This window comes from Ascaphus truei, unplaced genomic scaffold (genome assembly GCF_040206685.1).
Source record: "Ascaphus truei isolate aAscTru1 unplaced genomic scaffold, aAscTru1.hap1 HAP1_SCAFFOLD_589, whole genome shotgun sequence".
NCBI classification, from domain to species: domain Eukaryota; kingdom Metazoa; phylum Chordata; class Amphibia; order Anura; family Ascaphidae; genus Ascaphus; species Ascaphus truei.
The window spans coordinates 76,788-220,966 of record NW_027456921.1 but is presented as its reverse complement, the minus strand read 5'-3'; the positions used below and the strand labels follow the sequence as shown (position 1 = coordinate 220,966).

The window sequence follows — 144,179 nt, the reverse complement described above, 5'->3', positions numbered from 1 at the left end:
CCTAACAGAGAACAACTTCAAAACATAGTCAAAAGTACACCAACAATTACAATATAATAAAGCAAGGCTTTCCATATCCTACTGTACGGCCTGGAAGCCCAAAACTTACATCTGTCTAAAAATAAAATACATTTAGCACACATCAATGCATAGCCACAATGATTAACAATACAGAATTAGAAGCTTTAACAACACTATCATTTCTTACCCTGTATATATATCTGTACACATACATACAGACATACATACAGTGGGAAGAAATGATATGCATTGTAAAAAATGAAAACATGAAAAAGCAACACAAAAAACAGTTACATTAAGTACATTTCTTTATTTAACTTACCATTACTTGCCCCCACCGACTCCCGTTGATCAGCTTACTCACGAACCAATCCACGACACCATCCACGACACCATCCAGGAACAAATCCACGACACAATCCAGGAACAAATCCACGAACCAAACCAGGAACCAATCCAAGAACAAGTGCAGGAACCAATCCAGGAAGCAAGCCACGAAGAAATCCAAGAAACAATCCACGACACGATCCAGGAACAGGAACCCATAAAAGAAAAAAAACATAACAAATTAAACATTAAAATAATAAAACATGACAATCAAGGGTTGTACTAGTTTTATTCTTAGTGAATCTGTATTACAATACCTTGTTACGGGGTCTTCTTGACGTCCGGTGCCACGCCCTGGTCTTCAATCTTCAGGAGGAGGTCCGTCCTCCTCGGCATCTGCCTTCAAAATGAGACGACATAGGCTTTTATAGGCCTATGACGTCACATTTGTCGTCATATGGTTCCCACGGCCCTGATTGGGCCGTGAAAACCATGTGTTTTGGCCGATGTAAAAAAATTGATGACGTCACTTAAAGGCAATGCCAGCACAGCCAATCAGAATGGCTTTGCTGCTATTGCCTTTAAGAAAACGTCATGAAATGACACATGGCCGGACTCACATGGTACTTGAACCAATCAGAGTAGGGATGGAGTTCCCACGCTCTGATTGGCTGGCTTACCATGTGAGTCCGGCCATGTGTCATTTCATGACGTTTTCTTAAATGCAATAGCAGCAAAGCCACTCTGATTGGCTGTGCTGGCATTGCCTTTAAGTGACGTCATCAATTTTTTTACATTGGCCAAAACACATGGTTTTCACGGCCCAATCAGGGCCGTGGGAACCATATGACGACAAATGTGACGTCATAGGCCTATAAAAGCCTATGTCGTCTCATTTTGAAGGCAGATGCCGAGGAGGACGGACCTCCTCCTGAAGATTGAAGACCAGGGCGTGGCACCGGACGTCAAGAAGACCCCGTAACAAGGTATTGTAATACAGATTCACTAAGAATAAAACTAGTACAACCCTTGATTGTCATGTTTTATTATTTTAATGTTTAATTTGTTATGTTTTTTTTCTTTTATGGGTTCCTGTTCCTGGATCGTGTCGTGGATTGTTTCTTGGATTTCTTCGTGGCTTGCTTCCTGGATTGGTTCCTGCACTTGTTCTTGGATTGGTTCCTGGTTTGGTTCGTGGATTTGTTCCTGGATTGTGTCGTGGATTTGTTCCTGGATGGTGTCGTGGATGGTGTCGTGGATTGGTTCGTGAGTAAGCTGATCAACGGGAGTCGGTGGGGGCAAGTAATGGTAAGTTAAATAAAGAAATGTACTTAATGTAACTGTTTTTTGTGTTGCTTTTTCATGTTTTCATTTTTTACAATGCATATCATTTCTTCCCACTGTATGTATGTCTGTATGTATGTGTTCAGATATATATACAGGGTAAGAAATGATAGTGTTGTTAAAGCTTCTAATTCTGTATTGTTAATCATTGTGGCTATGCATTGATGTGTGCTAAATGTATTTTATTTTTAGACAGATGTAAGTTTTGGGCTTCCAGGCCGTACAGTAGGATATGGAAAGCCTTGCTTTATTATATTGTAATTGTTGGTGTACTTTTGACTATGTTTTGAAGATGTTCTCTGTAAGGATAGCTTTAGTTCATTGTGTAATTGGTATGGATGGTATTTTAATTGTTTAGGGATGTAATTGATGTGTGGTAATTCATTGATGGTGAGTTTATTGTATTAAATAATATACTTCTTGTGATGTATGGCGATTTGAGTGGCATTATTGTATTGTTAACATTGATTTGCAGCGTGTACATGCAGTTTACATGTTATGCTACATGTATACACTGTAAATGCAATGTTTTATGAGGCATGTGAGCCTACAGATTGAATGATTAAATGGAATTTGGTTAGGCAATTGGTTTTTATTTCACTGAGGATGTTATGCATAACTGTTGTAGGCATTGCAGGATGGCTTCACCCCTTAATTACCTTTCAGGTTAGTACCCGATAAGGTGATTAAGGGGTTCAGTGTTATGTTAATGATATTGAAATGTTGTGGCTATTTCTAATGTTGGCAACGGACCCCAAGGATGATGCTGGCGACGGAGACTTCTTATTGATGAGGTTAGTACAAGTTTCTTTACATTTTAACGTTATTGAATGTGTTTAATAATGGCCAAATAATGTATTATCCCTATGTGGATAATAGTTATTTGGCACATTATTGTACTGTATGTGCTGGGGGAGGGGGTATTAGGCCCAAGGGTATTTGGTAGGACTCCCCTGTGGGTATTGGGTGAGGGTGGTTGGGGGGCTTTGTGGGGGAGGGTATGTGGGTGATGGTGGCTTAACCCCTTAATAACTGTAGCGGTTAATAACCGCTATGGTGATTAAGGGGTTAGGGGACATTAATTTGGATGTTGTAATTCTTGTGTTTGTTTTGCAGAAGCGGATGGGGCATGGGCAGGATGAAGATGAGGATGGCCTTCATCGTGGCAGTGGGACATGGGTGAGTGCTATATGTATTTAAAGTCTTTATTGTTGTGTATGTATTGTAAATGGACAACTGCACTATTATCCATTTGTGGATAATAGTCATTCTGCCCATTACTATACTGTATGTTGTGTATTGATGCTATGTTTATTGGGGGCATTTGTCCCCAATAAACATGCTACTATGCGTTAACCCCTTCATTGCCTTAGCGGCTATCCGCTATGGTAATGAAGCAGCATTAATGTATTTTAATAATATTGTGCGGAAGCAGGAGGCCCCCTGAGCTGAAGCGCATTTATTTGTGGCTCAGAGACCCCCTGCCTCCCGAGTTACAGGCCCCGGTTTGGGCCATCGGTTACAGTGTGGACGCCATGTTTATTGCGGGGATGCTAAAAACATGGCGGCGACACTGCCACCCGATGACACATACCGGGGCCTGTAACTCGGGAAGCAGGGGGTCCCTGCTCCACAAAGCAATGCGGTTCAGCTCAGGGGACCCCCTGCTCACTGTACAGTATAATTAAAAAGACATTCATGCTGCTTCATTACCGTTGCACATAGCCGCCAAGGTAAGGAACGAGTCTTTATTGATGTGTGTGTGTTTTATTTATACTGTACATGTGCAGAGGGTCTCCGGAGCAGAACAGCGTTGGTTTGAGGTCCGGGGACCCCCTGCCCCCCGAGATACAGGCCCCTTTATGGGGTGCCGGTATCCCTCTGGTTTGTTTACAGGTCGCGGTCATGTGATCGGGACCTTTAAACGCCGAGGGATACCGGCACCTCATAAAGGGGCCTGTATCTCGGGGGGCAGGGGGTCCCCGGACCTCAAACCAACGCGGTTCAGCTCCGAAGACCCCCTGCACATGTACACTATGAATAAAAGTTGTTTTTAAATACTTTTTTTGGTGCCGAAGTTTGCGCTGAGAGAGCGGCTTGTCTCTCTCAGCTGCAAACATCTATCGGCACCAAAGGCTTATCGGGAGCCTTATCGGGAGCCAGGCTGTATCGCCACAGCTCATCGGCAGCTTTGCTTTCGCAGTGCTTCAGCAGGGATCGGAAGGATTCGGCCCTTACTGAATACTGCGAGGGCAAATCGCCCAAAAAAAACATTTTCGCAATTCGTGCCGAAAATTTTGTATCGGGGCTTACTGCATGAGGCCCTCTGTGTGCATGACTGTATGTCTGTGTGTGTGTCTGTGTGTATTTGATTGTGTGCGTATCTGTGCATCTATGTGCATCCGCGTGCTTCTGTATGTGTGTATATAAATATATTTAAAATATATATATATGTAGCCCTGCTTCCTATAGAACGCAGGCCACTAACATATGCTGTATCACCTGTAGGCTCACAGGGCCTAAGTCTCTGCCACGGAGAGCCTGGGGTACTCGCACAGCAATTATACTGGGTGCAGCGCTTCCACCTGCGACAGCTTCCGCCAAAGGGGAAGTGGGTCTTCGCAGGACGTATATACTTTAAACACAACCACACAGTAGGATACCTAAACCAATTGACTTTACTTTCATGCAATATCGTACACATACACATATATCAGCGGTCCTCCCTAGAGGAGATACTCTAAGCAGCGTCACGGCGAACGCCAACCCTCCCGTGTCCCTCCACCGGGTGATCCCACCCCGTGTCCAATCCCCTTGGGATAAGTCCTCCCACCCTCAAGTGAGTCAGATCTCTATAAGTGTGAGTGTGACTGCACAGCCACTGTGTCTCGAATGAAATGAGGGTACCGTTGGTGCACTTGTAGAATTACCTGCCGGGTACTCCGGTACCCAGTACTGCTACAATCTTCGCAAAGGATCCGCGAAGTGTAGAAGTCGTCCTCCTACCCACGTGGAGGTCCGGGGCGATCCCACCCGGACACGTGGTGGCTTACTAGCGGGGTCTGAGCCCAGACCTCCCACCAAATAGAACAGTCCTGCTATCAATCGTGCGGCTCTACGGGACTCCGGAACCTCACTATGGCAAGTCCCTAGCTCCGCTTGTCTGTACTGGGACTCAGGGCCTAACTGTGCCTGGGGCATGCGGCCTACGTAGGGGGCGGTTCTCCTCCCCTATACCGAAGCTCCGTCTCCTCTCCAGCCAGATCTGACACAACGTGCGCGCAACCCCCCTCCTTTTCCTTTCCAACTCCCAGCCCATTGGCTCAGCTCTATCACGGGGACCCGCGGGGGCTGCTGGGGCCGGTGTTTCGCTACCTTCCTCCAATTAGCACTCTCCTCCTTCGCGGGCTTATGGCACGCACTCCTGCGCAGACGCAACCTCTGTCTAGGTTAGGTCTATACGGGTGCCAACCAAAACATGGCATCTTGCATGACGCGGAGCCTCCGTATCGGAGTACTCTCTACTGCAGCGCACCCTCCCCCTACAACAAGGGCGAGAAGGGGACCCCGGCTACATATATATACTTAGTTAAGTTATGGTGGGTAAAAAAAAGTGACAAAAACCCTCCACAGCAAAGCATATAGCAAATGGAAATATATATATATATCTATCTATATATTTCTCAAAGGGTAGTATGCGTGTCTGGTTGTCCTGTCCCTAGCGGAAATCACATTAGACCTTTGGCCTGTCACTCTGCCTCAGGCCAATGAGATGGCTCCCTTGGCCCGCCCCCGCACCCGCACACCTCTCATTGGCCTGAGGCGGAGTGACGAGCCAAAGGTCACACACTCACACACACACTCACAGAGATACACACACACACTCACAGAGACACACACAGACACACACACTCACTCACACACGCACACACTCAGAGACGCACACACACTCACAGAGACACACAAACACACACACTCACAGAGACACACACACACCCCCAGCCGCTACAGTCAGCGGGGGAGCAGAGTGAGCGCCTGGGACACAGCGGGGGAGCAGCCACAACACGCTGCCTCCCGCCTCAGATCCACGTGGGAGCGGCCGCACGGGTGGGTGAGTGAGTGAGGGAGCGGCCGGACAGGTGAGTGAGGGAGCGGCCGGACGGGTGAGTGAGGGAGCGGCCGGACGGGTGAGTGAGGGAGCGGCCAGACGGGTGAGTGAGGGAGCGGCCGGACGGGTGAGGGAGCGGCCCACAACAGGTGGGACGTTTCAGGGGGGAGGACAGACGACCGGCAGACACTAGGGGAAGGGGGATCAAGCGGCCACATGATACATTGTCACTTACCTCCCCCCCTCACCTCCCGCACCCCCCCACTTCCCTTCCTCCCCCCCACTTTCCTTCCAACCCCCCCTTCACCTCCACCCCCCACTTCCCTTCCTCCCCCCCCACTTCCCTTCCTCCACCCCTCCCCCTCCACTTCCCCTCCCCCTTCACCTCCCGTCACCCCCCCTTCACCTCCCATCACTCCCCCTTCACCTCCCATCACCCCCCCTCCCTTCACTTCCCATCACCCCCCCCTTCACTTCCTATCACCCCCCCTTCACTTCCCGTCACCCCCCCTCCTTTCAATTCCCGTCACCCCCCCTTCCCTTCCCGTCACCCCCCTCCCTTCACCTCCCGTCACCCCCCCCTCCCTTCACCTCCCGTCACCCCCCCCTCCCGTCACCCCCCTCCCTTCACCTCCCGTCACCCCCCCTCCCTTCACCTCCCGTCACCTCCCGTCACCTCCCCTCCCATCACCTCCCGTCACCCCCCCTCCCGTCACCCCCCCTCCCATCACCTCCCGTCACCCCCCCTTCACCTCCCGTCACCCCCCCTTCACCTCCCGTCACCCCCCCTTTCACCTCCCGTCACCCCCCCTTCACCTCCCATTACCCCCCCTTCACCTCCCGTCACCCCCCCCTTCACCTCCCGTCAGCCCCCCTTCACCTCCCATCACCCCCCCTTCACCTCCCTTCACCTCCCATCACCCCCCCTCCCTTCACCTCCCATCACCCCCCCTCCCTTCACCTCCCCCACTCCCCCCTTCACCTCCCCCCCTCCACCTCCCCTCCACTTCACCTCCCGTCACCCCCCCTTCACCTCCCCTCACCCCCCCTCAACACCCCTCACCTCCCCTCACCCCCCCTTCACCTCCCCTCCACCCCCCTTTCACCCCCCCTTCGCCTCCCCCCCTTCACCTCTCCTCAACACCCCTTCACCTCCCCTTCACCTCCCCTCCACCCCCCCTTCACCTCCCCTCACCCCCCCTTCACCTCCCCTCACCTCCCCTTCACTCCCCTCACCTCCCCCTTCCCACCTCCCCCCCAGCCCCCCACCTCCCCCCTTCCCACCTACCCCCTCTGCCCCCCTTGGGCCCCCCCTTCGCCTCCCCTCCGCCCTCCCTTCACCCCCCCTCCGCACCCCTTCACTTCCCCTCTGCCCTCCCTTCACCCCCCCTCCGCCCCCTTCACCCCCTCTTCACTTCCCTTCACCACCCCCCCCTTCACCTCCCCCCACCACCCCCCTCACCACCCATCCGCCTCCCCTCCTTCAACGCCTTTCGGCCGCCCTCCCGCCTCTGCCTTTCGCCCACCCGCCCTTCTGCCTTTCACCCGCCCACCGCTCACACCCCTGCGCCACACAGCCGCCGCACACACTCAACAGACACCCGCCACACTCGACACACACCCGCCGCCTCTCACCCACCCCACACACTCGACACACACCCACACACGCTCACACCCTAGCAGGACACACGCCTCACATTTTCACATCACTTATGTCACCAAAATATACATTGTACTGTGGTGTGTTTACAATAAACCATTTTTTTTTTTTTTTCAACTTTCAATTTTTATTTGTGGAAAGTAAAGATACAGAGACTCACCTCCCATTGGCGTACATTACAATCACAGTCCACTTTTATAAACTTTTTTTAACATTGTTTAACAACATCATCAATATTCTAGTCCTAAACAGGGAAACAAAACAAGACATACAAGACTCACAAGACTGGGGGGGGGGGGTATACATGTGGTGGGGGGGGGAGCAGAGGATGGTAAGATCCGACGTGGTAGTGGAGGAGGGTCACTTTGGGTCTGACTGCTTACGGTTCCTCTAACGAGCTTTTTTTGTTTGATGTACATGTGAGCAGGCGCTGACTAGAGTTGTCCTATGTCCCTGTTTAGTCTGTCTCATCCAAGGAGAGCGCATTTATTGTTATTAGTGCAAAATTGAGGCAGCGTCTACCCCCGTTATGTTAGTTTGCTCAAGCCATGGGGTCCATATTTTTAAAAATTTAGTGCCAGAGTCGTTAACCCAACTTGTTAACTGTTCCATCTGGCATACGTGCCAAATTCTGTTCCTAATTTTGGGGATAATTGGAATCTCGTTCTGCTTCCACAGTGCTGCTATCTCGCATCGAGTGGCTGTCGCAAAATGCATGACTAATTTGTGTGTCGTTCTAGACAAAGCCCGGGGCCGTCTGCCCAGTAAGAACAGCCACGGGTCCAGGGGGATCTCTAAGTCAAGCATCCCTTGTAGCCAGTCTCGAATTCTTTCCCAAACCGGGACCACTCTTGGACAAGACCACAGCATGTGTGTTAGGTCAGCTAATTCCCCGCACTGTTTAGGGCAGAGCGGCGAATATCCTCTGACAAATTTAGACAATTTAGCCGGGGTGTGGTACCACCGCATAAGGACCTTATATGCGTTCTCCTTTAATGTGACACATATTGAACTTCTCGCTGCAGATTGCAATATGTATTTCCAGTCATCGTCCTCTAAGGTCTCCCCTAACTCTGTCTCCCACTGTCGCATGTATCGTAGGCGGGGGGGGTCCTTACCAGCCGGACAGACTACCTCCCTATACATCCGAGATGTCAGTCCCCGTGTGTCCGTTGGTCTGGAGCACAGCTGTTCAAAATTGGTTCGTGCAGGACGAACAGGAAATTTGTTATAGAATGCCCTGACCTGGAGGAATCTAAATAATTCTGAATTTGGGAAATTTGATGCTTCTTTGAACCAATCGAACGTTTTGATAGATCCCTTACCCCCCAGGTCTTTTAATCGGTTATATCCCGCCTGCGTCCACTTTACAAATTTATCGAACGACAGACCCGGAGCAAAGTCCGGGTTACCCCATAGGGGGGTCATTAATGTGTGGGGGGTGGTTAAGTTAGCTTTAAATTTAGCTGTCTCCCAGACCGCTAAGGAGTTCGCTACTGCGCAGAGCGGCGTTCCGATGTCGCGTATGCATCGTTTTGGAAGCCAGATCAAGTTATGGAGTGCAACTGGCGCACAGCATTCTCCCTCCAATTCTGTCCACCTTCTTTTTGTGGGGTCTGCATGCCACAGAATGATTTGGGTCAATTGTGCCGCTTTATAATACGCCATCAAGCAAGGTACCGATAGTCCTCCTTTTGTCACTGGTTTTGTCAGTAGACTTCTTGCGATTCGTGGGCGTTTTTTATTCCAAATGAATTGTATGATGTGAGTTTGAAGGGCATGGATCTCTGATTTAATTATCGGTATTGGTAGGGTTTGAAACAGATATAATAGCTTGGGCAACAGGTTCATCTTTACGCTGTTGATCCTGCCAAACCAAGATATCCCGTAACCCGCCCACACCCTGAGATCCTCCTTTAACTTCTTCATCATCTTGGGGAAATTTGCCTTATACAAGGTATTGTAGTCCCTGGTGATATATACCCCTAAATATTTGATTGCGGAGGCTTGCCAATGGAAATTAAAGTTAAGTTCTAGTAATTTTTCGGTTGGTTTTGGCAGGTTGATATTGAGCGCCTCTGACTTGGCCTGGTTAATTTTAAACCCGGAGACCATGCTAAAGGTGCCCAGGATCTCAAAGACATTGGGCAGAGTTGTCAGAGGTTTAGAGATAGTAAGGATCACATCGTCTGCATATAGTGCAGTTTTATGATGCTGTCCCTCCGTTTGAATTCCTGTTATATTTGGGCATAACCTAATATGGGCTGCGAGGGGTTCGATACAAAGAGCAAAAAGTAGCGGGGATAACGGGCAACCCTGACGGGTCCCACTTCTTATATCAAATAATTCCGACGGGAAGCCCTGATGCCTTACACGCGCTGTGGGACCTGAGTAAAGGGCCATTATCGCCTCCAAAATACGATTCCCGAACCCAAACACCCCAAGCGTCTGCCGTAGGTAAGACCAGTCGATCCGATCGAATGCCTTCTCGGCATCCAGGCTCAACACCATAGACGGTATGTTTTTCTTTTTCGCCAGATCTATCAAGTCTATTATCCGTCTGGTGTTATCTGCTGCCTGTCTGCCTGGAATAAAGCCTACTTGATCCGGGTGAATCAGGCCCGGAAGGACTCTGCCCACCCTGTTTGCTATTAATTTGGAGAAGATTTTTATATCTGAGTTAATTAGGGAGATTGGCCGGTAGCTCTTAAAGTCTGCCGGGTCCTTACCGGGTTTGTGGATCACTGAGATAGACGCCTGGAGCATCTGGGCCGGGAAGGGATCTCCTTCCAGAATCCCGTTAAATAACTTCAGAAGATGGGGAGCTAGTATTTTACCGAACTTTTTATAATATAAATTGGAGTAGCCGTCGGGGCCCGGGGCCTTGGCTGGTTTAAGGGACTTAATTACCTCTGTTATCTCTTCTAGGGTGAAATCACCCTGTAGAGCCTCTCTCTCCACCCTGCCCAGGGTCGGGAGTTGTGCCTCTGATAGGAACTTCTGCAGTGTAACCGCGGTTTTTGGATTGTGGGAGACCTTATCTCCGTCATACAGTGTAGCATAGTATTTTCGGAATGCTTCCACTATCTGTCTCGGATCGGAGGTAAGGTCACCCTGTTGTGTTCTGATTTTCTCTATCCTAAAATTTGGGAGCTTGTTTCGGAGCTTGTTGGCTAGTAAGGTATCTGGCTTGTTGGCTTTTTCATAGAATCTGCGTTTGGACCAAGTCAACTCCTTCTCGGCTTGGGAGGATAACACCAAATTGAGGGCCGCTTTAGTATCTATTAATTCTTGCCACGTGTTCTGGTTTTTGTCCGCGGAATGCTGTGCAGCGAGGCGTGTCAGTTTCGTCTGCAACTCTTTTATTTTAGTCTCTTTCTCCCGCTTCCGCTTACCCGCTATATTCATAAGGAAACCCCTGAGAGTAGCCTTATGGGCCTCCCAAAGCGTGGCCTGCGACTGTACACTTCCTATATTTTCGCTAAAGAATTCTTTTATCCGGTCTCGTATCGCTTTTTCTGTAGCAGGGGCCTTGAGAAGAAGCTCGTTGAGCTTCCAGTTTGCTCCGGGTCTGTCGAGCCCTACTATCGTGCACCTCAGCTCAATAGGCGCGTGGTCAGACCATGAGATCTCATGTATCTCTGTATGGCCTACCACTGGAACCACTCTACTTGACACTAGGAAGTAGTCTATTCGGCTGTATCTGTTGTGGGGGTTTGAGTAGAACGTGTACTCTCGAGTCATTGGGTGTTGTTCCCTCCATACGTCTGTCAGCTGACAGTCCTGGAGGCCATTGCGTATGGTTAGTAAGTCCTGTTTTTGGGCTGTGTTAGTTTGCGTGCATCTGTCCAAGTCAGGGTTTAATGTGCGATTTAGGTCGCCCGCCAGAAAGATTGATCCTTTAGCGATTTTGTGTAGTTTAGTAAACAGGTGTTCGAAAAAAACAGGGTTTGGTTCGCAGGGTGCGTACACTGACACTAATGTAACCGTTTGATTTTGTAGTGTGCCCGTCAAGATTAGAAATCGACCCTGCGGGTCAGCATATTGTTTGTCAATGGTCAGGGCAATCCTATTATGCAAGACTATGGCCACGCCTCTCTTCTTGACATCTGCAGATGCTAAATAGCTTGTTCTGTAGCTCTTATCTAAGAATTTAGGGTGGTTTTGGCGGGAGAAGTGTGTCTCTTGCAGAAAAATTATATCCGCTTTTCTACGATTATATTCCCTGAAGGCGATTCTTCGTTTAGTGGGACTATTGAACCCCTTTACATTATGTGAGATCATAGTAATTTCGCTACTCATCTGTGCGGAATCTCGGGGACCATCTTCGTAGCGGCTGTGGCGAGTTGTGTGTTACAGTTGCGCTGCTTAACCCTCTGTTGCTGCATCTGGGCTCGTTGTGCCAGCTTTTCTTGCTGTCGTCTGACTGCATCCAGCTCCTCTTTCCGATCTAGAGGGTCTGTAACCTGCTGCCGGAAGGGGGTAGACACAAGTGGGGGGGGGGGAGGGTAACATGTAGACAAACAAAAAAAAAGAAGAAACAATTTTTAGGTCACTGGTCACATGACCTTGGTACCAACACCTTGGTCCTGTGACCCTAGCCCCTGGGCACACGGCTGAGGGGGCCCAATGCACTCCCAATTGGTATCCCTCCTCTATCCCTGCCGCCCGCCCCTCCCAAGGGACTTTGCCGGGAACCTTGGTTAGTGTCCCATACGGTCCCGGCGTGGAGAGCATGCGGTGATCAGGGCCGGCCCGAACTCCACCGCTCCCCCCCCGCTCCGACAATATGTATTATATAACAACGGAAAACTTCAAACTTTCAACGATAACTATATGCTGTACTGACTTCTTGCTCTTTCCCCTGTACTCGTATGCACAGAGTGTGTTGCCTCCATCCCTGCCTAGGGCCTTTGTTGACTGACCCTCCTATTCTACTTAGATATAGGCACTGTGCATTGCCTTGGGGCTGTGTCCTCCTATGCCTCTTATCTCTCTCCGTGTATCCTTACATGGGGGGGGGGGGGGGCGGCCTATGATGCCGGGATCCTGGTATCTAGACTTCCCTAGAGTGTAAGGGGGGGTGGACATACTCTTTCCTTTATTTTGGTGTATCCTTATTTAATTATGTATTTACCCCTCCTATTTATATCTTCTTTTCTAATCCTTCAAGGGATGCACTCTTTTCCAATCTCTCTAATGGCCATACGAATATAAAATGTAGCCTAATATTCCTAGATGTGTCTCAACTCTCTTCTCCTGTAACCTCCTGGTCCCCTCTGCACCTTCTGGTTTTCTCACTTACTTCGACACCCTCTTATGCCTACACCTCCTATATGTTATCCTCTTCTATTCCGTTTTATAAATGCCTCTCCATTTTGTCACCTTTTCACTCTCTTCTTTATCTCGTTCCCTCACTCAACTTGCCTTTCCCTTCTATGATCACCACCCCTTTTCAAACCTCCTTGTTGCTTTCGCCTTCAGCTAATCTCCCTTACTCCCCCTCTCAGCATCTAGTGCTTCTTCCTCTGCTCTCCGCTTCTATTCACTTTCTATATTCGTGCTCTCCGTTTACTCTGCGTTTTAGACCCGCCTATACTTTCCTACTATTTAACTCATCTTCCTGTCTTGTTTCTCTTTCTCGTCTAGTTTCTCCCTATCTTCTCCTAGGGCCCTTATAGAGCTGTCCTCTAACTCTGTCCCTCCTTCCCCTCCTTCTTCTTAGTGCGGGGTGTCCCTTCTTCCCCCCCCCCTTCCCACCCCCCTCTCTCTGCTTAGTGCGGGGTGTCTCTCCTTCTACCCCCTTCCCTCCCTCCTTCCCTCCCTCCTTCCCTCTCTCCTCCCCCCTCCCCTCTCTCCTCCCCTCTCCTCCCCCCTCCCCTCTCTCCTCCCCCCTCCCCTCCCCTCCCCTCAAACCCCCGAAATTCATGTCCTCTTTTGTGTCCTATAGAAGGTGGCCGGTATTTGGGACTCTCTCCTCAGCTCTCTGTAGCGTGGGTGCCGCCTGCGGTGAGCGCTCGATCGCTGTCCTCTGTATAGGGGATCCACCGCCCCCTCTGGCTGCCTTCACCGTCTCGCGGATGGATATCACGGCAACGTCCGCCTCCTCCAATATGGCCGCTGTTAGGCCCGCCCCTTCCGCTGACGTCATTCCTCTGGAAGCCATTTTGGATTAGGATGTACCTCGGGGGAGACGTGTCTGCCGATGCTGCCGCCCCTTTCTCCGATGAGCCTTTCCCGCCTTGTGAGTTCTTCCCGCCCTTGTCTCTTCCGTATTCTGCGGGTCACGGTGGAGACCCCTCCAGCTCCATCTTGGCCACCATGCGGGGAACACGAGGTGGGTACAATGATTTTATTGATTCGGCCTCCATTTCGTTTGTTGTAGGGCTGTTGGTCAAGCGGATGCTTGCTTTGGGGGTATCCAATGCAGGGGGTTTTAATAGGGTCCTGTATTAGGTCAGTACTGTGTGGCAACTTAACTGAAAACTTTAACTGAGCACCTGTCGGGTGCCGATGCAATCCCGCCTAGGGATATTGAACTTTTAGTCCCGGGCTGACTCCTCTCTGGCTGCTCGCCCCACCGTGGACCACGAGGGGCCCGGGGCGGGCTCTTCAGACTCCTCCTGCACAACACTGGACCCCGCATTCAGACCCAGTTTCTTTAGGAACCCTGGTCCTTCTTCAGCTGTTTTTAAGTGTATCGGGCGGCCATTACGCAGGACCATTAACCCAAAGGGAAAGGTCCAGCGATAGCGGACCGCCCGATCCCTCAGGACCCTAGTGACGGGCCAGAGGTCCCTCCGACGGGCCAAAGTGACAGGGGACAGGTCCTGGAACACCACGATTTTCGTCCCCTCAAAGTCCATAGAGGGGGTGTTTCGGGAACACTTTAGCACTTCTTCTCTTGTGCGGTAGTGGTGCAGGCGTACTATTATGTCTCTGGGGGGGTCAGTCGGTTGGGGTTTGGATCTGAGCGCTCTGTGGCAACGATCTATGTGTAGCAGCTCTGCAGGGGATTCAGGACATATGTGCTGCAGCCATCTTTGTACAAAATCTTCACAATCTCCTATAGATTCCGGGATCCCCCGGAGACGCACGTTATTCCGGCGATCTCTATTTTCGGCATCCTCCTGCCGGTCCCTGAGCTCATTGATCTGCGCCTGTAATTCCCCAGTTTTCTTTGTGTTTTTTTGGGTTGCTGTGATGTTTTCGTCCACCCGCACCTCCATCTCCTGCACGCGGGACCCCAGTCCCCCTACCTCCCTGGTCAGTGCACGGATCTCCGCCTGCAGGACCCCCTTCAGGTCGTTATACAGCCGCTCTATGTCACAGCGGCGGGCCGATAGGAGTCCCTGATCCCGCGGTTCGCCGTCCCCTTCTGATTCCGATCCCGGGTGGGAGATGGGGGCCATTGCTGCTGAGGCCCTGCGGGATCTTCCGTCCACAAAATACTCCGGCAAAACCTTTTTGCTGGGGGTCTTTGTTGTTTTTTTAGACATTGTAGTGTTCTTGGTCAGTTAAGAGCAAAAATCAGTTAGGTTTTTAGCGCTTTATTCCGTTTTCTCATTGATTTTGTCAGAACGGGGCATGGAGCAACAGAGTCACACAGCCATGCAGTCTGACCTCGCGCATGCGCCTCCACAATAAACCATTTTTATGCAACATCGTATTACATTTTCTTCCATCTTTATTTTCAACATTATTATCCAACCTTTCCAACAAATACTCAACCTATTGTTCCACCATTTATAAATAATACTACCTATTACGGATTTACATCCCGGGCAACGCCTGGTATATCAGCTAGTATATATATATATATGGGTAAGGAAAACAGCAAGCACTCCAACATTGTAATCCAAATAAGCCTGGTGCTAGTCCCATAAATAATGTAAAGAGTACGTTACCATCCAGCAGGACAGTGGAACAGCAGGGAGAGGCGCACCCCAGGAAGAAAATCCTCTGTGGGATCGAAACATTGGATTTTTGTGTCTGTTACAATACAATTCTTTGTACACTTACCTCTGAGTGCTGCCTCTCTTTGCTGTTCCGCTGCCCTGCTGGATGGATATATATATATATATATATATATATAGCACAACAGAAAGAAAAACGGCGTCAACCTAAACCATTATATGAATAGCCACACCAACATGAGGAAAAAAACCTATACTGTACAAAAATGGGGAAAGATAGTATACATGCACAATACAAAAAAATATATAAAAAATAAAATGATCAGATGTAAAGTCCAGAAAAATATATATATAAAAATGTATACAAATCTTAAAAATTGCTCCAATTGCTATCCAAAAGAGTCTCTGCAGCCCGAATGAAGGGAACACCACTTCCTTGCAGATATCTATAGAAACACAGAAAAAACAGGCGCACTCATAGCGTAAAAAGGTATAACAATATTTATGGAGTAAAGGATTTAAAATGCACACTCACAAACATAGCTTAATAAAAAGCAATTTTGAGTATAACTCAGCCCGCCCAACACAGCAACCCGGTACCAGGTGACTTCAGTGTCCGGTGTAGATTCACTGCAGCAGCCTCTGTGAACGCCTCCGCAGCCCGGAGAACACGAGGGACGCCACCTTCCTCTCAATCCGGCGTCACACAGTGAGTTCTCAGCTCCAGGTATCGCGAGAACTCAGTGACGTCGGTGGATTAGCCGGAACAAGTTCACATCCGTGTATTCAGTGGACGGCTGAGATAAATGTTTCCAAAGAAACTACAAATGCTATAGCTGGCTTGTGAGTGAATGATTATTAAAAAAGGAACAATACACCTCCACCAAACACTCTCTACGCGTTTCGTCTCAAAAGAGACTTCATCAGGAGTACAGTACAGGTGAGGAACATAGTATTTATAGTTAGATGAACCAATCAGAACATAGAAGACTACTAATTGCTAATCAGATACACATGGTCAATACCATGATCAAATTAACCCCCATATGTTACAAAACACATACGGGCCAGATAGACAAATAGTACTAGAGAAAGTGACCAAATAGGCAGATACAAATAATAACATACAATTTAACAAATAGATTAAAATGCATATAAGTACTAAAGCAAGATCTAATATAGCATAATAATATATTATCACATCATAAGACCCCCGAAATAAAGAAATACTATTTTTCTAAATGAAAAGAGTTTAATAAACAACACATATAGAATAAAGCTGTACAATGATAACAGGTGCAAAGTACAACACACCCAGTATACAATCTGTACTAACAACCTTAATGCATTATCAAGTGCCCAAAATGCACACCGATAGCTATCAGTACACAATCTATAGTACACCACTCACAGCATTGTTATAAGTGTAAGTTATACACAGAAGAACTAGCTATAATGAGCCTAACTGCTGCAAGTGTGATTACCCAGAGCATACAGGAGCATACTGATGAGGCGGGGTAAAGGAACACTAAAATAAATTGCAGTATACTATAAGGAAGGGGTGTGAAAACTATTGGAGCTGTGCCCCCCCTGCTAGGTCCCCCAGGTGTGCCCCCCCACCTTATCTCGTTTTCTAGTGTCAAATGACGCCGCCAGGTCATGTGACATCCCGTCGTGACCCCGCAGCGGTATGTGACGCCGTGTTGCCATGGTGATGGGTCATGTGATGTGACGTTGCCATAGCAACTCGTGACACCATGCATCTGAATCCCGGTAAGTGAGTTACCTTGGCCTCCGCGATTCCCAGACATTTCATTTAAATGCCTTGGGGGAGAGCGTGAGGCCTCTGCAACCGCCCATCAGGAATATCTAGCGCCCCCCAGTTTGCACACCCCTGCTATAAGTTAGCTGAAAGCCATAAGATATACCAACAGAAATGCAGTGCACATCCACCACCTAAATGCCAGAACATGAAGAGAAAGATGCAAAGAAAAGATGTATTATACAGCAAATCACCAATAAATGGTACAGAAACATAATGAGGAGTACAGGACTAACACAGGGAGAAAACACTATACAACTATGGAAACACAAACAGCAATCAGTGATTATAATAGGGGGGCAACGCTTCGGAGTAATAGACTCCTTCAAGGCCCGTTCCCATGTGACCTCCGGGAGGTGTGCTGCTACTGACTATAGGAGATTATGGGGCCTATGCTAGTAGCCTTCATAACCCATTTATCGAGGCTTTTTAGCTGTTATCGGCCAAAAATGCCTACAGCAATTCAGTAAGTGTCGATAAGTGGGTTTAATCGCCAATTTTTTCAGCCGTCAAAAACATATCGCCAAGTGAGCGGCGATAAGCCACTTATCGCCAGTTTTCAAACTGGTGCAATTCTAGTAGCCCGAGGCACATCGAGGCTCTAGAATGGCGATTTACTCCCAAAATCTTCTCGCCAAAAAAAGTTGTCGTGAAGCTGCCAAGAAGTTTCTGAGGCGGCGGTGAGAGAGGGGGAATTTTTCCTCATCGGATTGATGCCGGGGGTCTCGGGAGCTAATACACAGTAATATCAGCACCGTAGGAGGCCCCCGGCATGAATCAGATTAATGAAAAATGCATTTACTGTACAGGCAACTTCATTACCTTAGCGGCTAACCGCTAAGGCAATGAAGGGGTTAACTACCAGTGCCAGGTTTATTGTGGGTAGCGGGGGTGGGTGAAGGTGGTGCTTGGCCCTTGGTGGGTGTTTTGGCCTTGCGGGAGGTTGTAGGTGGAGTCAGCCCCTTCATTACCTTAGCGGTTAATATCGCTAAGGTAATGAAGGGGTTAACCCCTCCTGATACCACCCGGTAGACCTAAACATCCATCCTTGGGGCTACTACCCCCTTCACCCAATCCCTCTACCCACAATAAAGAAAAATAAACACAACACCCCTACTACCCACCTCCTCTACCCCCAACAACCCCCCGCCCCCCAACACATACAGACAGTAATAGGCAAAATAACTATTATCCAGATATGGATAATAGCCAGAGTTGCCATCTCTCCGGGTTTGACCTGGAGACTCCTGGTTTTGGGCCCTTACCTCCGGGCTACGGGTTGCCGTTGTCAATCGCAGGTGGCGGTGTGGTGGCGGCAACTCAGGCATTGTCCGTTATTATTCTGCAATTCCCCCTCCAATTGCAGTGAACATGGCTGTGCGGCATCAAATGACACTGTGTTGCCATGGCAACCGGATGCTACGTGACGTCATGACGCTAATTTTTGGTTTTAGAATGGGCAAATGCACTATTATCCATATCTCGATAATAGTAATTTTGCCCATTACTGTGCTGTATGTGTTGGGGGCTGTGGGGGGGGGGGTTGTTGGGGGTAGAGGAGGTGGGTAGTAGGGTTGTTGTGTGTTTTTGTTTATTGTGGGTAGAGGGATTAGATGAAGGGGGTAGTTGCCCAAAGGATGGATGTCCAGCACTGGTTAACTCCTTCATTACCATAGAGGTTCCGCAGGTTAACTCCTCCCGCAACCTTCCAGGTAGGCCTATTTACCCTCCCTGGGACTACTACCCCCTTCATCCACCCCCTCTGCCCCAAATAAACAGGCTATTGAGGTTGAATCCCTTCATTTCCTTTGCAACCAGCCACTAAGGAAATGAAGCTGTTTTAATAAAAAATGTAATACTAGTGTGCATGAGCAGGAGGTCTCCGGAGCAGAACCGCGTTGACTTGAGGTCCGCGTTGACATGCTGCCTGAGATACAGGCCCCGTTATGGGATGCCAGTATCTCCTATGCATTTAAATCCCACGGTCATGTGGCACGAGACATTTAAATGCATAGGAGATACATGCACCCTATAACGGGGCCTGTATCTCAGGAAGCAGGGGGTCCCGGACCTCAAATGAACGCGGTTCTGCCTAAGCGTAATAGAACCAGCAAGTTGCTTTATGAAGGCTACTAGCATAGGCCCCTATATGTGACTGCAAGGGAGAGTCAAATGGACCATTCAGGTTCCTTAGATAGGATTAATTAAAGGGAAGTACCACTGTCCATTAGTGTGACTTGGAAACGGGCCTTGAAGGGGTCTATTACTCCGAAAAGTTGCTAACATTGCAAAGCAACTTTGCGTTGCGAAGATTGTTACTGTTTGAGTGCTGTGGACAATTGGTTTAACCATCAAACCTCCCATACAGTGCCAGGACATGCTTATGAGTGAGGAATACATGTGCTCACATTACTATCCTCTGTATCACAGGCATGGGCGGAGAATACCCCTCAACAGAAAGGTGGAAGAGGAATTTTCAGGTAAATGGGAATCACTGAGCTGTGAATCAGCCGCACATATAGTACTTTTAGCTGTTGTACAGGACACTATTTATGGAATAGTATGTTACGGTATAACGGGGTACTTGGCATGGGGAGGGGGTATAATGGGGTACTGGGCCTGGGGAGGGGGGTATAATGGGGTACTGGGTTTGGGGAAAGGAGTATAACTGGGTACTGTGCCTGGGGAGGGGGTATAACAGGGTACTGGTCCTGGGAGGGGGTATAAAGGTGTGCTGGGCCTGGGGAGGTGGGTATAAAATGGTACTGGTTCTGGGGAGGTGGGTATAACGGGGTACTGGGCCTGGGGAGGGGGGGATAACGGGCTACTGGGTCTGGGGGTTATAATGGGGAACTTGGCCTGGGGGTATAACGGGGTATTGGGCCAGGGCTTGGGGGTATAACAGGTTTCTGGGCCTGGGGGTATAAAGGGGTACTGGGCCTGGGGAGGGGGGTATAATGGGTACTGGGCCTGAGGAGTGGGGATAAATGGCAACGAGCTCTTGCGATACAGAGTATCACTGTCCTGGTTACACAGACGTTATGTCTCCTGCAGGTCGGGGAGCACACCAAGGTGGAGCCGTTCGGCCTGTCAGCGTGGTACCCTGAGAGCTCCAGTTCCAGCTCCTCAGGGCACTATACTCCATCAATAGTGTGGGAGGATAAAGAAGATGAGGAGGAGGCTGACAAAGAGGAGGTATAACTGGGTACTGGGACTGGGTATAACGGGGTACTGAACAAGGAGAGGGGTGTATCACGTGGTACCGGGCCAGTGTATGGGGTAAAAAAGACAAAAAAACAGCACAAAACGCAAATAGTGAAGTATATCAAAATATTTTAGTGTAAAAAAAGAGGGTAAGTATTCTGCGTACATAAAAATTATAGATCAATCGCATTTACGTGTACAATACACGAAGTTACCACACAGCTGGCATCAGAATGGGTGATGGATTAGGGTCCCTCTGGTAAGTATTCCTCTACGATCTCCAGATAGCGTCTGGGCCTCTCAAGGTAATGACAGCTTACACAGGACATCCAAATCTGTTGGGAGTCTCGTGGGGGAAGCACCTCCTTGTTGTCATCAGTATTCAGCGTTACGTCACATGGGGGGCGTGACTAGCAGTACAGACACCCGAGAGGCATCTTGGAAAGGTGGCAGCAAATGCATGGATACATATACAAATAAAATACCTTAAAAAGGCTACTAATACAGCATATGTTAATCCTACGCGTTTCGTAGCTAGAAATTGCTACTTCTTCGGGGTAGGGGTCTGGGGAGGTGGGTATAACTGGGTACTGGACCTGGGGGTATTACAGGGTACTGGGCCTGGGGAGGGTGTTATCACGGGTACTGGGGCAGAGGGTATAAGGGGGTACAGGCCTGGGGATAGGGGTATAAAGGGGAAGCAGTCTCCGTTCGCGAGTTAGCCCACTTAATTGAAAGGCTTTCTTGTGAGATACCAAGTTCACCTAGTTCTCACGTCAATTGACCGAATTCCCACGGCAATAGACTTTCCTCCTTTCAAGTTACGTGAGCTAACAAGGTATGGATGCATTCTGTCGAAAAAACACTTCAAATCTAACCGCAAGCCACTTATTCAATTGAACTTGCGTGTTTGAAAAAGGATACCTATGCTTCAAACAGACCACCCGTATACAGCCACACTTCTTCAATCAGCGCCAGCTTCGGCGCTCACAACGCCATCTTGTGCCTGAAAACCTTATAGAACACTTTGTATGTAATTCTATTATGACAGGCAGGAAATAGGCTGCAAACTGGGGGTAAGAAGGCTGGGACAGGAGCAAATACATCAGGGCAATGCAAATACTTTTAACCCCTTCACTCCCAATGCGAGTTTGGGTTAATCAGCCGAGCAGACCTTTATTAATGGCCTAATTAACCCCATTCTCGCCACAGGGGGTATAACGGGGAACTGGGCCTGGGGAGGGGGGTATAACAGGGTACTGGGCCTGGGGAGGGGGGTATAACAGGGTACTGGGCCTGGGGATGGGGTATTAGTGGCAGAGGAGCTCTTGTGATACAGAGTATCACTGTCCTGGTTACACACACTTTATGTCTCCTGCAGGTCGGGGAGCACACGGCAGTGGAGCCGTTCAGCCTATCAGCGTGGGACTGCGGCAGCTCCGGCTCCAGTTCTATAGTGCACTATATACCATCTATGGTGCATGAGGATGAAGAGGAGTGCGAGAACAACAAAGCGGCAGAAGAGGAGGAAGAAGCGGAGGAAGAGGAGCAAGAAGCGGAGGAGGAGGGAGCCGAGGAAGAGGAAGACGCAGAGGAAGAGGCCGTGATATCTGGACTCAAGTGCTGCTTCCCCTTCCCCAGGCTGGGCAGAAGAGCCCATATGAATGGATCTGAGGGGCCAAGACAGAGAGGGAGGAACGTTCTTGGAGCCCTGTGGCGATGGATATGGCGCAGGAGAGGCCGATAGGAGAGGCCTCCACCAGGAGTTCCTTATAAACCGTTTTTTTCAGATTCTCCTGTCTTATAATCAGGCACCTCTCAGCGGTGACGGTCCGCTTGTGCCTTTTGTCTGCGAATCGCCTCTTGCCAGTACCTTTTGGATCTTCCTGCAAGATTCCGGTAGGATTTTAATATGGTCGTCTGCTGCCGGGATCCCGGATGGGATTGAAGAAATCGGAAGTCATACTGGATGGAAGCCGTAATTTACAAAAAACAGAGATTCCTGTGTGGAAATGTTCTTTAAAGAGTTGTGTGCAAACTCTGCCCAAGGGAGGAGGTCCACTCAATTATCCTGACTATTGGAGACAAAGCAGCGCAGGTATTGCTTCAGTGTTTTGTTTGTTCTCTCGGTCTGCCCTTTTGTTTGAGTGTGGTACCCTGAAGAAAAGTGAAGGGTGATGTCCATACTATGGGCGAAGGCTCGCCAGAACTTAGAGATATACTGTGAGCCGCGGTCGGAAACAATGTTCAGTGGGACCCCGTGGAGGCGAAAAATCTCTTTGACGAAGACGTCTGCCAAGGTGGCAGAATTGGGTAACCCTTTGAGGGAATAAAATGGGCCTGCTGGGAAAACCTATCCACGACCACCAGGATAGTGTTCATCCCTCTAGAAGTGGAAAGTTCTCCAATAAAATCCATTGAAAGGTGGCTCCATCGGCGTTCCAGAATGGGTAATGGCTGTAAAAGACCTGTCGGTTTTCTGCGAGACGTCTTGACCTGGGCACAAGTTGGGCAGGATTTGACAAACTCTTCCGTATCTCTCAGCATGCTGGGCCACCAAAAGGTTCGCTTGATGAGGTCGGAAGTCTTCTTGATACCAGGATGACCGGCGGACTTGGATGAATGACCCCACTCTAGTATCTTCCTTTGGAAGCGTGGAGCAGCATACAAACGACCCTCCGACACCTTGAGATCTCTGGAAAGATTAGCCTGTGCTGCCAGAACCTTATTCAAGACATTGAAAGAGTTGGCCGAAATGACATATTTGGAGGGTAGAATCGTCTCTGGAACCTCCTGGGATTTGTCTTCGACCATGAATTGCCATTAGAGCGCATCCACTTTTTGATTCTTCGATCAGGGGATGAAAAAGATCAAATAATTGAACCTAGAAAAGAAAAGAGACCACCGGAGCCTGACGGGCTCCTAGACGGCATGCGTTCTCTATATACAACAGGTTTTTATGGTCGGTAAGGATTGAAATGGGGTTTTCAGTACCTTCAAAGACATGTCTCCATTCCTGTAGGGTGAGTTTGATGGCCAGTTCTCTATTGCCGACATCATAATTTTGTTCTGCTGGAGATTTTTTTTTTTGAGAAAAACCCACAGGGATGGAGCTTATCCTGTGGGGATTGCCTTTGAGAAAGGATGGCGCCAGCACCGATATCCGAAGCGTCAATCTCTAGAGTAAAGGGAAGTCTGAGATCTGGGTGGCGTAGGATGGGGGCGGTGGAGAATGTCCTTTTAAGGGTTTCAAAGGCTAGAAGTGCTTTAGGTGGCAGACTGCCGTGTTCACTCCTTTCTTTGTCAGAAGTATGGTAGGTAGCTTATTGACAGGTTTTCCAAGCAGGTCCATTTTATTCCCCTCAAGGGGTTACCATAATCTGCCACACTGGCTGATATTTTTTTGAAAGAGATTTTTCGTATCCATGGTATTCCACTTTCCTTTGTTTCTGATCGTGGTACTCAATTTGTCTCGAAATGTTGGCACGCTTTTTCTCAGAGGCTAGGTATTTCCCTTCTTTTTTCGTCTGGGTATCACCCTCAAACCAATGGCCAAACCGAGCACATGAATCAATCCCTGGAACAATATTTACGATGTTTTTCTTCTGACTAAGTATAATTGGGCAGAATTAGTCCCATGGGCAGAATTCGCCATCAACTCCCTCAGGAATGAATCCACACAGGAGTCGCCGTTCTTTATAAATTATGGATATCATCCTAATCAGCTCCCTATTCCCACACCCACTTCAGGAGTTCCTGCTGCCGATTCTATGATTGCCACTCTTCAGGGATCATGGAAGAGGATTCAAGGGGTATTACAGGAATTGGCCCAGAGGCAGAAGAGACAGGCAGATCGTCTTCATCAGGAGGCAACATAAGTATATACCTGGAGATAAGGTTTGGCTCTCTTCAAAAAATATCAGATTGAAGACGCCTACTCTGAAGTTATCTCCTAGGTCCCTGGGTCCCTTTTCTATCCTTCAACAGTTAAACCATGTGGCCTATCGTCTTCTCCTTCCTTCCTCCATAAAGATCTCGCCCGTCTTCCATGTTTCCCTCTTGAGACCGTTCATCCAAAGTGCTCAGTCCTCCCACTCCTCACATAGACCTCCTTCTGTTACTATACAAGGACAACAAGAATTTGAAGTCCGGTCCATCATTGACTCTCATATCTCTAGAGGCAAAGTCCAGTTCTTGGTCCACTGGAAGGGGTATGGCCCTGAGGAACGCTCTTGGGTCTCACGGCCTGAACTCCACACTCCGTCTTTACTAAGACGCTTTCACCAAAAGTTCCCCCACAAACCTTGGGAAGATCGTCCGGAGTTCGATCCTCGAGGGGGGGTACTGTAAGGGTCCATGGGTCACGATCGACCCGCCACAGCGCTCCTTTACCTGCTGCCACAACAGGCACCGCCGCTGCTCCGGATCCCCGTAATTTCCCCACTGGCGTGAGCATCTTCCACACTGCCTCTCCTCTTCTTCCGGGTTACGCGCGTCAGCCCATCTGCCTTACAGGGCGCGCGAGGACCCGTGCAGCTTGTGCACGGCACTCGGGGGATAGCTCTTGTTTTTTCAGCCCCTGAGTTCCTGACCTTGGATTGTCTGCAAACCTCCTCTGGATCTTGACCTTGGCAAACGGACATTCGACTACGCTGTTTTCTCTACCCCTCGGACTTGGCAAACGGACATTCGACTACGCTGTCTTCTCTACCCCTCCGACCAGGCAAACGGACATTCGATTACGCAGCTGTCTCTACTCCCAGACCTTTGGCTTACGGACACGACCACTCTACCTTCTTCTACTCTGGATTCGGCAAGTACCTGACTAACCCTCTTCCTTGCCCCCGGTCCAGCTTCGCTCTATACCACACTCCGGGCACGCCACCGCTGCTGTGGGTGCGTGGTATCCTTCCGTTCCACCTCAGTACCGGGTTCCTGTCAGGTTTGCGGGCAGCACGAGCGTCACAGTACCTCTCCAACAACGACCTTGGCTAAGTACCCGCAGCGATCCGTAACTTCTCCAACCCCGACTCGGCTACCCTGACCAATCTACAATCAAGAGGCGCCCTTGCGGCTTCGGGTTTGTGTTTTCTTAAATCCCCACCTCGGCCTCGCGGTTCCGTCTAGTTAGTGGTGAGCACAGGTGGGGCGAGTCTTGAGCACGCACTCCAACCTATTTTCCAAACTTGAACAATACCTCGAGCACAACGACCGGCGCATGCTCATGTTACAGGAGAGCCTCCGCCTTCTTACGGAACAAGCACCCACTCCAACCAGAGCGGTCCCTTCCCTGGTTCCTACCATGACTGGACTCATGGCAGACCCGCTGTCATTGCCGGCTGAACCTCGACTTCCTACGCCCCGCCGTTATGCAGGGGAACAGCACGGTTGCCGAGGGTTCCTCAACCAGTGTTTTATTCAGCTCGAGGTTACGCCTTCTCGTTTCCCATTTCCTAAATCCAAAGTGGCGTATTTCACTCTGTTGCTCACCGATGACGCCCTGGCCTTGGCCTCCCCCATCTGGGAACATGTGAGACCGGACCTCACTCAAGACATCGGACTCTTCACTCGGGAGTTCCGCAGAGTGTTCGACACGCCCGGACGCAAGATGATGGAAGCATCTTCCCTTTTCCATATCGCCCAGGGAACCCGGTTTGTCGCCAAGTATGCCCTCGAGTTTCGGACCGTGGCTGCAGAGACAGGATAGAATGACGAGTCCCTGGCGGGCGCCTTCTGGCATGGCCTCTCTGAGTCATTGAAGGACAAACTCACCACGCAGGAGCGTCCGACTGATCTCGAAGAATTGATCGCGGGCTGCATTCGCGGCAAGAGAGGGGGTCTGAGAGAGCCCAATGTCTACTGTTCGCCCCAGGAGTCTCTCCTCCACAGGAGCATACAATAGAACCTCTTCACCCCCAGAGCCACATACCCATGCACTTGGGAGGCTATAAGCTGTCGACTAACGAGACATTGGCCTGTGTCTGTACTGCGCCAACCCGTGGCACCAGGCTCTTCATGCCCCACAGAAGTCGGAGGGTTCTAAAACCCCAGGGCAGTCCAGGGGGGTCACGTTGGGGACGTTCTCCTTATCCCCTATCACTATAAGGCCTCTCACAAGGATTCTGCTCCCGGTTACCCTCTCTGGGGAGGGTTTTCTCGTGTCCACAGTTGCCTTCATAAATTCCGGCTCTGGAGGTAATTTTGAGAAACTAGATTTCGCTCGTTCACAAGAAGTTCCCGGTGGGACTAGAGGCCATTGACAGCACTCTCACCTGGCATCCTTACCATAGCCTATCACAGGCTCCGCACGAACACGCCCCAGTTCCGCCTCTTGCTCCTATTGGGCTGTCTCACCTATTTAGGCTCAGCAGTACCACTGGCACATTGGCTGACCATAAGCTTCCTGTTCCTGTGCTTACCTCTCTTGTCTCCTAGATATCCTGCCTTGTCTTGTTTGATCTCCCGTGTACCGACCTTGGCTTGCCTTTGGACCACCGCTTCTCTGGAACCCCGACCTTGGCTATCCTTGACCGTCCATAACTCTCCAACCTGAACTTGGCTCTTGGACCTCAACTATTCTACCTTCTCCAGCACCGACCCCAGCGACGAGTACCTCCAACGTTCCGATACTTCTATTACCCTTAACTCGGCAAGTATTCACTACTCCTCTACCCTCCCTGCTCCTGACCCGGCGCGAGCAACTACGCACACTCCAGATCAGATTCCCGTGCCTGTCGGTGGTGTTTAGTCTTTTCCCACCTCAGTACCGAGGGTCTCGTCTAGTTTGTGGTGGACACAGCATGACAAATACCATACTAAGTCTCCTGGCCTCTCTACGCAAACTACCACACTCCGGACACGCTTCCTCTGCTGCGGGTGCGTGTTACTAATGTCCCACCACAGTACAGGGATGGGTCTGGTCTGCGGGCAGCACTACCGTGACAGCAGGCAAAAATCTGGTCCAATGGAGCCAGCTCTGTCTCAGGAACTGTTCAGTCTCTTCCAACAGCATCTTTGGAGCCACTACTCCCAAGGAGGTTGGGACAAGTCTGCCGGAGATCTATGCTGAATTCTGTGATGTTTTTTGACAAAGACAGGTCTGAGGTCTTGCCGCCACATCGTCCATTTGACTGTCCAATTGACTTATTGCCCGGCTCCATACCCCCCATGGTTGCGTCCTATCCTCTGTCACTTACGGAGACGAAAGCCATGAGAGACTATATTCACGAAAATTTACAAAAGGGCTTTATCCATAAATCCTCGTCGTGAGCCGGTGCAGGGTTCTTCTTCGTAAAGAAAAAAGGGCGGATCGCTAAGACCATGTATTGACTATAGGGGTCTTAATAAAATTACCATTAAGAACCGTTATCCTCTGCCGCTGATTCCAGAACTCTTCGACTGCCTACAGAGGGCCAATATCTTTACTAAATTGGATCTCCAGGGGGCCTACAACTTGGTAAGGATTTGCCAGGGCGATGAATGGAAGACGGCCTTCAATACTCGTGAGGGTCACTACAAGTATCTCGTCATGCCCTTTGAACTCTGTAATGCCCCGGCCGTCTTCCAGGACTTTGTGAACGAGGTATTCAGGGATCTTCTCAACCGGTTTGTGGTCGTGTATTTGGACGATATATTGATTTTTTCTAAGTCTGAACAGGAGCATGTTTCTCATGTCAGACAGGTACTTCTCCGCCTTCGGAAGAATCATCTGTACGCGAAACTGGAGAAGTGCTTCTTCCATCAAGCGTCCACAACTTTTCTGGGGTATATTATCTCTAACAAGGGGCTCACCATGAACCCGGCAAAGGTAAAAGCAGAAAAGGAAAAACAGAGTCTGGGCGGTCACTGCTCTCCATAAACAATCCAAGTGCAATTAGTAAAAGAAAAAAGCTTTATTTAATCAAAAATTGACATCAGTAGAGGGTAGAAAACACCTCTTACACATTCCATCCTGACAAAAGGACTTTATCTACTTGCCCTCCTTTGGGCTTTTCTGGAAGACTGGGACTTTCCTCTTTCTATTACTAAGGTTAGTTTATCGTGCGGGTAGTGTAGGACCTGCTGATTAGGGTTTACCTTGACGTGGTAGCAGGCTTACAATACTTTGGCCAAAGCATTTAACTAAAGAACCCTTACTTTGAATTTAGTATTGCTTTTCTCTTCAGCTACTGGCACTATGCCTTTAAGGAGGCTGGACATCCTCCAGGAAGCAACCAACCATTGCAACCTTGTGCTTTTGACTCTGCTCTACCTTCTCTTTTTACCAGTGGCATCCCACACTCCGCGCTGGTGCCTGAGTACGCGCGCCTCCGCTCTGCTAACAGAGCATGCTCGCACGTGCAGCTAGCTCAGCTGTGCCACGGAGCCTGGCTCCACTCTTCCAGATGCGCCTGTGCACAGCTCCCCAGCTGCATGACAACTTTCTCCTATCTCGTGTCTCCTGTGGCTTCCCAACCTCGGTACTGGGACCCCTCCTTTTCTTGGCTTGTGCGTGGGAGCACCAGCGTTACATTATGCTCAGCCCAAACAAACGGACCCCCCGAGGTGGACTCTGCCATCCCTGAACCCCTTTACCGTTGGGAGACTTGAGTCCCTTTCCTTTCAACAGTCCAGAATTGTTTTTCCTCCTACTCCAGGAGGGAGCCCTTGAGTTACAGACCATGGAGTGCTGCTTCCGTAGTTTCCAGGTTTGGCAGTTTTTAAAGTCTTGCTATACTGTAGTTCCTGTTCATAGTTCCTGGTCATTGTCTTGTTCCTGTACTGCGGCCTGGACTCTCTGCGGACCGCTCCTTGGAATCTGCAGAAACCCTACTTTGCTTGCCGCCTTGGTAAGAACTTTTTATGGACTGTTTCCCCTCAGTCTAGTATGGATCGCTCAGAGTTCGATCCAGAAGAGGGGGGGTACTGAATGGTATCGGGAAACACAATCCCTGCGGCGTGTTCCCTCCTTACCTGCCACATCTCAGATTCCCGCTCTCCTTACAGAGCGCACACGTGGTGCTTTGTATGCCACGGAGCTTGGCAATGGCCCCAGTGTGCGCCACTCTCCAGGTGCGAGTCAAGACTCTCTAATCCTTGTTGGTGTTCTGAACCCTTCCCTACTTCCGCAGAGGCCGCGCCTGCTCTCCGTCCCCTGCCTTATCTCACCAACAGGAAGTGACTTCAAGCATACTGAGGCAAGTGACGCCATCTTGCTTTCTGGCAAACCCTGCCCTCTTCCTCCTGGCAGGAAGTAAGCCCCACTTTGACTCTCATTGCCAACAACTGCTGCTGCTGCTCCTTAAATAACAGTTAGTTGCTATCTGCCCTGGGTCATGCAAAGTACTACTCCAGTACTCGATGCCTCCTGTTCCTGTCATTGCATGCTGTTCCTGCTTGGATCTCCTCTGGACCTCTACTTGCCCTCCTTTGGGCTTTTCTGGAAGACTGGGACTTTCCTCTTTCTATTACTAAGGTTAGTTTATCGTGCGGGTAGTGTAGGACCTGCTGATTAGGGTTTACCTTGACGTGGTAGCAGGCTTACAATACTTTGGCCAAAGCATTTAACTAAAGAACCCTTACTTTGAATTTAGTATTGCTTTTCTCTTCAGTTACTGGCACTATGCCTTTAAGGAGTCTTGACATCCTCCAGGAAGCAACCAACCATTTTAACCTTGTGCTCTTGACTCTGCTCTACCTTCTCTTCTTACCAGTGGCATCCCACACCCCGCGCTGGTGCCTGAGTGCGCACGGCTCCGCTCTGCTAACAGATCATGCTCGCACGTGCAGCTGGTTCAGCTGTGCCACAGCCTGGCTCCTATCTTCCGGACGCGCCACGCTTCTCTCGCGCGCGGCATGCTCATGTGATGAAGTGCACCGCTCCCCAGCTGCGTGACAACGTTCTCCTATCTCGTGTCTCATGCGGCTTCCCAACCTCGCTACTGGGTCCCCCTCCTTGTCTTTGCTTGTGCGTGGGAGCACAAGCGTTACACTCCTGCCACAGACACGCTCTGCACACGCGCAGTCGCGTGCATTTCCCCACTCATGGGCGCACGCTCTCCTCCTCTAAAACATAGGTGCCTCCTGCACCTGGTACCTTTCGCTGCAGTCTCCTCCTTCCTGCTTCCCATTGGTGAGTCCTCCTATTTATTCCCTGTTCTCCATTCCCTCAGCGGCTGAGCATTGTTCCAGTTACCTGTGTTCACCTCCCTCGTGCCTTGCCTTGTTCCAGTCTCTCGCTACCTTTCCCTGCTCTGCTTCAGTGACCTCCTGTGTACCAACCCAGCTTTTCTCTTGGACTCCGCACCTCTGGCTCCCCGACCTCGGCTTACCCGCAACGATCCGTACCTCTCCAACCCCGACCCGGCTACCCTGACCAATCTACAATCAAGATGCGCCCTCGCATTGGTTGTGTTTTCTCAAATCCCCACCTCAGCCTCGCAGTCCCGTCTAGTTTGTGGTGAGCACATCGTGACACCCCGCCGGAGCTGGCGTCTACTGTGCAGGCATGTCCATCCAGAGCTGACTGTGCTGGGGCGCCCGGCCCGAGCCAGCGTCTACTGCGCAGGCTCGCCCAGCCAGATCCTACTGTGCCATCTCCCTCAGTCAGAGTCAGCATCTACTGCGCAGGCGCACCTGGCCGGAGCCGGCATCTACTCGCATGCATGCCAAATCGGGGTCTACTGCACAGGCCTGCCCAGCTGGAGCCTACTGCACAGGTACGTCTACTGCGCAGGTGCTCCCAGATGGAGCTGGCGTCTACTGTGCAGGTGCCCAAGCCAGAACCGACTGCGCTGGGGCGCCCGGGGAGAGCCAGTGTCTTCTATGTAGACCGGAGAACGGTCTACTGCGCTGGCATACCCAACCTGAGCTGGCACCTACTGCGCAGGAACCCCCAGCCAGAGCCGGCGCCTACTGCACAGGCGTGCCCACCCGAAGCCGGCATCTAATGCTCGGGCACACCAACTCTTCCACTCTGTCCCACATGCTACCAATTGCTGGCGTGCACGCCAAGCCTTCCTCTGCTGCCTGAAGCTGGGCCAAGCTTACTTCCGGCGCGCTGACATCAGAGAAGCCCGTCGCGCACCAGCGTTGGAAGCTCAACGTGAGACAGAGAAGGAAGAGGCCTATAGCTGAGGGAGAGCCAGGACCTGGCCATGAGAGAACCGGCCGCCGGGTCTGGCCAGAGGTTCAGGCTCAACTTGCAGCGCCGGCCGGCCTTGCCCTCCCCAGACCCGGGACAGTTGTCCTGGCTGACCCCAACTGTCGGCGGCCCTGACTGTGATAGATATGCAGAAGGATGGGGGATCATGTGAGTTATACACAGGGGCACACGCGCCCCATCACCCTATGATTATACACAGGGGCCCCATCACCCCATCACCACTCTATATACTGAGTGTGCCCCTGTGTATAACAACGCTGATCTGTGCTGCTCCATCTGATCTCACTGCACACTGATCCAGGGATGATCCGATCGCCATTTACTGGGGTCAGGAAGGAATTTGTTTCCCCCACAACACAGCAGGGGTTATGTTTCGCCTTCCTCTGGATCACAGCAACAAACTGCCCTTTGTGCATTAATTAGAAGTGAGATCTACCTGCATTGATCTTAACCCCTTTGCTGCTGGAGGGTTCTGCAATGCATTGCTCAGTGTGTTACTATATCGCTCTGTAATGTGTTGCAGACCCCTACCAGCAAAGAGATAAATTATTTAAATTAAATAAAGCTATATTTAATCAAATCTATGTGTAGTGTATTTTCTATCCGGTTTATCTATTGCTAACAGCACAAGTGCAACAGGAAGCACCTCTGATCTGTAATATATTTCATTACACAAAAAGGTATCTAACAGGTAAAAAGAACATACATGGGATTCTGCTACAAATATATCTCTAATTACAAACCAATTAACAAATCATTGAGATTGGAGTTGAGCGAAAAGAAAGGGTTAAGTATATCATGTATATGAAGTGTAGGCTGTTCTGCAGCATTACATGGTCGGGACGACGTTTAGGAGATATAAGTAATGCTGATTACGGAGCTCACCGGCTGACCTGCTTCCTGCTTATTCCCTCCTCTGTACATCTCCAGCTCAGCGCGTTACACAACTCAAGCAAAAGCTTCTACTAAATGACTTGAATTGTGGCTCCTGTATCTCCCAGTTAAATGGTTTCATTGGCATATACTTCTTTAACATTGTGGGATTTGATAACATCTGTAATATGGGTGCTATGACCGGGGGGCCAGGCTCCGCTCTTACCTCATATTGGTTACCTGGCATCTCTCCCCTCCTGACTACGGGTGACACGGTCAGGGGGCGGTGGGGGAGGGTCAGCAGGGGTTATTTATTCTCCCATCCCCTCTCTCCCCCCATCCTCTCACTCTCCCCCATCCCTTCATTCTCTCCCCATCCCTCCATTCTCTCTCCCCACATCGCTCCATTCTCTCTCTCTCTCTCCATCCCTCCATTCTCTCTCGCTTCCCCATTCCCTCCATTCTCTCTCTCCCCCCATCCTCTCACTCTCCCCCATCCCTCCATTCTCTTTTTCCCCATCCCTCCATTCTCTATCCCCACATCGCTCCATTCTCTCTCTCTCTTCATCCCTCCATTCTCTCTCGCTTCCCCATTCCCTCCATTCTCTCTCTCCCACCATCCTCTCACTCTCCCCTATCCCTCCATTCTCTCTCTCTCCATCCCTCCATTCTCTCTCTCCCCCCATCCTCTTACTCTCCCCCATCCCTCAATTCTCTCTCTCCCCATCCCTCCATTCTCTCTCTCTCTCCCCATCCCTCCATTCTCTCGCTTCCCCATTCCCTCCATTCCCTCTCTCCCCCATCCTCTCACCCTCCCCTATCCCTCCATTCTCTCTCTCCCCATCCCTCCATTCTCTCTCTCCCCACATCCCTCCACTTTCTCTCTCCATCCCTCCATTCTCTCTCTCCCCCCATCCTCTCACTCTCCCCTATCCCTCCATTCTCTCTCTCCCCATCCCTCCATTCTCTCTCTCCCCACATCCCTCCACTTTCTCTCTCCATCCCTCCATTCTCTCTCTCCCCCCATCCTCTTACTCTCCCCCATCCCTCAATTCTCTCTCTCTCTCCATCCCTCCATTCTCTCGCTTCTCCATTCCCTCTCTCCCCCCATCCTCTCACCCTCCCCCATCCCTCAATTCTCTCTCCCCCATCCCCCCATTCTCTCTCCCCACATCGCTCCATTCTCTCTCCCCATCCCTCCAACCTCTCTCAACCTCATCCCTCTATTCTCCCCCATCCTTCCAGCCACTCTCTCCCCACCATCCCTCTATTCTCTATCCCTCCATCCTCTCACTCCCAACCATCCCTCCATTCTCTCTCCCCCATCCCTCCATCCTCTCTCTTAACCCGATCACTCTATTCTCTCTCCCCATCCCTCCATCCTCTCTCTAAACACGATTACTCTATTCTCTCTCCCCCATCCCTCCATCCTCTCTCTTAACCCCACCCCTCCATTCTCTCTCCCCCATCCCTCCATCCTCTCGCTAAACACGATTACTCTATTCTCTCTCCCCATCCCTCCATCCTCTCTCTTAACCCCATCCATCTATTCTCTCTCCCCCATCCCTCCATCCTCTCTCTTAACCCCATCCCTCCAGCCACTCTCCCTACCATCCCTCTTCTCTCTCTCTCCCCTCATCCCTCCAGCCTCTCTCTCAACCCCATCCCTCTATTCTCTCTCTCCCCAACCCTTCCATTCTCTCCCCCCATCCTTCTCACTCTCCCATCCCTCCATTCTCTCCCTCCCCATCCCTCCAGTACTCTTACAATTCTTCTCTCCATTCTGTCTGCTTCTCTCCAGTCTGTCTTTATCCCGCCCATACTGTGCCTGCCTCTCCCCATGCTGTCTCTCGCTCTCCCCATGCTGTCTCTCGCTCTCTCCCCTTGCTGTCTCTCGCGCTCTCCCCATGCTGTCTCTCTCTTTCCGCATTCTGTCTCTCTCTCTCCCCATGCTCTGTCTGTCTCTCCCTCTCCCCATGCTCTGTCTGTCTCTCCCTCTCCATGCTGTCTGTCTCTCCTCCTAATGCTGTCTCTCCCCCATTCTATTTCTCGCTCTCTCTCATAGATAACCAAAAAGGGGGCAATCACCACTCAAACCAAATATATTGTGCGCATAACTGGGCCAAACGGGTGCATATGGGAGGAACGATACTTAGATACAATGTCTAATCGAAGAAGATCATAATAGATCCCAGAAAATTGCACTCAACCTGATGAAATGTAATGTCAAAACCTATAATAGGTATGATATACACAATAGTTTGTAGACTACAGTAGGATAAATAGGAAGATTGGTCAGAATAACTACCTCTCAGGGAGACTATAACAAGACACAAAAATAATAAAATTGTATTTATCATATATCAAACTCTGGTGTGTTATTTATTTTCAAAGTGAATGTTAAAACCCCGGTAGTGAGGGATCGGACATGTAAATACAGGGTTGTAAGAAAGTACTAGCTTATAGTACACTGCTATATCATATAATAATGATATATATATATATGTATATATATATATACATATATATTGTGATGTCCACACCACGTTGCAGTCTCTTTTATCCAGATCAAAGGCAGGGAAACGTAGTGTTGATGCCAGGTACAAAGCCGGTATACACATACACGCCCAGAGAGGTAATACCGGTATACACATACACGCCCAGAGAGGTAATACCGGCATACACACACGCCAAGAGAAGTAATACCGCTATACACATACACGCCCAGAGAGGTAATACCGGTATACACGTACAGGCCCAGAGATTTAATACCTGTATACACTTACACGTCCAGAGAGGTAATACCGGTATGCACATACACGCCCAGAGAGTTAATACCTGTATACACGTACAGGCCCAGAGAGTTAATACCTGTATACACATACATGTCCAGAGAGGTAATACCGGTATGCACATACACGCCCAGAGAGTTAATACCTGTATACACGTACAGGCCCAGAGAGTTAATACCTGTATACACATACATGTCAAGAGAGGTAATACCAGTATTCACATACACGCCCAGAGAGGTAATACCGGTATAGAAATACACGCACAGAGAGTTAATACCTGTATACACATACACGCCCAGGGAGATAATACGTAATACACATACATGCCCAGAGAGGTAATACCGGAATACACATACACGCCCATAAAGGTAATACCGGTTAAACACATACATGTTCAGAGAGGTATACCAGTATGCACATACACGCCCGGAGATGTAATACCGGTATACACATACACGTCCAGAGAGGTAATACCGATATACACTTACACGCTCAGAGAAGTATACCAGTATACACATACACGCCCAGAGAGGTAATACCGGTATACACATACACGTCCAGAGAGGTAATACCGGTATACACATACACGTCCAGAGAGGTAATACCGGTATACACATACACGTCCAGAGAGGTAATACCGGTATACACATACACGCCCAGAGAGGTAATACCGGTATACACATACAGGCCCATAGAGGTAATACCGGTATACACATACACGCCCAGAGCGGTAATACCGGTATACACATACACATCCAGAGTGGTAATACCGGCATACACAGACACGCCAAGAGAAGTAATACTGGTATACACATAGACGCCCAGAGAGGTAGTACTGGTATACACGCCCAGAGAGGTAATACCTGTATACACATACATGTCCAGAGAGGAAATACCTGTATATACTTACACGCCCAGAGAGTTAATACCTGTATACACGTACAGGCCCAGAGAGTTAATACCTGTATACACATACATGTCCAGAGAGGTAATACCGGTATGCACATACACGCCCAGAGAGTTAATACCTGTATACACGTACAGGCCCAGAGAGTTAATACCTGTATACAAATACATGTCCAGAGAGGTAATACCGGTATACACATACACGCCCAGAGAGGTAATACCGGTATACACATACACGTCCAGAGTGGTAATACCAGCATACACAGACACGCCAAGAGAAGTAATACTGGTATACACGTACACGCCCAGAGAGGTAATACCGGTATACACAAACACCCCCAGAGAGGTAATGCCGGTAAACACATACACGCCCAGAGAGGTAATACCGGTATACACATACACGCCCAGAGAGGTAATACCGGTATACACATACACGCTCAGAGAGGTAATACCGGTATACACATACACACCCAGAGAGGTAATACCGCTATACACATACACGCCCAGAGAGGTTATTCCGGTATACACATAAACGCCCAGAGAGGTAATACCTGTATACACATACACGCCCAGAGAAGTAATACCGGTATACACATACAGTACACGCCCAGAGAGGTAATACCGGTATACACATACACGCCAAGAAAGGTAATACCGGTATACACATACACGCCCAGAGAGGTAATACCGGTATACACATACACGCCCAGAGAGGTAATACCAGTATACACATAAACGCCCAGAGAGGTAATAACGGTATACACATACACGCCCAGAGAGGTATTACCGGTATACACATACACATCCAGAGAGGTAATACCTTTATACACATACACCCCCAGAGAGGTAATACCGGCATACACATACACGTCCAGAGAGGTAATACCGGTATACACATACAAGCCCAGAGAGTTAATACCTGTATACACACACGCCCAGGGAGATAATACGATATACACATACACGCCCAGATAGGTAATACCGAAATACACATACACGCCCAGAAAGGTAATACCGGTTATACACATACATGTTCAGAGAGGTATACCAGTATGCACATACACGCCCAGAGATGTAATACCGGTATACACATACACGTCCAGAGATGTAATACCGGTATACACATACACACCCAGAGAGGTAATACCGATATACACATACACGCCCAGAGAAGTATACTGTACCAGTATACACATAAACGCCCAGAGAGTTAATACCTGTATACACATACATGTCCCGAGAGGTAATACCGGTATATACATACACGCCCAGAGAGGTAATACCGGTATACACATACACGCCCAGAGAGGTAATACCGGTATACACATACACGTCCAGAGTGGTAATACCAGCATACACAGACACGCCAAGAGATGTAATACTGGTATACATGTACACGCCCAGAGAGGTAATACCGGTATACACGTACACGCCTAGAGAGGTAACACCGGTATACACATACATGTCCAGAGAGATAATACCGGTATACACATACACACCCAGAGAGGTAATATGGTATACACTGACACACCGACAGAGTTAATACCTGTATACACATACATGTCCAGAGAGGTAGTACCAGTATACACATACACGTCCAGAGAGGTAATACCGGTATACACATACACGCCCAGAGAGGTAATATGGTATACACATACAGGCCCAGAGAAGTTATACCGGTATACACAGAAACGCCCAGAGAGGTAATACCGGTATACACATATACGCCTAGAGAGGTAATACAGGCATACCCCGGTATAAGGACACTCACTTTAAGTACACTCACGAGTAAGGACATATCGCCCAATAGGCAAACGGCAGCTCGCGCATACACCTGTCAGCACGTCCTGAACAACGTTCTGAACAGCAATACCAGCTCCCTACCTGTACCGAAGCTGTGCGCAAATGGAGAGACTATAGAGCCTGTTACAAATGCGTTATTTACATCAGTTATGCACGTATATGACGATTGCCATACAGTACATGCATCGATAAGTGGGGAAAAAGCAGTGCTTCACTTTAAGTACATTTTCGCTTTACATACGTGCTCCGCTCCCATTGCGTACGTTAATGCGGGGTATGCCTGTACCGTACACCTATACATGTCCAGAGAGGTAATACTGGTATACACATACACGCCCAGAGAGGTAATACTGGTATACACATACACGCCCAGAGAGGTAATACTGGTATACACATACACGCCCAGAGAGGTAATACTGGTATACACATACACGCCCAGAGAGGTAATACCGGTATACACATACATGCACAGAGAGGTAATACCGGTATACACATATACACCCAGAGAGGTAATACCGGTATACACATACACGTCCAGAGAGGTAATACCTGTATACACATACACGCCCAGAGAGGTAATACCGGTATACACATAAACGCACAGAGAGGTAATACCGGTATACACATACATGTCCAGAGAGGTAAAACCGGTATACACATATACGCCCAGAGAGGTAATACCGGTATACACATACACCCCCAGAGAGGTAATACCGGTATACACATACAAGCCCAGGGAGGAAATACCGGTATACACATACACGCCCAGAGAGGTAATACCGGTATACACATACACGTCCAGAGAGGTAATACCGGTATACACATACACGCCCAGAGAGGTAATACCGGTATACACATACACCCCCAGAGAGGTAATACCGGTATACACATACAAGCCCAGGGAGGAAATACCGGTATACACATACACGCCCACAGAGTTAATACCTGTATACACGTACACGCCCAGAGAGTTAATACCTGTATACACATACATGTCCAGAGAGGTAATACTGGTATACACATACACGTCCAGAGAGGTAATACCAGTATACACATACACACCCAAAGAGGTAATATCGGTATACAGATACACGCCCAGAGTGGTAATACGTGCATACACAGACACGCCAAGAGTAGTAATACCGGTATACACATAGACGCCCAGAGAGGTAATACCGGTATACACATAGACGCCCAGAGAGGTAATACCGGTATACACGTACACGCCTAGAGCAGTAACACCGGTATACACATACATGTCCAGAGAGGTAATACTGGTATACACAAACACACCCAGAGAGGTAATGTGGTATACACAGACACGCCCAGAGAGGTAATACCGGTATTCACATACACGCCCAGAGAGGTAGTACTGGTATACACGCCCAGAGAGGTAATACCGGTATACACGTACACGCTCAGAGAGTTAATACCGGTATACACAGAAACGCCCAGAGAGGTAATACCGGTATACACATATACGCTTAGATAGGTAATACCGTACACCTATACATGTCCAGAGAGGTAATACTGGTATACACATACACGTCCAGAGAGGTAATACCAGTATACACGTACATGCCCAGAGAGTTAATATCTGTATACACATACATGTCCAGAGAGTTAAAACCTGTATACACATACACGCCCACAGAGTTAATACCAGTATACACATGTCCAGAGAGGTAATAAAGGTATACACATACACTCAGAGAGGTAATACCGGTATACACATACATGTCCAGAGAGGAAATATCGGTATACACATACAAGCCCAGAGAGTTAATACCAGTATACACATACACGCCCAGAGAGGTAATACCGGTATACACATACACGCCCACAGAGTTAATACCAGTATACACATGTCCAGAGAGGTAATAAAGGTATACACATACACCCAGAGAGGTAATACCGGTATACACATACACGTCCAGAGAGGAAATATCGGTATACACATACAAGCCCAGAGAGGTAATACCAGTATACACATACACGCCCAGAGAGGTAATACCGGAATACACATACACGCGAAGAGAGGTAATACCGGTATACACATACACGCCCAGAGAGGAAATACCGGTATACACATACACGCCCAGAGAGGAAATATAGGTATACACATACACGCCCAGAGAGTTAATACCTGTATACACATACACGCCCAGAGAGGTAAAACCGGTATACACATATACGCCCAGAGAGGTAATACCGGTATACACATACACCCCCAGAGAGGTAATACCGGTATACACATACAAGCCCAGGGAGGAAATACCGGTATACACATACACGCCCAGAGAGGTAATACCGGTATACACATACACGTCCAGAGAGGTAATACCGGTATACACATACACGCCCAGAGAGGTAATACCGGTATACACATACACCCCCAGAGAGGTAATACCGGTATACACATACAAGCCCAGGGAGGAAATACCGGTATACACATACACGCCCACAGAGTTAATACCTGTATACACGTACACGCCCAGAGAGTTAATACCTGTATACACATACATGTCCAGAGAGGTAATACTGGTATACACATACACGTCCAGAGAGGTAATACCAGTATACACATACACACCCAAAGAGGTAATATCGGTATACAGATACACGCCCAGAGTGGTAATACGTGCATACACAGACACGCCAAGAGTAGTAATACCGGTATACACATAGACGCCCAGAGAGGTAATACCGGTATACACATAGACGCCCAGAGAGGTAATACCGGTATACACGTACACGCCTAGAGCAGTAACACCGGTATACACATACATGTCCAGAGAGGTAATACTGGTATACACAAACACACCCAGAGAGGTAATGTGGTATACACAGACACGCCCAGAGAGGTAATACCGGTATTCACATACACGCCCAGAGAGGTAGTACTGGTATACACGCCCAGAGAGGTAATACCGGTATACACGTACACGCTCAGAGAGTTAATACCGGTATACACAGAAACGCCCAGAGAGGTAATACCGGTATACACATATACGCTTAGATAGGTAATACCGTACACCTATACATGTCCAGAGAGGTAATACTGGTATACACATACACGTCCAGAGAGGTAATACCAGTATACACGTACATGCCCAGAGAGTTAATATCTGTATACACATACATGTCCAGAGAGTTAAAACCTGTATACACATACACGCCCACAGAGTTAATACCAGTATACACATGTCCAGAGAGGTAATAAAGGTATACACATACACTCAGAGAGGTAATACCGGTATACACATACATGTCCAGAGAGGAAATATCGGTATACACATACAAGCCCAGAGAGTTAATACCAGTATACACATACACGCCCAGAGAGGTAATACCGGTATACACATACACGCCCACAGAGTTAATACCAGTATACACATGTCCAGAGAGGTAATAAAGGTATACACATACACCCAGAGAGGTAATACCGGTATACACATACACGTCCAGAGAGGAAATATCGGTATACACATACAAGCCCAGAGAGGTAATACCAGTATACACATACACGCCCAGAGAGGTAATACCGGAATACACATACACGCGAAGAGAGGTAATACCGGTATACACATACACGCCCAGAGAGGAAATACCGGTATACACATACACGCCCAGAGAGAAAATATAGGTATACACATACACGCCCAGAGAGTTAATACCTGTATACACATACACGCCCAGAGAGGTAATACTGGTATACACATACACACCCAGAGAGGTAATACCGGTATACACATACACGCCCAGAAAGGTAATACCGGTATAGACATACACACCCAGAGAGGTAATACCGGTATACACATACACGCCCAGAGAGGAAATATCGGTATACATGTACACGCCCAGGGAGGTAATACCGGTATACACATACACCCAGAGAGGTAATACCGGTATACACATACACCCAGAGAGGTAATACCGGTATACACGTACACGCCCAGAGAGGTAATACCGGTATACACATATACACCCAGAGAGGTAATACCGGTATACACATACACACCCAGAGAGGTAATACCGGTATACACATACACGCCCATAGAGGTAATACCGGTATACACATACATGTCCAGAGAGGAAATATCGGTATACACGTACACGCCCAGAGAAGTAATACTGGTATACACATACACGCCCAGAGAGGAAATATCGGTATACACGTACACGCCCAGAGAGGTAATACTGGTATACACATACACGCCCAGAGAGGTAATACCGGTATACAGATACACGCCCAGAGAGGTAATACTGGTATACACATACACGCCCAGAGAAGTAATACTGGTATACACGTACACGCCCAGAGAGGTAATACCGGCATACACATACACACCCAGAGAGGTAATACCGGTATACACGTACACGCCTAGAGAGGTAACACCGGTATACACATACATGTCCAGAGAGATAATACCGGTATACTCATACACACCCAGAGAGGTAATATGGTATACACTGACACACCGAGAGAGTTAATACCTGTATACACATACATGTCCAGAGAGGTAATACCGGTATACACATATACGCCTAGAGAGGTAATACAGGCATACCCCGGTATAAGGACACTCACTTTAAGTACACTCACGAGTAAGGACATATCGCCCAATAGGCAAACGGCAGCTCGCGCATACACCTGTCAGCACGTCCTGAACAACGTTCTGAACAGCAATACCAGCTCCCTACCTGTACCGAAGCTGTGCGCAAATGGAGAGACTATAGCGCCTGTTACAAATGCGTTATTTACATCAGTTATACACGTATATGATGATTGCCATACAGTACATGCATCGATAAGTGGGGAAAAAGCAGTGCTTCACTTTAAGTACATTTTCGCTTTACATACGTGCTCCGCTCCCATTGCGTACGTTAATGCGGGGTATGCCTGTACCGTACACCTATACATTTCCAGGTATACACGCCCAGAGAGGTAATACCGGTATACACATAAATGCACAGAGAGGTAATACCGGTATACACATACATGTCCAGAGAGGTAAAACCGGTATACACATACGCCCAGAGAGGTAATACCGGTATACACATACACGTCCAGAGAGGTAATACCGGTGTACACATACACGTCCAGAGAGGTAATACCGGTATACACATACACGCCCAGAGAGGTAATACCGGTATACACATACAAGCCCAGGGAGGAAATACCGGTATACACATACACGCCCAGAGAGTTAATACCTGTATACACGTACACGCCCAGAGAGTTAATACATGAATACACATACATGTCCAGAGAGGTAATACTGGTATACACATACACGTCCAGAGAGGTAATACCGGTGTACACATACACGCCCACAGAGTTAATACCTGTAAACACATGTCCAGAGAGGTAATACCAGTATACACATACACACCCAGAGAGGTAATATCGGTATACAGATACACGCCCAGAGTGGTAATACGTGCATACACAGACACGCCAAGAGTAGTAATACCGGTATACACATAGACGCCCAGAGAGGTAATACCGGTATACACATAGACGCCCAGAGAGGTAATACCGATATACACGTACACGCCTAGAGCAGTAACACCGGTATACACATACATGTCCAGAGAGGTAATACTGGTATACACAAACACGCCCAGAGAGGTAATATGGTATACACAGACACGCCCAGAGAGGTAATACCGGTATTCACATACACGCCCAGAGAGGTAGTACTGGTATACACGCCCAGAGAAGTAATACCGGTATACACGTACACGCTCAGAGAGTTAATACCGGTATGCACAGAAACGCCCAGAGAGGTAATACCGGTATACACATATACGCTTAGATAGGTAATACCGTACACCTATACATGTCCAGAGAGGTAATACTGGTATACACATACACGTCCAGAGAGGTAATACCAGTATACACGTACATGCCCAGAGAGTTAAAACCTGTATACACATACACGCCCACAGAGTTAATACCAGTATACACATGTCCAGAGAGGTAATACCGGTATACACATACACGTCCAGAGAGGAAATATTGGTATACACATACAAGCCCAGAGAGGTAATACCAGTATACACATACACGCCCAGAGAGGTAATACCGGTATACACATACACGCCCAGAGAGGTAATACCGGTATACACATACACGCCCAGAGAGGAAATACCGGTATACACATACACGCCCAGAGAGGAAATATAGGTATACACATACACGCCCAGAGAGTTAATACCTGTATACACATACACGCCCAGAGGGGTAATACCGGTATACACATACACACCCAGAGAGGTAATACCGGTATACACATACACGCCCAGAGAGGTAATACCGGTATAGACATACACACCCAGAGAGGTAATACCGGTATACACATACACCCAGAGAGGTAATACCGGTATACACATACACCCAGAGAGGTAATACAGGTATACACGTACACGCCCAGAGAGGTAATACCGGTATACACATATACACCCAGAGAGGTACTGCTGCGGCACAGTTTATTCGAGCATTTGCCCGTTCTGTGCCGCAGCAGTAGCCTGGCGCGCGCCCGAGTGTGACGGGCGCACGCCGAAGCAGCGGAAGAGTGCCCTTCGATCGGGGCGCTCTCCCTACCGCTGCCGGGTCCGCCGGGTCCCCCGGAACCCCCTGCCGCTGTCCCGCGATCGCGGGACACCAGGGCTCCCTCGGGGAGCCCCTGGACACGCGTGCAGGGGGCGCACGCTCCCGATGACGCGTGACCGCGCGTCTATGACGCGCGGCACGCCGAGGGGCGGCCACTAGCAAGCCGGGAGATTTCCCGGCTTGCGGTACCGACCACACTTCAATAAAGTGTGTCGGTAGTGTAATACCGGTATACACATACACACCCAGAGAGGTAATACCGGTATACACATACACGCCCATAGAGGTAATACCGGTATACACATACATGTCCAGAGAGGAAATATCGGTATACACGTACACGCCCAGAGAAGTAATACTGGTATACACATACACGCCCAGAGAGGAAATATCGGTATACACGTACACGCCCAGAGAGGTAATACTGGTATACACATACACGCCCAGAGAGGTCATACCGTTATACAGATACACGACCAGAGAGGTAATACTGGTATACACATACACGCCCAGAGAAGTAATACTGGTATACTGTACACGTACACGCCCAGAGAGGTAATACCGGCATACACATACACGCCCAGAGAGGTAATACTGGTATACACATACACGCCCAGAGAAGTAATACTGGTATACACATACACGCCCAGAGAAGTAACACTGGTATACACACATATATCCGCTACAGACCATGGTTAATTCATTAAGAGTTTGGGAGGCCACAAAATTTAGCTGCCACTTGACTACCAAAGGTTCACTGATGACCCCAATTGCCGGCAATCCAGACTCCGCTCCAGGGCTGAATAGCAAGAACCTCTTCAATTGGATTCAAGCGGGGATAACCCGTCTTAAGGATCTGCAGGGTAGAAATTACATACAATCGTTTGAGCAAATTAAATCCTCTAAAGCTATCCCAAATAAAGAATTCTATCGATACCTCCAGATCAGAGATTTTTATAACAAAACCCCAATCAGACCGGCACGAACAAATTTTGAGCAGCTGTGTGCTAGAGCTACGGACACAAGGGGACTCACATCTAGGATGTACAGGGAAGTGATCTGTCCAGTGACGCCCAACGAGACCAGACTGTGTTACATTAGACACTGGGAATCAGACTTAGGCCGAGTCCATAGAAGGACAGGCCGTGCTGAGCTGTGCGGACGCTCCGCGCTGAGCCCCTGCATCCTCAATGAGGATGCCTTTAGAGGGGGCTCATGCGAGCGTCCGCAGGCGTGCTGAGGCGCTGGAGTTTTCAGCCGAGCGCCAAGCTGTTTTTCAGCGCGCTGTCGGCTGAAAACATGCAATCAGCGTGGAGCTGCATCAACGTCACGGCGCCGACGTCAGTGCATCGCGGGCGATTGGCCCAGCGACGTCACTGCCCCGCCTCCCTCAGTCTCCCCCCGCCTCCGATCGCTCCTGCTTGCTCGCCTGCATGGGCATGAAATCGCGCAGATTTCAGCAGGTGAGCCTCAGCGTCAGCGCAGCTCGGAACTCCTCACCCCTCTATGGCCCGGGCCTTAGGAGAGACTTTAGAGGACGACACGACATGAGAATTATTGTTTGTTAAAGGTTTACTGTACCTTGCCTTGAATGTAGATCAGGCTATCTTTGAAAGGCCCTAACAACATATCTACATTACCGTGTGGACACTATTTTATGTCAATTGTTATAGCATACATGTATCATCTATTTTATACATGTATATCTTATCACTTTTATTGAATGTTTTTAATTACTATCACATATTAAATAATTATTCTTCATGTATAATTTGCACATCTTTTATTATCATATAGTATGTTTTTTATAACTATCACTTTATGTATTTGTCATGTAATTGTCATTTTTTTCTCAACCTCATGTTTTTTCCATGTTTTCCCCCCCACCCAGCCCCAAGAAGTTAATTATCTAATTATTACCCATGTGCCTTGAAGCATTTAATCACGTATTTAGCTATATATGTGGTTCTCCAACAGTTTAGTGTTAACCCCTGAGGAAGTCGCATGAAGCGACGAAACGCGTAGGTAAAGAGTAAATATTGGACTTTAATACATCAGAAGTATATTCGTCATTACTTTGGCGCCATTCCATTCCTGTATTGGAGCAGTGCACAGCGTGCTTATTGAGCTGTGCCTGGATCCTGTGCTACTACCCGGTGACCAGCTATCGCGAGACTTGAATACCAGGAAGAGATTGAGTGCGCGCGCACGTTCCTGGCGTCCGCAACGGGAGCTTACCAGATCAGCTGGACGTGGATCAGCACACGGATGGAATAACGGGTGATGTGCCAAGATCATTTTAACCACTGCTTATGACCTTTATATCTATTGTAAGTGTCTGTAATCTAGCAGCATTTATCAATAAATTATCTATTTACAGTATTATACTATGGGAGCAGCGCCGTCTTCTTTTTGTTTCATATATATATATATATATGTAAGGATGTAGTAGGAACCTCATGTGTGTTCAGTGTGTGCTGCCTCTGTTCAGTGAGAAGCTTGTGGAGTGTTGCAACAGTGTTGCAGTGTGCCCTAGCAGAGTGAGACAGGCAGTGTGATGCAATAGCTGAGCTGTGTGTCTGTGCAGATTAGGCAGAGAGGCTCAGTGGAGAAACTACAATTCCCATGAGCTCCTGGGCAGTCACCTGATGTGAAGAACCAATCATAAGGCTAGGATGACAGGGACAGGAAAGAAAAGCGTGGGGGAGAGGTCACGCTGAGGAGAGAGGGAGGTGAAGGAGGAGGTTGGCGGAACCTCGTGTACGCGAGCGGAGGGTCAGTGACCCGTCCGCTTAGGTGAAAGGTATCCCCCCGGCCCGAGGAGTATTCCCCTGTCATCGTAGGGTGCTGTTTTATAAGGACGGCCTTAGTTGGTAGGGACATTTCCCATTAGTGTGATTTGGCTGCGGAGCTGCGGCCGCCATCTTGGATTGGATACAGACGGCGCTGCAGCAAGGAGTGACGGCGAAAGGCTGGAGCAACGCTAATACCCTGCGTGGAGTGTGATGGTCATCGCAGTGACCGGAAGGTATCATTGTTTATAAGTGCACCTACACCGGTCACCAGGCGCTGATCCCGCCTCCCACTAACTAATTGGGCCAACTGTGCAAATCCTATGGTACCATACCTATACTGGTTATAAGACATACTCCTAGGGAGAGTGGCAGAGCCACCTATGTACAGGACATTATCCCTAATAAGGTGTGGCCGAGCCACGGTGTGTGTGTGTAATGTTATATGTTTATTCTGCAGATCATTTGTTCTTTATGCATGATATATAAAAGGTTGCTGTTGCATAATGCTGTTGTGATGTTCTTGCTCAGGGTATAATCTCTATCATGGGGATCCTGGGCAAGTGGAGGCGCTGCACCGCGATTAATAAAGGTATGACCCCAGGCTCCCAAATAGCGGAGGCTCAGAGCTCCTGAGGACACAGGTACATGCACCACAGTAGTTCCTTATTGCAGGCGTTCACAAAAAGGGCTACATTTGGAGGCGCTGCTGAGAGATCAGACCTGGGGTGCCCTATATTTTTTTTCTGTGCAACCAATTTTTTTTTTCCCGCCATGTTTGTGCCCTCGCAGCCTGAGGTGCGCAAGTGGGCCCAACGGCATGAAATTCCCCTGACACGTGCCTTCGGCCTGGGACACGTGCCCGCTACCCTCTGCCTGGGCACTGTGACCGATCTTGTCAGGAAACTCCCGCTCATGGACACTGCCCGAGTGCAAGATCACTATTACGACCGGGAACAGGACTGGCGCAAAATACTATTTGTCACTGACCAGGACATATGCACTAAAGCCCTGCCCTTAGTATTACTTCTGCCCGAGGCTCCCGGCATCCACTGTCCGATAGTACAGGTGGATTCCACCGAACCACTGGCTGCGGCCACACCCCAGAGGGGATACCCCGGCTCGTTAGGTACCGTCACAACCAGTTCTGAACGCACCCCTGAGAACAGTTTGAACCCCCGGTGGCCCGCCGCAATGGGCCTAGGCACTTCGTTCACTCCCTCGGCCTTTAGGCCCGCGCTGAGCAGAACCAGTTTGTCAAGGCTAGATGCCTATTCACATGCTGGGAGTAGCCTGCCGGATAACGCCTCCATCCCGGCGCTAGCAGAAGCCATTCACCACACTATACAGTCCCTCCAATACCGAAAACTGAAGGCGTTTTCTGGGGACAAACCCACTTCCCTGGGAGAAGTCGGGTTCGAGGAATGGCTAGACCACACGGAACAGGTACTACCCGAATGGTCATGCACAGATGCCGTCCGGAGGCAGCGCATAATTGAATGCCTGAGGGCCCCAGCATCCCACATGGTGCACTGCTATCGGGATGACCACCCGGATGCTGACGCGGCTGGCATCATCCACTGCCTGACCAAAGTGTATGGGGTTCCTGTGGATGCCTTTGCGCTAATGGCCAGGTTCCACGCTCTGGCCCAGAAAGAAGGAGAGATGGTGTCTGACTTCCTTCGACGGTTGCATCTGGACCTGTGGACCCTGGTGAGGAAGGGGGTGGTGCAGAAGACGGATGCCGACGGACTACGCACCACCCAGCTACTGAGGGGACTCCTCCCCTTGCACCCGGTGTCTATACGCGTCAGCAGCTGTCTCACGCCGGGGCAAGCACTGGCGTTCGACGACTTGATGGATCGGGTTCAGGCCCATGAGACTGTGCTACTGGGGCGTGAGCTGACCCCGGGAAAGAAGGCGGTGGTTGCGGCTAAAGACACCAGGACGTCGGATGCTAATACTGAAGCGCCCGGGAATGCGAACCCGAAGAAGGAGGACCTGGAAGCGCCTGCAGCCGCCAGGGAACGCCCCGCGTCGGGGCGAGCATCGCCGACCTTCCGAGACAACTCCTACCGCAGTCATCTCCAGTGCTATGCTTGCAGAAAAATGGGGCACATTCGTGCGCATTGCCCCTCCCTACAGAAAACGGGGTCCCGACCGGCCAAGTCTATGCTGTGTACTCCGCAGACCGACGAAGCAGTGGCCTCGTCCTCGCCGAGTAGTCAAATAGGGCCAGCGGCCATCGTCAAGGTGGTGATTGAAGGCATCTACGCCTCAGCGCTGATGGATACTGGGTCCCAGGTGACCATCGTGTATCGGCCCTTCTACGATCAACACTTGCACCGGCTGCCGCTGCTATCTGCTGACTCCTTGCGGTTGAGAGGGTTGAGCCATGAAGACTACCCTATTGACGGGGTGGTGAAGGTACATCTGGACATTCCCCAGTTGAACACAGGCAAGCATCACCCCATGGAGGTGGAGGCCTTAGTATGTCCAGAACCCCAGGATCATCCCAGCGCCCCGATAATCATGGGGACCAACACAGACATCGTACAGGATGTGCTCCGCAAGTATCTACAGGAAACGGGTGAATCACCATTGCTGGCTCTAGCTGCTTGCCCGGTGTTGCAAGAGGTTTGCGGTAAGATTGCGACCGAAGAGGAACATGGGATGCTGTATAGTCAAGAGCGAGGGCTAACCGAGATCCTGCCCGGGGAAGGAAGAATGATGATCGCCGCCTGTCGTTATCCGGCCAGACGTCCGGAGGATCAACTGTTCTCCCTGGAAAGCTCGATCCGCGAGGACCAGCGACTCGGCTACGAAGTATTGGCCTCGATAAAGAAGTGGTCGGGAAAAATTCCGGCTCGAACCCAGGTGTACGTACGGAACCTTTCTCCCTACACCATGTGCATTGATCGGCGGCAACCATTGGGTCGCATCTATCCAGTAACCCCGGTGGAGAATAGTGTAGGTGAGCGCCCGGTGGTCACCACTCATGCCGTGACCCCAAGGTTGGCATTCGACTTTGGAGATTCACCCTTGACGGAGGGCTGGAAAGGAAGACTGCAGACCAAACTGGAAGAACGACGGGGGGTATTCTCCATTAGTGATATGGATGTAGGGTGCAGTCGCAGCGCCCGCCATACCATTCGACTGAGCGACCATGCCCCGTTCCGGGAACGTTCTCGCCGCCTAGCACCCCGAGACGTGGAAGAGGTGAGGAGATTACTAGCCGAAATGGAGGAAGCTGGTATCGTTCAAGGATCACGCAGTCCCTATGCCTCACCCATCGTAGTGGTTCGCAAAAAGAATGGGACCGTACGTCTCTGCGTGGACTATAGGACCTTGAACAGCCGTACGGTGCCTGATCAGTATACCCTCCCACGCATCGAGGACCTCTTGAACGCCCTGACGGGAAGTAAATGGTTCAGTGTACTAGATTTGAGGTCGGGGTATTATCAAGTACCCATGGATCTGGAAGATCAGGAGAGAACGGCCTTCATCTGTCCGCTAGGGTTCTACCAGTTCACCCGCATGCCGCAAGGGATATGCGGGGCTCCTGCCACCTTTCAGAGGCTAATGGAAAAGACCCTGGGGGACCTGAACCCGCAAGAATGCTTGGTGTACCTGGACGACATTATAGTGTTCGGAAAGACGCTAGAGGAGCATGAGGAGCGGCTGATGAAGGTGTTGGATCGACTTCAAAAGGAGGGGTTGAAACTGTCCCTGGATAAGTGCAAATTCTGCCGCACGTCCGTGACATACGTGGGTCACATTGTATCAGCTGAAGGTATATCCACCGACCCAGGGAAGATAGAGGCAGTGGTGAATTGGCCCCGGCCTAACAACGTTCAAGAACTTCGATCCTTCCTGGGGTTCTGCGGCTACTACCGGCGATTCGTGGAGGGCTACTCCAGCAAAGCTAAAATCCTGAATAATCTCTTAAAAATCTGTCCTGAGGACACCGGCAGGAAAATCACCACAGCACAAACGCCATTTGGAGAGAAATGGACCTCTGCTTGTGAGCAAGCGTTCTTGAAATTGAAAGCCAGCCTAACGCAGGCCCCAGTGCTGGCCTATGCCGACCCCGACCGAGAATACGTTCTACACGTGGATGCCAGCTTCAGTGGCCTGGGAGCAGTGTTGCACCAGAAACATGACACAGGGCTCCGCCCAGTGGCGTATGCGAGTCGAAGCTTAACTCCAAGCGAACAGAACTATCCTGTCCACAAGCTGGAGTTTCTAGCCCTCAAATGGGCTGTAGTGGATAAGCTACATGATTACTTGTATGGGGTACAATTTGAAGTCAGGACAGATAATAACCCAATGACTTACATCAACACGTCCGCCAAATTAGATGCGACAGGTCACCGGTGGTTGGCGGCACTGGCCAACTATCGGTTCAACCTTAAATATAAACCAGGGCCCACTAACATAGGGGCCGATGCTCTGTCACGGAGGCCGGGGCTTCAACCCACCATGGATGAGGAAGTATGGGAGGAAATTCCGGGGCCTGGCATACGTGCTCTATGTTCGCTAGCAGCAGTGGTCAACGATCAGGTGGCGTTCTCAGAGCTAAGAGTAGCTGATTCATTAGGGTGTCAATCCCGAGCCATTCCCCGGGCCTACCGAGGTCGGGAAGGAATGAACATTACCGAAGATAAAATCATTTCCTGGAAAGAATTGGTGCAACACCAGATCCAAGATCCAGTGGTGGAACTAGCTCGCCAAGCTCTGCAGCAAGAGAACCCTTCTATTCTTAAGTAAGCCCCCAGAGAACTGGTGAAGCTATTGTTGAATGAGTTCGGGAAGTTCGAACTGGACAATTGCCTATTGTACCGGGTCATTCCATACCACAATCATCCCGATCGGCGACAACTATTCTTGCCTGAAAGTCTGAGAAATATGGTCCTTCGGGCCCTTCACGATGATCATGGCCATCTGGGCATTGACAAGACATTCGGGTTACTTCGGGACCGGTTCTATTGGCCAAAAATGAGAGAATCAGTGGAAATGCATTGCCGAAGGTGTACCCGCTGTATACAGAGGAAAACACTCCCCACACGGGCGGCTCCCATGGCCCATCTGAAAAGCTCTGGTCCTATGGATTTGGTGTGCATGGATTTCTTGTGTATCGAGCCAGACACCCGGGGCATCGGTAACGTACTAGTGATTACAGACCACTATACAAGGTACGCCCAAGCGTTCCCTACCAAAGATCAACGGGCGGTAACAGTGGCTAGAGTATTGTGGGAGAAATACTTCATTCATTATGGATTACCGAACCGACTCCACTCTGATCAAGGCAGGGATTTCGAGAGTACTCTCATTAGGGAACTGTTGAGGTTGTTAAACATAGCTAAGTCACGGACTACCCCGTACCACCCAGAAGGGGATGCTATGCCCGAACGGTTCAACCGAACACTGCTGGACATGATGGGGACATTAAAAGGCTCTCAGAAGACGGAGTGGAGCAGGCATGTGGAGACGTTGGTGCATGCCTATAACTGTACTCGACACGAGTCTACAGGGTATACTCCGTACTTCTTAATGTTTGGGAGAGAAGCCCGACTACCTGTGGATGTGCGACTGCGGATATCTACCGATGGGGTATCCAACAGAACGCATTTCCGTTATGTACAGAGGTTACAGGACAGCCTGCAGCAGGCCTATAAATTGGCTGAAAAGGCGGCGGCGCAATTAAATGCGGGTAACAAAAGGCGCTATGACCACAAGGTGCGACATAAGGAGATTCGCCCGGGGGATGCTGTTCTCCTTCGTAATTTAGGCATTCCCGGAAAGCACAAACTGGCTGATCGGTGGAGAGATGGGGTGTATGAGGTAGAATCACAGATGCCTGGCCTCCCGGTATACCGCATCAAGGACTCCGATGGCCGGGTAAAGGTGTGGCATAGGAATCACCTACTCCCCATACCTCAAGTAGGGGACAACGAATTGGAGGTACCCACTGTTTCAATTGATGGAGAAACTGAAAGTACAGAGGATGGCCTAGAGACTGTAATAAATGCCACCTCTGAGAATCCTATGGAGGGAACCTCTCAAAGGGGCCTTCCGGCCGCGGGGGCATCTCCCGAAGGAGCTACGGGTAAAGAGCCCCTTGGTCCAACGACAGATACGCTGACTCCCGTGAGCCAGCCACTAGACCCGCAGAGCCCGTGCTTTGTGCCACAAAGAGACTTTGCAGACTTATCAAGCCCCTCAAGGGCAGAGTTGGAACTGCCAAATGGGAATTGCTACTCTCCCGAGGGGGTAGCTGAAGAGCAAATTCGCAGAAGCCAAAGAGCTAGTCAACCTCCAATGAGGATGGCTTATGATCAATTTGGGGCACCCCATTATGAGGCTCAGCAGTGGTCTCGGAGCAAAATCCAATCTGTGATTGTGATGCTCACAGAATTGTGCAATATCGTATAAAGTCAATGCGAATGTGCTAAGTTATATAATTGAACTGCATTTTTTATTATATAACATTCTGTGTATAGTTATGTAGGTGTAGCCCAAGCGAGGACGTTGGATTCTGCAAGGGGGAGAATGTAAGGATGTAGTAGGAACCTCATGTGTGTTCAGTGTGTGCTGCCTCTGTTCAGTGAGAAGCTTGTGGAGTGTTGCAACAGTGTTGCAGTGTGCCCTAGCAGAGTGAGACAGGCAGTGTGATGCAATAGCTGAGCTGTGTGTCTGTGCAGATTAGGCAGAGAGGCTCAGTGGAGAAACTACAATTCCCATGAGCTCCTGGGCAGTCACCTGATGTGAAGAACCAATCAGAAGGCTAGGATGACAGGGACAGGAAAGAAAAGCGTGGGGGAGAGGTCACGCTGAGGAGAGAGGGAGGTGAAGGAGGAGGTTGGCGGAACCTCGTGTGCGCGAGCGGAGGGTCAGTGACCCGTCCGCTTAGGTGAAAGGTATCCCCCCGGCCCGAGGAGTATTCCCCTGTCATCGTAGGGTGCTGTTTTATAAGGACGGCCTTAGTTGGTAGGGACATTTCCCATTAGTGTGATTTGGCTGCGGAGCTGCGGCCGCCATCTTGGATTGGATACAGACGGCGCTGCAGCAAGGAGTGACGGCGAAAGGCTGGAGCAACGCTAGGACCCTGCGTGGAGTGTGATGGTCATCGCAGTGACCGGAAGGTATCATTGTTTATAAGTGCACCTACACCGGTCACCAGGCGCTGATCCCGCCTCCCACTAACTAATTGGGCCAACTGTGCAAATCCTATGGTACCATACCTATACTGGTTATAAGACATACTCCTAGGGAGAGTGGCAGAGCCACCTATGTACAGGACATTATCCCTAATAAGGTGTGGCCGAGCCACGGTGTGTGTGTGTAATGTTATATGTTTATTCTGCAGATCATTTGTTCTTTATGCATGATATATAAAAGGTTGCTGTTGCATAATGCTGTTGTGATGTTCTTGCTTAGGGTATAATCTCTATCATGGGGATCCTGGGCAAGTGGAGGCGCTGCACCGCGATTAGTAAAGGTATGACCCCAGGCTCCCAAATAGCGGAGGCTCAGAGCTCCTGAGGACACAGGTACATGCACCACAGTAGTTCCTTATTGCAGGCGTTCACAAAAAGGGCTACATATATATATATATATATATATACAGTGTTCGTCAAACCTATACATTTGCTCGCCCCGGGCGAGTGGATTTAACCCCCGGGCGAGTAAATATTGGCCCAAGCAGCACACGTTTGGTAATTTGATTTGACACGTTTGATTTGTCAACCACTATATATATATATATATATATATATATATATATATATTATTTTATTTTTGGAAATGACACATACCTCCAGACAACCGGGACCGCTGTGGGTACTCGGATGGCGCCACAGTATACCAATCTGTTCTGCGCAAAACTGGAAAGTGACTTTCTTTCCACCTGTCACTTGAAACCCCTTACATACCTTCGCTACATCGATGACATCCTCCTGATTTGGACCTCTGGCGAACAGGATCTCCTACATTTCTATGACATCTTCAATCCGTTCCACCCGACAATCAACCTCAAACTCACCCATTCCCCGGATGAAGTACATTTCCTAGACACCCCCATTACTATAAAGAACAACCAACTACAGACTTCTGTATACCGCAAACCTACAGACAGAGCCAGCTATTTGAGGGACAACAGCTTCCACCCGACACACACCAAACATGCAACCATCTTCAGTCAAGCCATACGATACAACTCGGATATGCTCCGACACAGCAGACAGAGACCAGCGGATTAAAGCCTTGAGATCAGATTTTATAAACCGTGGATATAACCGCAGAATTGTAGACCAGCAAATTCACAAAGCCACCAGAATACCAAGAAGTGATCTCCTTGAATACAAACAGAAAGACAAGCGACAGGGTACCTTTGGTGGTCACATATAACCCACACCTAGGAGCCCTATGCAAGATCGCCAGGGAACTACAACTCATCTTCCAGGAAGATACAAGACTGCAACAGGTCTTCCCTGAAGCACTCTTATTATCATACAGGCAACCTCATAATCTCAAGAATATTATGGTGAGGAGTAATGTATTCAGCACTACAACTGAATGCGGGACGAAACCATGCCAGGACGCAAGATGCAAAACCTGCACAATGCTCTACACAGCGGACACAATACAAATACCGCACAGGAATCGGGAATACAAAATCAGAAGAAGGTTCACCTGTTCCTCCAGCAATGTCGTGTACCTCATCATGTGCATGAAATGCTCAGGGGGCTGCTACTAAATAGGTGAGACGGGGCAGGTGCTAAACAAGAGAATGAACCTGTACCGCCGCAGCATCACACGCGGAACAAGAGACAGTCCTGTCAGCGAACATTTCTCTGACTCTGGCCATAAGATGAACGATCTGAAGGTGGCCATACTCAAAGGTAATCTTAAAACACCGAAAGAGAGACGGTTGCATGAATACAAATTTATGCAACTGTTCGGGACACTTAGCGGTGGTCTAAACAGAGATCGAAATTTTATGAGTCATTACTGACACAAGTGAACTCTCTTCCCATGAGCGCTATAGGCCATGTCTATACATACTGGGCTATATGTACGCACACACAGCTGTCTCTTACACATACTAATACTCCTTGTTTTTCCATCCCTATACACCAATAGGGACCACATAGTTTCTACACACACTTTTAGTTATGCTACAATCTCTCACATTTCCACACCTACCCACACCATTTATATTAACTCTCACTCCACACACCTTTTGTAAAGCACTGTATACACTGTGGACTCTCCATTCATTTATATTCACACAGATACACACACACTCTTACATCACTAACTTTCAGGAACCATTTAACACCTCTAGTCATAAATCTCATCCACACACGGGGGAGGGACAAGCACAGATAACATTCCAAGAGACACTGTTTTTAAGTATACCATTTGCTTGCTTCATTCCTTGTAACATCGCAGGAAGAAGAGATCAGTGTATCCCGAAAGCTCACACAAATAAAAGCATTTTGTTAGCCAGAGAACGGTATCATCTATTTATTTTTTGATTATATGTGTGTGTGTGTGTGTGTGTGTGTGTGTGTGTGTATACAGTGTATATATATATATATATATATATATATATATATATATATATATATATATATATATATACCATAATGGTGAGTAGAAAAAGTGATAACCCACGGGGTTGCAGACCTGCCTAAGCCATGCAGTTGAGCAAACAGTTGTATTTGCATATTTTCTTTCCTGTGGAGGGTTTTTGTCACTTTTTTACTCACCATAACTTAACTCAGTATTATGGTATAGCCTATCCCATAGCCTCTTTGTATACCCAGTTAAAATCAACCCCACACTGATGAGACCCATTAAGGTCGAAACAGCAGTCTGTGGGTGGTTTTCTGGGTATGCACCTTAACCCTGGCTGTGCTCAAAGCTGTGACCATGCAGCAAGCTTAAGCCTATAGGGAACCATGTTAAAAATGTTTTTTGAGGCAAAAAGTGACATTGTGTGCTCATTTGCATGTCATTTCCCAGAATCCCTGGCTGCAGTGGAAATTCTGTATGCTGGGTGATAATGGGGAAAGGCGGGGTTGCAGACCTGCCTAAGACATGCAGATGAGCATACAGTTGTATTTGCATATATATATATATATATATATATATATATATATATATATATATATATATATATATATATATATATATATTTATATATATATATATATATATATATATATGTGTGTGTGTATATATATATATATTTATATACGGTGTTCGACAAATAATGATAACCACTCGCCCGTGGCGAGTGGATATAGGCCGCTGGCGAGCCGTTTTCTATGAATTCCCCTGCTCGTGCCAATTTTTTATTTTTTTAAAATAAATAAATAATCCCCCTCCCTGATTGGGTTAACGCGGGGAAGAGCCCCTTCCCCTGATCTCCTCCCCCTCCTGATCTCCTCCCCCTCCTGCCCCTGATCTCCTCCCGTGAGTCAGGGGGGGCCCGGCCGGGCGCCAGTTAATTACATTTAAAAAAAAGTTGAAAAAGATGGCAGGGATTTCCGTTGTCCCGGCACGCATGCACAGGGCAAGCAGGGTGTCCTGCCCTCTGCGCTGCCTGTGGGCCCGCTGCCTGTTCCCCCCAGCAACCCAGCCTCCCTGCATCCCTCCCCCCCACTCCCCACGTGGGACAGAGGGGGAAGCGCCAACACAAGCCCCGTGCGCAACCCAGCCCCCATCCGCTCCCAACTTGATACGGAGGGGGAAGCGCCAACCCATCTTCCCCCGTGCGCGCCTCCTGCCCCTGATCTCCTCCCCCTGATCTCCTGCTCGAACCCCGCTTGCTCCCCGGGGGTGTCCGCCTCTGAAGGGGGTTCGCTTCGGTGGGGGGAGCATGCTGCGGCGTCGGCCGCTTCGGGGGGGCGGCCCCGGCGGCCCCTTGCAGAGAGCCCTGCTGCCTTGCGGAGGCCCCCGCTGCGATGTGTGACCCCCCCTGCCTTGCAGAGGCCCCGCTGCCGTGTGGAGGGCCCACTGCTGTGCAGAGGCCTCACTGCTGTTACGTGCGACCCGGTGAGTGTGTGTGTGTGACAGACTGAGTGACTGAGTGACTGTGTGTGTGTCTGTGAGTGTCTGTGAGTGTCTGTATCTGTGAGTGTGTCTGTGAGTGTGTGTCTGTGTGAGTGTGTCTGTGTGTCTGTGAGTGAGTGTGTCTGTGAGTGAGTGAGTGAGTGTGTGTGTGTGTGTGTGTGTGTGTGTGTGTGTGTGTGTGTGTGTGTGTGTGTGTGTGTGTGTGTGTGTGTGTGTGTGTGTGTGTGTGAGTGTGTCTGTGAATGAGTGTGTCTGTGAATGAGTGTGTCTGTGAGTGAGTGTGTCTGTGAGTGAGTGTGTGTGTCTGTGTCTGTGAGTGTGTGTGTCTCTGAGTGAGTGTCTGTGTGTCTGTGAGTGAGTGAGTGTGTGTGTCTGTGAGTGTTTGTGTGTGTCTGTGAGTGTGTGTGTCTGTGAGTGTGTCTGTGTCTGAGTGTGTCTGTTTCTGAGTGTGTGTTGCTGAGTGTGTCTCTGCATGTCTGTGAGAGAGTGAGAGTGAGTGTGTGTGTCTGTGAGTGAGTGTGTGTCTGTGTGTCTGAATGTGTCTGAGTGAGTGTGTCTGTGAGTGTGTGTGTCTCTGAGTGAAGGTGTCTGTGAGTGAGTGTGTCTGTGAGTGAGTGTGTCTGTGAGTGTGTGTCTGTGAGTGTGTGTGTCTGTGAGTATGTGTCTGTGAGTGTGTGTCTGTGAGTTTGTGTCTGTGAGTGTGTGTGTCTGAGTGAGTGAGTGTGTCTGTGAGTGAGTGTATTTGTGTGTCTGTGAGTGGGTGTGCATGTCTGTGAGTGAGTGTGAGTGTCTGTGAGTGTGTGTGTCTCAGTGTGTCTGTGTCTGAGTGTGTCTGTGTCTGAGTGTGTCTGTGTCTGAGTGTGTCTGTGTCTGAGTGTGTCTGTGAGTGTGTGTGTCTGTGAGTGAGTGTGTCTGTGAGTGAGTGAGTGTGTCTGTGAGTGTGTTTGTGTGTCTGTGAGTGAGAGTGAGTCTGTGTGTGTCTGTGAGTGAGAGTGTGTGTGTCTGTGAGTGAGAGTGAGTGTGTGTGTCTGTGAGTGAGTGTGAGTGTGTGTGTCTGTGAGTGAGTGTGTGTCTGTGAGTGTCTGTGAGTGAGTGTGTGTGTCTGTGAGTGTGTCACCCCCTCCCTCTCCCTGTGTCGCCCTCTCCCTGTGTCGCCCTCTCCCTGTGTCGCCCTCTCCCTGTGTCGCTCTCTCCCTCTCCCTTTGTCGCCCTCGCCATCTCGCCCTCGCCCTCTTGCCCTCTCACTCTTACCCTCTCACTCTCTTTCTTTGTCCCTCATTCTCTCTGCATGTGTGTTCTCTCTCTCTGTCTCTGTCTCTCTCATTCTCTCACCCTCTGTGTCTCTCTGTGTGTCTCTTTCTCTCTGTGTGTGTCACTTTCTTGTGTGCGTGTCTCTTTCTATGTGTGTGTGTGTCTCTTTCTCTGTGTGTGTCTCCATTTCTCTGCGTGTCTCTCTTTCTCTGTGTGTCTCTCTTTTTCTGTGTGTCTCTCTTTTTCTGTGTGTCTCTTTTTCTGTGTGTCTCTCTTTTTCTGTGTGTCTCTCTTTTTTCTGTGTGTCTCTCTCTTTCTGTGTCTCTTTCTGTGTGTCTCTCTTTTTCTGTGTGTGTGTGTGTGTGTGTGTCTCTCTCTGTGTGTCTCTGTGTGTGTGTGTCTTTGTGTGTCTCTCTCTCTCTGTCTGTCTCTCTCTCTCTCTCTGTCTGTCTCTCTCTCTCTGTGTCTGTCTCTCTCTATGTGTGTCTGTCTCTCTCTGTGACTGTCTCTCTCTGTGTCTGTCTCTCTCTGTGTCTGTCTCTCTCTGTGTCTCTTTCTGTGTCTGTCTCTCTCTGTGTCTGTCTCTCTCTGTGGCTGTCTCTCTCTGTGTCTGTCTCTTTCTGTGTCTGTCTCTCTCTCTCTCTCTGTTTCTGTCTCTCTCTCTCTCTGTTTCTGTCTCTCTCTCTCTGTGTCTGTCTATCTCTCTCTCTGTGTCTGTCTCTCTGTGTGTCTGTCTCTCTGTGTGTCTGTCTCTCTCTGTGTCTGTCTCTCTCTGTGTCTGTCTCTCTCTGTGTCTGTCTCTCTCTGTGTCTGTCTCTCTCTCTCTGGGGGCTATGCACTAAGCTCAATGGCTTTGCGTTCTGATTTGGCCAAAAAGCAGGTCCGTTAAAAAGTGAAGTCGGGGACGCGATGCACTAAGGCCTTGAGGCCATTTTTTAACGTACCTGCTCAAAATAGCTCAAAACAGCCACAGCGTACGAGTTGCTTTTTTTCCCCCTGCTAGCGTTCTGAACCTTTCCGTTCGCTAGCTGATAGAAAAAAAAAGCCACCTGTAACATTTGCATGGAGATTTGCTATCTCCATGCAAGACTGTTACAGGCGATCGTACACTAAATAAAAACATTTTAATAATAGTGTACATGAGCAGGGGGTCTCACGAGCTGAACCTCATTGGTTTCAGGTCCGAGGACACCCTACTTCAGGAGTTACAGGCCCCGTTATGGGGTGCCGGTGTCCCCTGCAGTTTAAAGCTCCCGCGTCACGTGACCGGGTTATTTACATTCTGCAGAGGGATACCGCCACCCCATAAAGGGGCCTGTATCTCCTGAAGTAGGGGTCCTCGGACCTGAAACCAATGCGGTTCAGCTCAGGAGACCCCCTGCACATCTACACTAGTATTAAAACATACATAACAATTAACAATAATTCATTACCGTAGCGGCTATCCGCTATGGTAATGAAGCAGCATTAATGTATTTTAAATAATAGTGTGCGGGAGCAGGGGGTCCCCTGAGCTGAAAAGCATTGATTTCTGCCTCAGAGACCCCCTGCTTCCCGAGTTACAGGCCCCGGTATGGGGCATCGGGTGCCAGTGCCACCGCCATCTTTATAGCGTCCAAGACGTGACGTGGGCTCTATGAAGATGGCGTCCGCACTGGCACCGATGCCCCAAAGTGGGGCATGTAACACGGGAAGCAGGGGGTCTCTGAGGCAGAAATCAATGCGGTTCAGCTCATGGACCCCCTGCTACCGCACACTATTAATAAAAATACATTAATGCTTCTTCATTACCTTAGCGGATAGCCGCTAAGGCAATGAAGGGGTTAAGGCACATTAGCATGTTTATTGGGGACAATTGCCCCCAATAAACAACACACATCCCCCCCGCCCCCTAACACATACAGTACTGCAATGGGCAAAATTACTATTATCCACATACTGTATGGATAATAATGCATTTGCCCATTTAAAATACATATAAATGACAATAAATACAATAAAAACATTTTACACTTACGTTTTACAGGCACCCACGATGAAGGCCGTCTTTATCCTCATCTTCATCCTGCCCATGCCCCTACGGTGCTGCAAAACATGCACAACAATTACAATAGCCAATGTAATGTCCCCATACCCCTTAATCACCATAGCGGTTATTAACCGCTACAGTCATTAAGGGGTTAACCCACCCTCACCCACCATTTGGGAGGCCTACATCCCCTCCAACTCTAACCCCCCACCCTGTGAGGCCTAACCACCCTCACCCACTACCCACAAGGGTGGCCTACCCACATACCCTTGGGGCCAATACACTTCCCCCCCCCCCCCCCAACACATACAGTACAATAATGTGCAAAATAACTATTATCCAGATATGGATAATATATTATTTGCCCATTATGAAACACATAAAACATCCACAAATCAAAACATTAATTTTTAATCTTAAAACCACCACATTTCATGTTGTAATAAATCCAGCAGCCATTGCAAATATAAAAAAAACAAACTGCAGCTACACAAATGTCTATGAAATGTCACAAAATTGCATAGAGTGTGTACATGATGCAATTAATATGTGCATCATATAACACTATGCAAAATATATGTAACAATAAAATACACTATGAACAATGTCCCCTAACCACCAATGCCATCCTGAAAATCAATTAGAATCTAACCAACATCAATACAATTAGCATCAATCAATTAATCCATTTCCTCAAACAATTAAAATACAATACAAATCAATTATACAATTCCCTACTCAATTGCTAAAGCCAAACCATTGGCAAAACAAATCTAATTTAAAGTAACCACCATCATTCTAATCTTACTACCATAAAGAAGGCATTAGCTAAATAGAAATTATTCACAAAAATGACAAAATAAAGATGCTAAATACATTATCCATACATGAAAAGAACCTAAACATGAGCCAAACAATCAATTATTATCCCTTTATGTCTATCCATACAGATAGATAAACATAACATACAGGGGCAATAATACAGCATAAAATACAATGCATTTACATACAAAATTCACATACAATACACCCATTCAGTGTCCGTGAATGTATTATATACATAGATACAGTAACGGGCATTAAATGGGAGTGAAAAAATAAAAGACATGAATGAAAAATTATAAAAACCTGTAAAAGTTCAAATAATAAACTTTTCTTTTGTTTACTCACCATTAGATGTCCACTCACCGAAATCCAATCGACCCGGAAGCACAGGAACCAATCCACAGGTAAGCCATAAAATAATAAACCATAACAAATCCACGTCTGTGTCTTCTTTGGGGTCTTCCGGGGTCTTCTTCCGTCTTCTTACGCCACGCCCTTCTTCTCTTCTTAGGAGGGGAGATGTTCCCTCCTCGGCGACTAGCTTCAAAATGAGGCGACATAGGCTTTTATAGACCTATGACGTCACATTTTGGTCAAATGTTTCCCACGGTCCTGATTGGGCCATGAGAAACATGTGATTTGGCCGATGCAAAAAAAATTATGACGTCCTTTAAAGGCAATGAAAGCACAGCCAATCAGAATGGCTTTGCTTCAATTGCCTTTAAGATGACGTCATTAAAAGAAACATGGCCGGTCTCACATGGTATGGTAGCCAAACAGAGCGTGGGAAATACATCCCAACTCTGATTGGCTCTAGTACCATGTGACAGGCTTTCAAAGACGTCACATCCGTTCTCCCCCAAGCCTCTGTCACATGGTCTACTAGAGCCAATCAGAGATGGGATGGAGTTCCCACGCTCTGATTGGCTATGGTACCATGTGAGGCCAACCATGTTTCTTTTAATGACGTCATCTCGAAAGCTCGCACAAATAAAAGCATTTCGTTAGCCACAGAACGGTATCATCTATTTATTTTTTGATTATTGAAGCTCGGCTAACACGGTACTGATACCTCTACATGTATATATATATTATATACAGTGTTCGACAATCCTATACATTTACACGCCCGGGGCGGGTGGATTTAATCCCCGGGCGAGTAAATATTGGCCCAAGCAGCACACGTCTTTTTTTTTTTAAATTCCCCCGCTCGCGCTAAAATTTTCCCTGCTCGTGGTGCCTGAAAAAAAAAAAAAAACTCCCCTACCTGACAGCTGATTGGCGCGCTCTCCCAGGCATTGTGGGCGCGCGGTCAGGCTCTATATGAGCCCGCCCCCAGCGAGCGGCCATTCTTTCTGGCCGGAGTTATGTTGCAGAGTAAGTACACTCCAATCCTCCGGCCCCTCTTCTCCTTTCCTGCGAGCCAAGGTGTTTCCCCGCTTCCTCCCCCCCTCCCCCTCGATACTCGTGCCGCGGGGCGAGTGATGGTAGAGGGGGTGTCCCCCCCCTTCTCTCCCCGGTCCCGCGCCGCTTCCCTCGATACTCGCACTGCGGAGCAAGTGATGGTAGTGGGGGTGTCCCCCCCCTTCTCTCCCCGGTCCCGCGCCGCTTCCCTCGATACTCGCGCCGCCAGGCCAATGATGGTAGTGGGGGTGCCCCCCCCCCCTTCTCTCCCCGGTCCCGCGCCGCTTCCGGCTTCCCCCGATACTGGCGCCGCAAGTGATGGTAGTGGGGGGTGTCCCCCCCTTCTCTCACCGGTCCCACGCCACTTCCCGCTTCCCCCGATACTCGCGCTTCGAGTGATGGTAGTGGGGGTGTTCCCCTCCTTCTTTCCCCGGTCCCGCGCGGGGCTGGAGATGGTAGCGGGGGTGTTCCCCCACCCTACCTCCTTGGTCTTCGCTTCCCCACGGTCCCGTGGCTGCCCAAGCAGGCCGGGAGATGGTCGGGGGGAGGGCGGGGGTGTATGGGTGTGTGTGTGTGTGTGTGTGTGTGTGTGTGTGTGTGTGTGTGTGTGTGTGTGTATGGGTGTATGGGTGTGTGTATGGGTCTGGGTGTGTGTGTGTGTGTGTGTGTGTGTATGGGTCTGGGTGTGTGTGTGTGTGTGTGTGTGTGTGTGTATGGTGTGTGTGTGTGTGTGTGTGTGTGTGTGTGTGTGTGTGTGTGTGTGTGTGTGTGTGTGTGTGTGTGTGTGTGTGTGTGTGTGTGTGTGTGGGTTTGGGTGTGTGTGTATATGGGTCTGTGTGTGTGTGTGTGTTTGTGTATATGAGTGTATATGGGTGTGTGTGTTTGTGTGTGTATATGAGTGTATATGGGTCTGTGTGTGTGTGTGTGTGTGTGTGTGTATATGAGTGTATATGTGTCTGGGTGTGTGTCTGGGGGTGTGTGTATGGGTCTGTGTGTGTGTGTGTATATGGGTCTGTGTGTGTGTGTGTATATGGGTCTGTCTGTGTGTTTATATGGGTCTGTGTGTGTATATGGGTCTGTGTGTGTGTATATGGGTCTGTGTGTGTATGGGTCTGGGTGTGTGTGTGTGTGTGTGTGTGTGTGTGTGTGTGTGTGTGTGTGTGTGTGTGTGTGTGTGTGTGTGTGTGTGTGTGTGTGTGTGGGGGGGGGGGGGGTGTGTATGGGGGTGTGTGTGTGTGTGTGTGTATGGGTCTGGGTGTGTGTATATATGGGTCTGTGTGTGTGTGTGTGTGTGTGTATATGAGTGTATATGGGTCTGGGTGTGTGTGTGTGTGTGTATGGGTCTGGGTGTGTGTGTGTGTGTGTGTGTGTGTGTATGGGGGTGTGTGTATGGGGGTGTGTGTATGGGTCTGTGTGTGTGTGTGTGTATATGGGTCTGTCTGTGTGTGTATATGGGTCTGTGTGTGTGTGTATATGGGTCTGTGTGTGTGTGTGTATATGGGTCTTTGTGTCTGTGTGTGTATATGGGTCTGTGTGTGTATGTGTATATGGGTCTTTGTGTGTGCGTGTGTGTGTATATGGGTCTTTGTATGTGTGTGTGTATATGGGTGTGTGTGTGTATATGGGTGTGTGTGTGTATATTGGTGTGTGTGTGTATATGGGCGTGTGTGTGTATATGGGTGTGTGTATTTGGGTGTGTGTGTGTATAGTGTGTGGGAGAGTGTGTGTGCGTGGGAGAGTGTGTGTAGGATACCAGAAGTGTCACAGCACCCCAACCCCCAATCACCCAATCACCCCACCCCCAATCACCCAATCACCCGTCACCCCACCCAATCACCCCGTCACCCCACCCAATCACCCCGTCACCCCACCCAGTCACCTCGTCACCCCACCCAATCATCCCGTCACCCCACCCAATCACAACACCCAATCACCCCATCACCCCACCCAATCACCTCGTCACCCCACCCAATCACCCCGTCACCCCACCCAATCACCCCGTCACCCCACCCAATCACCTCGTCACCCCACCCAATCACCCCGTCACACCCCCGTCTCTCGCCCCGTCTCTCTCTCTCACCCTCTCTCTCTCTCACCCCCTCTCTCTCTCTCTCTCTCTCTCTCTCACCCCCTCTCTCTCTCTCACCCCCTCTCTCTCTATCTCACCCCCCCTCTCTCTCTCTCTCTCTCTCTCACACCTTCTCTCTCTCACCCCCTCACCCCCTCTCTCTCACACCCCCTCTCTCTCACCCCCTCTCTCTCTCACCCCCTCTCTCTCTCACCCCCCCTCTCTCTCTCTCTCTCTCACCCTCTCCCTGTGTCTGTCTCTCACTCTGTTTCTGGATCTCTTATTTACCCTATATATCTTAACTACCCTATACTACACCGAAATAACCTATTCTGCTTTCTTCCAGATCTGACTCAAGCTTCATACGGAAGACATCGGAACCCCCCCTAACCCAGAAGACAGGTAGGTAACACCTCCCCTCCAATGTATAACATTGCGGGAATGAGGGTACCAGGACATTGAGGGACAGGTTCCCCCACAATGATAAAATTCTCCTACAAAATATTGATAAAATGGAGAAAGGTGTTATTGATAAAAAACAGGATAAATTCTCCAGAGATAGGACTGACTATGAAAAAGGTCAGGTCTATGTCTGGGAGAGACCTGTTCCCACTAGGGAGTTCAATAGAAACAGATTTCCCTCCCAATCCACACCACGCAGGTGGTCGTCAGAGGAGGAGGTTAACACATCAAAACCTAACACCAGATCAATTTTAAAGTCACCCCACACAGAACGGAGACAAAGTTTTGACACTGATTCCTCTGATTACAATGACAGACCATCCGTCTCTTTCATTGCCCACGACAAACACACCACTAATGACTCAGAGGGCGGGTATTTTGACAGAACATACATGATGAATCCTAGGGAAGATCGCTCACGACCAACACATTCTAATTCTGACAATACCCAGTCAAAAAACTCAAAAAGTATAGAAGGGGCAAGAAAAACAGAAAAATCATACGGGACAGACAACAAGAGGAAGAAATATTCTTAGATCCTCAACATAACAACGTTATTAATATTTCTGACCTGACTTTGACATCATCCCAAATATTGTTGCTCAATAAAGGCTTGAATTATGCCCCCCAAGAAAATTTTGACCTCTTCACAACGATAATTGACTTACAAAAATACACACGCAAATGGGCTCTTAAGAAATTGTTTTCTAAAAACACTAACAAAACTTTATCTCAATCTATCACAAACACATCACAAACCATCATTGACAATGCCATTGTGATTAAGGCTCCAACCTTTGCTGAAAGCACGGTTGAGTTTGATATGCAGTCCTTATACGATGAGGGACACACAGAGGCAACTATTGAACCTCCCTTTTTCGGCCATACTGATTCTAAACTTAAAAAACGGTCTTTATTTGTGCCAAACAACACCAAGGGCCCATGTCTGTCAACATTTGAGAGGCTGGTGGACAGAGATTTGAGGTTACTAGCCAAAGGCTACTCATTCTCTGATTCATCATATGTATCAGATAATCTTACCCCACAGGAAAGAATTGATTTAGATCTACTGAAGAAAAATACAGACATAATCATAAAAAATGCTGATAAGGGAGGAGCAATAGTTGTACAGTCATCCATCAAATACCGGGACGAGGCTTTAAGACTTTTGAGCAACAAAGATTTTTATGCCACACTAAAATCAGATCCAACAAAGGGGTTCCTGGGGGAGCTTCAAGATCTTTTAGAACTTGGCGACACTTTATATGTTTTATCTAACAAAGAAAGGCAATATCTGGCATGTGAGTTTCCTACAATTCCAATTTTCCACCATCTCCCAAAGATCCACAAATCACTGGAGAACCCCCCGGGGAGGCCTATTGTCTCCAGTATTGGATCTTTGGGAGATGGTGTTTCACGTTATGTGGACAAATTTCTGCAACCCATTGTAAAAACCTTACCTTCATTCATTGAAGACACTACAGCATTGTTAATTTCATTAGAAGATATGTCTTGGAAGGAGGGATATCGATGGGTCACCATGGACGTCACATCACTGTACACTATTATTGAACACGAGCACGGCCTAAGGGTCATTAATCACTACTTACAACTTTCTACACTTTCCATAGCACAAATCACTTTTATTACTGATTCTATTCTTTTTTTACTCACACATAACTATTTTCTTTTTGACACACAATTTTTTCTTCAAAAACAGGGCACAGCTATGGGGACTTCTTTTGCACCCTCATATGCTAATTTGTTCATGGGTTTATGGGAATCTATTCACATTTATGGTAGCACTAATTCATTTCGTTCTAACATTATTTTTTATAAACGTTTCATTGATGATTTGATTTTCATTTGGGAGGGTGATCTAAATAGTCTTCACACATTCATTGAAACTCTTAATACTAATAATATGAATCTTCACTTTACTTTTGAAACTGATACTGTTAAAATCAATTACCTTGATGTGACCATCCATGGTGACCCTATCACTGGTATACATACTGATATATATACAAAACCACATGCCAGGAATTCATATCTACACGCCAGAAGCAGTCATCCTAAAACATTGATACGTGGGATCCCTAAGGGACAATTTCTGCGTTATAGACGCCTTTGTTCAGACCCAGAAACCTTTTTGAAACACTCCAAAACACTAAGTGATAAATTCTTATCCAGGGGATACAATAAAGCCGATGTTGATGTGGCCCTCCTTAATGCTAAAACTGTGGACCGTGGGGATCTATTGAAAAAGAAAATTAGAAACAAACAAACAAAATTTCAGGATATGCCATTATTCATTACAAAATTTAGCAAACAGGCGTCACAAATTAGACAGATAGTGTCCAAACATTGGAACATATTAAAACTGGACAAAGATTTGGATACATATACGACACACGGTCCCAGATTTGCTTTCAGAAGGGCCAACACATTAGCCTCATCCATTTCTAAAAGCTTGTACAAATCTCCAAGTCAATCCCGTATGAGTAACATACCCAGAGGTTTCTTTAGATGCAGTTTCTGCAAATGTTGCAAATATGCCACACCAACTAAGAGAGTACACACATTGTTTCCAAAAGGTAAACATAGAATTAACACCTTTATTAACTGTCAAACAAGTCACGTTGTATATGTAATTACATGCGGATGTCGATATAAATATGTGGGCAGAACCATCAGATCATTGTACATTCGTATCTCAGAACATGTCAGATTAATCAATAAGAAAGATTTAGTACATCCACTATCCAAACATTTTGTACAATGTCCACTTGGTGGACTTAAAAATTTCTCATTTTGTGCGGTTGAACACGTCCCCTCTTGTATTAGGGGAGGCGATAGATTGAACCGACTAAATAAAAAGGAGATGTCATGGATATTTTCCCTGAATACTTTGCAGCCTTACGGCTAAATGTTGAATGGGAATTGAAACATTTTCTTGGAGATTAACTGTTGCATAAAGCATATATATATTCTTTGGTTTTATCATATGCTTCCTCTTCCTTCCCTTCCCCCCTCCCCCCCCTCCCCCTCCCCCTTCCCCCCCCCCTTTCCCTCCCTTCCCCCCCCCTCTTCCCTTTATCTGGTTTCCCATTTATTCCTTTATACTTCATTGCATTTATTGTATTATTTCTTATTGTTTCATTACTAAGATAATTATTATGTAAATAATAAGATCAACAAGCTATTTGTTAATGACAGCTCTCTCAATTTTCTCTTGTAAAAATCAAAAATTAGGAGTCCGGGTGATTTCATAATATTATTGTTGTATTTCATTATAAACTTTATTTACATTGGTGCTTTTTTCTTTTAATGTACATGTTTTTAGTTCTTTTGACCAATATACTAGTGATTTTGGTTATACATGTATTGTATTGTATATGCTTTTTCTTGCCAAACATATAGATTGGTCATTTTTAACCCCAGCTATGTTTTTAACTTCACATGCCATTATCAGCAATGTCAGGATGTACACCTGTTACCCATTTGTTTGGGGCTTGACCACAGGTGTTGTTACTTGCATTTGCTATATATGCATCATGTTTTTACAAACGGATCACTCTTTTGACAAAGGCCTGACGGGCTGAAACGCGTCAAGAGGATCCGTTTGCACTATGTTCTATTAAAGTTTCATGCCACACTGATCAGCCTTTCCTGAAGCTTTTATTCCACGGCTGTGCGGCGTACTGACCTCCCTGGGGAGGATTTCTAGTAGTAGGACTACGGATCAGGTAAGATCCCAGGCGGGATTTCTGCTTTAGATATTGTGAAGCGGGGGCATCCAGACACTGATTAAGGGGTTCAGGAAACTAGTCATTCACACCTGGCTTTTATTTCTAGATCGACATTTACACAGACACACACACACACACACGTAACAAGGGCTAATTGTAGTATAATGTAATACAATAAATATATTTGTCATTTAAATGGATTTTATTCATATGTTTTATTTTAAAGCGGGGTTGGGGGCGGGGTTGGGGGCGGGACTAGGGGCGGGGTTGGGGGCGGGACTAGGTGGCGAGTAGATTTTTTGGTTGGGCGAGTAGATTTTTGGGTGATTTGTCGAACACTGTATATATATATATATATATATATATATATATATATATATATATATATATAAAAGAGAAAGAAGAGAGAGCGCACGCCCCATAGCGTAATATTGTTGATTTAATGTTAAAAGGGAAGGGGGGGGAGAATTACACTCACAAGAGTAAAATTCAAATAAAACAATGTGTGAATAAATCACCACCATCCGGTCTCTGCACTGCAAACGTCCACAAGTCTTAGCTCCCTCAGGGCTGCGTGGAGATGATGATGTTCACAGGAGGCCAGTGGTGTAATTCGCCGACAAAGATTCAGTCCATATGGTCCCGTAGTTCGCCTCTCCCACTTGAATGGCCGCAATGTAGATCTCGCGCTTCAATGCTGCCTCGTGCGCGTGCGTAGCGTCGCAATGACGTAATTGCGCAATTGGAATCCCTGGCGCGTTTTGTCACCAGAGGGCGACTTTCTCAAAAGGCTGATACTGAATGGACAAGGCTCCTGATATTTATAGCCAGTTGGTTGCTTGGCAACCCGTAATTAGAGTAGAATATATAAACCTGTGAGGTTCCAACGGAGATAAGAGTCCCATAAAGAATTAGGGTTGCAGACCTGTCTAAGACATGTGAATGTGCTCACAAGTGAAATTCTTTATTGGAATATATCCGTAAATAGAAATCATGGGCCCAGGACAAATTTAAGGAGCAGCCTCCCCCCCCCCCCCAATTAATCCCCCCCAATTTACCTTTGTAATCCCCACATCTCACCCCCCCTCCCTCCTCCCCCCATTAAACCCCCCACTGCACAGCGCACTGTGTGTGTTCCTTAGGGGTGGGAAAACGAGATATTGGGAGAGACAGAGGGAGAGGAGAGGGAGGGGAGGAAGGAGAGGAGAAGGGGGAGCAGGGGAGACAGGGGAGAGCGAGAGGGGGGAGGCAGGGATAGTGGATGAGAGAGAGAAGGGATATTGGATGAGAGAGAGAGGGGGCAGTGGGAGAGAGGGGGGACAGGGATAGTGGATGAGAGAGGGGACAGGGATATTGGGAGAGAGGGGACAGGGATATTGGATGAGAGAGAGAGGCAGGGATAGTGGGAGAGAGGGAGGACAGGGATATTGGATGAGAGGGAGAGAGGGGGAACAGGGATAGTGGATGAGAAAGAGAGGGGGAACAGGGATAGTGGATGAGAGAGGGGGGACAGGGATATTGGATGAGACGGGGAACAGGGATAGTGGATGAGAGAGAGAGGGGGAACAGAAATAGTGGATGAGAGATAGAGAGGGGACATGGATATTGGATGAGAAAGGGGGGACAGGGATAGTGGATGAGAGAGAGAGGGGGAACAGAAATAGTGGATGAGAGATAGAGGGGGGGTAGGGATATTGAATGAGAAAGGGGGGACAGGGATAGGGGATGCGTGAGAGAGAGAAAGGGGACAGAGATAGTGGATGAGAGAGAGAGGGGACAGGGATAGTGGATGAGAGAGAGAGGGGACAGGGATAGTGGATGAGAGAGAGAGGGGACAGGGATAGTGGATGAGAGAGAGAGGGGACAGGGATAGTGGATGAGAGAGAGAGGGGACAGGGATAGTGGATGAGAGAGAGGGGGGACAGGGATAGTGGATGAGAAAGGGGGGACAGGGATAGTGGATGAGAGAGAGGGGGGACAGGGATAGTGGATGAGAGAGAGAGGGGACAGGAATAGTGGATGAGAGAGAGGGGACAGGGATAGTGGATGAGAGAGAGAGGGGACAGGAATAGTGGATGAGAGAGAGAGGGGACAGGGATAGTGGATGAGAGAGAGGGGGGACAGGGATAGTGGATGAGAAAGGGGGGACAGGGATAGTGGATGAGAGAGAGGGGGGACAGGGATAGTGGATGAGAGAGAGAGGGGACAGGAATAGTGGATGAGAGAGAGGGGACAGGGATAGTGGATGAGAGAGAGAGGGGACAGGGATAGTGGATGAGAGAGAGAGGGGACAGGGATAGTGGATGAGAGAGAGGGGACAGGGATAGTGGATGAGAGAGAGGGGGGACAGGGATAGTGGATGAGAGAGAGGGGGGACAGGGATAGGGGATGAGAGAGAGAAGGGATATTGGATGAGAGAGAGAGGGGGCAGTGGGAGAGAGATTTTTTCGTTTATTGAAACTGTATTCAGCGTCAACGCCGGGCTTCGGAGACAGGGCAGCTGCTACCCTGACAACCAGTATTCAATTTGAATACTTTGTGTCCCACGGCAGCTCGCACGGCAGCACGCCCTCCCTCCGAAGCCTGCACCCTGAACGAGGCCTTACACACTACAGCATTACAATGAGCGCGCAGTAACCGCCCGCACCATCACGCCCTCCAATTTAGAACAGACCTCAGAATTTGATCTTGCCGGGCGACGCGTCACTGAGCGGTTCAGCCAATGAGGGCGAAGCGCTCGTGTGATGTCATGGCTGCGCCTCCCTGTCACCTCTCGATGCCGCCTGCCTGCAGTGCAGATTTGGGGCGGGCGCATCGCCCTGAGGGAGCGCGCGGCCGCAGCTTTTGGTATGATCACGGCCTTGGGTAAAGCTCTTACCTCCCAGAGGGTTTATTTTAACACTTTAGCCCGTTTGAAAAATCACAAGATGTTTAATTCAACTTTCTCATTGAACATTTGTAGAGAAAATGAGCCAAGCTGCCAGAAGCTATTTTTCAATGTTTAGCGTCTTTACTAATGAGTGTAAATGACACTTCATATACAGCAGGTTATGGGACACAGTATTACAGTAAATGGCCACCATGTTTCTTCTCACATCCCAGTATAGGGATCTCTCCTATTATCACACGCTGGTAGCAGCTGAGAGAGCTCAGGGGCTGAGCCCAGAATGTGACGCACATCATCATTCTACAGCTCAAAAAATGCCATGTTTATGTGCTACCTGATTTCCGTGGTTACAGCCCAACCGCCCTGTACCTGAGCCCTGTGTCACTGGGCTTGTGCTGTTATCACTTGCTGCTGACTGCAATAACCTGCACAGCTGCTGACTGCGTCTGCAAGGAGTTTCCTCCCAACGTGAGCTACTTGTAGAGCGGATACTTGGACATTTCAGAGCGGAAGGAGCCTCCCAGCGTAAAGGCGCACTTTCCCCAGGGAGAGAGAGACACCTCGGGTAAGATCTGATTAAAGGACAACCTTTGAGGAGCGGGCTTAGTGTGTGTGTATTTCAGGAGGGGTCTTTATTGTGTGTGTGTGTGTGTGTGTGTGTGTGTGTGTGTGTATTTGGGATGGGTATTTATTGTGTGTGTGTATTTGGGAAGGCGGGCTTATTGTGTGTGTGTGTATTTGGGAAGGGGCACTTATTGTGTATGTGTGTGTATTTGGGAAGGACGGCTTATTGTGTGTGTGTTTGTGTGTATTTGGGAAGGTGCGCTTACTCTGTACAGTATGTGTGTGTATTTGAGGAGGGGTCAGTAAAAAAGGGATCCAACGCTCTACGAAATTTTAATTATAAGCTAATTTATTTGTGCCATTGTTAATTTGGGGGGGGGTGCGTATTGTGTTTGTGTATTTGGGAAGGGGCGCTTACTGTGTATGTGTGTGTATTTGGGGAGGGGACTTATTGTGTGAGTGTACTGGGGATGGGGGTTATGTAGTGTGGGATCAGAGGGGGAGTTTGAGACAGAGGGGTGTAAGAGAGAAGGGGAGACTGACAGACAGAGGTGGGAGTGTAAGAGGGGGATGAGAGAGCGAAGTGGTGTGTGAGAAGGGGTCAGTGTAAGAGAAAATGGGGGTAGAGGGTGCTCGCAATGTCGCCAACACGTGGGTGGGGGGCCCCGGTGGAAGCTCTAGTCCTGGGCCCTAGGAAACCTGTCTGCGGCCCTGGTCATACAAGCTGAGTAACATGTAGAAAGGACACATGTATGTTCAGAATGAGTTACCATGGTATGCTGAGAGGCATCATAGCAGGTAATACTGTGCGCTGCAAGGTCAGGGAGGGGAAGGGTCCGATTGGGGAGTTGGAAGGGCCCAGAATATCTCTAAAAGCATTGTCCTTCATACAGATCGGAGGCAGAGAGGGGATAAGACCACAGCCGCAATTCAGCCAGGAGGAGCAAACAATGGCTGAAAAGGAGGAGCCGCCTCGGGTGAAGATGGTGAGTGTACAAATTGCTGTCACTGTGCAACTCTTCCAATGACCTGCAAATTAATGCAGAGAAATAGTGACACGTCTTTCTAACATGTTAAGCGCCAAAGGGGAACTCAACAGCTGTTGGAGAAGTTAAGGGAGTTACTAACACAAACTCAGTATAAATTCTAGTTATTTATTTATTCCTTTTTTTATTTTAAACACGTACAAACAACATATTTAACAGTATTCACATTAAAGGGCAGAGTGGGCGGGAATCTCATGCCCGGGTGCAGACTGACCCCGTGCCCCTGCCTCTGTCTATTTCTAACCTCCCTGACCCTTCCCCCTGCCACGTCAGCCCTGCTGCCAGAGGGGGGGGAGAGGCCAGGGGGGACGCAGTCCACACTCACAGGTAAGGGGAGCCTAGTCCCTCTGGGCATAGCGCCCTGTCACAGAGGGCTCAAGGCTACTTTTCTGGGCTATTTTGAAGCGAGCGACACTGGGGAACATTTAGGGGTCTTCCCAAACACAGAGAGAACATTTAGGGGTCACACAGAACATTTAGGGGTCTTCCCAAACACAGAGAGAACATTTAGGGGTCTTCCCAAACACAGAGAGAATATTTAGGGGTCACACAGAACATTTAGGGGTCTCCCCAGACACAGTAAACCCCACACACACAGATCCCAAAACCTCTGCCTTTCCCAAACTGCAGGCGGAGGGTCAAGATTTCAGGTGTTTAAATAAAACGTTAATACCCGGAGTGTTTGTCTGGCTTTTATTGTAACTTACATAGTTACATCGTAGATGAGGTTGAAAAAAGATGTAGGTCCATACAGTTCAACCTAAGCTAAATTTAGACAACAGATACTTTATCCTATATCTATACTTACTTATTGATCCAGAGGAAGGCAAACAAAAAACCCCATTAAGGGGAAAAATTAATTCCTTCCTGACTCCAAGAATTGGCTATTGGATTAATCCCTGGATCAACATCCTTCCCATGTACTGTATACTTATTTGGTATATCCCTGTATACCTTTCCCATCTAAAAAGATATCCAACCTTTTTTTGAACAAATCTATTGTATCTGCCATCACAGTCTCCATGGGTAATGAATTCCACATTTTAACTGCCCTTACTGTAAAGAACCCTTTCCTTTGTTGCTGGTGAAATTTCCTTTCCTCCAACCTTAAGGGATGGCCCCGAGTCCTTAGTACTGCCCGTGGGATGAATAGGTCTTTTGAAAGCTCCATGTATTGTCCCCGAATATATTTGTACTGTATATAGTTATCATATCCCCTCTTAGACGCCTCTTTTCTAATGTAACTAAAAATAATTTACTGATGCAGCCACCAGTATTAGAACGCTTACCGGAGAAATTCCTTGGAGATTCTGGGGTATCTCACAGTAATTGACTCAACATTTCTGTAAAATTCTTAATGGCCCATCGGATTGACACAGCAGGGGTCCCTGCAGTCCCATTCAGTTTGCAGGAACCCCCTGCTGTGTAGCTAGCCTCTCCTCATAAGTTAGATTGTCCACCCCCTTTATTAATTTTCTCTGCACTCTCTCTAGTTCCATAATGTCTTTTCTTAGGATTTGGTGCCCAAAATTGTACTCCATATTCAAGGTGTGGTCTTACTAGTGCTTTGTAAAGGGGCATAATTATGTTTACTTCCCTTCCATCCATTGCCCATTTGATAAAAGAACACGGAAATCACCAGGCGCTCCTGAGGGTGTTCCAGGTAGGGAAAAATGACATACAATGGTGAACCAACAATAAGGGTGAGGCAACAATAAAAAGAAAAAAGGAGAAAATAAAATATACAACCAGTGTTCAATTGTAGCTCAACCTTCAATGGATCTTCCTTGTTGATCCTTTACTAGTTGTAGTGTCGAGAAGTCAGGGAGCGCAGTACACCGGGTGAACATAAAGGGACAAAGCCTCACACAGATGATAGTGCAACACTGTGTGATGAAATTATGATAACCCTATAACTATAATGGGGACATGGAGAGAGGACAATAAAGAATTGCTGCACGGATTGAAAGGACAACAAATGGATTTAGTGAGCAAACATCATGGAACACACAGATGCAATGGGAACTTACAAGAAAGCCCCAAAATCAGGCAATTGGAATAGAGCTCAGTCAGTGTCCGTTGTGGGAGGTAAAAAACCTGTGAGTGATGAAACCGATCCCTGAGGTACTCCACTCATGACTTTAGCCCAACCTGAAAAAGTTCCATTTATGACAACCCTCTGTTGTCTGTCCTTTAACCAGTTTTCAATCCAGGTGCATATATTATTACTGAGTCCAATTTTCTTTATTTTGTACACCAACCTCTTGTGTGAAACCGTATCAAAAGCCTTTGCAAAATCTAAGTAGACCACATCAACTGCATTACCCTGGTCTAAATTCCTACTTACCTCCTCAAAGAAACAAATAAGGTTAGTTTGGCAAGATCTATCCTTCATAAATCCATGCTGACTATTACTAATAATTTTGTTTTCCATTAGGTATTCCTGAATATTATCCCGTATTAAACCTTCAAGTAGTTTCCCTACTATTGAAGTCAGGCTTACAGGTCTGTAATTTCCCGGTTGTGATCTAGCTCCCTTTTTAAATATAGGCACCACATCTGCTTTACGCCAATCTTGTGGTACTGAGCCTGTGGAAATGGAGTCCTTGAATATTAAATATAATGGTTTGGCTATTACTGAGCTTAACTCCTTGAGAACTCTTGGCTGTATGCCATCGGGGCCAGGTGCCTTATTTACTTTCATTTTTTCAAGTCGCTTATGAACTTCTTCCTCAGTTAACCAATTGCTCATTAATGTGGAGGTTGTGGCTTCCTCCTGCGGCACTACTATTGAATTTGATTCTTCCCTGGTAAACACAGAGGCAAAGAATTTGTTTAATGCCTCATCTTTTTCCTTATCTCCAATAATCTGCCTACCCATCTCACACTCAATTTATTTCAAATGAGACCATGTTATGATCACTGTTACCCAAATGTCCCAGGACTTGAATATTTGTTATTACCTCTATATTGTTTGATATGAACAAATCCAGTATTGCCCCTCTCCTGGTTGGTTCCTCAATAATTTGGGTCATATAATTTCTCCTGAAGTCTGTCACCGATACAGGTTATCCATATGATCACTTCTCTGTGTGTATCCGACTGTCTCTTTTCTTTTTAACCCTGCGTATGTCAGTCACTTGTTATACTAGATCTGTCACTTTTCATATTCCTTTTGTGTGTGTGTCTGTGTGTGTGTATTTGTGTGTGCGCTTATCTGTGCATCTGTGTGCGTGCGCATATTTATGCGTGCATGTGTATCTGTTTATCTGTGCGTATATATATATATATATATATATATATATATATATATATATATATATATATATATCACACACACAGTGTATACTATATAAAGAGAGAGAGAGAGAGAATCGAAAGTCAGATTTTTGTGTCTGCTACAATACAATTCTTTGTACACTTACCTCTGAGTGCTGCCTCTCTTTGCTGTTTCACTGCCCTGATGGATGGCAACGTAATATATACATGTTTCAAAAGTATATTTGAAGAATAGCACACAATACCCAACATTACGCATATTGTACAAGGATGCTGAATGCCGTGTGAACTTTTTTTGGTTAGGAAACCCCAGAATATGATTTTTAAATTCTGGGGAACCCCAACCCTCACCCCCTGTCTGTCACCCTGTCTCCCTCATCCCTCACTGCCCCTTTTACGCTCCCTCTCCCACTCACACTCTCCCCCTTAAACTCCTTTTCTCCTTCACACTCTCCCCCCACTCTCCTTCTCCCACTCTCTCCTTCTCCCCCTCACACTCTCCCCCTCACGCTCCTTCTCCCCCTCACACTCTCCCCTAAGGCTCCTTCTCCCCCTCACACTCTTTCCTTTACGCTCCTTCACCCCCTTACGATCCTTCTCTCCCTCTTACACTCCTTCCCTCACACTCTCCCCCTTACGCTAATTTACCCCCTCACGCTATCCCCCTTACGCTCCTTCTCCCCCTCACACTCTCCCCCTCACTCTCCTTCTCCCCCTCACACTCTCCACCTTACGCCCTTTCTCCCCCTCACACTCTCCCCCTTACGCTCCTTCTCTCCCTCACGCTCCTCCCCCTCACACGCTCCCCTAATGCTCCTTCTCCACCTCACACTCTCCCCTTACGCTAATATACCCCATCACGCTCTCCCCCTTATGCTCCTTCTCCCCCTCACACTCTCCCCCTTACGCTCCTTCTCCCCCTCACACTCTCCCCCTTGCGTTCATTCTTTCCCTCACGCTCTCCACCTTACGCTCCATCTCCCCCTCACACTCTCCCCTTACGCTAATTTACCCCATCACGCTCTCCCCCTTACGCTCCTTCTCCCCCTCACACTCTCCCCCTTACGCTCCTTCTCCCCCTCACACTCTCCCCCTTGCGTTCATTCTTTCCCTCACGCTCTCCACCTTACGCTCCTTCTCCCCCTCACACTCTCCCCCTTACGCTCCTTCTCCCCCTGACACTCTCCCCCTTACGCTCCTTCTCCCCCTCACACTCTCCCCCTTACGCTCCTTCTCCCCCTCACACTCTCCCCTTACGCTCCTTCTCCCCCTCACACTCCCCCTTATACTCCTTCTCCCCCTCCCACTCTCCCCCTTTTGCTCCTTCTCCCACTCTCACACTCCCCCTCACTCTCCTTCTCCCCCTCACATTCTCCCCCTTACACTCCTTCTCCCCCTCACACTTTCCACCTTATGCTCCTTCTCCCCCTTACACTCTCCCCCTTACACTCCTTCTCCCCCTCACACTCTCCCCCTTACGCTGCTTCTCCCCTCACACTCTCCACTTTACGCTCCTTTACCCCCTCACGCTATCCCCCTTGCGCTCCCTTACCCCAATGCTCTTCCCCTTACGCTCCTTCTCCCCCTCCCGCTCGCCTCTTACGCTCCTTCTCCCCCTCCCGCTCTCCTCTTATGCTCCTTCTCCCCTCACACTCTCCCCCTTTCGCTCCTTCTCCCACTCACACTCTCCCCCTCACTCTCCTTCTCCCCCTCACAGTCTCCCCCTCACTCTCCTTCTCCCCCTCACACTCTCCACCTTATGCTCCTTCTCCCACTCACACTCTCCCCCTTATTCTCCTTTTCCCCTCACTATCCCCCTTACGCTCCTTTACCCCCTCACGCTCTCCCCTTACGCTCCTTCTCCCCCACACACTCTCCCCCTTACGCTCCTTTAACCCCTCATGCTCTCCCCTTACGCTCCTTCCCCTAACACTCTCCCCTTACGCTCCTTCTCCCCCTCACACTCTCCCGCTTACACTCCTTCTCCCCCCTCACGCTCTCTCCCTTACGCTCCTCCTCCCCCTCACACTCTCCTGCTTACACTCCTTCTCCCCCCTCATGCTCTCTCCCTTATGCTCCTTCTCCCCCTCACACTCTCCCCCTTATGATCCTTCTCCCCCTCACACTCTCCCCATTACGCTCCTCCCCCTCACACTCTCCCCCTTACGCTCCTCCCCCTCACACTCTCCCCTTACGCTCCTTCTCCCCCTCACACTCCCCCCCTTTCGCTCCTTCTCCCACTCACACTCTCCCCCTCACTCTCCTTCTCCCCCTCACAGTCTCCCCCTCAATCTCCTTCTCCCCCTCACACTCTCCGCCTTATGCTCCTTCTCACACTCACACTCTCCCCCTTATGCTCCTTCTCCCCCTCACACTATCCCCCTTACGCTCCTTCTACCCCTCATGATCTCTCCTTTCGCTCCTTCTCCCCCTTATGCTCCTTCTCCCCCTCACACTCTCCCCCTTTCGCTCAATCTCCCACTCACACTCTCCCCCTCACTCTCCTTTTCCCCCTCACTCTCCTTCTCCCCCTCACGCTCTCCACCTTACGCTCCTTCTCCCCCTCACACTCTCCCCCTTACGCTCCTTCTCCCCCTGACACTCTCCCCCTTACGCTCCTTCTCCCCCTCACACTCTCCCCCTTACGCTCCTTCTCCCCCTCACACTCTCCCCTTACGCTCCTTCTCCCCCTCACACTCCCCCTTATACTCCTTCTCCCCCTCCCACTCTCCCCCTTTTGCTCCTTCTCCCACTCTCACACTCCCCCTCACTCTCCTTCTCCCCCTCACATTCTCCCCCTTGCACTCCTTCTCCCCCTCACACTTTCCACCTTATGCTCCTTCTCCCCCTTACACTCTCCCCCTTACACTCCTTCTCCCCCTCACACTCTCCCCCTTATGCTGCTTCTCCCCTCACACTCTCCACTTTACGCTCCTTTACCCCCTCACGCTATCCCCCTTGCGCTCCCTTACCCCAATGCTCTTCCCCTTACGCTCCTTCTCCCCCTCCCGCTCTCCTCTTACGCTCCTTCTCCCCCTCCCGCTCTCCTCTTATGCTCCTTCTCCCCTCACACTCTCCCCCTTTCGCTCCTTCTCCCAATCACACTCTCCCCCTCACTCTCCTTCTCCCCCTCACAGTCTCCCCCTCACTCTCCTTCTCCCCCTCACACTCTCCACCTTATGCTCCTTCTCCCACTCACACTCTCCCCCTTATTCTCCTTTTCCCCTCACTATCCCCCTTACGCTCCTTTACCCCCTCACGCTCTCCCCTTACGCTCCTTCTCCCCCACACACTCTCCCCCTTACGCTCCTTTAACCCCTCATGCTCTCCCCTTACGCTCCTTCCCCTAACACTCTCCCCTTACGCTCCTTCTCCCCCTCACACTCTCCCGCTTACACTCCTTCTCCCCCCTCACGCTCTCTCCCTTACGCTCCTCCTCCCCCTCACACTCTCCTGCTTACACTCCTTCTCCCCCCTCATGCTCTCTCCCTTATGCTCCTTCTCCCCCTCACACTCTCCCCCTTATGATCCTTCTCCCCCTCACACTCTCCCCATTACGCTCCTCCCCCTCACACACTCCCCCTTACGCTCCTTCTCCCCCTCACACTCTCTCCCTTACGCACCTTCTCCCTCCTCACAATCTCCCCCTTATGATCCTTCTCCCCCTCACACTCTCTCCCTTACGCTCCTTCTCCCCCTCACACTCTCCCCCTTATGCTCATTCTCCCCCTCACACTCTCCTCCTTATGCTCATTCTCCCCCTCACACTCTCCCCCTTACGCTCATTCTCCCCCTCACACTCTCCCCCTTACACTTATTCTCCCCCTCACTCTCTCCCCTTATGCTCCTTCTCACCCTCACAATCTCCCCCTTACACTCCTTCTCCCACTCACACTCTCCCCCTTATGCGCCTTCTCTCCCTCACAATCTCCCCCTTACGCGCCTTCTCCCCCTCACACTATCCCCCTTACGCGCCTTCTCCCCCTCACACTCTCCCCCTTACGCTCCTTCTCCCCTCACCCTCTCCCCCTTACGCTCTCCTCTTATGATCTTTTTTCCCCTCACGCTCTCTCCCTTACGCTCCTTCTCCCCCTCACGCTCTCCCCTTATGCTCCTTCTCACCCTCACAATCTCCCCCTTACACTCCTTCTCCCATTCACACTCTCCCCCTAACGCTCCTTCTCCCCCTCACACTCTCCCCCTTACGCTCCTTCTCCCCCTCACACTCTCCCCTTACGCTCCTTCTCCCCCTCACACTCCCCCTTATACTCCTTCTCCCCCTCCCACTCTCCCCCTTTTGCTCCTTCTCCCACTCTCACACTCCCCCTCACTCTCCTTCTCCCCCTCACATTCTCCCCCTTGCACTCCTTCTCCCCCTCACACTTTCCACCTTATGCTCCTTCTCCCCCTTACACTCTCCCCCTTACACTCCTTCTCCCCCTCACACTCTCCCCCTTACGCTGCTTCTCCCCTCACACTCTCCACTTTACGCTCCTTTACCCCCTCACGCTATCCCCCTTGCGCTCCCTTACCCCAATGCTCTTCCCCTTACGCTCCTTCTCCCCCTCCCGCTCTCCTCTTACGCTCCTTCTCCCCCTCCCGCTCTCCTCTTATGCTCCTTCTCCCCTCACACTCTCCCCCTTTCGCTCCTTCTCCCAATCACACTCTCCCCCTCACTCTCCTTCTCCCCCTCACAGTCTCCCCCTCACTCTCCTTCTCCCCCTCACACTCTCCACCTTATGCTCCTTCTCCCACTCACACTCTCCCCCTTATTCTCCTTTTCCCCTCACTATCCCCCTTACGCTCCTTTACCCCCTCACGCTCTCCCCTTACGCTCCTTCTCCCCCACACACTCTCCCCCTTACGCTCCTTTAACCCCTCATGCTCTCCCCTTACGCTCCTTCCCCTAACACTCTCCCCTTACGCTCCTTCTCCCCCTCACACTCTCCCGCTTACACTCCTTCTCCCCCCTCACGCTCTCTCCCTTACGCTCCTCCTCCCCCTCACACTCTCCTGCTTACACTCCTTCTCCCCCCTCATGCTCTCTCCCTTATGCTCCTTCTCCCCCTCACACTCTCCCCCTTATGATCCTTCTCCCCCTCACACTCTCCCCATTACGCTCCTCCCCCTCACACACTCCCCCTTACGCTCCTTCTCCCCCTCACACTCTCTCCCTTACGCACCTTCTCCCTCCTCACAATCTCCCCCTTATGATCCTTCTCCCCCTCACACTCTCTCCCTTACGCTCCTTCTCCCCCTCACACTCTCCCCCTTATGCTCATTCTCCCCCTCACACTCTCCTCCTTATGCTCATTCTCCCCCTCACACTCTCCCCCTTACGCTCATTCTCCCCCTCACACTCTCCCCCTTACACTTATTCTCCCCCTCACTCTCTCCCCTTATGCTCCTTCTCACCCTCACAATCTCCCCCTTACACTCCTTCTCCCACTCACACTCTCCCCCTTATGCGCCTTCTCTCCCTCACAATCTCCCCCTTACGCGCCTTCTCCCCCTCACACTATCCCCCTTACGCGCCTTCTCCCCCTCACACTCTCCCCCTTACGCTCCTTCTCCCCTCACCCTCTCCCCCTTACGCTCTCCTCTTATGATCTTTTTTCCCCTCACGCTCTCTCCCTTACGCTCCTTCTCCCCCTCACGCTCTCCCCTTATGCTCCTTCTCACCCTCACAATCTCCCCCTTACACTCCTTCTCCCATTCACACTCTCCCCCTAACGCTCCTTCTCCCCCTCACACTCTCCCCCTTATGCTCCTTCTCACCCTCACAATCTCCCCCATACGCTCATTCTCCCCCTCACACTCTCCCCCTTACGCTCCTTCTTCCCCTCACACTCTCCCCCTTATGCTCCTTCTCCCCCTCACCCTCTCCCCATTATGCTCCTTTTTCCCCTCACGCTCTCCCCCTTACGCTCCTTCTCCCCCTCACACTCTCCCCCTTATGCTCCTTCTCACCCTCACAATCTCCCCCATACGCTCATTCTCCCCCTCACACTCTCCCCCTTACGCACCTTCTCCCCTCTCACAATCTCCCCTTTATGATCCTTCTCCCCCTCACACACTCCCCCTTACGCTCCTTCTCCCCCTCACACTCTCTCCCTTATGCACCTTCTCCCTCCTCACAATCTCCCCCTTATGATCCTTCTCCCCCTCACACTCTCTCCCTTACGCTCCTTCTCCCCCTCACACTCTCCCCCTTATGCTCATTCTCCCCCTCACACTCTCCCCCTTATGCTCATTCTCCCCCTCACACTCTCCCCTTACGCTCATTCTCCCCCTCACACTCTCCCCCTTACGCTCATTCTCCCCCTAACGCTCCTTCTCCCCTCACAATCTCCCCCTTATGATCCTTCTCCCCCTCACACTCTCTCCCTTACGCACCTTCTCCCCCCTCACAATCTCCCCCTTATGCTCCTTCTCCCCCTCACACTCTCCCCCTTATGCTCCTTCTCTCCTTCACACTCTCCCCCTTATGCTCCTTCTCCCCCTCACAATCTCCCCCTTACGCGCCTTCTCCCCCCTCACACTCCCCCTCACACTCTCCCCCTTACACTCCTTCTCCCCTCACACTCTCCCCCTTACGCTCTCCTCTTACGATCCTTTTTCCCCTCACACTCTCCCCTCACTCTCCTTCACCCCCTCACGCTCTCCCCCTTATGCTCCTTCTCTACCTCACACTCTACACCTTATGCTCCTTCTCCCCCTCACTCTCCCACTTACGCTCCTTCTCCCCCTCACTCTCCCCTTAACGCTCCTTCACCCTCTCATACTCTCCCCCTTATACACCTTCTCTCCCTCACTCTCTCCCTTACGCTCCTTTACCCCTCACAATCTCCCCCTTATGAACCTTCTCCCCCTCACACTATCCCCCTTACGCTCCTTCTCCCCCTCACACTCTCCCCCTTACGCTCCTTCTCCCCTCACCCTCTCCCCCTTACGCTCTCCTCTTATGATCTTTTTTCCCCTCACGCTCTCTCCCTTACGCTCCTTCTCCCCCTCACGCTCTCCCCTTATGCTCCTTCTTACCCTCACAATCTCCCCCTTACACTCCTTCTCCCATTCACACTCTCCCCCTAACGCTCCTTCTCCCCCTCACACTCTCCCCCTTATGCTCCTTCTCACCCTCACAATCTCCCCCATACGCTCATTCTCCCCCTCACACTCTCCCCCTTACGCTCCTTCTTCCCCTCACACTCTCCCCCTTATGCTCCTTCTCCCCCTCACCCTCTCCCCATTATGCTCCTTTTTCCCCTCACGCTCTCCCCCTTACGCTCCTTCTCCCCCTCACACTCTCCCCCTTACGCACCTTCTCCCCTTTCACAATCTCCCCTTTATGATCCTTCTCCCCCTCACACACTCCCCCTTACGCTCCTTCTCCCCCTCACACTCTCTCCCTTACGCACCTTCTCCCTCCTCACAATCTCCCCCTTATGATCCTTCTCCCCCTCACACTCTCTCCCTTACGCTCCTTCTCCCCCTCACACTCTCCCCCTTATGCTCATTCTCCCCCTCACACTCTCCCCCTTATGCTCATTTTCCCCCTCACACTCTCCCCCTTACGCTCATTCTCCCCCTCACACTCTCCCCCTTACGCTCATTCTCCCCCTCACGCTCCTTCTCCCCTCACAATCTCCCCCTTATGATCCTTCTCCCCCTCACACTCTCTCCCTTACGCACCTTCTCCCCCCTCACAATCTCCCCCTCACGCTCCTTCTCCCCTCACAATCTCCCCCTTATGATCCTTCTCCCCCTCACACTCTCTCCCTTACGCACCTTCTCCCCCCTCACAATCTCCCCCTTATGCTCCTTCTCCCCCTCACAATCTCCCCCTTACGTGCCTTCTCCCCCTCACACTCCCTCTCACACTCTCCCCCTTACACTCCTTCTCCCCTCACACTCTCCTCCTTACGCTCTCCTCTTACGATCCTTTTTCCCCTCACACTCTCCCCTCACTCTCCTTCACCCCCTCACGCTCTCCCCCTTATGCTCCTTCTCTACCTCACACTCTACACCTTATGCTCCTTCTCCCCCTCACACTCTCCCCCTTACGCTCCTTCTCCCCCTCACTCTCCCCCTTATGCTCCTTCTCCCTCTCATACTCTCCCCCTTATACACCTTCTCTCCCTCACTCTCTCCCTTACGCTCCTTTACCCCTCACAATCTCCCCCTTATGAACCTTCTCCCCCTCACACTATCCCCCTTACGCGCCTTCTCCCCCACACACTATCCCCCTCACACTCCTTCTCCCCCCTCACGCTCTCTCCCTTATGCTCCTTCTTCCCCTCACACTCTCCCCCTTACACTCTCCCCCTAACGCTCCTTCTCCCCCTCACACTCTCCCCCTTATGCCCCTTCTCTCCCTCACACTCTACACCTTATTATCCTTTTCTCCCTCACAATCTCCCCCTTACGCTCCTTCTCCCCCTCACACTCTCCCCCTTACGCTCATTCTCCCGTCACACTATCCCCCTTATGCTCCTTCTCCCCCTCACACTCTCCCCTTACGCTCCTTCTCCCCCTCACACTCTCCCCTTACACTCCTTCTCACCCTCAGACTCTCCCCTTACACTCCTTCTCCCCCTCACACTCTCCCCTTACACTCCTTCTCACCCTCAGACTCTCCCCTTACACTCCTTCTCCCCCTCACATTCCCCCCCTTACGCTCCTCACACTCTCCCCCTTATGTTCCTTCTCCCCCTCCCCTCTTACGCTCCACCTCCCCCTCACACTCTTCCCCTTACGCTCATTCTCCTCCTCACACTCTCCCCTTACGCTCCTTCTCCCCCTCACATTCTCCCCCTTACACTCCTTCTCCCCCTCACTCTCTCCCCCTTACGCTCCTTCTCCCCCTCACTCTCCCCCTTACGCTCCTTCTCCCCCTCACACTCTCCCCCTTATGCTCATTCTCCCCCTCACACTCTCCCCCTTATGCTCATTTTCCCCCTCACACTCTCCCCCTTACGCTCATTCTCCCCCTCACACTCTCCCCCTTACGCTCATTCTCCCCCTCACGCTCCTTCTCCCCTCACAATCTCCCCCTTATGATCCTTCTCCCCCTCACACTCTCTCCCTTACGCACCTTCTCCCCCCTCACAATCTCCCCCTCACGCTCCTTCTCCCCTCACAATCTCCCCCTTATGATCCTTCTCCCCCTCACACTCTCTCCCTTACGCACCTTCTCCCCCCTCACAATCTCCCCCTTATGCTCCTTCTCCCCCTCACAATCTCCCCCTTACGTGCCTTCTCCCCCTCACACTCCCTCTCACACTCTCCCCCTTACACTCCTTCTCCCCTCACACTCTCCTCCTTACGCTCTCCTCTTACGATCCTTTTTCCCCTCACACTCTCCCCTCACTCTCCTTCACCCCCTCACGCTCTCCCCCTTATGCTCCTTCTCTACCTCACACTCTACACCTTATGCTCCTTCTCCCCCTCACACTCTCCCCCTTACGCTCCTTCTCCCCCTCACTCTCCCCCTTATGCTCCTTCTCCCTCTCATACTCTCCCCCTTATACACCTTCTCTCCCTCACTCTCTCCCTTACGCTCCTTTACCCCTCACAATCTCCCCCTTATGAACCTTCTCCCCCTCACACTATCCCCCTTACGCGCCTTCTCCCCCACACACTATCCCCCTCACACTCCTTCTCCCCCCTCACGCTCTCTCCCTTATGCTCCTTCTTCCCCTCACACTCTCCCCCTTACACTCTCCCCCTAACGCTCCTTCTCCCCCTCACACTCTCCCCCTTATGCCCCTTCTCTCCCTCACACTCTACACCTTATTATCCTTTTCTCCCTCTCAATCTCCCCCTTACGCTCCTTCTCCCCCTCACACTCTCCCCCTTACGCTCATTCTCCCGTCACACTATCCCCCTTATGCTCCTTCTCCCCCTCACACTCTCCCCTTACGCTCCTTCTCCCCCTCACACTCTCCCCTTACACTCCTTCTCACCCTCAGACTCTCCCCTTACACTCCTTCTCCCCCTCACACTCTCCCCTTACACTCCTTCTCACCCTCAGACTCTCCCCTTACACTCCTTCTCCCCCTCACATTCCCCCCCTTACGCTCCTCACACTCTCCCCCTTATGTTCCTTCTCCCCCTCCCCTCTTACGCTCCACCTCCCCCTCACACTCTTCCCCTTACGCTCATTCTCCTCCTCACACTCTCCCCTTACGCTCCTTCTCCCCCTCACATTCTCCCCCTTACACTCCTTCTCCCCCTCACTCTCTCCCCCTTACGCTCCTTCTCCCCCTCACTCTCCCCCTTACGCTCCTTCTCCCCCTCACGCTCCTTCTCCCCCTCACACTCTCCGCCTCATGCTCTACTAATTATGCTCCTTCTCCCCCTCACGCTCTACCCCTTATGCTCCTTCTTCCCCTCTCACTCTCCCCCTTACACTCCATCTCCCACTCACACTCTCCCCCTTATGCTCCTTCTCCCCTCACCCTCTCCCCCTTACGCTCTTATGATCCTTTTCCCCCTCACGCTCTCTCCCTTACTCTCCTTCTCCCCCTCACGCTCTCCACCTTACACCCCTTCTCCCACTCACACTCTCCCCCTAACACTCCTTCTCACCCTCACAATCTCCCCCTTACGCTCATTCTCCCCCTCACACTCTCCCCCTTATGAACCCTCTCCCCTTCACGCTCTCTCCCTTACGCTGCTTCTCCCCCTCACTCTCCCCATTACACTCCTTCTCCCCCTCACACTCTCCCCCTTACGCACCTTCTCCCCCCTCACGTTCTCCCCCTTACGCTCCTTCTCCCCCTCACTCTCCCCCTTACAATTCTTCTCCCCCTCACACTCTCCCCCTTACGCACCTTCTCCCCCCTCACAATCTCCACTTTATGATCCTTCTCCCCCTCACACTCTCCCCCTTACGCTCCTTCTCCCCCTCACACTCTCTGCCTTATGCACCTTCTCCCCCCTCACAATCTCCCCTTTATGATCCTTCTCCCCCTCACACTCTCCCCCTTACGCTCCTTCTCCCCCTCACACTCTCTGCCTTACGCACCTTCTCCCCCCTCACAATCTCCCCCTTATGATCCTTCTCCCCCTCACACTCTCCCCCTTACGCTCCTTCTCCCCCTCACACTCTCTGCCTTACGCACCTTCTCCCCCCTCACAATCTCCCCCTTATGATCCTTCTCCCCCTCACACTCTCCCCCTTACGCTCCTTCTCCCCCTCACACTCTCCCCCTTATGCTCATTCTCCCCCTCACACTCTCCCCCTTACGCTCATTCTCCCCCTCACACTCTCCCCCTTACGCTCATTCTCCCCCTCACACTCTCCCCCTTACGCTCCTTCTCCCCTCACAATCTCCCCCTTATGATCCTTCTCCCCGTCACACTCTCCCCCTTACGCTCCTTCTCCCCCTCACACCCTCCCCCTTACGCTCATTCTCCCCCTCACACTCTCCCCCTTATGCTCATTCTCCCCCTCACACTCTCCCCCTTACGCTAATTCTCCCCCTCACACTCTCCCCCTTACGCACCTTCTCCCCCTCACAATCTCCCCCTTATGATCCTTCTCCCCCTCACACTCTCCCCCTTACGCTCCTTCTCCCCCTCACACTCTCCCCCTTATGCTCATTCTCCCCCTCACACTCTCCCCCTTATGCTCATTTTCCCCCTCACACTCTCCCCCTTACGCTCATTCTCCCCCTCACACTCTCCCCCTTACGCTCATTCTCCCCCTCACGCTCCTTCTCCCCTCACAATCTCCCCCTTATGATCCTTCTCCCCCTCACACTCTCTCCCTTACGCACCTTCTCCCCCCTCACAATCTCCCCCTCACGCTCCTTCTCCCCTCACAATCTCCCCCTTATGATCCTTCTCCCCCTCACACTCTCTCCCTTACGCACCTTCTCCCCCCTCACAATCTCCCCCTTATGCTCCTTCTCCCCCTCACAATCTCCCCCTTACGTGCCTTCTCCCCCTCACACTCCCTCTCACACTCTCCCCCTTACACTCCTTCTCCCCTCACACTCTCCTCCTTACGCTCTCCTCTTACGATCCTTTTTCCCCTCACACTCTCCCCTCACTCTCCTTCACCCCCTCACGCTCTCCCCCTTATGCTCCTTCTCTACCTCACACTCTACACCTTATGCTCCTTCTCCCCCTCACACTCTCCCCCTTACGCTCCTTCTCCCCCTCACTCTCCCCCTTATGCTCCTTCTCCCTCTCATACTCTCCCCCTTATACACCTTCTCTCCCTCACTCTCTCCCTTACGCTCCTTTACCCCTCACAATCTCCCCCTTATGAACCTTCTCCCCCTCACACTATCCCCCTTACGCGCCTTCTCCCCCACACACTATCCCCCTCACACTCCTTCTCCCCCCTCACGCTCTCTCCCTTATGCTCCTTCTTCCCCTCACACTCTCCCCCTTACACTCTCCCCCTAACGCTCCTTCTCCCCCTCACACTCTCCCCCTTATGCCCCTTCTCTCCCTCACACTCTACACCTTATTATCCTTTTCTCCCTCACAATCTCCCCCTTACGCTCCTTCTCCCCCTCACACTCTCCCCCTTACGCTCATTCTCCCGTCACACTATCCCCCTTATGCTCCTTCTCCCCCTCACACTCTCCCCTTACGCTCCTTCTCCCCCTCACACTCTCCCCTTACACTCCTTCTCACCCTCAGACTCTCCCCTTACACTCCTTCTCCCCCTCACACTCTCCCCTTACACTCCTTCTCACCCTCAGACTCTCCCCTTACACTCCTTCTCCCCCTCACATTCCCCCCCTTACGCTCCTCACACTCTCCCCCTTATGTTCCTTCTCCCCCTCCCCTCTTACGCTCCACCTCCCCCTCACACTCTTCCCCTTACGCTCATTCTCCTCCTCACACTCTCCCCTTACGCTCCTTCTCCCCCTCACATTCTCCCCCTTACACTCCTTCTCCCCCTCACTCTCTCCCCCTTACGCTCCTTCTCCCCCTCACTCTCCCCCTTACGCTCCTTCTCCCCCTCACGCTCCTTCTCCCCCTCACACTCTCCCCCTCATGCTCTACTAATTATGCTCCTTCTCCCCCTCACGCTCTACCCCTTATGCTCCTTCTTCCCCTCTCACTCTCCCCCTTACACTCCATCTCCCACTCACACTCTCCCCCTTATGCTCCTTCTCCCCTCACCCTCTCCCCCTTACGCTCTTATGATCCTTTTCCCCCTCACGCTCTCTCCCTTACTCTCCTTCTCCCCCTCACGCTCTCCACCTTACACCCCTTCTCCCACTCACACTCTCCCCCTAACACTCCTTCTCACCCTCACAATCTCCCCCTTACGCTCATTCTCCCCCTCACACTCTCCCCCTTATGAACCCTCTCCCCCTCACGCTCTCTCCCTTACGCTGCTTCTCCCCCTCACTCTCCCCATTACACTCCTTCTCCCCCTCACACTCTCCCCCTTACGCACCTTCTCCCCCCTCACGTTCTCCCCCTTACGCTCCTTCTCCCCCTCACTCTCCCCCTTACAATTCTTCTCCCCCTCACACTCTCCCCCTTACGCACCTTCTCCCCCCTCACAATCTCCACTTTATGATCCTTCTCCCCCTCACACTCTCCCCCTTACGCTCCTTCTCCCCCTCACACTCTCTGCCTTATGCACCTTCTCCCCCCTCACAATCTCCCCTTTATGATCCTTCTCCCCCTCACACTCTCCCCCTTACGCTCCTTCTCCCCCTCACACTCTCTGCCTTACGCACCTTCTCCCCCCTCACAATCTCCCCCTTATGATCCTTCTCCCCCTCACACTCTCCCCCTTACGCTCCTTCTCCCCCTCACACTCTCTGCCTTACGCACCTTCTCCCCCCTCACAATCTCCCCCTTATGATCCTTCTCCCCCTCACACTCTCCCCCTTACGCTCCTTCTCCCCCTCACACTCTCCCCCTTATGCTCATTCTCCCCCTCACACTCTCCCCCTTACGCTCATTCTCCCCCTCACACTCTCCCCCTTACGCTCATTCTCCCCCTCACACTCTCCCCCTTACGCTCCTTCTCCCCTCACAATCTCCCCCTTATGATCCTTCTCCCCGTCACACTCTCTCCCTTACGCATCTTCTCCCCTCACAATCTCCCCCTTATGATCCTTCTCCCCCTCACACTCTCCCCCTTACGCTCCTTCTCCCCCTCACACCCTCCCCCTTACGCTCATTCTCCCCCTCACACTCTCCCCCTTATGCTCATTCTCCCCCTCACACTCTCCCCCTTACGCTAATTCTCCCCCTCACACTCTCCCCCTTACGCACCTTCTCCCCCTCACAATCTCCCCCTTATGATCCTTCTCCCCCTCACATTCTCCCCCTTACGCTCCTTCTTCCCCTCACACTCTCCCCCTTATGCTCCTTCTCTCCCTTACACTCTCCCCCTTATGCTCCTTCTCCCCCTCACAATCTCCCTCTTATGCGCCTTCTCCCCCTCACACTCTCCCCCTTACTCTCCTTCTCCCCCTCACACTCTCCCCCTTACGCTCCTTCTCCCCCTCACACTCTCCCCCTTATGCTCCTTCTCCCCCTCACACTCTCCCCCTTACGCTCATTCTCCCCCTCACACTCTCCCCCTTACGCTCATTCTCCCCCTCACACTCTCCCCCTTATGCTCCTTCTCCCCTCACAATCTCCCCCTTATGATCCTTCTCCCCGTCACACTCTCTCCCTTACGCATCTTCTCCCCCCTCACAATCTCCCCCTTATGATCCTTCTCCCCCTCACACTCTCCCCCTTACGCTCCTTCTCCCCCTCACACCCTCCCCCTTACGTTCATTCTCCCCCTCACACTCTCCCCCTCACACTCTCCCCCTTACGCTAATTCTCCCCCTCACACTCTCCCCCTCACGCACCTTCTCCCCCTCACAATCTCCCCCTTATGATCCTTCTCCCCCTCACACTCTCCCCCTTACGCTCCTTCTTCCCCTCACACTCTCCCCCTTATGCTCCTTCTCTCCCTCACACTCTCCCCCTTATGCTCCTCTCCCCCTCACAATCTCCCTCTTACGCGCCTTCTCCCCCTCACACTCTCCCCCTTACACTCCTTCTTCCCCTCACACTCTCCCCCTTATGCTCCTTCTCTCCCTCACACTCTCCCCCTTATGCTCCTTCTCCCCCTCACAATCTCCCTCTTACGTGCCTTCTCCCCCTCACACTATCCCCCTTATGTGCCTTCTCCCCCTCACACTCTCCCCCTCACACTCTCCCCCTTACGCTCCTTCTCCCCTCACCCTCTCCCCCTTACGCTCTCCTCTTACGATCCTTTTTCCCCTCACACTCTCCCCTCACTCTCCTTCACCCCCTCACGCTCTCCCCCTTATGCTCCTTCTCTACCTCACACTCTCCCCCTTACGCTCCTTCTCCCCCTCACTCTCCCCCTTACGCTCATTCTCCCTCTCATACTCTCCCCCTTACACTCCTTCTCTCCCTCACTCTCCCCCTTACGCTCCATTAGCCCTCACAATCTCCCCCTTATGAACCTTCTCCCCCTCACACTATCCCCCTTACGCTCCTTTACCCCCTCACGTTCTCCCCTTACGCTCCTTCCCCTCACACTCTCCCCCTTATGCTCCTTCTACCCCTCACACTCTCCCCCTTACGCGCCTTCTCCCCCTCACACTATCCCCCTTACGCTCCTTCTCCCCTCACGCTCTCCCCCTTATGCTCTCCTCTTACGCTCCTTCTCCCCCTCACACTCCTTCTCCACCCTCACGCTCTCTCCCTTATGCTCCTTCTTCCCTTCACACTCTCCCCCTTACACTCTCCCCCTAACGCTCCTTCTCCCCCTCACACTCTCCCCCTTTTGCCCCTTCTCTCCCTCACACTCTACACCTTATGCTCCTTCTCTCCCTCACAATCTCTCCCTTACGCTCCTTCTCCCCCTCACACTCTCCCCCTTACGTTCATTCTCCCCCTCACACTATCCCCCTTATGCTCATTCTCCCCCTCACACTCTCCCCTTACGCTCCTTCTCCCCCTCACACTCTCCCCTTACACTCCTTCTCACCCTCAGACTCTCCCCTTACACTCCTTCTCCCTCTCACATTCTCCCCCTTACGCTCCTCACACTCTCCCCTGTACACTCCTTCTCCCCCTCACTCTCCCCCTTATGCTCCTTCTCCCCCTCCCGCTCCCCTCTAACGCTCCATCTCCCCCTCATACTCTCCCCCTTACGCTCATTCTCCCCCTCACACTCTCCCCTTACGCTCCTTCTCCCCCTCACACTCTCCCCTTACACTTCTTCTCCCCCTCACATTCTCCCCCTTGCACTCCTCACACTCTCCCCTGTACGCTCCTTCTCCCCTTCACTCTCCCCCTTACACTCCTTCTCCCCCTCACTCTTCCCCTTACGCTCCTTCTCCCCCTCACTCTCCACCTTACGCTCCTTCTCCCCCTCACACTCTCCCCTTACGCTCCTTCTCCCCCTTACAGTCCTTCTCCCACTCACACTCTCCCCCTAACACTCCATCTCCCCTTCACACTGTCCCCCTTACGCTCCTTCTCCCCCTCACACTCTCGCCTTTACGCTCATTCTCCCCCCTCACACTCTCCCTTACACTCCTTCTCCCCCTCACTCTCCCCCTTACGCTCATTCTTCCCCTCACATTCTCCCCCTCACACTCTCCCCCTTACGCTCCTTCTCCCCCTTACGCTCCTTCTTCCCCTCACACTCTCCCCCTCACACTCTCCCCCTTATGCTCCTTCTCCCCCTTACGCTCCTTCTCCCCCTCACACTCTCCCCCTCACTCTCCTTCTCCCCCTCACACTCTCCCCCTCAGACTCTACCCCTTACGCTCCTTCTCCCCCTTACGCTCCTTCTCCCCCTCACACTCTCCCCCTTACGCTCCTGTACCCCCTCACGCTCTCCTCCTTACACTCCTTCTTCCCCTCACACTCTCCCAATTTCGCTCCTTCTTCCCCTCACACTCTCCCCCTCTCGCTCCTTCTTCCCCTCACGCTCTTCCCCTTACGCTCCTTCTCCCCCTCACGCTCTCCTCCTTACACTCCTTCTCCCCCCTCACACTCTCCCCTCACACTCTCCTCCTTATCAAATTCTGCCCTTCACACTCTCCCCCTTTCGCTCCTTCTCCCCCCCTCACACTCTCCCCTCATGCTCTCCTCCTTATCAAATTCTGCCCTTCACACTCTCCCCCTTTCGCTCCTTCTCCCCCCCTCACACTCTTCCCTGTATGCTCCTTCTCCCCCTCACATTCTCCCCCTTTCGCTCCTTCTCCCCCCTCACACTCTCCCCATTACGCTCCATGTCCCCCTCACACTCTCTCCCTTACACTCCTTCTCCCCCTCACACTCTCCCCCTTACTCTCCTTCACCCCCTTACTCTCCTTCACCCCCTTACGTTCCTTCTCCCCCTTACGCTCCTTCTCCCCCTCACACTCTCCCCCTTACGCTCCTTCACCCCCTTACGCTCCTTCTCCCCTTACTCTCCTTCACCCCCTTACTCTCCTTCACCCCCTTACTCTCCTTCTCCCCCTTTACGCTCCTTCTCCCCCTTACGCTCCTTCTCCCCCTCACACTCTCCCCCTTCAGCTCCTTCACCCCCTTACGCTCCTTCACCCCCTTACGCTCCTTCTCCCCTTACTCTCCTTCACCCCCTTACTCTCCTTCACCCCCTTACTCTCCTTCTCCCCTTCACGCTCCTTCTCCCCTTCACGCTCCTTCTCCCCCTCACACTCTCCCCATTACAATCCTTATCCCCCTCACACTCTCCCACTTTCGCTCCTTCTCTCCCTCACACTCTCCCCCTTATGCTCCTTCTCTCCCTCACACTCTCCCCCTTATGCTCCTTCTCCCCCTCACAATCTCCCTCTTACGCGCCTTCTCCCCCTACACTATCCCCCTTACGTGCCTTCTCCCCCTCACACTCTCCCCCTTACGCTCCTTCTCCCCTCACCCTCTCCCCCTTACGCTCTCCTCTTACGATCCTTTTTCCCCTCACACTCTCCCCTCACTCTCCTTCACCCCCTCACGCTCTCCCCCTTATGCTCCTTCTCTACCTCACACTCTCCCCCTTACGCTCCTTCTCTCCCTCACTCTCCCCCTCACTCTCCCCCTTACGCTCATTCTCCCTCTCATACTCTCCCCCTTACACTCCTTCTCTCCCTCACTCTCCCCCTTACGCTCCATTAGCCCTCACAATCTCCCCCTTATGAACCTTCTCCCCCTCACACTATCCCCCTTACGCTCCTTTACCCCCTCACGTTCTCCCCTTACGCTCCTTCCCCTCACACTCTCCCCCTTATGCTCCTTCTACCCCTCACACTCTCCCCCTTACGCACCTTCTCCCCCTCACACTATCCCCCTTACGCTCCTTCTCCCCTCACGCTCTCCCCCTTATGCTCTCCTCTTACGCTCCTTCTCCCCCTCACACTCCTTCTCCACCCTCACGCTCTCTCCCTTATGCTCCATCTTCCCTTCACACTCTCCCCCTTACACTCTCCCCCTAACGCTCCTTCTCCCCCTCACACTCTCCCCCTTTTGCCCCTTCTCTCCCTCACACTCTACACCTTATGCTCCTTCTCTCCCTCACAATCTCTCCCTTACGCTCCTTCTCCCCCTCACACTCTCTCCCTTACGTTCATTCTCCCCCTCACACTATCCCCCTTATGCTCCTTCTCCCCCTCACACTCTCCCCTTACGCTCCTTCTCCCCCTCACACTCTCCCCTTACACTCCTTCTCACTCTCAGACTCTCCCCTTACACTCCTTCTCCCTCTCACATTCTCCCCCTTACGCTCCTCACACTCTCCCCTGTACACTCCTTCTCCCCCTCACTCTCCCTCTTATGCTCCTTCTCCCCCTCCCGCTCCCCTCTAACGCTCCATCTCCCCCTCATACTCTCCCCCTTACGCTCATTCTCCCCCTCACACTCTCCCCTTACGCTCCTTCTCCCCCTCACACTCTCCCCTTAGACTTCTTCTCCCCCTCACATTCTCTCCCTTGCACTCCTCACACTCTCCCCTGTACGCTCCTTCTCCCCTTCACTCTCCCCCTTACACTCCTTCTCCCCCTCACTCTTCCCCTTACGCTCCTTCTCCCCCTCACTCTCCACCTTACGCTCCTTCTCCCCCTCACACTCTCCCCTGTACGCTCCTTCTCCCCTTCACTCTCCCCCTTACACTCCTTCTCCCCCTCACTCATCCCCTTTTGCCCCTTCTCTCCCTCACACTCTACACCTTATGCTCCTTCTCTCCCTCACAATCTCCCCCTTACGCTCCTTCTCCCCCTCACACTCTCCCCCTTACGTTCATTCTCCCCCTCACACTATCCCCCTTATGCTCCTTCTCCCCCTCACACTCTCCCCTTACGCTCCTTCTCCCCCTCACACTCTCCCCTTACACTCCTTCTCACCCTCAGACTCTCCCCTTACACTCCTTCTCCCTCTCACATTCTCCCCCTTACGCTCCTCACACTCTCCCCTGTACACTCCTTCTCCCCCTCACTCTCCCCCTTATGCTCCTTCTCCCCCTCCCGCTCCCCTCTAACGCTCCATCTCCCCCTCATACTCTCCCCCTTACGCTCATTCTCCCCCTCACACTCTCCCCTTACGCTCCTTCTCCCCCTCACACTCTCCCCTTACACTTCTTCTCCCCCTCACATTCTCCCCCTTGCACTCCTCACACTCTCCCCTGTACGCTCCTTCTCCCCTTCACTCTCCCCCTGACACTCCTTCTCCCCCTCACTCTTCCCCTTACGCTCCTTCTCCCCCTCACTCTCCACCTTACGCTCCTTCTCCCCCTCACACCATCCCCTTACGCTCCTTCTCCCCCTTACAGTCCTTCTCCCACTCACACTCTCCCCCTAACACTCCATCTCCCCCTCACACTGTCCCCCTTACGCTCCTTCTCCCCATCACACTCTCGCCTTTACGCTCATTCTCCCCCCTCACACTCTCCCCTTACACTCCTTCTCCCCCTCACTCTCCCCCTTACGCTCATTCTTCCCCTCACATTCTCCCCCTCACACTCTCCCCCTTACGCTCCTTCTCCCCCTTACGCTCCTTCTTCCCCTCACACTCTCCCCCTCACACTCTCCCCCTTATGCTCCTTCTCCCCCTTACGCTCCTTCTCCCCCTCACACTCTCCCCCTCACTCTCCTTCTCCCCCTCACACTCTCCCCCTCACACTCTCCCCCTTACGCTCCTTCTCCCCCTTACGCTCCTTCTCCCCCTCACACTCTCCCCCTTACGCTCCTGTACCCCCTCACGCTCTCCTCCTTACACTCCTTCTTCCCCTCACACTCTCCCAATTTCGCTCCTTCTTCCCCTCACACTCTCCCCCTTTCGCTCCTTCTTCCCCTCACGCTCTTCCCCTTACGCTCCTTCTCCCCCTCACGCTCTCCTCCTTACACTCCTTCTCCCCCCTCACACTCTCCCCTCACACTCTCCTCCTTATCAAATTCTGCCCTTCACACTCTCCCCCTTTCGCTCCTTCTCCCCCCCTCACACTCTTCCCTGTACGCTCCTTCTCCCCCTTCACACTCTCCCCCTTTCGCTCCTTCTCCCCCCTCACACTCTCCCCATTACGCTCCATGTCCCCCTCACACTCTCTCCCTTACACTCCTTCTCCCCCTCACACTCTCCCCCTTACTCTCCTTCACCCCCTTACTCTCCTTCACCCCCTTACGCTCCTTCTCCCCCTCACACTCTCCCCCTTACGCTCCTTCTCCCCTTACTCTCCTTCTCCCCCTTTACACTCCTTCTCCCCCTTACGCTCCTTCTCCCCCTCACACTCTCCCCCTTCTGCTCCTTCACCCCCTTACGCTCCTTCACCCCCTTACGCTCCTTCTCCCCTTACTCTCCTTCACCCCCTTACTCTCCTTCACCCCCTTACTCTCCTTCTCCCCTTCACGCTCCTTCTCCCCTTCACGCTCCTTCTCCCCCTCACACTCTCCCCATTACAATCAGTATCCCCCTCACACTCTCCCACTTTCGCTCCTTCTCCCCCCTCACACTCTCCCCTGTACGCTCCTTCTCCCCCTCACATTTTCTCCCTTACGCTCCTTCTCCCCCTCACATTTTCCCCCTTACGCTCCTTGTCCCCCTCACACTCTACCCCTTATGCTCCATTACCCCCTAACGCCCCTTCTCCCCCTCACACTCTCTCTCTTACGCTCCTTCTCCCCCTCACACTCTCCCCCTTACTCTCCTTCACCCCCTTACTCTCCTTCACCCCCTTACGTTCCTTCTCCCCCTTATGCTCCTTCTCCCCCTCACACTCTCCCCCTTACGCTCCTTCACCCCCTTACGCTCCTTCTCCCCTTACTCTCCTTCACCCCCTTACTCTCCTTCTCCCCCTTACTCTCCTTCTCCCCCTTACGCTCCTTCTCCCCCTTACGCTCCTTCTCCCCCTTACGCTCCTTCTCCCCTTCACGCTCCCTCTCCCCCTCACACTCTCCCCATTACAATCCTTATCCCCCTCACACTCTCCCACTTTCGCTCCTTCTCCCCCACACGCTCATTCTCCCCCTCACGCTCTGCCCCTCACACTCTCCCCCTTTTCTCCTTCTCCCCTCACAGTCTCTCCCCCCTACGCTCCTTCTCCCCTCACACTCTCCCCCCCACGCTACTTCTCCCCCTCAGACTCTCCCCCTTTCGCTTCATCTCCCCCTCACTCTCCCCCTCACTCTCCCCCTTACACTCCTTCTCCCCCTCACACTCCTTCTCGCCCTCACACTCCGCCTTACGCTCCACTATCCCCCTTACGCTCCTTCTCCCCTCACACTCTCTCCCTCAAACTCTCCCCCTTACGCTCCTTCTCCCCCTCACACTCTCTCCTTCAAACTCTCCCCCTTACGCTCCTTCTCCCCTTCACCCTCTCTGCCTTATGTTCCTTCTCACACTCACTCTCTGCCCCTTATGCTCCTTCTCACACTCACACTCTCTCCCTCAAACTCTCCCCCTTACGCTCCTTATCCCCCTCACTATCCCCCTTACACTCCTTCTCCCCTTCACACTCTCCCCCTTATGCTCCTTCTCACACTCACACTCTCTCCCTCATGCTCCTTCTCCCCCTCACTCTCCTCCTTGCGCGCATGCACCCACACTCGCCCACTTACACATACACACACGCACACACACACTCTCACACTAACACACTAATGGGCAAATACACTATTATTCATATCTCGATAATAGTAATTTTGCCCATTACTGTACTGTATGTGTTGAGGGTGGGGGGTGGGGGGTGTTGTTGGGGGTAGAGGAGGTGGGTAGTAGAGTTGTTGTGTTTTTCTTTATTGTGGGTAGAGGGATTGGGTGAAGGGGGTAGTTCCCCCAAGGATAGATGTTTAGGCCTAGAGGGTGCTAGCAGCACTGGTTAACCCCTTCATTACCATAGCGGTTCCGCAAGTTAACTCCTCCCGCAACCTTCCAGGCAGGCTTAATTACCCTCCCTGGGGCTACTACCCCCTTCATCCACCCCCTCTGCCCTCAATAAACAGGCTATTGAGGTTGAATTCCTTCATTGCATTAGTGGCTAGCCACTAAGGAAATGAAGCTGTTTTAATAAAAATAAAAAATACTAGTGCACGTGAGCAGGAGGTCTCCGGAGCAGAACTGCGTTGACTTGAGGTCCGGGAACCCCTGCTGCCTGAGATACAGGCCCCGTTATGGGGTGCCGGTATCTCCTATGCATTTAAATCCCATGGTCATGTGACACGAGACATTTAAATGCATAGGTGATACATGCACCCTATAACGGGGCCTGTATCTCAGGAAGCGGGGGGTCTTTATGAAGGCTACTAGCATAGGCCCCTATATGTGACTGGGTACTTGGCCTGGGGAGGGGGTATAACGTGGTACTGGACCTGGGGAGGGGGTATTACGGGGTACTGGGCCTGGGAAAAGGGGTATAACGGTTACTGGGCCATGGAAGGGGGGTATAACGGGGTACTGGGCCTCATTTATAATGGGGTACTGGACCTGTGGTATAACGGGGTACTTGGCCTGAGGACTGGGGTATGTGTCACAGGAGCTCTTGCGATACAGAGTATCACTGTCCTGGTTACACACACATTATGTCTCCTGCAGGTCGGGGAGCACACGGAGCGGGAGCCATTTAGCCTGTCAGCTTGGTACCCTGTGAGCTCCAGTTCCAGCTCAACAGCGTGGGAGGATGAAGAAGATGAGAAGTGTGAGGAGGCTGACAAAGAGGAGGTATAACTGGGTACTGGGACTGGGTATAACGGGGTACTGAACCAAGAGAGGGGTGTATCACGGGGTACTGGGCCAGTGTATGGGGTATAACTGGTACTGGATCTGGGGAGGTGGGTATAACTGGGTACTGGATCTGGGGGTATTACAGGGTACTGAGTTTTGGCAGGGGGGTATAACGGGGTACTGGGCCTGGGGAGGGGGGTATCATGGGTTCTGGGGCAGGTGGTATAAGGGGGTACTGGGCTTTGGGATAGGGGTATAATGGGGAACTGGGCTTGGGGGTATGACAGGGTACTGGGTCTGGGGAGGTGGGTGTAATGGGGTACTGGGCCTGGGGGTATGAAAAGGAAAGAGTGACAGTGGGAGTGTAAGAAGGGGGTGAGAGCGAGGTGGTGTGTGAGAAGGGGGCAGTGTAAGAGAAAACGGGGGGAGGGGGTTCCCGCAAGGTCGCAGACACGTGGGTGGGGGGCCCCGGTGGAAGCCCTAGTCCTGGGCCCCAGGAAAGCTGTCTGTGGCCCTGGTCATACAAGCTGAGTAACATGTAGAAAGGACACATGTATGTTCAGAATGAGTTACCATGGTATGCTGAGAAGCATCATAGCAGGTAATACTGTGCGCTGCAAGGTCAGGGAGAGGAAGGGTCCGATTGAGGAGTTGGAAGGGCCCAGAATATCTCTAAAAGCATTGTCCTTCATACAGATCGTAGGCAGAGAGGGGATAAGACCCTAGCCGCAATTCAGCCAGGAGGAGCAAACAATGGCTGAGAAGGAGGAGCCACCTCGGGCGAAGATGGTGAGTGTACAAATTGCTGTCACTGTGCAACTCTTCCAATGACCTGCAAATTAATGCAGAGAAATAGTGACACGTGTTTCTAACACGTTAAGTCCAAACGGGAACTCAACAGCTGTTGGAGAAGTTAAGGGAGTTACTAACACAAACTCAGTATAAATTCTAGTTATTTATTTATTCCTTTTTTTATTTTAAACACGTACAACCAACATATGTAACAGTATTCACATTAAAGGGCAGAGTGGGCGGGAATCTCATGCCCGGGTGCAGACTGACCCCGTGCCCCTGCCTCTGTCTATTTCTAACCTCCCTGGCCCTTCCCCCTGCCACGTCAGCCCTGCTGCCAGAGGGGGGGAGAGGCCAGGGGGGACGCAGTCCACACTCACAGGTAAGGGGAGCCTAGTCCCTCTGGGCACAGAGCCCTGTCACCGAGGGCTCAAGGCTACTTTTCTGGGTTATTTTGAAGCGAGCGACACTGGGGAACATTTAGGGGTCTTCCCAAACACAGAGAGAACATTTAGGGGTCTTCCCAAACACAGAGAGAACATTTAGGGGTCTTCCCAAACACAGAGAGAACATTTAGGGGTCACACAGAACATTTAGGGGTCTCCCCAGACACAGTAAACCCCATTTAGGGGTCTTCCCAAACACAGAGAGAACATTTAGGGGTCACACAGAACATTTAGGGGTCTCCCCAGACACAGTAAACCCCACACACACAGACCCCAAAACCTCTGCCTTTCCCAAACTGCAGGCGGAGGGTCAAGATTTCAGGTGTTTAAATAAAACGTTGATACCCGGAGTGTTTGTCTGGCTTTTATTGTAACTTACATAGTTACATCGTAGATGAGGTTGAAAAAAGATGTAGGTCCATAAAGTTCAACCTACACTGGCGACACACTTTATTCGAGCTCGGCTAGTCCCACGAATTCGGGTATACCCGGGTGTATTGAGGTTTGTGACTGTTTTCTGCCCGAGTGCATTGAGGTATTTTCCAAGCAGGGATTGAAGCATTTTATTCCCGCTGGCTGCAATACTGCACAGTATATATATATATACTGCATTACAATTCATGAATTTATGCCATCTGGTAGACACGCGAAGCATTGCAGCCTATTAAATCCTAATCATTATCATTTAACAGATCAGCCGCCCATCAGCCAGGCATGAACCCAGGCTGGGAAGGCAAATGCAACGGGGCTTGTCAGAGGTGAGGGGCGGCGCATTCCAGGTATCTGCCAGGTACATACCGGGTATTTGCTCGAATAAAGTGTGTCGGTGCAGTATGCTAAATTTAGACAACAGATACTTTATCCTATATCTATACTTACTTATTGATCCAGAGCAAGGCAAACAAAAAAACCCATTAAGGGGAAAAATGAATTCCTTCCTGACTCCAAGAATTGGCTATCGGATTAATCCCTGGATCAACATCTTTCCCATGTACTGTATACTTATTTGGTATATCCCTGTATACCTTTCCCATCTAAAAAGATATCCAACCTTTTTTTGAACAAATCTATTGTATCTGCCATCACAGTCTCCATGGGTAATGAATTCCACATTTTAACTGCCCTTACTGTAAAGAACCCTTTCCTTTGTTGCTGGTGAAATTTCCTTTCCTCCAACCTTAAGGGATGGCCCCGAGTCCTTAGTACTGCCCGTGGGATGAATAGGTCTTTTGAAAGCTCCATGTATTGTCCCCGAATATATTTGTACTGTATATAGTTATCATATCCCCTCTTAGACTAAAAATAATTTACTGATGCAGCCACCAGTATTAGAACGCTTACCGGAGAAATTCCTTGGAGATTCTGGGGTATCTCACAGTAATTGACTCAACATTTCTGTAAAATTCTTAATGGCCCATCGGATTGACACAGCAGGGGTCCCTGCAGTCCCATTCAGTTTGCAGGGACCCCCTGCGGTGATAATCCTATGGGCCATTAAGAATCTCACAGAAATATTGAGGCAATGTTGAGGCATTTACTGTGACACTGCCCCAGAATCTACCCAGGCAGAGTTCTAATACTCGTTGCTGCATCTGTAGCTAGCCTCTCCTCATAAGTTAGATTGTCCACCCCCTTTATTAATTTGGTGGCTCTTCTCTGAACTCTCTCTAGTTCCATAATGTCTTTTCTTAGGATTTGGTGCCCAAAATTGTACTCCATATTCAAGGTGTGGTCTTACTAGTGCTTTGTAAAGGGGCATAATTATGTTTACTTCCCTTCCATCCATTGCCCGTTTGATAAAAGAACACGGAAATCACCAGGCGCTCCTGAGGGTGTTCCAGGTAGGGAAAAATGACATACAATGGTGAACCAACAATAAGGGTGAGGCAACAATAAAAAGAAAAAAGGAGAAAATAAAATATACAACCAGTGTTCAATTGTAGCTCAACCTTCAATGGATCTTCCTTGTTGATCCTTTACTAGTTGCAGTGTCGAGAAGTCAGGGAGCGCAGTACACCGGGTGAACATAAAGGGACAAAGCATCACACAGATGATAGTGCAACACTGTGTGATGAAATTATGATAACCCTATAACTATAATGGGGACATGGAGAGAGGACAATAAAGAATTGCTGCACGGATTGAAAGGACAACAAATGGATTTAGTGAGCAAACATCATGGAACACACAGATGCAATGGGAACTTACAAGAAAGCCCCAAAATCAGGCAATTGGAATAGAGCTCAGTCAGTGTCCGTTGTGGGAGGTAAAAAACCTGTGAGTGATGAAACCGATCCCTGAGGTACTCCACTCACGACTTTAGCCCAACCTGAAAAAGTTCCATTTATGACAACCCTCTGTTGTCTGTCCTTTAACCAGTTTTCAATCCAGGTGCATATATTATTACTGAGTCCAATTTTCTTTATTTTGTACACCAACCTCTTGTGTGAAACCGTATCAAAAGCCTTTGCAAAATCTAAGTAGACCACATCAACTGCATTACCCTGGTCTAAATTCCTACTTACCTCCTCAAAGAAACAAATAAGGTTAGTTTGGCAAGATCTATCCTTCATAAATCCATGCTGACTATTACTAATAATTTTGTTTTCCATTAGGTATTTCTGAATATTATCCCGTATTAAACCTTCAAGTAGTTTCCCTACTATTGAAGTCAGGCTTACAGGTCTGTAATTTCCCGGTTGTGATCTAGCTCCCTTTTTAAATATAGGCACCACATCTGCTTTACGCCAATCTTGTGGTACTGAGCCTGTGGAAATGGAGTCCTTGAATATTAAATATAATGGTTTGGCTATTACTGAGCTTAACTCCTTGAGAACTCTTGGCTGTATGCCATCGGGGCCAGGTGCCTTATTTACTTTCATTTTTTCAAGTCGCTTATGAACTTCTTCCTCAGTTAACCAATTGCTCATTAATGTGGAGGTTGTGGCTTCCTCCTGCGGCACTACTATTGAATTTGATTCTTCCCTGGTAAACACAGAGGCAAAGAATTTGTTTAATTCCTCAGCTTTTTCCTTATCTCCAATGATCTGCCTACCCATCTCACACTGAAAGGGTCCTATATTTTCTTTTCTCATTTTTTTGTTATTAAGGTACTTAAAGAACTTTTTAGGGTTGACCTTACTTTCTATTGCAATCCTTTTTTCATTATCCATTTTTGCTAATTTGATTGCCCTTTTGCAATTTTTGTTACATTCCTTATAATCCTGATACGATGTCTCTGTCCCTTCTGACATAAAGAATCTAAACGCCTTCCTCTTCTTGTCCATTTCCTCCCCTACCTGTTTATTTAGCCACATTGGTTTTGAGTTATTTCTTTTATACTTATTACCCAAGGGTATACACTGATAAGTGTGCTTTTCTAACAATGTTTTAAAAACTGCCCATTTATCTTCTACATTTTTCCCTGCAAAAACATCATCCCATTGTATTACTACTAGATTAGACCTCAGTTTATTAAAATCTGCCTTTCAAAAGTTTAAGGTCTTTGTTAAACCCAAGTACAGGCATACCCCGCATTAGCGTACGCAATGGGACCGAAGCATGTATGTAAAGTGAAAATGTACTTAAAGTGAAGCACTACCTTTTTCCCACTTATCGATGCATGTACTGTACTGCAATCGTCATATACGTGCATAACTGATGTAAATTACGCATTTGTAACAGGCTCTATAGTCTCCCCGCTTGTGCACAGCTTCGGTACAGGTAGGGAGCTGTTCAGGACGTGAAACAGGCGCATGCGTGAGATGCAGTTTGCCTATTGGGCGATACTGTATGTACTTACTCGCGAGTGTCCTTAAACCGGGGTATGCCTGTAATCTGTTTTTGATAATTTATTTCAAATGAGACCATGTTATGATCACTGTTACCCAAATGTCCCAGGACTTGAATATTTGTTATTACCTCTACATTGTTTGATATGAACAAATCCAGTATTGCCCCTCTCCTGGTTGGTTCCTCAATAATTTGGGTCATATAATTTCTCCTGAAGTCTGTCACCGATACAGGTTATCCATATGATCACTTCTCTGTGTGTATCCGACTGTCTCTTTTCTTATTAACCCTGAGTATGTCAGTCACTTGTTATACTAGATCTGTCACTTTTCATATTCCTTTTGTGTGTGTGTCTGTGTGTGTGTCTGTGTATTTGTGTGTGCGCTTATCTGTGCATCTGTGTTCGTGCGCATATTTATGCGTGCGTGTGTATCTGTTTATCTGTGTGTATATATATATATATATATATTATGTGACAAACGGCTTACTCCGGGGCTCCGTCGTTTGTCCGGGACTGTTTAGAACACGGTCTTTTAGGGTAGGTTAAATGATGAGGCGTCACGTACTGTTCCTTTAAACAGGCTATGCCTGGTTTATTCAGTCCCAGGCACTGAGACTGCCACAGTGCATACAACAGAAAACAGATCAAAAACAAAAGCTGCTCACCTGAGCGATAACTTAACTTAGATATCCCTGACTCAGGGTTGGAAGTGGCTTTTCCACTTCCAACATCAAAAACACGGTACTTTTGCAGTCTTACACAAATGAACAGAAAGATTGAACCTGTTTGGGGAAGAGGCTTCTCCCCTCTGTAGTTCAGCAGCCTTCCAGCCTCCTGGCTCTTGTGGGGAGACCAGAGCAAACAGGAAATCAGTCTTTCATACCTGATTCCTAATTAGCATGACAGGTGACAGAAATCAGGCAGCAGACAAACTCTGGTCTGGATCTCTCATCCCTCAGTTCCAGCGCTTGCCAAACTGTGGGATGGAGTGTATGTATTATAAGGCTGCACTCCCAGGCCAAACAGGATAGAAACTGTCTAGTATCCTGGGAGCCCTATATACGGAATTTATTACCATCCCCTGGTTTCTGTCACATATCCTCCCCCCCAGCTCAGACCTCGAGGGATGAGCGACCATGGATATTAGGGAGTGCATCCTTGACAACCCGTCAGCATTGCCATGTTTGTGCCCTGACCTGTGTTCCACAGAAAATTTAAAGGGTTGTAGGCTTAGGAACCACCTGGTCACTCTAGCATTCTTTTCCCTGTTTTGACACATCCAGGTAAGGGGTGCATGATCTGTGACCAACCGGAATTTTCTCCCCAACAGGTAGTATTTGAGCGTCTCTACAGCCCACTTTATTGCGAGACACTCTTTCTCTACTATGGAGTAATTTTTCTCCTGGGGATTTAGTTTCCTACTTAAATAAAGGATGGGGTGCTCCTCACCTTGAGACTCCTGGGAGAGTACCGCCCCCAGCCCTACCTCAGATGCGTCGGTTTGGACTACGAACTCTTTGGAGAAGTCAGGTGTGACCAACACTGGTTGGGCACAGAGAGCTTCTTTCAGGCTTCTAAAGGCCTGTTCGGTTTCGGGGGACCACTTTACCATTAGCGGTCCTCTTGCTTTTGTGAGGTCAGTTAGTGGGGTTGCCTTAGTTGCAAAATTGGGAATAAACCTTCTATAGTACCCAATTAACCCCAAAAAGGTCCTTACTTGTTTTTTTGTAACTGGCCTTGGCCAATTTTGTATCGCCTCCACTTTGAGTGTTTGGGGTTTGAGTAAACCTCTGCCAATAGAATATCCCAGATACTTGGCCTCCTCCAGACCAATAGTGCATTTAGCGGGGTTAGCAGTTAGTCCAGCAGACCGGACTGCGTCAAGCACAGCTTGGACCTTTGGAAGGTGGGATTGCCAATCTTCACTATGGATTACCACATCATCCAGGTAGGCGGCAGCATACCGAGCATGTGGTTTTAAAATTTTATCCATCATTCTTTGGAATGTGGCGGGAGCTCCATGTAAGCCAAAAGGCAACACCTTATACTGAAAGAGGCCGTCTGGGGTTGAGAAGGCTGTCTTTTCTTTTGCCCTTTCTGTGAGGGGAACCTGCCAGTACCCTTTTGTTAGGTCTAGGGTTGTGAGATATCGGGCTTTGCCCAGTCTCTCTACAAGTTCATCTACCCTGGGCATAGGATAAGTATCAAATTTTGACACCGCGTTTAGTTTCCGGTAGTCATTACAAAACCTTGTTGTACCATCTGGCTTTGGGACTAAGACTATAGGGCTGTTCCACCCACTTTGGGATTCCTCAATTACACCTAGTTTTAGCATTTTTTTAACCTCTAAACTTATAGCCTTTCTTTTGGCCTCTGGGATTCGGTACGGTTTAAGGTTAACTCGGACCCCCGGTTCAGAGACTAGGTCATGTTCAATTACGCTAGTTCTACCTGGCCGTATAGAGAAGATTTCTTTGTTTCTTTTCACTAAATTCTGAACCTCTCGTTTCTGATGAACAGACAGGGTTTCAGCTATGCTAACCTCTGGGTCAGTTTCTTGATTCTCTGACGGACCTGGGGGTACTAGGGTTAACAAGACTTCTCTATCTTTCCAGGGCTTGAGTAGGTTTATATGGTAAATTTGCTCAGGTTTCCTCCTACCTGGCTGTCTTACCTTATAATTTACTTCTCCCACTCTTTCCAAGACCTCATATGGCCCATGCCATTTAGCAAGGAATTTACTCTCCACGGTGGGAACCAGAACTAGTACCCTATCACCTGGAGAAAAAATTCTGACCCTAGCACCCTTATTATATGTATTCCTCTGTGCTTCTTGAGCTTTCTCCATGTGTTCCCTCACTATGGGTAGGACTGCAGCAATGCGGTCCTGCATCTGGGCAACATGCTCTATTACACTTCTGTAAGGGGTAACCTCGTGTTCCCAAGTCTCTTTGGCTATATCCAGTAAGCCCCTTGGGTGTCGGCCATACAATAGTTCAAACGGGGAGAAGCCAGTGGATGATTGGGGAACTTCCCTAATGGCAAATAACAGGTACGGTAACAAACAATCCCAGTTTTTCCCATCTTTATCAACCGCCCGCCGTAACATGCTCTTTAAGGTTTTATTGAACCTTTCCACTAAACCATCTGTTTGTGGATGATAGACTGAGGTTCTGAGATGCTTGATTTTTAGGAGTTTACATAGCTCTTTTGTTACTTGGGACATAAATGGTGTTCCCTGGTCAGATAAGATCTCTTTAGGAATTCCGACCCGGGAAAACAGAAGTACTAACTCTTTTGCTATGTTTTTAGCAGAGGTGCTACGTAGGGGAACTGCCTCCGGATATCGGGTAGCATAATCTAATATTACCAATATATGCTGATGTCCCCTAGCAGACTTTATTAGGGGTCCTACTAGATCCATAGCAATCCGGTCAAATGGTACCTCTATTATGGGAAGGGGTACCAATGGGCTGCGGTACGCCTTGAACGGGGCGGTGATCTGACATTCTGGGCATGAGGAACAATAATTCGTAATTTCTGCCAGAACCCCAGGCCAATAGAAGCTTCGGAGAACCTTTTCTTTTGTCTTTTCCACCCCTAGGTGTCCCCCCAATGGATGACTATGTGCGAGGTGTAATACTACGTTACGGAATGTCCGTGGTACCAACAATTGTTTAGTTGTAACTGATTTCCTTTTATCAACCCGATATACTAGGTCGTTCTCTACCTCGAAGTAGGGATAAGCAAGTGACCTATCTGGTTGGCCAGGAGTACTATTCTGGTCCCGTATATTTCCCCTTGCTACCGCTAATGTGGGGTCCTCCCACTGGGCCTTCTTAAAACTCCCAGGACTGACCTCTATGTCAGCGAGGGTCTTATCCGGTTCTGGGGTGGTAAGTGTCTGCTCAACATCTTGATTTGGGGTATTCCCTACCAAAGTAGTGATGGGGAAGGGAATTTTACAGCACTCCTCCTTTTCCCCCTTCTTATTTGGGCCCTCATCAACCTCCATTTCTGAAAAAGGGAAAGGATTTGTTTCTTCTAATACTTCATTATGGTCCGCTATTGAACTCTGGGCGCTATTCTGAGCGGGGGACCACATTTTTAGAAAATGGGGAAAGTCGGTCCCTATTAACACATCATGTGCCAGTTTGGGTACAATACCCACCTTGAAATCTAAAGAACCAAACTCTGTTTCAAAAAAAACATCAACAGTGGAATATTCATGATTATCCCCATGTATACAACAAATTGCCACTCTTTGTGAACTGTTTCCCTGTTTCTTCTTAATGGGCAAGAGGTATTCGGACACTAGTGTGACCATGCTCCCAGAGTCAAGAAGTGCCCGAACCCTCTTACCATTAACCTTTACAAATGCCCACAGATGGTTATTCAAGGGGTCCTCTGGGCTAGGGCCCATACATTGGGACAACAGCGAATAAGGTTCCACGCTGTTGCATTGCATGGGCTCATCATTTAGTGGGCAGATTTTTGCTGTGTGGCCCCTCTCATGACAATTTACACATTTAGGTACATAGTCTGTGTCCCACTTAGAGCCTTTTCCCGGCTCCCCATGTTGGCTATTGCCCTTAGTGTGCGAACCACTGTTGCTGGTGCTGCGTGAAGGTGGTCGCCGCTCTTCAGCGCCCCTTAACCCCGGTACCCTTTTACCGTCTCTGGAAGAGTCCTGGAACCTCGGGTAGTGGGGTTGCTCCACGACTGTGGGTTGCGGGTGCTCTTCTGCTGCATTGTACCTTTCTACGAGGGCCACAAGCTCATCCGCATTGTGGGGGTCACTCCGACTGACCCAACGGCGTAAGGCAGAGGGAAGTTTCCTCAAGAACTGGTCCATGACCAACCGTTCCACGATGTGGCTGGCTGAGTTGATCTCGGGTTGTAGCCACTTCCGGGCGAGGTGGATGAGGTCATACATCTGGCTTCGGGTGGCTTTATCCATCGTGAAGGACCATGCGTGAAACCTTTGGGCGCGAACAGCCGTGGTTACGCCGAGGCGGGCGAGGATCTCGAACTTCAATTTTGCATAGACGTTAGCTTCGGCTGGCTCTAGATCAAAGTACGCCTTCTGGGGTTCGCCGCTTAGGAAGGGTGCGATTAGACCAGCCCACTCAGCTTCTGGCCATCCCTCTCTCTGTGCCGTGCGTTCAAACGTGAGAAGATAGGCTTCCACATCATCCGAGGGTCCCATCTTCTGAAGGTAGTGGCTTGCCCTGGTCATTTTCGGTACTAGGGCTGCCGCTGCCAGTGGAAGGTTACTGATAGTCCCCCTCAGGATCTCGAGTTCCTGCTGTAAGCCCTGAGCGAACCGCTGTTGCTCCTCTCTCAGCAAGCGGTTTGTCTCTTGCTGGTTTGCATTCGCGTTTTGCAGGGCTTCATTCGTCTGTTGCTGGTTTGCATTCGCCTGTTGCTGGTTGGCATTCGCCTGTTGCTGGTTGGCATTAATCTCTTGCTGGGCTATTAGCAGCTGTTGATGGGCTGCATTCGTCTGCTGCTGGTTTGCATTAGTTTCTTGCTGGGCTATTAACAGCTGTTGCTGGGTTTCATTCGCGTCTTTCTGGGCAGCGACATTGCGTACCAGCGCACCCACCACGTCTTCCATCTTGTTTGCAGAGGATGAAAAAACTTTTTTTTTTTTTTTTTTTTTTTTCAAAGTTCTTCAACCCGCAGACCCCCTAGTGCTCTGCCCGCATTCTCCACCATATGTGACAAACGGCTTACTCCGGGGCTCCGTCGTTTGTCCGGGACTGTTTAGAACACGGTCTTTTAGGGTAGGTTAAATGATGAGGCGTCACGTACTGTTCCTTTAAACAGGCTATGCCTGGTTTATTCAGTCCCAGGCACTGAGACTGCCACAGTGCATACAACAGAAAACAGATCAAAAACAAAAGCTGCTCACCTGAGCGATAACTTAACTTAGATATCCCTGACTCAGGGTTGGAAGTGGCTTTTCCACTTCCAACATCAAAAACACGGTACTTTTGCAGTCTTACACAAATGAACAGAAAGATTGAACCTGTTTGGGGAAGAGGCTTCTCCCCTCTGTAGTTCAGCAGCCTTCCAGCCTCCTGGCTCTTGTGGGGAGACCAGAGCAAACAGGAAATCAGTCTTTCATACCTGATTCCTAATTAGCATGACAGGTGACAGAAATCAGGCAGCAGACAAACTCTGGTCTGGATCTCTCATCCCTCAGTTCCAGCGCTTGCCAAACTGTGGGATGGAGTGTATGTATTATAAGGCTGCACTCCCAGGCCAAACAGGATAGAAACTGTCTAGTATCCTGGGAGCCCTATATACGGAATTTATTACCATCCCCTGGTTTCTGTCACAATATATATATATATATATATATATATATATATATATCACAAACACAGTGTATACTATATAGAGAAAGAGAGAGAGAGAGAGAGAGAGAGAGAATCGAAAGTCAGATTTTTGTGTCTGCTACAATACAATTCTTTGTACACTTACCTCTGAGTGCTGCCTCTCTTTGCTGTTTCGCTGCCCTGATGGATGGCAACGTAATATATACATGTTTCAAAAGTATATTTGAAAAATAGCACACAATACCCAACATTACGCATATTGTACAAGGATGCGGAATGCTCTGTGAACTTTTTTTGGTTAGGAAACCCCAGAATATGATTTTTAAATTCTGGGGAACCCCAACCCTCGCCCCCTGTCTGTCACCCTGTCTCCCTCATCCCTCACTGCCCCTTTTACGCTCCCTCTCCCACTCACACTCTCCCCCTTAAACTCCTTTTCTCCTTCACACTCTCCCCCTCACTCTCCTTCTCCCCCTCACACTCTCCACCTTATGCTCCTTCTCCCCCTCACACTCTACTCCTTATGCTCCTTCTCCCCCTCACACTCTCCCCCTTACGCTCCTTCACCCCCTTACGATCCTTCTCTAGCTCTTACACTCTTTCTTCCCTCACGCTCTCCCCCTTACGCTCCTTTACCCCCTCACGCTCTCCCCCTTACGCTCCTTCTCCCCCTCACGCTCTCCTCCTTACGCTCCTGCACCCCCTCACGCCCTCCTCCTTTTCACATTCTCCCCCTTCACACTCTCCCCCTTACGCTCCTTTACCCCCTCACACTCTCCCCCTTACGCTCCTTCACCCCCTTACGCTCCTTCTCCCCTTACTCTCCTTCACCCCCTTACTCTCCTTCACCCCCTTACTCTCCTTCTCCCCCTTATGCTCCTTCTCCCCCTTACGCTCCTTCTCCCCCTTACGCTCCTTCTCCCCTTCACGCTCCTTCTCCCCCTCACACTCTCCCCATTACAATCCTTATCCCCCTCACACTCTCCCACTTTCGCTCCTTCTCCCCCACACGCTCCTTCTCCCCGTCACGCTCTGCCCCTCACACTCTCCCCCTTCGCTCCTTCTCCCCTCACACTCTCTCCCCCCTACGCGCCTTCTCCCCTCACACTCTCCCCCCCACGCTACTTCTCCCCCTCAGACTCTCCCCCTTTCGCTCCATCTCCCCCTCACTCTCCCCCTCACTTTCCCCCTTACACTCCTTCTCCCCCTCACACTCCTTCTCCCCCTCACACTCTGCCTTACGCTCCACTATCCCCCTTACGCTCCTTCTCCCCCTCACACTCTCTCCCTCAAACCCTCCCCCTTACGCTCCTTCTCCCCCTCACACTCTATCCTTCAAACTCTCCCCCTTACGCTCCTTCTCCCCTTCACCGTCTCCGCCTTATGCTCCTTCTCACACTCACTCTCTCCCCCTTATGTTCCTTCTCACACTCACACTCTCTACCTCATGCTCCTTCTCCCCCTCACTCTCCTCCTTGCGCGCATGCACCCACACTCGCCCACTTACACATACACACACGCACACACACACACTCTCACACTTACACACAGAATGGGCAAATGCACTATTATCCATATCTCGATAATAGTAATTTTGCCCATTACTGTGCTGTATGTGTTGAGGGTGGGGGGGGGGGGGTTGTTGGGGGTAGAGGAGGTGGGTAGTAGGGTTGTTGTGTGTTTTTCTTTATTGTGGGTAGAGGGATTAGATGAAGGGGGTAGTTCCCCCAAGGATGGATGTTTAGGCCTACCGGGTGCTAGCAGCACTGGTTAACCCCTTCATTACCATAGCGGTTCCGCAAGTTAACTCCTCCCGCAACCTTCCAGGCAGGCTTAATTACCCTCCCTGGGGCTACTACCCCCTTCATCCACCGCCTCTGCCCTCAATAAACCGGCTATTGAGGTTGAATTCCTTCATTGCATTAACGGCTAGCCACTAAGGAAATGAAGCTGTTTTAATAAAAAATGTAATACTAGTGCACGTGAGCAGGAGGTCTCCGGAGCAGAACTGCGTTGACTTGAGGTCCGGGAACCCCTGCTGCCTGAGATACAGGCCCCGTTATGGGGTGCCGGTATCTCGTATGCATTTAAATCCCACGGTCATGTGACACGAGACATTTAAATGCATAGGAGATACATGCACCCTATAACGGGGCCTGTATCTCAGGAAGCAGGGGGTCCCGGACCTCAAATGTACGCGGTTCTGATCCGGCGTAATAGAACCAGCGAGTTGCTTTATTAAGGCTACTAGCATAGGCCCCTATATGGGACTGCAAGGGAGAGTCAAACGGACCATTCAGGTTCCTTAGATAGGATTAATTAAAGGGAAGTACCACTGTCCATTAGTGTGACATGGAAACGGGCCTTGAAGGGGTCTATTACTCTGAAACGTTGCTAACATTACGAAGCAACGTTGCGTTGCAAAGATTGTTACTGTTTGAGTGGTGTGGACAATTGGTTTAACCGTCAAACCTCCCATACAGCACCAGGACATGCTTATGAGTGAGGAATACATGTGCTCACATTACTATCCTCTGTATCACAGGCATGGGCGGAGAATACCCCTCAACAGGAAGGTGGAAGTAGCACTTTACAGGTAAATGGGAATCACTGAGCTGTGAATCAGCCGCACATATAGTACTTTTAGCTGTTGTACAGGACACTATTTATAGAATAGTACGTTACGGTATAACAGGGTACTTGGCCTGGGGAGGGGGTATAACGGGGTACTGGACCTGGGGAGGGGGGATTACGGGGTACTGGGCCTGGGAAAAGGGGTATAACAGGTTACTTGGCCTGGGGAGGGGGTATAACGGGGTACTTGACCTGGGGAGGGGGGATTACGGGGTACTGGGCCTGGGAAAAGGGGTATAATGGGTTACTGGGCCTGGGCAAGGGGCGTATAACGGGGTACTGGGCCTCATTTATAATGGGGTACTGGGCCTGGGGAGGGGGAATAACAGGGTACTGGACCTGGGGTATAACGGGGTACTTGGCCTGAGGAGTGGGGTATAAGTGTCACAGGAGCTCTTGCGATACAGAGTATCACTGTCCTGGTTACACACACATTATGTCTCCTGCAGGTCGGGGAGCACACGGAGGTGAAGCCGTTTGGCCTGTCAGCTTGGTACCCTGAGAGCTCCAGTTCCAGCTCAATAGTATGGGAGGATGAAGAAGATGAGAAGTGTGAGGAGGCTGACAAAGAGGAGGTATAACTGGATACTGGGACTGGGTATAACGGGGTACTGAACCAAGAGAGGGGTGTATCACGGGGTACTGGGCCAGTGTATGGGGTTTAACAGGTACTGGATATGGGGAGGTGGGTATAACTGGGTACTGGATCTGGGGGTATTACAGGGTACTGAGTCTTGGCAGGGGGTTATAACGGGGTACTGGGCCTGGGGAGGGGGGTATCATGGGTTCTGGGGCAGGTGGTATAAGGGGTACTGGGCTTTGGGATAAGGGTATAATGGGGAACTGGGCTTGGGGATAAGACAGGGTACTGGGTCTGGGGAGGTGGGTGTAATGAGGTACTGGGCCTGGGGGTATGAAAAGGAAAGAGTGACAGTGGGAGTGTAAGAGGGGGTTGAGAGCGAGGTGGTGTGTGAGAAGGGGGCAGTGTAAGAGAAAACGGGGGGAGGGGGTTCTCGCAAGGTCGCAGACACGTGGGTAGGGCGGCCCGGTGGAAGCTCTAGTCCTGGGCCTCAGGAAACCTGTCTGTGGCCCTGGTCATAGAAGCTGAGTAACATGTAGAAAGGACACATGTATGTTCAGAATGAGTTACCATGGTATGCTGAGAGGCATCATAGCAGGTAATACTGTGCGCTGCAAGGTCAGGGAGAGGAAGGGTCCGATTGGGGAGTTGGAAGGGTCCAGAATATCTCTAAAAGCATTGTCCTTCATACAGATCGGAGGCAGAGAGGGGATAAGAACGCAGCCGCAATTCAGCCAGGAGGAGCAAACAATGGCTGAAAAGGAGGAGCCACCTCGGGTGAAGATGGTGAGTGTACAAATTGCTGTCACTGTGCAACTCTTCCAATGACCTGCAAATTAATGCAGAGAAATAGTGACACGTGTTTCTAACACGTTAAGCGCCAAAGGGGAACTCAACAGCTGTTGGAGAAGTTAAGGGAGTTACTAACACAAACTCAGTATAAATTCTAGTTATTTAGTTATTCCTTTTTTTATTTTAAACACGTACAACCAACATATGTAACAGTATTCACATTAAAGGGCAGAGTGGGCGGAATCTCATGCCCGGGTGCAGACTGACCCCGTGCCCCTGCCTCTGTCTATTTCTAACCTCCCTGACCCTTCCCCCTGCCACGTCAGCCCTGCTGCCAGAGGGGGGGAGAGGCCAGGGGGGACGCAGTCCACACTCACAGGTAAGGGGAGCCTAGTCCCTCTGGGCACAGCGCCCTGTCACCGAGGGCTCAAGGCTACTTTTCTGGGTTATTTTGAAGTGAGCAACACTGGGGAATATTTAGGGGTCTTCCCAAACACAAAGAAAACATTTAGGGGTCACACAAAGGAACATTTAGGGGTCTCCCCAGACACAGCAAACCCCCCACACACAGATCCCAAAACCTCTGCCTTTCCCAAACTGCAGGTGGAGGGTCAAGATTTCAGGTGTTTAAATAAAACGTTGTTACCCGGAGTGTGTCTGGCTTTTATTGGAACTTCTCCTGAAGTCTGTCACCGATACAGGTTATCCATATGATCACTTCTCTGTGTGTATCCGACTGTCTCTTTTCTTATTAACCCTGCGTATGTCTGTCACTTGTTATACTAGATCTGTCACTTTTCATATTCCTTTTGTGTGTATCTTGTGTGTTTGTTTTCATGTGACACTGTATCTCTGTGTCTGCTCCGTCTCTCACTGCTACAATCCTAAAAATGTAGGTGTGTATGTGTATATGTGTGCATGTCTGTGTGTGTGTGTATGTGTACTGCACCGACACACTTTATTCGAGCAAATACCCGGTATGTACCTGGCAGATACCTGGAATGCGCCGCTCCTCACCTCTGACAAGCCCCGTTGCATTTGCCTTCCCAGCCTGGGTTCATGCCTGGCTGACGGGCGGCTGATCTGTTAAATGATAATGATTAGGATTTAATAGGCTGCAATGCTTCGCGTGTCTACCAGATGGCATAAATTCATGAATTGTAATGCAGTATATATATATGTACTGTGCAGTATTGCAGCCAGCGGGAATAAAATGCTTCAATCCCTGCCGGAAAATAACTCAATGCACTCGGGCAGAAAACAGTCACAAACCTCAATACACCCGGGTATACCCGAATTCGTGGGACTAGCCGAGCTCGAATAAAGTGTGTCGCCAGTGTATGTGTGTGTGTGTGTATATATATATGTAACCATGCTGTAAAATGGTTGCAGTCATCTCTCCTGCTGGCAGTAAGGCCTGGTAAGTTATGGGCATGCCAGCAGTAATTATGGAGGTTTGCCCTCACACCCTGGTGAGGTGCCCTATGTATGGATGGGAGTGGTCACAGGCTCTGACTCCCTGTTTGGTGATGTCAGAGTTGTGTCAGCCCCCAGAGGATACATAAGGCACAGCACTTAGTCAAAAGTTAGTTCTAGTCCTAGTTCTAGTCCTAGGGCCTCATGCAGTAAGCGTTGATAAGGGATTTATCGCCATTTTATAGGCAAAATTGGGTTTGAGATTCAGTAAGCGCCGATAAGTGCTTGATTTCGCCAGGTTTCGGAGCCGATTATTTTGTTATGGCCAGTCGGCTGCCGATAAGCCTGTTTTCGCCACTGATAGCCACTTTTTTAAATCGGCTGGATTCAACAAAAAAAAACAGCTTATCGGGCCTGATCGGCACTACGAAATTGAGATGTTATGGCCAATTTCTCCCGCCAACTAAAGTTGGCAGTTTGGAGGGGAGAACGATCGCTAAGGCTGCCGGAACGGCACTTAGAAAAAAAAAATCTTCTGTACATCAATGGAGTCAATGGAGCGGGGACGTATAACAGTATAGTACTGTTTACGTTTCATTGCTCACAATACAAACGTCATTTGCATTACAGTGTGGGGGCATTCCCTGCATTGTGTCATAGCTGACGTGTATTATTTGCATAACATTATACTTTTACATGTTTGCAGCATTTGCGGGTCACATTACTCATCATGTGATGATGTGCCAAGGGAAAATACTATACTCAACTCTTAAAGGAGAACCTCACATCATATCACACATTTTACTGAACTGAGCGACAATTATTTACATGATGTTACACATGTCACACATGTCACACATACACCGTATATTCATCTTCCTTTACATTACACAATGCTTGTAATGTGACACGCATCTTTAAACGTTCATGTACATCTGTCTTCTCATGTTTACATCTAGTTTTGGGTCCTCCCTATTTTCATGACGTCACTTATTGGACGCTCAATCACATTGCATGTTTACATTGTAACCGTAGCATTACAAGCACTTCAACCTAACTTATACACACATGTACAGTAATTCAGCATTGGGACACCTTGTAAACTCATTCTATAGCAACTATCCTCATTACACAAATGCAAGCATATGCACACGACTATTCATTGTTGTCAACATGTCACAATAACATGCCTAATTACACATGTTACACAAAACTTTTCCCACGTCAATCTCAGCCTTTTTGCCTAATTACATGACTGACTGTTGCGTTCACAAGTGTTACATGCATTGCACATGCAACTATTTATTTGCAAGCAATGTTTCTACAAAGGTTCACGTCACATCATTGCCAAATATCATCATTCCCTGCAGAATACACACAACAAATACTTATAACAAGAACTGCACACAGCTTGCCACAGAAGTACTTTATTATGTTAATGTAACACCTTGCATTTTACTATGTCACCTGACATCATCACATACCTATTTAAAGGACGCCCATTACCTGCTCATTCACAGCTACTCATTTCAAAATGTTGAGATTGTTTAGGAGACGGAGGAACATTCTTTTCTATGACATGCTTGATGATGAAGAGAATCATATAGGGCAAGGGAGGGACACACCGAGGGACAGTGACAGGGACAGTCACGCGGATACGACAGGGACAGGCCGAGGGACAGGTAGAGGGACAGGAGATCAGAGGAGAAGACAGAGGAGACAAGTTGTGCCTCGTCCGCGTCTGTACAGGGAGAGAACCCTGTTAGATGGGATGAGTGAGGAGGAGATTGTAAGTCGCTATCGTTTGAGTTCAGCAGCAATCTTAGCTCTTTATCAGGAGATAAGGGGAGATTTAGATTTTTTCACAGCCAGAGGTCGTGCAGTCCCTGGGCTTGTTAAAATGCTGTGCTCATTACATTATCTTGCTTCCGCGTCATACCAGACAACTGTGGGCATAGTGGGCGGGGTCTCGCAATCTACATTCTCGCGGGCCTTGACCCAGTTTCTCTATGCACTCAATAGACGCGCTAGGAATTATATTCATTTTCCTACAGAGGCAACAGAGTGGCTGGAAGTCAGGACTGGCTTTTATAATATAGCAGGGATACCATGTGTGCTGGGTGCAATCGATTGCACACATGTTGCTTTGATTGCACCTAGTCAGAGTGAGCATGTGTACCGCAATCGTAAGCACTACCATTCACTCAATGTACAGGTGGTATGTGATGCGACGATGAGGATAATGCATGTGGTACCCAAATTCCCTGGTTCCAGTCACGATTCCTCTATCCTGAGGAACTCTTCAGTCTTCCATGCGTTCGAAGAGGGACATTTTGAACATGGTTGGCTGCTGGGTGAGTACACATTTACATGTTCTAACACAAAACACTTTTTTATTTAGGAATGTTGGCATTGTACAATTTGATCACTAATGTCAGCTTATGTGTGCTCCATTCATTATAGGTGACTCAGGATACGGAATTAGGCCGTGGCTCTTGACTCCGGTGCTAAACCCTCAAACTCAAGCAGAGGACAGGTACAATGCAGCCCATATATCTACAAGATCTGTTATAGAGAGGACATTTGGCCTACTCAAGACCAGATTTAGGTGTCTGGACAGAACTGGTGGGGCTCTTCTATACAAGCCTCAAAAAGTGTCTGATATTATCCTTGCCTGTTGCATGTTGCACAATGTTGCACTGAGGCACAATGTACAGTCAGACCTAGCTGAGCCTGTGGTAGACGAGCATCCCACCCATGTAGCTGCTGAAAATGAACAAACAGCCAGTGGTGGCCAGACACGCCAGAATCTCATCAATTCATTTTTTTCTTGTAAGTAAAAACATATATGTTCCAAGTTCTACTTTTATACTTACATTATGTTATCTTAACAATAATGTTTTTTTATATACCCTTCTGGTAGGACACAGATGAATATGGGTTGCACACCTTTCTTCTCTCTGCTGTGTGCACAAAGGGATGTGGCACCGGTATGTTATTGTTGCACAGGTTATATAATCCCTCTTCAATTTTACTTTAGTTGTGTGTATGTGAATAAAACTGGGGTAACAAAGCACTAATATTTTAGCATTGTGTTGTTCCTTATGCTAACACAATACACATATTATGCCCATACTCATTCATGCTTCTAGTATGCTTACATACAATGTTATTGGTGCAGTGTAACATGTACATCCATATGATGTGTACACCAGCCTGATTTACATTTTGAATGTCATGAAATATACATGTTGTTGCACATTTAACACCAAATACACACTTTGCTGTGTTGTTTACGGTACTGAAGATGGCATGTCAATGTTTGCAATTTATATATTGTTCCTTTGCATTATAGGTATATCTCCAGTATGACTGATCATGGTATGTATATTTGCTGACATCTCTCATAAGATGTGCCTACATCAATCTTCCTATAATTATTTGTAGTAAAAACCCAACATATTGGTTTAAACACAAATGTTACATATATGTACTTTCTGTATTATGTATATGCATTTAGCTACTCTTGAGCTTTCATGTGCATTGTATTAGAAAATGATTACTCACATTTCATCACATTTTATGTATGTTTCCTTATAAATTCCATTAATGTAATATAGAGGTGTTTGGAGACAAGGGGATAACTGTAGTTATTTCTTTACTTACGGGAGATCATTCATCACGGATGAAATTGACTGATCATAAAACTCCATGCATGAATGCCTGCAATCACAACAATGCGTACTACATCTTATATTTAGCAATGTTGGTGTTTTGTAATGCTAGGAATTAATAGTCAACATTAATTTAAATTTGTGACATGTGTATGTATAAGTCACACGTGTGTGGATGTGTCCTACATGTACCAAGTGTTAAACTGTTAACAGAGAAGACAAATTTGTCGCTAATGTTACTGTCATTTAGCATTTATAATTTACCAATATGACAATGTTGGTAATATTTTTGGAATATAAATCACGTCACTTCATCATTATCATGATGTTAATTATCAAGTATTCTCACAATTGTAACGTCAATCACGTGCACATTAGCATAGACACACTTTGTAACACAACTGTTTGTGTCTGTATCAATTTGTGTAGGATCCATGTGTAACACCGACAAATGATAACACCAGCTTTATTATGGTAGCTTATATCATCATATTGACTATACTATGTATTTTTAGAACGTTTAATAAACACAGTAATCTATAGTTAGTTAGGTTAATGAAATATACACAGAAACGTACTTCATTACATGATGTTGATGTCATAATCAGAACATCATGCATTGTAGGGGACCACAACATCTGGCCAATAACATTATTTGCTACTGTCCCAAACCATTTTATCAACATACCCATGTAACAAGAGATTTTTAACAAGAAATGGCTAGTTGGTTGTAAGTGTCCTTTACATTGGGAGAAGGAGTGGCTCAGTGAGTAAAGACACACACTGGCACTGAGATTTTGAAGCAGGGGAGTCTGGTTCAATTCCCGGTGTCGGCTCCTTGTGACCTTGGGCAAGTCACTTTATCTCCCTGTGCCTCAGGCGGCAAAAAATAAATTGTAAGTTCCACGGGCCAGGGACCTCAGCCTGAAAAATGTGTCTGTAAAGCGCTGTGTACAACTAGCAGCGCTATACATGAACATGCTCATATTATAATTATTATTATTATTGTTACATAGTTTCGACAGTCATACGTTCCATTACACAATAGAATTCACAAATGTGTTAGCAGAGTGGGAATGGTTGTTATATATAAAACACACCATGCCATAAAATGATAGTAGTCATTAAAGAACACTCAATAAAAATTCATGAGGCACTATTTTGCAACATCATTATGTTAATTAAGTGCTTATGCAATATAGGCATAAGGGTATCACATTTTTAATTGTTTGTTAATAAGCGCTGCAAGCAATATAAAATTAGTTCCATATGTAGTATAGTAGTCGGTGGCTCCTCCTCACAATCATCTCATATAAAGGTAGACTCTTCTGAAATCATACATTGATCCGATTGTATATTCCCCGACATCTCTGAAATACAGCAAACACATGATGGTCAAATATGGCACCTTACTATATATGTATCCGTGACAACGCATTACACAGCTCTATATGATTGTGTACATACACACGTCACTCACTTATATGTTAGAAGTACAAGTGTACATCAGTATGTAATGTTTCTTTAAATTTGTAGCAGGCATAACTATGTATATGATGTGAACGTTGCCTGTATACTGAAAAATGTGCGCGCACATCTTAGTGTGCGCACGCACTTCACGCTTGGCTGCACTAACTGTTAGCGCATGCGCAAAACAAAGCGTACGTTGTGCGTTCAATACATCTTGAAAATACCATTAAACATAAAATCTTTATTTCAAATACAATGAATACGAAACTACATTCGTTCTAAACGAGTACATCTGTATTCTTTTTAAACAGACGTGTTTGGACAGAAAGGACGGCCGATAACACAATGCGCAAATGCAATACGTGTGACGTCATGTTAAACCAGCGTGAAACGCACGCTAACACTCCTCCCACTCAATTAACATTCGGCTAACGCCCAGTTGACGCCTACAAACACTGAGCCGCACACATGACACACTGCAGTTACCGTTACTATAACAAAACATGACAGCCAATAGGCTTTGAGGCGCGCACGTCGCTTGGGGGCGGGACTTACATCCGTAATCCTTTTTAAGGACGCCTTGGGCCATGACAAGGGTCCCACGTCATACGTGGGGGACCCGCTTTTAAATGTTGCATGATAACAAAACAGGTATGTGTTAGAGTTATGTTAAAATGTTGCTAATATGGTTAAAGGGATAGGAAAGTACGTATATTTATTCCGTCAGCAATGTGTACTACTCTTTCAGGTTATACTATATTGTATTCGGCAACAATTTCTTTGTGATCGCTACATGTTATGCAGTCTGCAATGTTACGCTGTATCCACGCATTGAAAGGGAAAATGGTGGTTAAAAAAAAAAAAAAAAAAAACATTTAAACGCACAGTCAACGCATAACGGTTGTTATATTTACCATTCTTCTAGAATTAACTCTTCGTCTGGCTGCAACTGCTCGCTCCAGAAATGCAAGGCATTTTCATCCACGCTTGACCCACCTGCTGAATCCAGTATGACACACATCTCCTCCATGAAGCGCTCATAGGAATCGCCACTGCTTTCTTCAAACAATTGGTCGGGAGGTAGGTTCATTTCTTCGGGTTCCCATTCCAATGCATTTTCAGCTGAAAGGCTTGGTACATAATCATAGTACTTTTGTTGTTGTACAATGTGGGTTTCAGGAATGGAGGGTGCAGATATTGCAGCAGGTATCGATTCACACGGAACAGTAGTAGCGGATCCATTGCTATTGGCATTAGGAATAAATATGCCTTTCACAACAATATATGTGCCCTCTTTCAGGGTAAAATGCTTTTCCTTTGCAATCTTCCAGAAACCATAGGTGTGTTCTAGCTTATCCTGCACACGTTCAAAAAAGTCATTAGTTGATAAAGTGAATCTTATTGAGGAATTAAAATTCCGCGCATGCCTACGGTCTTGGTAATAAGGATATTTAGCTCGAATCAAATCATAGATTTGGCGTGTGCTTGCTTTGTGTCCGCGACTGTTCAAAATTGCTTCTGAAACCATGTACTTATAACCTAAGAGGGGATTCATATGGTTAACGAATTCATCAGCCATGTCAGAGTAGCACAAAAGATGTGTGCAGTTCTGTGTTCTTTGCTCATCAAAATGATTCTGCTCAATGGCTAACAAATTCCTGTATTTCGTTTTCAAGGTCAACAAAAGTAACTACTTTTACTCCTTATTTCAAACGCCAATTGGATGTGTCCTTTTAATTGGTTTAACTTTAGTGGTTAGTGATAGGCGAATGTGGGAAAAACATGTATCATTTTTTTATCTCGTTTGTGAAAACATTCCTACACTTTTATTTCAGTAACATTGAGTTTTCTAGAAAAATAACAAAGAGCACTGTGTGAAAATAGTGCTTAGACAGCCATATCAGTAAATACACACACCTGCAAAATGAAATGTTTTTTTCCCACATACATTTCTGTGTGTATTTGAAATTCTGGTTAACTACTTGTCTGCATGAGTTTAAATACGTGTGTATCTATATATATATAAATATATCTCTCTCATAAAAATATATATATATATATAAAGTGTATATTGTACTACTGTATATGTATAGTGTGTGTGTGTGTGTGTGTGTGTGTATATATATATATATATATATATATATGTATATATGTATATATATATGTATATAAAACTCTGAAACATAGCCTGGCCACGTTCCGTTGCATGCCGATCGCACAGGCACATGTTCCAAACAGGGGCGGCAATAGGAACAAACTGTTATTGCAAATGGAAGCAAGACTCATATATAATCTGAATACGGTGACCCCAAAGGGTCTTAATGAGGACCTTAATTTGGGATGTTTTCTATAATTGGCCTTTTTTATGATTGGCCTTTCATTTACTGTAGTTCTGCTGTTCCTTACTGCATGCACATGAAACGTACGGTGCGCTGCTGCTGCAGTCATTGTTTGTATTATCTTCCTGCCTGCTGTCTCAGTCTCTCTGTGTGTGACTCTGGGATATAGGGTATTGTAGGGTAGTAGTATGTATAGATATCAGACACGGCGTGACTAAATTGTTTTTAGTTTTCTTTGTGTAAATATGTATATCCCTCGTGTGTTCACATATCCCTTTCCTTTTGTGTTAGTATGGATGGTTTCTATGTTACACTGTTATGTTTGATGAGCCTTGTCCCATAGGATTGATCCAGTTTATTGATGTGCAGTAAGAGGGTTTTTTTGGCTACATTACCAGTTGTCATTTATGGGAAGCATTACTCCCTTTTTTTTTTTTTTTTTTTTTTATTTCTCTCTCCCCATAGTTTGCTATATCATTATTTCCATTTTTTGGGTTGATTGGTGCTTTGTTGCTGCCTGTATAGACAGCCTAAGGCTGTCCTTCACTCTTTCTGCATGCCCCATTGACTCTAGCTTGGGAATAGCCAGGTACGCCACCTAGTGGTCGTTCTGGCAGGCAGACAAGCTGCAAGACTGACCTTACTATAGGGTAGATACATAGTAGCAGTGAATGAAGGCAGATCAGTGAGGTCATTACCTTCACAGACACCCCCTCCAAGATGGCGACGGCTCATCACACACACCTGGCAGGTGATTTTTGCAGAGATTTGGATTGTAGGTAATGTGAGTCAGGTGTGTTTGTCACATGTGGTGAGGGTATATATATGCTTGTCTATCAGTCTGTCATTGCACCCCCTTGAGAAAGGTCCAATTCCAGGACCGAAACGTCGGATTGGGTGACTTATCTTTTTTATTCAGATGCCCAATACAGTTTTTCATGATTACTGAACCGAGTGCAGTCTTTCTTTACCAGACGAGAGAATGGTAATGTTGTTTTTCTATTATTTGAGACTAGCACCTGTCTATATGAACCAGTACATTGAGTGCAAGCTGTGATGTTGGTTTTTATATATATATATATATATATATATATATATATATATAAAAAAATTATTTTATTTTTTATATTGCAGGAGTACACACAACATATTGATGGCAGTAAGTAGGCCTTGTATGAAACCTATTTAAATGGTGATAAACATGAGTGAATTAAGTAATAAACATTTGTTTGCACCCAATAATGTTAGAGGCTCACACTTAGTATAGTTGTCAAACATTAGGCCTGTATTATTAAAATAGTGTGTTTTCACAAGGAAGCATGAAGTGTATGTTTTTTGTAAATACATCTATACCAGTTTAGATAGTACTATATATACACACACACACACACACACACACAGTGTGTGTCTGTGTGTGTGTGTGTGCATATATCAATACATACTACATATATTTTAGTATAAATTCAGAGATGTTCTTGAAACAAGAACACATAAATGATTAAAGGACAACATTACAATGGCCACCAAAGGTAAGTAATATTTAACACAAAATCCTGCTGTACACGTACAAGAAAGATGTTTGCAGTTAAATAGGTGCTTTTATAATTGCATGAAAATAATATGCACATGCAATAATTACATCAATTAACACACCCAAATGCAATGTTTTGCTGCAAAGTCAATGGCAGCTTCTCTAAACTTAGCAACTGGCTCCTGGTGGACCATTACTGAACAGACGATTAAAACATAAATATTTATAACACTATTCATTAATTAGGAGTGTTAACATTTCCAAAACTTCACGTGTACAAGAACATACTTGAAAGTTTGGAAACAACACAGTCTTCAGCATACATACAATAGTAATTAGATAATCTGAAGTCAACAAAACAAGGCCAAAGACATATTTTGAGAATTATAACATTTATTTTTTTTGTTCCTTTTGCGAGCGAGTAACAGGCCTGCTTGTTGTCTCTTGAATTTTCCTTTTTCTTTTGCCACCAACTTCAGGCACAACAGAGCCACTTTGAGTGGCCTCTGGCACTTCACGGGCAGGGCTTGTGGCCAGTGACTCACCTACAGGGCTTTTGGGCAGTGATTCACCTACAGGGCTTTTGGGCAGTGACTCACCTACAGGGCTTTTGGGTAGTGACTGTTCACCTACAGGGCTTGTGGCCAGTGACTCACCTACAGGGCTTTTGGGCAGTGATTCACCTACAGGGCTTTTGGGCAGCGATTCACCTACAGGGCTTTTGGGCAGCGATTCACCTACAGGGCTTTTGGGCAGTGACTCACCTACAGGGCTTTTGGGTACTGACTGTTCACGGACAGGGCTTGTGCCCACTGACACATGTGAGCAAGTTGGTAGACACTGCACAAGTGATGGTTGGTCTGTTTCATGTGTGTCTTGTTTTGTTTTTGTCGCCTCCTTTGTAGGTGTCTGCTGCTGAATTTGTACAGATGGTAGCGGTAGGATGTCATCAGGAACCTGCACAGCAATGTCTGCTACTTGACCGGTAACATTTGGGCCTGGTGAATGAATATCAGATGAATGTGGTGAAAACTGACCTGCATGAACAGATCCTGCCTGTGAGGTGTTGAATTGTGGTACATTAGTCATTCTCCAGTAATTAGCTTGTGTTTGCTGAACAACTAATGCTTCGAATGAGGTGTTGATTTTTTGCAACTGTTTAGGCACTTCAATGAAGACTCTGTGGAGATGTGCCAATTGTGAAACTGTTTCTTCCTGCAGTGCAATCATCCTTTCCAGCACTGTCATCAGGTCAGAATGGCGACGATTTTCTGCTTCCACAATTTTTCCCTCAGAAGCTACAATTGCATCATATGTGGTATTTGCTGGACGTTTTGGCGGTAAAACAGTTTCAATTGGAACCTCTTCATGGTCACTTGCTTGTATTTGTGTGTCTATGGCGGCGGCGGCGGCATCATCATCATCATCATCATCATCATAATCCTCTTCATCATGTTCTACAAATAAATGTACACATTATTAAATGGCATGTTAATCTCTGCTGTGTTACTATGTAATTCTACTGTGTCAAAAGAAACAACTAACATGTTTCCATACGTTTTATAACCTCACATTAAAAACTACCTTGACTTAAGAATAATGTTTGGACTCAGTATGAAATATGAGTGAATGAAAACTTGCTGTAAACTCACAACTCCTACATGATAGTTAACATCACTAACACAATACATGTTGCCTTACACTTCATTTTCACATACACTAAGTAATCGTATTTAAAGAACATGTGCAAAACAATTAATGAACATGACAACATAACATATAGAAGAGCACATATTATATGGCCACCAACTGATACACTCACCTTCTAGGTGTGTTGAGCTGGCTGACCCAGGTGAAGACACTTGTTCCCTCTCAGGTGACACATGTCCTTCAATGGCAACTATATATAACAATAACATAAGTTTTACATTTACATGTGTAAATATTGAACAAACAGTTATTGTATGTTCTGTATTTATGAGTACGTAACAGCATCAGTTCCTTAACCCAAAATGTGTGTGTGAAAGTGAACATAAATAGTTGTAATAACAATGTACATGCCTGTGTACTTAGAACTTTTGAGTTCCCTAACATAAAACATACTATGTTTCTGCAGTAATGCGTGAGGATAAATAGATAAAATTTGAACATAAAAATCATATGTTGTGTAGTGATATCAGTATCATAATGTACATAACTATCATGAGATGACCATTCACAATGGTTATCATGAAGGTGGTCATATTGCAAAAAGTGTTGTTTTTGGTAGAGGATATGTGTGGTACATTAATATAAGATGTGGCACACCTGAATGTGGCTGTGACTCAACAAGACAACACATGCAGTGTGTGATAATGTGTCGTTGATAGTAGTAGTTCAACTATAGATATGAGTGAACTAATGTGTGAGGTACGCTTTGATAAGTAATGAGTTGTTGGGGCATTTAGTAGCTAAAGTGAAGCTTTCAAATGAGTGTGATTAACTTCAGTTGTGCTAGTCAGGTTGTAAGAACGGTATTCCCTTCCCCAAAAAGCCTAATCAGCCACACCTTTCAATTACTTGAAACAGGTGAAAATGGTGTGAACTAAGTTGACCCTAAAATGAGGCTGTAATTAGTGTGTGTGCTGAACCCCACCCCCTCTGTTGAAGTGTATGCTGTAATGAGATATTAATTGCAGCTGCTTTAACACAATGGTAGATGAGCTAAATAGTCGTGTGCAGTTTTTAAGTTATGAAAACAATGACATAAAATATGATACGTGTGCCTCATTATGCTGTCTGTATATGACTTAAAGCAAAAATGGACCTTTTCATAAACAACTATAGATGTGTTAGTGCAAGTGATGTTTGTAGGCCGTTGCATGCAATATATTTGATGCATGCTTAAAATAGGCAGTAATGTCATGTTTGTCGGAGTAAATTAAATAAAATACACAATAATATTCTACATATTTATGTCCTGTACCTGTAGCTAGTAATAATTTCTGATTAACATGTGTTACACATGTGTACTACCCTGTTGTTCCCCATCTTCGCCCACCATCAATTGCTTCCACTGCAGCAATGCATTTTGGGAATTCACATGTAAATGAGCACACAATGGCACGTGCTATATTAGTTACTGCTTTTAGTAGGACTACAACATATATGTCTATTTTGAGATATATATATATACAGAATCAGACATATACATATATAGATGCAGGTATGCTTATATTGTGAAGACAGTATAAAAAGCAGTGTAAATATGCAAAATAACTGTAAGCAACGACACGCCTAGTACAGTAATATTTCTCACCTGGTGGAAATTGTGAGGGATAAATTCCTATATCACGGTCACCAGGTAAGCCTTCCACGACGACGGGAAGTAATTTTGCCCGAAGCAGCTCCTCCAATGGACTTAATATGAGACGTTGTGGTGTCGGCCCACCTCCAGTGCCAGTAGCATGCACGCGTTGGTGTTGTATTATCTTTTTCAATTTGGACCTAATATCATCAAATCTCTTGTGACAATTCCGCTTGTCCCTCACATGATTCCCACACGCATTGACACCAATGACTATTGTGTCCCACATTTCTTTTCTGCTTGCTGAACTTGTCCGCCCTTGAAAAACATATAAAATATATGAGGTAAATTAATAATAATAGAAGCACCAGTTTCCTACACTGCTAGCTGTTCCAAGAGATAGCAAACATGCTGTTTTATGTGTAATATGTGAAGCACATGAGCATTCACATAAGGGTAGAGTTGCTCCGCGCTAACGTGGATATTGAAAGAAATCCCTCTTGCAGCCTGTAGTCTGAAGGGGCTTCCACAAGTCCCCTATAAGAGTGAGCTCCCACAAGGGGGGCTCACAAACAGAAAAAACAATAGGCAGACAGGCGCACTGAAGGGTATGATTGGTTTATTAATCTAAAACAGTGGACAAAGTATCCACTGATGCAAGGAATAACAATAAAGCAAATTATTACAAAATTGCGGCAAGATAATAACAAATAGGGGTTAAAAACGGGACTGGATAATACACTAGTATATTCGGTAGGGGCAGGGGGTAACCACAGGGTCTAGCTACGCACTACAGAATGGATCCGGACCAATCCGAGTACTTACCCAGCTAGAGACAAGGGGACCCGCTCCCACCGGCTGCAAAGAACTCCACAGGAACTGCCACCACGTGACCTCTACGCGTTTCGCACGTAGTGCTTCGTCAGGAGGTCACGTCATAGCGTTGTCCCTGGAGCTTAAGTAGAGAGCGGCAGCCAATGGATCTAGTGTAATTAGAGCAAGTAGGAACACATGTAATACAAAGCAGAGGCAAATAAAGTTCCCTGCAGCATGTGGGGAGGATTAAAAGCACATATTAGATAGGAGCAATGTTAAACAGGTCCCAATTTAGCTTTAAATAAATCCAAAATCATACCAGCATAACTGTAGTGAATGTAAACCAGTATATACTGATATGGACAATTTTAAGGTAAACATGTATTAAAAATCTGTTTAAAACATATATAGTTATTAAATACTAAAACATGTTATCTAAAAATACAAAAAATGCTTGGAAACCGTGTAAACACCTAATAATTAATTCATTAGAATTCGTTCTTTTAAGAATTCATTCTTTTAAGAAAGGGACCAATTCTATGTAATCATTTAAACCATGAGGAAACCTCGTTCGCATGGTATAGATCCAGAATTGCTCCCTTCTACTTAGGCGTAAATCTCTATTGCCTAGGCGTTGATTGGCGGTAATTACTTCAATGCCCATGAAGGAAATGCCACTAGGGTCACACTGATGGCAATCATGAAAGTGTTTTAAAAGGTGGGTTAGGGGCATGTGTTTATCAATTAATTTTTGCACATTTTTGATGTTCCTCATGTGTTCCATTACCCTCACTTTCATGCATCGTTTAGTTTTACCGATGTACTGTAACCCACATTGGCACTGTAAAATGTACACTACATATGTTGTGGAACAATTGATAAAGTGATTAACTTTAAAACTACGTTTTGTGGTAAAGGAAACAACCTCTTTTTTATTCATTAGGTTGGTACATATTTTACATTTACTATATTTGTAGTTGCCCTTCAGATCTAAATAGGATCTTAGTGTGCCCTTTTGACAAGAAACAGACTTCAATTGGCTAGGGGCTATTAATCCTTTCAGATTTGGAGCTTTTTTGTATACAATCTTTGGTTTCAACGACATCTCGGCACTCAACACAGGGTCTAGAGATAAAACCCTCCAGTGCTTAGCAATGGCCGATTGTATGGCCTTGTGTTTATCATTAAATTGTGTGATAAACACTGGGAATTTATTGCTTTGTTTTGGGTCATCTTGACTCACCCTCCCTGTTAGTGCAAGCTCAGTCGTGACCACTGGATTTAGATTGATAGACCCTTTTCTAAAGTCAAGTCTTTTATCTCTTTTTTTCTTATTTTTTTTTTTTTTTTTTTTTTTTTTTTTAATAAATTCGTCCTTTTAACGAGATTGACTTTGTCAATGGCACGGTCAATCAGGTGTTTATCATAACCTTTCTGGATAAATCTTTCCTTCAGAAAGAGTACCTGATCCTGAAAATGTTCATCATTAGTGCAATTTCTTTTAAGACGTGCAAATTGATTAAAAGGGATATTAACAATCCAGGGTTTAAAATGGCAACTAGACGGATGAATGTAAGAATTCACATTAGTATCCTTGAAATATGTTTTGGTACAGATTGGCTCTGATTCGATGGTAATTTCAAGGTCCAAATAATGTACTGATGTTTCACTATTTTCCCCACTAAAACAGAGGTTACATGTATTCGTGTTTAATTGTGCAACAAACTCTAAAAGAGAGGCTTCTGTACCATCCCAAATGATGAGGATATCATCTATATATCTCCTCCACAGAATTAACTGTGGAGGAGGTGTCTCAGTAAGCGTGATTTTCTCCCACCACCCCATATATAAGTTGGCGAATGATGGAGCGAACTTGGTACCCATTGCGGTACCAAGTATCTGCAAATAAAATTCCGATTCGAACAAAAAGTAGTTATGAGTTAATATGAACTCAATGGAGCATAACAAAAAATCAATTTGTGTTTGTTTAATGAAATTACATGCCTCCAAAAAGTGCCTAGCCGCCATACATCCAGCCTGATGAGGTATGCATGTGTACAATGATTGTACATCTAGCGTGGCCAATCTATATCCGGTTTTCCACTTGGTTTGTTGTAATAGTTTAATAACCGCAGTGGTGTCTTTTAGGTATGACGGTAACTCAGTAACTAAGGGCTGTAAATAAAAATCCAAATACTGGGATAAATTCGATGTCATAGAATTTATGCCCGATATAATGGGGCGTCCAGGAGGATTCGAAGTCGATTTGTGAATCTTAGGTAGATGGTAGTATATGGGAATGGTGGGCGATGGAATATAAATGAACTCATATTCGGATTTTCTCAGTATACCCTTGTCAAGGGCCTCATCAAGTAGGACTTTAAGTGATAGGAGGAACTCCCCTGTAGGGTCCTTTTTCAATTTTTTGTATGATTTGGGATCCGACAGGAGTCTCTCTGCTTCTAAGCAGTAGTCTTTTTTGTCCTGTATGACAACTCCCCCTCCCTTGTCTGCTTCACGCACTACAATATCAGTATTAGTGCGCAAGTTTTTAATGGATAGGGATTCGCTCGCTGTCATATTGGACCGACTACGCTTCTTGATTGAGGCCGAGTTACAGATGTGTCTGAACTCTTGTTCTAATAGTTTCCCAAACAACTCGACATATTGTCCTCTAGAATAGTAAGGGTAAAAAAACGATTTGGGTTTATATCCAGAATGGAAAATTCTCGTGTCCTCAACAGTTTGACTATCTGTATGATTCTCACGAAACAAACTTTCCAGATCCCTATATGTCTGTTGTTCTATAGGGTCGCTGTATAGATTAGTGGCTACTGGTAAAGGTTCCATTATATTGTTTTCTATTTCCTTACAATTGGCAAAGTGCCTATGCAATGTCAGTTTTCTCAGATACTTCTGAAGGTCTATGAATAATTCAAACTCCGAAGGGTTTGCTGTCGGAGCGAATGTTAGACCCTTAGACAAGACATTGCATAGTTGTAAGTCAATCCTAAGGGAAGAGAGATTAAAGATACCTTTTGATCTTAGTGTCTCCGGACTCGGGTATCTCTCCTGTGTTGGGGGCTTCTTCCCCCCCCTTTTTCCCCTTCTGTATATGGTCTTGTTAAAGTGGTTGACCTTGTTTGGGGCCTCGACGGGGGGTTGTCTGGTTTCTGGTCTAATCTTCTCTGATGATGTTTTTCTCTCCCTTGAAAAAAATGGATAGATTTATCAGCATCATTAACAGTTTGTAAATCTCCCAACTGTTGAAATCTATTAGACAACTCAAAAGGATGTGGATTGATGTCTTCTCTTTCCCGGTTTGGGTAATTATCTGTATTTTTACCCCGGGGTTTATGGTTAACCGTTCTCCAATTGTCATTAGTCTTATTCGTTTTATTATCTTTAGGTGGGGGTTGGATTTTTCTCCTTGCCCCCATGTGTGGCGTACTAGGCCCACTGACATTAGGTGAAGATAGTGACGCCTTATGTTTGTCACTTATTCCCAATTTGGGACTACATGTCTGATTAATGGGGGCATCCCCACAGATAACCTTGGGAGAAGAGGGACTGTCAATAACCATATTTAGGGATTTGGAAAGTTGTTGATTACCCTTATTGGCTTTTGTTTTATCTTTTTCATTCCAATTTTTCTGCCTATTTAGCAGATAATCATTTTTATCTCTCAAAAATTTCTTATTTTTGGAGACCATAATCCCATTCTCAAATTTCCTCATTTTTGTATAAACCCCCTCTATCAATTGGGGTAGTTTTTCCAATTCTGAGGAATTCAAGATCTCATGTTTTATTTTAGTTATTTTGAGATCAAGTTCAGAGAGTTCATTCTTTCTCTCTATAGTAAGTATAGTCATTAATCTGCGTGAGCAGTCTTCCAGGATACTACTGCTTAGAAGCAGAGAGACTCCTGTCGGATCCCAAATCATACAAAAAATTGAAAAAGGACCCTACAGGGGAGTTCCTCCTATCACTTAAAGTCCTACTTGATGAGGCCCTTGACAAGGGTATACTGAGAAAATCCGAATATGAGTTCATTTATATTCCATCGCCCACCATTCCCATATACTACCATCTACCTAAGATTCACAAATCGACTTCGAATCCTCCTGGACGCCCCATTATATCGGGCATAAATTCTATGACATCGAATTTATCCCAGTATTTGGATTTTTATTTACAGCCCTTAGTTACTGAGTTACCGTCATACCTAAAAGACACCACTGCGGTTATTAAACTATTACAACAAACCAAGTGGAAAACCGGATATAGATTGGCCACGCTAGATGTACAATCATTGTACACATGCATACCTCATCAGGCTGGATGTATGGCGGCTAGGCACTTTTTGGAGGCATGTAATTTCATTAAACAAACACAAATTGATTTTTTGTTATGCTCCATTGAGTTCATATTAACTCATAACTACTTTTTGTTCGAATCGGAATTTTATTTGCAGATACTTGGTACCGCAATGGGTACCAAGTTCGCTCCATCATTCGCCAACTTATATATGGGGTGGTGGGAGAAAATCACGCTTACTGAGACACCTCCTCCACAGTTAATTCTGTGGAGGAGATATATAGATGATATCCTCATCATTTGGGATGGTACAGAAGCCTCTCTTTTAGAGTTTGTTGCACAATTAAACACGAATACATGTAACCTCTGTTTTAGTGGGGAAAATAGTGAAACATCAGTACATTATTTGGACCTTGAAATTACCATCGAATCAGAGCTAATCTGTACCAAAACATATTTCAAGGATACTAATGTGAATTCTTACATTCATCCGTCTAGTTGCCATTTTAAACCCTGGATTGTTAATATCCCTTTTAATCAATTTGCACGTCTTAAAAGAAATTGCACTAATGATGAACATTTTCAGGATCAGGTACTCTTTCTGAAGGAAAGATTTATCCAGAAAGGTTATGATAAACACCTGATTGACCGTGCCATTGACAAAGTCAATCTCGTTAAAAGGACGAATTTATTAAAAAATAAGAAAAAAAGAGATAAAAGACTTGACTTTAGAAAAGGGTCTATCAATCTAAATCCAGTGGTCACGACTGAGCTTGCACTAACAGGGAGGGTGAGTCAAGATGACCCAAAACAAAGCAATAAATTCCCAGTGTTTATCACACAATTTAATGATAAACACAAGGCCATACAATCGGCCATTGCTAAGCACTGGAGGGTTTTATCTCTAGACCCTGTGTTGAGTGCCGAGATGTCGTTGAAACCAAAGATTGTATACAAAAAAGCTCCAAATCTGAAAGGATTAATAGCCCCTAGCCAATTGAAGTCTGTTTCTTGTCAAAAGGGCACACTAAGATCCTATTTAGATCTGAAGGGCAACTACAAATGTAGTAAATGTAAAATATGTACCAACCTAATGAATAAAAAAGAGGTTGTTTCCTTTACCACAAAACGTAGTTTTAAAGTTAATCACTTTATCAATTGTTCCACAACATATGTAGTGTACATTTTACAGTGCCAATGTGGGTTACAGTACATCGGTAAAACTAAACGATGCATGAAAGTGAGGGTAATGGAACACATGAGGAACATCAAAAATGTGCAAAAATGAATTGATAAACACATGCCCCTAACCCACCTTTTAAAACACTTTCATGATTGCCATCAGTGTGACCCTAGTGGCATTTCCTTCATGGGCATTGAAGTAATTACCGCCAATCAACGCCTAGGCAATAGAGATTTACGCCTAAGTAGAAGAGAGCAATTCTGGATCTATACCATGCGAACGAGGTTTCCTCATGGTTTAAATGATTACATAGAATTGGTCCCTTTCTTAAAAGAATGAATTCTTAAAAGAACGAATTCTAATGAATTAATTATTAGGTGTTTACACGGTTTCCAAGCATTTTTTGTATTTTTAGATAACATGTTTTAGTATTTAATAACTATATATGTTTTAAACAGATTTTTAATACATGTTTACCTTAAAATTGTCCATATCAGTATATACTGGTTTACATTCACTACAGTTATGCTGGTATGATTTTGGATTTATTTAAAGCTAAATTGGGACCTGTTTAACATTGCTCCTATCTAATATGTGCTTTTAATCCTCCCCACATGCTGCAGGGAACTTTATTTGCCTCTGCTTTGTATTACATGTGTTCCTACTTGCTCTAATTACACTAGATCCATTGGCTGCCGCTCTCTACTTAAGCTCCAGGGACAACGCTATGACGTGACCTCCTGACGAAGCACTACGTGCGAAACGCGTAGAGGTCACGTGGTGGCAGTTCCTGTGGAGTTCTTTGCAGCCGGTGGGAGCGGGTCCCCTTGTCTCTAGCTGGGTAAGTACTCGGATTGGTCCGGATCCATTCTGTAGTGCGTAGCTAGACCCTGTGGTTACCCCCTGCCCCTACCGAATATACTAGTGTATTATCCAGTCCCGTTTTTAACCCCTATTTGTTATTATCTTGCCGCAATTTTGTAATAATTTGCTTTATTGTTATTCCTTGCATCAGTGGATACTTTGTCCACTGTTTTAGATTAATAAACCAATCATACCCTTCAGTGCGCCTGTCTGCCTATTGTTTTTTCACATGAGCATTCACTACTAAACCTATACATGTAAGCAAGGTTGCATTCATATTGTATGCAGTTATGGCAAATTGACCGCCTGTGTTTAGTTGTCCTTGTAAGGCATGATAAAAAGCTGTGTTTCCAGACTAATTAACATAGAAAGATATTCTGAACCCATATTTGCATATGAACAAAACTCAGATGACCTAGGATCACATGTATTTGAATAATAAATGTAAAGGTACACTTACCTAGTAAATGTCCATATATACTGTCATAGTGCTCCAGAATGCCAGTGACAAGAGCTGTATTTTCCTGGTCATTGAAGCGAGGATTACGTGGCTTCTCCACACGTTTCTTCCGAGCAGGTTTAGGGTCAGAGCTTGGCTGGTGCTGACTGGACTCTCCTTCTTCCAATGGAAGAGCCTCCAAAAGCTGCCCACCAGCAAGCACGCCACCACCATCCACCCCATCAGCAACTGCGCCACCAGCAGCTCTCACAGCACCAGCACTCCCACTCCTAGCACCAGCACTCCCACTCCTAGCACCAGCACTCCCACTCCTAGCACCAGCACTCCCAGCAACAGCACTCCCACTCCCAGCAACAACACTCCCACTCACAGCAACAGCACTCCCACTCACAGCAACAGCACTCCCAGCAACAGCACTCCCACTCCCAGCAACAGCACTCCCACTCCCAGCAACAGCACTCCCACTCCCAGCAACCCCACTCGGTGCACCAGCAACATCACTCCCCTGAACAGTACGTTCACTCCGACGCGTACTCGCACGAGTAGCACTCCCACTCCCACCAGCATCACTCTTCCCACGCTTTGCGGGCATACTTCCAGCACTCACAAAAAACAGACAACTAATGTACAGCCAATCACACGAAACACTTCCACATATAAAACAAGACAAAGATGTAAACAAAACAACAATGGACAAAGCTCACCCAATACACAACAAGTCTCTCCGTCAATATGCAAATGTTCAATCAGCCAGCTCTGTGCGTCTCTCTCTCTCTCACTCCCAACAACACAGAGAATGATTAGCAGTACACGTTGCCTTTAAATATGGCGCGCAATCCAATACATGCTTGTTTCGCCTGATTCAGCAAGATTTGTGATTGGGCAACCTATCAGCACCCCGCCACGCACGCCGATACACCTGTGTGTGATCGGATAATCATCGTGAGAGTGGGCGGATTTGTTTTCGGGTTGATTTTGAATGTATTCGGCACTTACTGCATACGGAGAGGAAAAATCGCCATTAACATGACTAATCGGTAAGCTTGCCGATTTCACTTAATCGACGATTACTGCATGAGGCCCCTAGTTCTAGTCTGAGTTATAGTTCTGAAGTGGTTGCTGAGTAATGAGAGAAGGAGACTGTGACCAGGGACCTGGCACAGAACAGATATCCCTGCGGGGATAGGGAATCCCTACATTAGGAGAATACACCTTTCCAAGGGAAGTACGGAGAACAATGGAGGGCTGAATACACCCCATTGTGGAGGGCAGCTGGCCCACCGTACAATAAAGAATGGTTCTGATTAACAACACTCTCGTGTGCATGTGTGGAATTATTGCACCGAGAGGAGCACCACAGAGGAATTCCTCATCAGACTCATCCTCAAGCGGACGCTGGGATCCTGAGGAGGGGGAGGCGCTGCACTGGATCTAGGTAGGACTCAAGCACACTACCTCAGCTGCCTGTCTGAGTTGGCAATCCCCACACACCATCATGCGGGAGACTCAGGAGTCCTTTTGCCAACAGGTGCACCATCAGACACTATCACACTGTAATGGGGACTGGTTAGACCACAGGGGCCAATATGAGATTGGGTGGGTCAGGCCGGTTCAGAAAAACCGTTACATTTGGAGGCGAGCTGCTGAGATCAGACCTGTCAATGGGACAGGCTTTAGCTAGGTCACTTGGAAACAGGGAGAGTGTCTGCTGCCACTTTGTGCTGCGTTGGGACGGACCTAGGGGTGGTCAGGGGGCTGACGGGGTATTGTCAGTTTGCAGGGACGACCTAGGGGCCTGAAAGGAGTTGGGGGTTTGGAGCCGGGCTATAGCTGTCCTAGTCACCTTGAGGTAGTGCTAGTTGGTAGGATGCCAGAAGGGATAGCCTGTTAACGTGGTCAGGAATCCTGGAGAGGGTCTGCGCTAGGCTAACCAAGACAGGTAGACGCCCCAAGTACTGCATGGAAGCCCCAGAGTACTCTAGCCCATTCCAGACCTCTTACCGTAGGGAGCACAGACTGGGAGGAAGGAGATACAGCAGACACTGAGAGAGTGAACCTAGCCTGAGGTAGTGCATACATGAGTCCAGCCTACATTAGGTACACATGTGGTGGTGCATCAGAGACATCTTTATTGTACCAGTGTGGTGGCTGCCCCGCAGAGAGGAGCCCCCATGTACGATAACTGTTACGAGAGAATGGCGACCGCAAGAATGGAGGATCTGCGCGGTGCGGATAGTCCAAAATGGCGACCTGAGGTTAATGGGGAAAGCACACGTGGCTTGCGCCCCACTGAAGAGCAAGCTGTTGCTGAACTGTCTTTTTCAAGTCTGCTCTGGAGTGGAGCGAAAGCTGTGGCCGCACCGTTCTGGTCCTGCCTAGGACAACGGGGGGCTGCCCTGGAGGACTGTGTAGAGGACATTGAAATTGTGGTTGGAAAGGACTTGCAAAATGGCGGCTCCCGCTTCTCTGGGAGACCGCGTGGGCCGATGGCAGACTATGCTGCGGATGCACAGATTACTAAGAATTGGCCCGAAGTGACGCCAACTGGAGAGCCCTGCCCGCATGGGGAGTATGGCGCGAAAGCTACGGCCGCGCCTTCACGGACAGAGACTCGCTCAGCCACAGTGCTGAGTCAACCACTTAGCCTGTGGGACCCTCCCCTAATATCTACCAGGGGGAGTGGTTTCCAGTTATGCCCTGTGGGCCCAGGAGCTGGCGCGCTGCCGGTACCACTACCAAAAGAAGTTCCGGCCGCGGAAATTGGGTGCAAAAAAGAAGGATACTTTGCACGTAAGGCAGCTGCAAGGAAGCGGTTGGAGTTGGCGGCAAAAGCAGAGCCCCACCCTGTTGGGGAAAAACGCGCAGAAACTGTGGTCACGCCCTCTAGGACTGAGAAAGGCGCGGCCTTAATTAAAGGACATCCTATTCCCTTGTGGGACCCGCCCATAATTGCTACTAATGGGGGCGGATTCCAACTGTGTCAGAGGAGGGAGGAGCTAAACCAAGGAGTGGCTGACCACTCAACCCCTGTTGGTCACTCGTGCGGAACCAGCTCTCAGGACAGACCAGTATTGCGAGTAGCTCCTACCAAAAATATGGCCTGCTCCCCGGATGCCAACCGGATGGTTTCAACCCAACCCTACGCGGTACCCAGCGGGGTACTAGTGATACGCGTGGAGGGCGCGGAGACAGTCGTAGGCCTCTGCCTACAGTGCCGACTGCCCGGCGGCGCCATGAGCACGCCCAGTGTGGCACACGGTATCTGTGGCCAATGCCCACCTTCGTGCCCATACAGAACAACGATCCTGGGGGGAATACTGCTACTGCTGCGACACACTTTATTCGAGCAAATACCCAGTATGTACCTGGCAGATACCTGGAATGCGCCGCTCTTCACCTCTGACAAGCCCCGTTGCATTTGCCTTCCCAGCCATGGTTCATGCCTGGCTGACGGGCGGCTGATCTGTTAAATGATAATGATAAGGATTTAATAGGCTGCAATGCTTCGCGTGTCTACCAGATGGCATAAATTCATGAATTGTAATGCAGTATATACAGCTAAACCCCGTTATAACGCGCCTCGTTATACCGCGATTTGGTTATAACGCGGTTTTCCCGTGGCTCCCGTTTAAAAAAAAAAAAAAAAAAAAAAAATTTTTTAAAAAATTTTTTTTTTTTTCATTTTTTTTTTTGCACACTGCACACACTGCACACACTCACTGCACACACACTGCTCATTGCTCACACTGCCACACTGCACACACACTGCACACTGCACACACACTGCTCATTGCTCACACTGACACACTGCACACACACTGCACACTGCACACACACTGCTCATTGCTCACACTGCACACACTGACACACTGCACACACACTGCACACTGCACACACACTGCTCATTGGACACACTGCACACACACTGCACACTGCACACACACTGCTCATTGGACACACTGCACACACACTGCACACTGCACACACACTGCTCATTGGACACACTGCACACACACTGCACACTGCACACACACTGCTCATTGCTCACACTGCACACACTGACACACTGCACACACACTGCACACTGCACACACACTGCTCATTGCTCACACTGCACACACTGACACACTGCACACACACTGCACACTGCACACACACTGCTCATTGGACACACTGCACACACACTGCACACTGCACACACACTGCTCATTGCTCACACTGACACACTGCACACACACTGCACACTGCACACACACTGCTCATTGCTCACACTGCACACACTGCACACACTGCACACACACTGCACACTGCACACACACTGCTCATTGGACACACTGCACACACACTGCACACTGCACACACACTGCTCATTGCTCACACTGCACACACTGACACACTGAACACACACTGCTCATTGGACACACTGCACACACACTGCACACTGCACACACACTGCTCATTGCTCACACTGCACACACTGACACACTGCACACACACTGCACACTGCACACACACTGCTCATTGGACACACTGCACACACACTGCACACTGCACACACACTGCTCATTGGACACACTGCACACACACTGCACACTGGACACACTGCACACACACTGCACACTGCACACACACTGCTCATTGCTCACACTGCACACACTGACATACTGCACACACACTGCTCATTGCTCACACTGCACACACTGACACACTGCACACACACTGCACACTGCACACACACTGCTCATTGGACACACTGCACACACACTGCACACTGCACACACACTGCTCATTGCTCACACTGCACACACTGACACACTGCACACACACTGCTCATTGGACACACTGCACACACACTGCACACTGCACACACACTGCTCATTGCTCACACTGCACACACTGACACACTGCACACACACTGTACACTGCACACACACTCCTCATTGCTCACACTGCACACACACTCACACACACTTACAGACACTCACACACACTCACACACACTCCCACGCACACTTACGCACACTTACGCACACTCACGCACACTCACACACACTTACACACACTTAGACACTCACAGACACTCACACACACTTACACACACTTACACACTCACAGACACTCACACACACTTACACACACTTACACACACTTACACACACTTAGACACTCACACACTCTTACACACACTTACACACACACTCAGACACTTACACACACTCACACCCACATACACACACCCATATACACACACACACTTTCTCTCCCATATATACATACACACACACACTCTCTCACTCTACACAGACGGGGGTGGGGTCGGAGCACAGGAAAGGCCGCGACCAGCACCACCACCCGCTCCCCCCCCTCCTCCCGCGCAGGCAGCGGGAGCGCCAGGGACAGCGGTGGGGAGAAGAAACCCCCCGCTACCACCTCCATGCAGGCAGCGGGATCTGAGGTAAGCGGCGACCTGAGGGACATCCCCGCTCCCATCTCCTGCCCCGCGGCCTGTCCCGCGGTGACAGGGGGAAGCGGGGACAGGAGGGACATCCCCGCTCCCATCTCCTGCCCCGCGGCCTGTCCCGCGGTGACAGGGGGAAGCGGGGACAGGAGGGACATCCCCGCTCCCATCTCCTGCCCCGCGGCCTGTCCCGCGGTGACAGGGGGAAGCGGGGAGCGGAGGGACATGCCCGCTCCCATCTCCTGTCCCGCGGGATGAATATGCGCTAAAGCGCGGCGGCCATTTTTTTTTCTCGCGACCCCGTTAGTAACGCGGTGGTCTCGGGGTGGACCCCGAGACCCGCGTTATAACGGGGTTTAGCTGTATATATATATAGATGAAGGTAGTCCGTGGAATCCGGAAGCGGAGCACAGCAACGGTGAAACAAAAAGGAGCTGCAATCTACTATGAAGATTAAAAACCTTTTATTGTGAGGAGGTGGGGGGGTCAGAACCAACTCTGACGCGTTTCGGGACGAATCCCTTTGTCAAAGAGTTGGTTCATGTTCGTTCACAGTGCCCGTTATGTATCCATAGCTCCGCCCCCAACCGTGACGTCATTCAGTGTATTTTTTTTGGCGCGAAGGTTTCTTGCAGCGCTATTATTGGTTCCTACCCTCAGCCAATGTTATGCTGAGAAGGTGAATAAATTATAGGCAGCAATTGGATGGTTGCGGAGCAATAATGGAACAACTTATTCTCGACAAGCATCCCAAATTAGAACTATACTATCTAAACATTGGGACATTTTAAAGCTTGATAGAGACTTGGATAGATATACGAAGA

The 144,179-nt window shown here is 48.6% G+C and overlaps 1 protein-coding gene across 1 annotated transcript; it reads right to left on the bottom strand.

The window, feature by feature from the left end:
* Nucleotides 1–68,639: 68,639 nt before the first annotated feature.
* LOC142485404 (uncharacterized) lies at nucleotides 68,640–135,296 on the bottom strand. Its single transcript, XM_075584418.1, has 5 exons — nucleotides 135,291–135,296; nucleotides 133,425–134,049; nucleotides 128,794–128,871; nucleotides 127,446–128,428; nucleotides 68,640–68,711 (listed from the first exon to the last, which is right to left on the bottom strand). Exons 1-5 carry the CDS (start codon nucleotides 135,294–135,296, stop codon nucleotides 68,640–68,642), a joined length of 1,764 nt encoding a protein of 587 aa, XP_075440533.1.
* Nucleotides 135,297–144,179: the final 8,883 nt, after the last annotated feature.

What these genes read in the sequence shown, in the direction of transcription:
- LOC142485404 (XM_075584418.1), bottom strand. An exon ending in TGATGAGGCCCTTGACAAGG is followed by an intron (nt 128,872 to 133,424) that starts GTATACTGAGAA and finishes TGTTATATATAG; the next exon opens with TTGCCATTGAAGGACATGTG. An exon ending in GTGGCTCTGTTGTGCCTGAA is followed by an intron (nt 68,712 to 127,445) that starts GTTGGTGGCAAA and finishes CTTTTTCAATAG; the next exon opens with ATCCCCACGGTCCACAGTTT.